Source organism: Carettochelys insculpta, chromosome 1, assembly GCF_033958435.1.
Source record: "Carettochelys insculpta isolate YL-2023 chromosome 1, ASM3395843v1, whole genome shotgun sequence".
In the NCBI taxonomy this organism is placed as follows: domain Eukaryota; kingdom Metazoa; phylum Chordata; order Testudines; family Carettochelyidae; genus Carettochelys; species Carettochelys insculpta.
The window spans coordinates 217,909,464-218,053,642 of NC_134137.1; the positions used below are offsets into that span (position 1 = coordinate 217,909,464).

General features: G+C 43.1%; 1 protein-coding gene across 4 annotated transcripts; it reads left to right on the plus strand.

Moving 5' to 3' along the window:
* The first annotated feature begins 11,107 nt into the window (after positions 1-11,107).
* IMPG2 (interphotoreceptor matrix proteoglycan 2) lies at positions 11,108-78,801 on the plus strand. 4 transcript variants are annotated; one of them, XM_074999241.1, is made up of 19 exons: positions 11,108-11,372; positions 24,451-24,617; positions 37,356-37,387; positions 37,489-37,512; positions 38,423-38,472; positions 38,959-39,050; positions 43,153-43,314; positions 47,001-47,059; positions 51,709-51,726; positions 53,803-54,047; positions 55,569-55,654; positions 62,120-62,438; positions 63,639-65,311; positions 66,288-66,507; positions 67,963-68,173; positions 69,275-69,463; positions 70,425-70,623; positions 72,313-72,392; positions 77,514-78,801. In XM_074999241.1, exons 2-19 carry the CDS (start codon positions 24,552-24,554, stop codon positions 77,524-77,526), a joined length of 3,738 nt encoding a protein of 1,245 aa, XP_074855342.1. In that variant the 5' UTR covers positions 11,108-11,372; positions 24,451-24,551; the 3' UTR covers positions 77,527-78,801. The 4 variants fall into 4 exon arrangements, with proteins under 4 accessions (XP_074855342.1, XP_074855323.1, XP_074855332.1 ...); XM_074999222.1 differs by having other exon boundaries at positions 11,241-11,372; positions 69,416-69,463; XM_074999231.1 differs by lacking the exon at positions 69,275-69,463 and having other exon boundaries at positions 11,241-11,372.
* The last annotated feature ends 65,378 nt before the right edge of the window (positions 78,802-144,179 follow it).

The following is a 144,179-nucleotide window of genomic DNA, read 5'->3' on the forward strand; positions in this document are numbered from 1 at the left end:
AGGATTCTACAGACACCTAAGGGTATGTCCACACTATGAAGGTAGGTCAACATTTTATCATATGAATTTACAAAGCTGAAGTTATATGTCCTCACTGGGCACATGAGGCTGACAGAGTACATCCCCAGTAGCATTGTTACCTTTGACTTTAACTGAAGCATTATGGGTAACCATCCTACAGTTCCTCCTGTCCATTTGCATTCTGGAGTATGCTGCCAGTACCTGAGGGGATAAAAACATTGTAATGGGTAGTTCCTGGTATAGGTAATCAGCATCCCCACAATACACTTATGTCCTCCCTCCCTGCTTGAAAGCAATGGGAAACAGTCTTTTTCCACCAATTTTCCACTGGTTATCTATGCAGATACCATAGCACAGCAAGCATGGATGCCACTCAGCTTCAAACTGCTGTGGCAAGCATTGCAAGCAGCTTGTACGTTATGCTGTGGTTTATCCAGCACAAGGAAGAATGTGAGGAGTCTACGAACACAGATGTGCAGGAACTCCATGAGTGGATCAGTTTGCATGTGCTTGCGCCAGTCGGGCCTGTTGAATTTGTTGAATTCCAATTTTGGTTCTGGGTGACAAGCACAGGCTCCTGGGACTGCCAGGTTACACAGGCATGGGATGATGACCAGTGACCGCAAAACTTCTGTGTGCATAAGGCCACTGGCATGGAACACTGCAATGCTTTCTCCTGCTCTGAAGCGCCACAATACCAGAATGAGATCCACTCTAACAGTTGAGAAGTGAGTGACAACAGCCCCGTGGAAGGTTGCAATGCCGGACTGCTATAGGTCACTCATGAATCAATTTGGAGTGGGTAAATCTACAGTAAGGGATGCTGGGATAATGAATACCCTTCTGCTAGGAAGGTCAGTGACTCTGGGAACCATGCAGGACATAGTGGATGGTTTGCTGCAATGGCGTTCCTTAGCTGTAGTCAGGTGATAGACAGAATGTATATCGCCATCTTGGCATCAGACCACCTTGCTAAAGAGTTCCTAAACTGCCAGGGCTACTTCTTAGTGTGTTGCAGGTCCTGGTAGATCACAAGGGAAGTTTCAGCAACATTAGCTTGCGATGGTCAGGAAAGTTGCACAAAGTGGGCATCTTCAGGAAGCTAAGAGATGGAACTTTCTTCCCAGATGGAAAAATTACCACTAGAGAGGTTAAAATGCCAATAGTTATCTGACCCTGCCTGTCCCATGCTCCTGTAGCACATGAGGCTATACGCAGTCAGCCTGGAGGGCAGTAAGGAGCAGTACAACTACATGTTGAGTAAGTGGAGAATGGTGATAGATTGTGCCTTTGGTCAGTTAAAAGCACAGCCTCACAGTTTATTCACTAGGTTAGAGAGCAAAGAAAGCAATATTCCCATTGTTGCTGCTGCTTGCGACCGGGGTGCTTGCAAACAGGGTGGTTGCTAACAGGAGGGAGTTTTGAGAGGGGCTCTCCTGGGGAAGGAGGGGGCAAACAATAGCACCTTCAGGTAAGTGGCTCTCTGCAGTGTGTGGGTGTCTGGGTTTGGGGGTTCTGGGCCTGGGTTTGTCTGTTTGTTTTGGTGTTTGGAGTGCTGAGCTGTCTGTTTGTTTGAAAGGCCGTGTGCTCAGGCTGGCAGTTGGAAGCTGTTAGCCTTGATTAGGTTTGAAATCTAAACTCGGCATGCTGAGTGGTAGTCAGAGGGAGGGGCTCTCAGGAAGGCCAGAGCTTTTTAAACCCTGCTGGCAAGCAACCAGGGAGCTTGCGACCGGGACGCTTGCAAACAGGGTAGTTGTTAACAGGAGGGAGTTTTGAGAGGGGAGTTTAGAGGGAGCTAGTTACTTCTACAGGGGCAAGGGGCGGCAAGATGGTGATGGCGGTGTTGTTCCCAACTGCTGGCTGGAGCTGAGGCACCTGCTGCCCCCAGGGTGCAGTGCAGGCAGTGGGACGCAGGTGGACTGGGGGGCAAGACCGAGGGGTGTCGGTGGTGGGCATGTGGTTTGGGGGCGTGTGGTACGGCTGTACAGATGGTGGCGCCCATGGAGGCTGGTGGTGGCGCGCCCGGCTCAGGTTGCCTGGGCTTTCAGGCCCAGACCTGAGATCCCTGTACACGTGGCCTGCAGCAGCTCCGTGGGGCTCCGGGGGCAGCCACAGTCAGAAGAAGAGTTGGTAGCTTTGGCAGGGACCCAGGGCGTGGCTGGGCGGTGAGATTGGCACCTTCCTGGAGGATGTGGGGCCACAGCAGCACGAGGCCGGGGGAGGGGGGGGACCTGGCGGTGATGAGAGCTGATGGGGGGGCACTGTGGTGGAGTGGGGGGACATGGGAGTGGATGGGGGGCAAGGGGGCAGGGAGGGGGGATCTGGGGGTGATGGTAGCTGATGGGAGGCAGAGGGGTGGGGAGGAGGGCCCTGGGGAGGGGAGGAGGTTGTCAGGCCACGGGGAGCTATGGGGACACGTGGTGCCAGGGAGGTGCAAGAGGTAGTGGGATCGTTACCCACATTCTCCATGCCCCACTGCCTTGTGGGTTATCCTGGGGAGGAGCAAGGCTAAGGGAGTAAACCCTGACAGAAAATCCAGAGGGGAGTCCTAAGGCGGTTCTGTGCCAACTTCTGGCATTGACCCGGCAACTCTTGCAGCTGAGCTGGTACCAGACGTAGAGGTTATCCTCTCCTTTGGACTATATCAGTAAAGCTGAGAGGGGAACACTGGAGTCTGGGCAGCCCAGGGTCCCAAAAAAAAAAAAACTGCCCAGGCTTGCACCTGGAGAGGTATTCCAGCATCACTTAACAGCGTTGAACCAACACGGGAGGTAACAGATACCGGTTAGAAGCTCTTGCTCGATTGGCATAGAGAACGAGTGTCAGGGGTTGCCTTTGACGGTGGGAGAGATCATCGCATCTCACCGGACAGTCACCGTCTGCCCCCAGCCAGAAGGGTACTGTCCCGCCACAGTTCACCTGCCTCACTGGGTGCGTGAGGCTTAAGGTTCCCAAACCTGACAAGTGACTGAAATTTGAGCACCAGGCAAACCAATAAGAAAATCAACAAGAAAAGGAAACCAGCAAAGTTTTAAGCTTGCTTGCTGAAATGTGCGGACCATGCTGACCGGTTTGACTGAAGATCTTCAGGACATCAGCGACACCCGAAAGACCGCTGTCATCAGTGAGGAACTGAAGAGGCTCCAAGCTGGCATTGCTGCTCTGCAAGAGACGCGATTCGCAGATTCGGGATCGCTAAAGGAAAAGGACTACACCTTTTTCTGGCATGATGAAGCCCAAGAACAACCCAGGGAGCATGGTATTGGCTTTGCCATCAGAAACACCCTTCTACAAATGGTGGAATTAGTCACGGGCGGATCAGAAAGACTCCTTCAGGTCATACTTCAAACTTGCGCCAGTCCTGTCCATCTGATCAGCGCTTACGCTCCAACCCTGTACACCACACCAGAAGTAAAAGACAAGTTCTGTGACATGCTTAGTGCTGCCATAGCGCAAATACCTGTTCGCGAACAACAGTACATTTTGTGTGACTTCAGTGCAGGAGTTGGAGCCAATCATGACTCATGGCCTTCCTGCTTAGGCCACTTCAGTATGCGAAAAATGAACGAAAATGTCCATCACAAACAGATTTTTCCAAACCAAGCCACAGCACAGTGTGTCCTGGAGACACCCACACTCAAAACACTGGCAGCAACTAGACGTGGTCATCATGAGACGTGATAACCTCAAAAACGTCCTTCTGACATGCAGCTATCATAGTGCCAACTGCGATACAGATCACTCGCTAGTTTGCTCCAAACTCAAGGTGATACCCAAGAAGCTGTACCACTCTAAACCAACTGGAAGGCCCTGCATTGGTGCCAGAAAGACAGCAAACTCAGAGAGATCCAAAAAGTTCAGAGAGACCCTCAAGGAGAATCTGTGCAGGAGACGTGGGGGTGCTGATGTGACATCCAGATGGCAGCATCTGTGGGATACAATTTACAACATGGCCTTGTCGGTGTTTGGAAGAAGAGCTAGAAACACAAATGACTGGTTTGAAGCTAACTCTGATTAGATGATTCCAGCCATCAAAAAGAAGTGCACTGCACTCCTGGAGTACAAACGCTCACTGAGCCAGAGTACCCTGCAAGCGCTCAGAGCAGCCAGAAAAACAGTACAGCAGACAGCCAGGGACTGTGCCAACAACTACTGGCTCGAGCTATGCAGCAGCATCCAGACCAGTGCTGACTCTGGTAATCTCAGGGGGATATACGAGGGCATTGACAACTGTTCGTTAGAGGTCATCCACGAGTTCGTTTACCTCGGGTCCACCATCACTGACACCCTGTCATCGGAGACTGAGCTAAATAGGAGGATCAGAAAAGCAGCCACAACTCTGTCCAGACTCAGCAAGAGTGTGTGGAATAACATCAAGTTGTACACCCACACCAAAATGCAAGTCTACAGAGCCTGCATCCTCAGCACCCTCCTTTACAGCAGTGAGTCTTGGACCCTGTACGCCCGCCAGGAAAAGAGGCTGAACTCTTCCACTTGCACTGCCTCAGGCTCATCCTTGGAATATCGTGGAAGGACAGCGTGTCCAACACTGCTATCCTTGAGCAAGCTGGAATCCTAACCATGCACACCCTCCTCAGGCAGCGGCGGCTGCACTGGCTTGGCCACATCCACAGCATGAATGATGGAAGGATCCCAAAAGATATCCTGTATGGTGAGCTAGCCTCTGGCAAAAGACCTCCCGGACACCCCCAGCTGCGCTACAAAGATGTCTGCAAGAGAGACCTCAGAGAGGTAGACATCAAGCTGGACAGCTGGGAGGAGCTGGCAGACGATCGCAGCAGATGGAGGCAGGAACTGCACAAGGGTCTTCAGAAGGATGAGATGAGAATCAGACAGCTAGCAGAGAAGTGAGCCCACAGAAAGCACAGTAAGGACCTGCCAGACACCCATTACACATGCAACAGATGCAGGAAGGACTGTCACTCTCATGTGGGCTTTCACAGTCACAGTCGATGCTGCAAATGGCGATCCCAAATGGAACTATGAAGGGCGTGATCCATAGTCTACGTAGACTGAAGGATGCCTACTACTACATTGTTGCTGCTGCTTGCTGTGTGCAGCCACTGTAAATACATGTGAAAGTAAAGGGGAAGGGGGGAACATTTCTGGCAGGGTGGGATGTCAAGGCAGATCACTTAGCGACTAATTATGAGCAGCCAGACACCAAGGCTGGGTCTACGCAGCTTCATGGTAATGAGCAGTCTTGCAATTGCAAATAGTTGCTCCTTAGCGTAATCGTGTGGCTAATTAGCATAGCCATGTGAGATACTGCTGTTGGCAGTAAACAGGCTGTGTAGGCATAATTCTACTGGCAGAACATTCAGGCATAAGGGGCTGGTGACAAACGGGATTTTTGCTCGCAGAGGTACGTCTACACGGCCTCCTCACTGCCGGCAGCAGCTTCTGCCTCCAGTGAGATCTCACGCAGCTATGCTAATGAGTGGCCATTTGCAACTGCGAGACTGCTCATTAGCATGAAGCTGGTGGCAAAACCCCTCCATGTAGACCCAGCCCAGCATGATAAGGAGAGCAAACATGAAGGGGCACTGTGACTCAGAGATGCTTTGAAACCAGTTTCATGAATGAACACACAGTGCTGTGACAGCTACATTGCTCTTAACAAGGTGCCCCCTGCTGTATATGTACTGGCCTGGAGACATCCCCCCACCGCCTAATGCAGTTGATACAAAGATCCCTTTGCGCTAAAATCATGCATTTTTATTTGTGGAATGCAGGGAACAGAGATATAAAAGGTGTGCACTGTATGGTTGGAGAGCGGAAGGGTAAGTGGCTTGTTACAATCTCCTGGTTTATCAGTTAAAGCTTGTGGGAATGATGGGCCTCAGTTCAGGAGACATCCCTCGGAGTTGAGTAAAAGGCTGCCCATGTTCTTTCCTCCTCCTCCTCTTCCCCCCCCCCCCCGCCCTATTATAGGGCACCTGGGAGAAGAGGCTGTGGAACTTGGTGAGGAGGCAGGTGGGCTATCTTATCATGCAGGGGGACTCTGCTCCAGCTGTTTTCCCCTTCTCTACCAGGGGCCTCATCATCTCTATTTGCTGTCCCGTGAATTTCAACATCTCATCCTCCATCTTATGCTCGTGTTCCCAGCATGCTCTCCTCTCTTCCTGTTCAGCATGAATGATCTGAAACACTGTCCTCAGTGCATTTCATTGAGCTCTGTCCATGTGAGCAGATTGCATTTGTTCATTAAACGTTTCATCCCGTGTGGTTTTTCGCCCTCTGCTCTGTGATGGCAGTAATGATGGAGGAACTTGGAGAGTGGCTAACAGTCATTGTTGCAGCTCCATAGGGGACAAAAATCAAGGGTACACTTTCGAGAAGATACATCATAAAACACAGAAGGTGATTTTTTTTTTTTTGTAACAATGAATGAAGCACTGTTCTGCATAAAAGGCATGTGGTATGTGCAAGGCCAAATTGATAATTAAGTGCCTACCAGTCAGGTAAAAGACACAGCGCAGCATGCAGCAGCTGGACTGTGTTTGTTGACAAGTATGGTAAGCAACAGATTTGGGTTCTTGCTCTTTTGCTTCCACTGTGAAAACGTGACAGAGTGCTTGCAAAGGGCATCCCTCATGGCTATCTTTAGGTGTCTGTGTTTGCAAAAGTGGCGGGGGAGGTTTGTAGGGGCTCACATGGTGTGTGTGTTCGCCACCCTGCTGTATACTCAAGACTGCAACTCTCCCTTCCCATCTGCCAGTGTGCTGAGGGAGGTGGAACCTGTTCTCCAGGATAACCCCTTTAATCTTACATTAACAAACTTTTCCAGGGAGTCCCAGCTGTTTAGGCAGAGTGAATGACTGCTGCTATATACCTCAGGGAAAATCAAACAAATAAAAGTCAATTATGTTTACCCACTGTAGCATGATGACAAATGTGAACTCATCAGGATCCAGAAGCAGTAAGTCCTGGGAGGGGATTGGCTCCAAAGTTAAGAAAAATGCCCTGACAGTAAAATCAGATTTGTCACTTGCCTGCTGGTCAGTCTCCTTCTTCAGCTACAGCTTCCTCCTCAGTGTTATCTGTGGCTGCTAGAAGTAGTATCCATGGACAGCTTTGGGACAGTGCTTGGTTCCTATCTTAGAATACAGCTGTTTGTAGAAGTGACACGTTAGAGGCTCTGACTCGGTCCGACCGTTTGCTTCCTTTGTCTTCCAGCATGCATGCATGCATGAGTTCCTTTATTTTCATTCGGCACTGTTGCATGGCTCTGCTGTACCCTATTTCCAGCAGGCCCTCTTTAATTTTGGCATAAACATCAGCCTTTCTTCTGCCGCTTTAGAATTCTGCCTCCACAGATTCTTCTCCCCGTACAGCAATTAGATCCAGTATCTTCTGCATGCTCCATGCTGGAGCTCCTTTGCAACCCTGGTCGGATGTGTTGCTGGACTCGCTTTACTGGCCAAACAGAAAATTTAAATTCATCATTTCTCAGGGATTTTTCTGTGTACTTGGGAGAGCAGTAGCAGGCTTAAGTGTTGACCAGAGCCATTGCTTTGGGGCACTGTGGGACACCCCCCAGTGTCTAAAGCTGTGTCTACACTATGAGATACTGATTTTAAGTCATTTAGCCTGATTTTTATCAAGCGCCTGTCTTCAATGTAAATTCTACTAGCTCGATTTATGGTGCACTAAAATCAATATAACTATATCATAATATCATAGTAACCTGCTGGGTGTAGCATTCAGTTCTAATTTAAAATTCCAAATGAAAGGGTAGTTAGGAAGTGCCATGTTTTTAAATTGAATTCATTAGCCTCCAGATATGTCCCATATGTGCCCCACAGTGCTGCCACAGTTCTCTGCTCTGGCATTCTTCTACCTCAAGTGCAGGACTCCACACTTCTTCTCCTTGTTGAACTGCATCAGATTTTTTTTTGGCCCAATCCTCCAATTTATCCAGGTCACTCTGGATCGTATTTCTACCCTCCAACATATCTGCCTCTCCCCCTGGCTTGGTGTCATCTGCAAACTTGCTGAGGGTGCAAACCAGTCCCTGATCCAGGTCATTGATAAATATGTTGAACAACACTAGCCCCAGAATGAAGCCTTAGAGCACTCCGCTTGAAACCAAGAGTCCTAAGATGGCTTCTGCTCCTGGAATCTCTCATTGCAGCATGCTACATCAGCTGCTCAGTTTTCTGCACTCTATTTTTTTACTATATCTAAAGTTAACCAAGCAGCTGTTTAGACCTGGTGCCTGTAGATATGCCTTGCTTACTATAATAATTGGTTAGTAAATACGCTAAAAGAGAAGAGAATCTGGGAGTGAGCAGCCTTTGAGCTTGCTAAGGACAGTATTACAGAGTGAGGTCTGTGCATTGCGATGATCTGATGTAGCATTACTTTGGTGGCTCTGTCACCTGAATAAACAAGTAAGTAGAGACATTACTTCATTTCTACCTCTGCGGGCAGGGGGAAGGGGAAGGGGGTAGAGTAAAATTCTAAGCCAATCAGCACACTCTTTTAAACCTTCCCAAATATTTGTAACAAGTGGAAGAGGAGCAAAGATGTTAATGACCAAGACTTCCCACTGAGGAATTGATCTTAACATGAATTGATGTTGTTTGGCCACCATGCGTGAAAGAGAAGGAAACTGAAGAGCCAATGAAAAATGTGCTTAATTAAGTGTGAAAGGTACTGTCCTTGTTAACGACACGATGAGCTCCGGTAAAGAGCTTAGCTGGCCAGATTAAAACTAAAAAATTGTCTCCTCAATCCATCTGCTAACTCCAAGGAGCTTGCTTTCAAGACAGTTCATTTCTTAAATGAATTGGAATACTGCACTTGCTCTGAAAAGAAAATAATCTCGGGGACAATTTTGGCTGACTGTTGTTGTGGTTTAATAATATCACTTCTTTTATCAAAGACAATTATGTGATGTCAGGAAGTATTTGAGAAGGGAACGCTCTTGAGTGTTTCACTAACACAGTCTAGGCAACTGACTGCGAAAAAGGGATTTTTTTCCCCCCTTGCCTTTGTGGTTTTTTGTTTTTGTTTTTTTAAGCAAAAATAAGTATGCTAAACTTTCCTTGGAAAATCCATCTGAGTGTCTTGATTTTTGTGTTGATTGAAGGGAATCTTCAAGTATTTACAGGTAATGCAACTCTTACCTTCATTTTCATGTCCTTGTTTTCAGTGGTTTAATGTAACTCTATATGAAGATGAAAATAGCTCTTTAAGTAGAATGGATGGAAGTACAATTATATGGAGAGCTACATGTGACCAGTTTCTTCTCTGTAGTACCAGGATAGTTCAGAATTAATTTCATTGGCTTCCATGGAGTTACTCTGGATTTACATTATGGTAACTAAGCAGATGTAGTTACAGGCTGTTAACTTTTTGTGTATGTCTCTTTCCAGGTTTTTGACTGGCATGAAAAAGCATTTTATGTGCTGCTTTTTCTTACCTTCTTACAAAAGAAGGTCTTAATATCAGGGATCCTGCAGAGATGTATGGATGTTGAATATGTTGTTGTAGTTTAGAAGGAATAGGGGTCTATCCCAGCGTGCTTAGACAACATTTTCTTTTCCTTCTGATGATGATGATCAATCCTTCTGTGGCATTTCGTCCCAGAGGAAGCTGAATTGTGGTGGGTATGTACAATATATGGGGTTTATGCCTAGGTTCATTGAAATAAAAAAACAAAGTCCCAGTTAACTGTAATGGTACATAGTAATGACCATGGTTTTAAAAGCACTTTGGCATGAAAAGTTCTGTCTTTCTCTCTCTATCACCACTGTTGCTGTAGTGAATGTTTATGATACCTTACTAGTCTTGCCATCTTATTTTGTCTGCTGAAGATATTCCCCTGGAATTGTACATTTAGGTAGTTTTGGGTCATCTGACTGTATGATGGAGAACTTGGCTGACTGTGATTACCACTCTGTGGGTCTCTTCCAACTCCCAAGGAAGTTGTTGACTTTTTGTCAGGGCGTGGGGTGAGGGGACTAATTGAAGCTAAAAGTAAAACAAGTTAAAACCTTTAGGGTCATATTTTTGCTTCGTTACCCTGCCATGTGCTATGTAATGGCTGACTGCTGAGAGGCTTCACAATTCAGTCCAAAGAAATGAAGACCAAATTTACCGTGTAGAAAGGAAGCATGCAGTAGAGACAGCATCTCCATCCTTTAGCTTAATTGTTCTCATTCCTTATTTAGGCCCTAAATTGGCAAGCCCTTAAGCCCATGTCAGCTGTCTGGTGGAAGTTCTGCTGACTTCATTGGGCCAACTCATACAGATAAGGTTAAATGTGCACGTTGGTGTTTGCTGGATCAGGGCAATAGAGCTAATTGTTGCATCCTGATAATGAACTAAGAAAATTATTTTAAAACAAGGACAGATTTGAGGGGTAGATGACTTGGAGTGTGTCAGAAAACCACAAAGCTTAAAAAGTTGCCATCTCTAGTGGTAGCTTTTTTTATGGGCAGAACACAGAACTCCCTCCGTATCTCCAGAAGTGGTCTGTCCAGGTGAGGCGTGAGGTATGTTGGGGCAGCAATGTGGGAGAGCTTTTAGTGGCTATGACCTTTTGCTGTTGCCTGGATTGTGTGTAAATGGAGTACGTGGTTTCCAGAGTGGTCAGTGCAGCATTTTCCAAACTAGTCACATTTAAATACAAATTCATGAAGTTCTTCTGTTGAGACCACTCTGTCTGGAGGTAAAACATGGGGGTCACCTTGATTTAAACTTTTGCCAAGTAATCATGTGACATTAATTGCACGATGAACCAGACAATGAAAATGCAGCGGGCAGACATATATTCTCTGGATAACATGGTAAATTCAGAAGAGCAGGGGAGATCATAATAAATGGAGCCCTTTCTTTGCTACCCTGCCCAGTTGCACCAGTGCATCTGAGAGGAGAATTGGGCACTTTTAAAATGACAGTAATGAAAGGCAATTGGAGGTTTGCCCAGGTCAAGTAATACAGGTTATCCGCTATGACTGTACTGCCCAGAGATCTAAGTCAGTGGTATTGGGATGCAAAGAAGGTTGTAGCAGTGTCAGCTGAGACTTGCATATGGTTTAATTTTACAGCAGAAACTTACTCAACTGCAGAAGAAATTGAAGCTAAGGCAATTACACCAACACCACAGGCAACTCAACCTAGTGGCCAGCAACTTGTAAACCCTTCCCTGTCTGCAGAATCCAGACAACATACTGATTTTGTGGAAAAGGAACAGCTCACCAGGCACGTGTTGCGTCGAAGGAAGAGGTCCATCCTGTTCCCTAGTGGAGTTAAAATTTGTCCAGATGAGACTGAGGAGCAGGCTGCTGCCAACCATCTGAAATACTTCAAACTCAGAGGTAAGTGGGTGCAGGGAAGCTGAGGCAGTGCCCTTGAAGTGGTGTACTTAACAAATGGCAAGAAAGGACACAACCATTACATGCTTAAAGGATAATTGATGTTTAAATTCATTTTACAAGTGTGGTATTTGTTATAAACTTCAATCCCTGTCATACAAAGAGGCCTTAGGTTAAGTACATGACCTAAGAAATACTGCTTTTGTTCTTTGGTAACTCAAAGTACTTAGTGTGAGCTAAGAACTCCTGGTTGCCACATTCATCTTGGATATTTCTCAGCCCCTATGATCAAAGCCCTTCCAGAATAACCAATACAACTCTCCCAGTTTGACTTTGTATTCCAGAAGTGGAGGAGCTTTTTCAATTAGATTTACATTGTTTTCAAAGGGGTTTAAATTTAATGGGGGGGGAAAAAAGCAAATGCTTTTTTCTGGATAAGGGTCCATATAGGAAGTTATAACTGGTGTAACTTTCCCATGTAGGGAAAGTTTAAGTTCCTAGGGTGTATAGGCCTGGTCTACACTCTGGAAAATTAGGTCAGTATATCTATACGTCACTCAAGGTGTGAAAAATCCATTCCTCTGAGCAGCATATTTAAATCAACCTAACCTTCAGCATAGACAGTGCTGGATCTATGGGAGAATTCCCCCACAACCGAGCTGCTGCCTCTCAGGAAGCAGAGTGCTCAGACTGACAGAGTGCTTCCTGTCTATGTAGATAATCTCTTGGCTTAAAATGCGGCACCGAGGCAGCACATCATTGCAGACAGGGCCTTAGACATTCCTGGAAATTCTGCCCTAAGTGACTTGGCTAAGTCAGGCAGAGTGTGGCAGAAGAGGTGTTGCAGCCTGGAATTCCCCAGTCCCAGGCTAGATCCCTGAAACATTCTTTTTTTCGTGTGCTCAGTAGTCTCCCTACTCCCCCTCAACTTCTGCAGTAGTAACCAGATGAAGGACTTCTGTAGTGTAGCCTTGTTGGAATCAGAATCCCTTTCACACCCTGTCCATAGTGGGGCTAGTCTGTAACATAAGCTCTCTTTCAGTTAAATGCATGGCAAACTTCCCACCATGAGGAGCACAAGAAACAGCACTGGAAGCTTCTACAACACAAAATACTCTCTCTCCATTCAGATTCACAATACAGCGTTATAAATTAGGTTGAAACGTTAGGTTCCTTTATAAATCTGGTTCTAAAATGACTGTTGTCTCTGTTTAACAAGGGACTGTCAAGAGGAGGTTGGTGAAAGCTCTTTGGGAAACTTACTAGTTCAGTGTCAAAATAAGAGGCCACTTCAGGGGTCATAGCCATAATCATGTTTTCTTGTATAGCTAAGCTCATGTGAGCCCAACACAAGCCTCACAAATCAACTGAAGACAAGGCTCACATTTCTAGAGACCTGGATTCTATTCTGAAGTCCATCAAAATCAATGAGAGTCTTTCCTCTGACTTTGGATCAGACCCACTGTGCTCAAGAGGCACACTCTTGTTTCCTTCAAGTCAGTGTTAAAGCTCTTGTTTACTTCACTAATCAAAATCAAAAGGCCCTATAATTGCTGAGGTCTGCTGGGGTACAGTACTTTGAAAGAGTAAATTCAGAGTACACAGTGAAATCACTTATTCTCTCTAAAGCCAGAGCCTTATTTGGATATTGTACCCTAGTGTGAAAAAGGAATTTTAAAGATAATGTTAATAGTGTGCCAAGCTGCATGAACTTTTCATGTACCTCCCTCCAGAAGCCTTGTAGCTTTTCTTAAAAGCATTCATACTTTTGTATTTTAACCATATTTTGTCAGTCCTGTAAGACACCTTCTTTCTCAACATGTCTATCCCCTGAATATTTTGGAGTATTGGGCGTGAGCCATGACTATAGTCATCCTGATAGTCTTTCCTCCTTTACATTTTATCTGAACATTAGAGAAATTTTTAATTCAACAGTTATTCCAATAAAGGTCATCCTTTAGTTGCACATGGACCACCATAAGATTCAGTACTGCTGCAACAGAGAAACAAGTCAATTGTCACTCTACCATCATTGAGTATATTTAAAACCAAAACAAAAAAAAAAAGGATTTAGTGAAAGAACTAGCACTGATGTGACTGTTTCCCTAGCAGTACTCATTCTATCTGTGTAGTTTGGAAAGCAACTGGTAGGAATCTATTTAGCTATTTATTTAAATTTATAAAACCATCTTCCAACCAAGATTCTTTATTTGTTTGCCAAGTGCAGTCTTCCAGCTTCCAGCTTTACTGACTTCTGTAAGTTTGTGAAGACTGCTGAGATTGTCTCTGTGTGACGTAGAGTCTGCCTCTTGAGCAGCTTTGTTATAGGCTGCAAGCTGAGTCTCTCTCTCTCGGAACTGTATCACTCCATCAAGATTTTTAAACAGAACTTCCCTGTTACTTTTTTATGGGAAAATTCTGTATAAAAATCAAACGAGTAAGGTGGCACTGGAGGTTAGACCTTCTGTAATTCACTTAGAGAACAACACAAGAGGTGCTAAAATTACACAATGAAACATGAAATGGGCTTATAAAAATAAATAATCTAAATTATATTTATTCCTTGGAAAAAAAACATTTCCACCAGTGTGTGCTTAAGATAAATTATCTAGAAATACGGATCACAGGACAAGGAATTGGTCAATATATTGTGAGTTACAATTAATAAGTAGAGGTGATTTTCCATGTTGTACTTAAGGAAGAAAAGTGTGTCTTAAGGGAATAAACCTCTGGTTTTTGTACAGATATATTTTATCCAATGGTTTTGGTTATTGCAGAGGTAGAACTGACCCACCAGCATTAAGATGTTGATCAAGATTATGACCCCCTGTTTCACAGGTTTGGGTTGGTTCAGATCCACAGTTATTTAGGATTGGTGTTATGAAATTTGGATCACAGTTTGGATTTTGAAAAGCCTTCCCCCACCCTTCAAAGTTTTGAGAGGATGAATGTTTGATTCCTGACTCTTTCTCACTAAAATAAAAGGATTTTAATGATGAAATTATTTCACTAATAATTATTATTGAACCACAGAAATAAAAATGAGTTTGCAGCCTAACAGAAAAGCTGAACTTTTAGCTTTATGCTGAAACCTCAACTAAAGGTGAACAGACATAGCTTTCGATACCAAACAAATACACCTTACTGAATTAAAGATACTGATAGGCATATTAATTACACAAGTAGACTAATTTAGTAAATCCAGTGCATCACTAATTCTCTGCATAGTCCTTTTCCACATTGTTTCCAACCAAGCACATTTTCATGCCTGATTTAATATACAGCCCACACATTCTGGGGTGTGTGATGGAAGCACTGGTGTTCAGCCTCTTCACCTGAGATCTTGGGGTTTAGCATATGCAACTAAAAAGCTCCATTTACTCCAGAGAGATTGCTCTGTCTGTACTGAAATGGTGTGTGCAGGTGACATATGCTGTTTAAGGATTTAGAAGTGCTATTATTTTGAAATCCGTCTTTGTTACTGTGTGCTGTTTAGAGGTTGCCATGTTCAACCCCATATGCATTTCAACAGCAGATGAAGGGATCTGTGTGTGTTATGCATTTATATATCGCCACGTGTTTGGAAAGTGTTGCTGAAACTTTTGGAGGGGAAGTACCTTAGAAGTGTGAGACATTCTTTTTACTACTATGATCCTGAGTCTCCCATCATTACAAAAGGAGCCATACAGTTCTGCAGAAGCAGCAAGAGAAGATACAGGCATTCATTCTGCTGCTTCAGAATAGGCTATCCCGTCTGATTTAGTACACCTAGCCACCATACATAATTCAACTCTTAAGAAGCACTAATGGGATTAAATGGGGATAAAACTCCAGCACTGCCCACTTACAGAAATGACCAGCAAGCTACCCCACCCCCTGCTAGGTGTCCAATACTGTCAGATGTTGTTCCTCCAGTTAACCTCACAAATCCCTGTATATCAAGTGAGCCGTAATAGGCTAAGTGACTCTTTTTCTTCAAAAAGATAAATGCCAAAACCAGAGAGACAGTTCCTTGGGAATTAGTGCATCCCATATGGATGGGTTAGGGGCATGTCCCAGGTAAAGTTTTAACCTGGGATTTTAAGCAGAAGGTCAGATGGAAGTTTTAGATGGTTATTTTCAAAAGAACTGTACAGTCTGCAGGGAAATGAATTTTAAAGGGATGTTTTCCCCCACCCAAAGCTTTGTGCATGTATGTGTGTAAATGCATGTAAAACTTGTCTGGAGAAATATTCTTAAATCTTCTTTCCATCACAGATATTGAGGGAGGGAAGATTAGAAAGTAGTTTGCTCTTTGTTGTGAATCTCTCCTTTCTCCCTCTGTCTTTCTAATAACCTTTGGCAGCAATGTAGCCTGCTGGACTGATGTGCGATCGGTTTCAGTGAATAGGGCAGTGGCTGAAACTCAGGCTTTCTGGCTCTACCACCGACATACTACATCAGCTCTGTGCCTTGGTTTCCCCTCTGAAATGGCAGTAGTAACACTTAACTGTCTCGGTTGGGGGCTTTGATTTCTACAGGTGAAATGTACTGTAAAAATGCCAAGTATTATTCACTTATGCACAATGGTGCAAATCTGATGATTACAACTTCTTCATCACAGGTTAGAATCTTGGTAGCTTGTTTCTTCCTCCCATGATAGATTATTTGAATTTCACGTGGTTTTACTATGCACAGGGCTTATGGCTCCTAGCTATAAAACCAAGGCCCCGTTGGCTCCGCATTGACATTAAAAGCCCATGGAACTTTTTTTTCATAAGAATGTGAGTCTGCACCAGTGTCCTGAGCAAAAATTCCTGCTTTTGCCAGCAGCGCTATGCGTGGATTGTTCCCCTTCTAGCCGGACTGTAGTTCAATGGTGCATTAAATGATTCTGAATGATGGTAATACAAGAAAATACAACGTGTTATGTATTTTGAGACAAAGGATAGTACAGGCGACCTGATTTCCATTCCTGGCTCTGACACTGATTTGCTATTTGGTTTACCAGAATCATACTGCCACTCAGTGCCTCAGTTTCCCCATCTGTAAAGAGGGAGAGTACTAGTATGTTAGCAGAAGTGCTGTAAGGTTTTCATCATTAGATTTGTAAAGTGTTTTGAGTTCTTTGGATGAAAGTTGCTGTAGAAGTGCAGAATACTATTAATATATTTTTTTTCTCAAGTTTTGATTCATCATCACCAGGTATGGATGGAAGGCATTTCTGGTAGAAACTTCTCTTTCTACCCACATACAGCTTCTAGCCTCTTTTTTTTGCTAACTGCCTTCGTGAACTGGTCTTGAGTTAGCAACTGTTTTTAATCAGTATCATCTGCCAGGGATTAAGGGGGGTTGATCAGAAATCCTGTGCGCCCTAGGGACTGATCAGGTGGTATTTGCGAGGCATAAAGCAAACTGTAGGAAGTAGGCCCAATGGAAGGCTAGTGAGTATCTTTCCAGATCAAAAATTGAATGAGGACTACAGGATCTAGCCAGACATTTATTGTAAGGGCTAGCACGTACACTCTTAGATGTCTTCTGGCAGCGCCACTGTATCTGAAGTGGTCTCAGCATTTCTGTTGATACCATGTTTTTCCAGGGATTTACAGCTCACCTGCAGAACTTCATTCCTGACTAAGCTTCTCATCCAAAGCCGTGGAGTATGAGCAGATTGCTCTTGTCTTATTTAACTTCACATTTTAAACTGGAGTTGGCAACAGCTAAGAAGTTCAGCCAACCAAGCTGCTTTTTGCATTCAGGTTTCTAAAAAGGCTTTGATTTCAGCAATGAATTTTGGTCTGAATGATGGCATAATATTGTCCCAGAAAGTCGTTTGGGATGAGATTCTCCTGGATCCAGGCAGAAGGCTCCCATTTACATTTGTAGGAATTGAGAATGATGATCAAAGAGAGGAATCTTGGGGTTAAGGCACAGGGCTGGAACATGGCAGTATGTTCAGTACTTAGCTCTGCCACCAATTTCCAGTGTAAGCTTGGGCAAGTCACTTGAATCTCTGAGCCTCAGGTTTTCTTCTGTAAAATGGGGCTGATAGCACTTTGCTATCTCATAGTAGTGCTGCTCTGGCAGCGCTTTAACATTTTAAGCATAAACTTAGCCTATGTGAGTTAAATGGTTTAATCGGAAATTAGCAGCACAGTGGAATCATGAGGTTTGAGAAACAAGATCAAGTCATGGGAGCTGACAGAATGTCGCATGATGCTTGTTGATTCGCGTGTGTTCCTACAAGTCTGCCGTACATCTGCAAGCTGAACAACGTGGCATCATGCTACAGTTTGTGGAAGGGAATCGCTGTGTGTGGCTTTGAAAATGTTGCTCTGAATGGCTTGGGGCTTGATCCCTTTGAATGACCCCAAAGTGGAATCCCACCTGTCTGACTGAGCCCAAGAAGAATGAAGAGCAAAGGGCCAGGTCCAGTCACAGATGAGCTGGGGAATTAACCTACCCACAGGAGGTGAAAGAAGAGTCTCTCTGGCCTCCCTCCAGTATGGGCTCTGGCCATTTAAAGTGTGGAAAGTGCAGGTTTTCCGGTGTATTCTCCTCACATTGCCCCATATATTGGCTACTGTGCCTCTGGCAATTCCCACCACAGTCCAGTTTCCCTTTAGCATTCCATCTCCCTAAAGCAGCCAGTGGCTCCCTTTGAAACCAGAAGCTCTTTTCTTCAGAAAAATGCATGGGCTTGTCTAACGCGCTGTAAAGGCTTTAAAAGCTTGTAACGCTCCCATGCCACCACCTTGTGCACACTTCTGTAAGAAAGGGGTCTGATTTCCTTTCAAGCCTTTGAAAACAAGAGCCATATGTATTCACAGCTATGTAAAATAACAAGGGGCTGGTTTCCACGTGCCACATATGCCGGCTGAGGTGTGCTAGGTCTATATTTTTTGCCAAAATATTAGCCACTTTTACAATTCATCCCGGCAAAAAAAAATGCAGTCCTTTCACAGTGCATTTCAGTAGAGTTAAAAGGACCCTAAAATGGAGTCCCATAGTTCAGAGTGAGCACAAGAAGAAAGTCCGTTTCTTTTTCTCTCCAAAGGTCACTACTATTTACTGATGCTGGCACAGATGGTCTGAGATAAAATGGATGAAAACCAACATGTTAAGATCTAAATGTCTGTCCTTAAACTGGCCCAAGATGCTTGCCAAAGTAGAAAACTCCTGAGCACTTGGTATGCAAAGTCACCTCCTGTTTTCAACCCCTGCAACACTTCAGCACAGTGTGGCAGAAGAAGGATAGAGTTTAAGTCATAATTCTGAACTACCTGGCTCTTGAGAGTTTACGACAAGCCCTTAATGTTTGGTCTTATCATTTTGTCCATTTTTGCACATGGCTAGAAAAACATCAAGCCTTTTTGAAGTTGGGTTTTTCATCATGAAGGCTGTATCTTAATCTTTTCCTAGGTCTCCATTCCCCTCGCCCCGCTTTTATTTGTCACCTACCTCAGAAAGGTCTTTATTATTTTTTAATTTGTTTTTTATTAGGTTGTGAAGTATTCAGAATGCCTAGATATGTATACTGTGGGTGGGGTGAATGAAAGGCAGGGGAAACAATTGCTCATAAATATGATTTTGTACTTTCAACAATATTTACTTCTGCTTCAATTTAACTTCTGTTTGCAGCCATTCTTCAGGCTTTTTGAGCTCATGCAATATGGCTTCACAAATTTAGCATACGTAAGATCTATTTATTAGGGGGGTGGGACTAGTTCTTGTACAGGGGTTTTCATAATGCCATGGCTAAGGAAATTTGGGAAGACCTGCCTGCCCAGCAAGGCCCCAAAGTAAGTAAATCCCCAAAATATTCATTTCCTGGATTTGTGGGGTCAAGAGACACTTACTCGATGTTATTACTGTAGACTATATGACATGAATTAGAGTTCAATTCGGTTGAGAGCTCAGTTCAGTCCACACTACAAAAACTGTCACTAATTTTCTTACTGGTACCTAGGGATTTTTAATGGTTAAGTGTTGAGCATAGCTAGTAAGCATGGGGCTTACCGGTGCATTTGCATGTTAACTGGCCCTTGCCAGTGAACTCTGGAGTCAGCCAGCCGAAGCAGGCCAGAGCAACCCGAGCCATGGAGGAGGGTGCAGGCCGGGTGGCAGGACCTCATGGCTGTGCCAGGATCCCACTGCCACATCTGTGCCAGGGCCAGATGACGAGATCTATGTTAAAATAGTTGAACATCCCTAATAGTATCATAGGTTTTCTTTTGCATTGCATGAGGGTGAGTATGCCCAGTGATAGGTCTCAGGAGAATCACAGGGCCAGAATTTGCCACTCTTAGTTACAGTAGCTACATGTACCACCTGTCTGGTTTCTGGCTTCTGTGTCTGGCAGACAGTTAGGGTTGTTAGGAGTCTGGTTTTTGGAGATCTACCAACCCTACCTAAATGGCTTCTGAACTAGAAGCCAAGGTACCAAGGGCCATTCCCCTGTGCTAGCCTCTCCTCAACCAGGGCTGCCTTGTGCCAGTAGGGAAGTTTCTTGAAAAGGTCCAGTGAGCAATGGGGAAGAACAGGCCAAGGACTAAAGAAGCCCTGGGGTGGAGCCTTGGAGAAAGAGGTGGAATGGGTTGGGTCTGCGGGTGGGGTGGGGGGGCAGGGTGTAGTGCTGCTTCAGGGGTCCAGGTACCAGGAATTAGAAAGGTGCCAAAGTAAGTAGCCCAAGTTGGCCCATGGAAACAAATAGGGTAATTTGCAGAATAAGGCACTGCTCCATGGGAATAAGGGTGGCAGAATGAGTTGTTGGCTGTCAGCACATGCGGTCCTTCAGGATGCGGTCTCCTCATGAATGCTAATAGTGTTGGAGAGAGCAACATTGGAAAGCTCAGTGCAAGTTTGTCCAAGTCTTTTATCCCTTTCTTAGAGCCACAGGTTCATGTGCGTTAATTCTCACCAGACTACTTTGGAGCCAGAAATAATTTTCCTGTCAGCACATCTCAGGCTTCTAAATAGTGTCACAAAAGCAGCCTCTTTTCTGTTGTGTTAGCTAAATATTCGCCAACGTATAAAATATCCAAATATATGAGACAGTGTTTTCAAAAGGCTGTCTCCTTCCCCAGAGTTATTCCTTTGTATCATTGATTTCACTGGAGCTGACGAGGTGTAAATGAGGCCAGAATTTCCCTCCTCTGTGAAAAATGTTTCCATACTTTTCCAGCTAAGTTTGGTTAATAGCATCGGAACCCACAGATGGCATAACGACTGTGAGACTGGGACTTCAGGGTGGGGAGGTGACTAAGCCTAATTAAAAGGACACACCAGAAATCCCTAATCTTAACAGGACCTGATAGGGAGCAAATGTGCATGCAGCAGCAGCTTGTACTTAGGGGGAAATGCTGTTGGTCAAATTAATTTTAAAAATGAGATTAAACATATTTATGACTGTTAAAGAAAACTGTCTGGGATCATTGCTGCTTGTTATTACTTGCACACTGGCAGCCAGTTTTGGGGATGGGGCGGTTTGGAAACCTTATGGGGTCTGATAGCCCCTTGGAAAAGATTTGCAAAAGATGTTTCATGTCACGATCCCAGCCTGTTGGACAACTTGTCCCAGTCTTTTGGAATCAGAATGTAGAGCAGATGTTAGATAATGTTTTCACCCCTTAGCCGTATCTTAAACTGCACTGGACACCTAAGCCACGCTAGGATACAGATAACTCTCTGAGAAATCAGAGTTGCCGTGGAATTAGTGAAGGATTCTGGCGTTCAGTCTGGTCTCGGGCCTTCCCTAAACCCTCACTTCTGGGGGAGGATAGAAAGAAACATTGCAGAGGTTAGTGGGGATGATTTGAACTGCCAGAGATCCCAGTCAGGATTCAGGCCCCATTACACTAGCCATGTGCAGAAAAATTGAGAGAGATGATCTTTGGCCAGCCAACAAGTTTTCAAGTGAGAAGGAAAATGAAATATAAGATCAAGTTATGTATTTTGAAAAATGCAAGTGTACATTTGCCATTTTTACTAATGAATAGATAAAATTAAGTGCTGCTTATATCCATTTGTCCTCAAACTTCCTGAAACTGACTGATATTTTTACATAGGCAGCACAACAAATATGAGACAGTCTTCAGTAGTTACTGGCCAATTTTTATAGTGCTCTGCAGATCAAAGTAATCTACCTGGAAGCTGGTGAGATGTTAGTGCAGCTACCAGAAAACTTGTCTATACTTCATGTAGCTGATACTGCTAAATATATGCAGTACTGTATTTTGTACCCGCTATTGCTTCTGAATGATCTCCAGAACCACTCCTTTGCAGGCAGTACTGCAGTGATCCAGCCCAGACGTCCCAAAGATCTGGGTAACTGGCAAGATCCAAAACTCGGAGAAATAGTTAAAAGTGCCTTACCAGATGACAGTTGAAAAAGGTGCTTTTGTCAACCAATGCTAACTGTACTAGCATGATCAGTCAGTGTCTTAGCTCATCACTACATTGTGAAACCATCTGATAAGTTCTTTACGTCCAGGAAAGGCCCTTTCCTTGCATGTGTGGAGGGACGTAATATGCATATAAAAATTTCAGAGTACAGTCTCTGAAAGGTGCCAGGCATTTTAAATTCTTAGTTAAACTAGTGCAAGTGTTTAACCCATGGAGTATCTGACACCCTGAAGTAATCATGATCAAGTTCTCGATCATGGCAGCACAGAAGGCTTTTTTTTTTAAGCTGCTTGAAGAAAATGACTTTCCTAAGAGAGATTCAAGGTCAGCTCTCTCCAGGGTCTGGCTTGAGTATGTCAGATTTTCCCTGAAACCAAAGCATTCCTCTGCCAAACTACTGTATGTAGCTAGTGGAGGAAAATCCCATAAATCTCTCTCTGACATTTATCCTGGGTCAGAGAGAGGTTCTTGCATGAGCATTATATGACCAACTGCTCTGACTGCTGAACAGATAGAGATTAGAGCACGTATGGTACAGGAAGAGAGTTTAACCTGTCTCTCTAAACTTCTCAGCTTACAGCTCAGAGTCAGCACTTTGGAAATACATCTATATGGTAATGTTAGATTAGCCCTTTATTTTTTTAAGGACATTGCATTTTTGTTTCCTGATTCTAGGCTGGCTTTCCAGAAGCTGTCAACACAATATTTATTTTAACTCAGTCAAACAGTTGACTTCAAAGGAATTGTATGAAGGAATGAACCTCTGGAAACTTTTTCATTATGAACTAATAATACTTGTAAATTTAAATGTTAGCTGTACTGGCTGCACTTTACTTTTGGTACAGCAACACTACAGTTAATGTATATGTTCGGTGTAGTTACTCTTTTTAAAACTGTGTGCACAGTATACCAGGAATACGCTTACCTGTAGTTGAAGTGCAGCTATTTCTGGGGTACAACCTGACGTTTTCTTGGCTGAATAATAATTTATGGGAAAGAAAATGCAGATTGATTTGAAGGTAGAATGCAATTATCCTATTTGGAATTTGGGTAGGACTCCAGGCTGGAATCAAAGTGTTTGGAGGGCAGATATGGGATCAAGTCAGGGAATTAAGGTATAGGGTAGCACGCAGGGATGCAGGCTCCACGTGGCATTTACCTCAAGCAGCTCCCAGAAGTGGTGGCCTGTCTCCTTTGTCTTCTACACAGAGGTGCTGGAAGGTGATTCAGTGCACTGTCCTGTCCAGAAGAGCCAGCCCAGGAGCTCCCGCTGGCTGTGGTTCCCACCCAATAGAAGCTGCGATGGCAGTGCTTGGGGTGGGACAGCACGCAGACACCTGGCTGCCCCTATGGCAGGGATATGCTGCTGCTTCTGGGAAGCTGCACAGAGCAGGTCAAGTTTCCGATCATGTTCTCCAGGAGGAACTTGGGGGCCAGATGAAAACATTTGATGGGTTGAATGTGAGCCATGAGCTATAATTTGCCCCACTCTGTCATAGTGTCTGAGTGCCTCACAGTCGGTAATATATGATTCTCAAAACAATCCTGGGAAGTAGGGAAGTGCCTTTATGTCCATTTCACAGATGAGCAACTGAGGAGCAGAGAGACCAAGTTGCCCAAGTCACAGAACAAGTCTGTTGAGATCAAGGAATTGCCTGAGTCCAAATTAGCAGCCAGCCATTGGATCATCCTTCCTCCCCTCTTTGACAAGTATGCTTTGCCACCAGCAATAAAGTGCCACCCCCAATTCTATGCCTGCTCATTCTGTTTACAAAAGGACCAAATTTTAATTTTCTCCAAAATTGTTTCTATTAAAAGAATTTTTTTCCATTTTGAAATTTGTAATTGTTATTGAATTTTAATTTAAGTTCCTGGTTATCTTGGTTGCAATAAAAGCATGCAAATGTGAACCTTAGTTAAAACCTAGAAGGCAAATATATTATTTAAAGCAAATTTCATAGTTTTTGGGGTCTAATGCTTGATTTTTTTCAGTATGTGGATTTGGTGGTGTTGGAGATGTTGTATTTTAGGATACAACACATCAAAATGATTTTTATTTTAGCTTTTAAGGAGCCCAGCAAGCAAAGTGAGAGCAAATATAAAATCTCCATTCGGGAGTAAAAAAGGTCTGTTTTGTCTTCTAATATGCAAGATCTTGGCTACGTCTACACTAGCCCGAAACTTCAAAATGGTCATGTAAATGGCCATTTCGAAGTTTACTAATGAAGCGCTGAAATACATATTCAGCGCCTCATTAGCAGGCGGGCGGCCACGGCAATTTGAAATTGACACGGCTCATCCTGACGGGGCTCCTTTTCGAAAGGACCCCGCCTACTTCGAAGTCCCCTTATTCCTGTGAGCAGATGGGAATAAGGGGAGTTTGAAGTAGCTGGGGTCCTTTCGAAAAGGAACCCCGTCGGGACGAGCCACGTCAATTTCGAATTGCCGTGGCTGCCCGCATGCTAATGAGGTGCTGAATATGTATTTCAGCGCTTCATTAGTAAACTTCGAAATGGCCACTTATGTGGCCATTTCGAAGTTTGGGGCTAGTGTAGACACGGCCCTTCTGTTCTGAATTCCTTTCAAAGCCGTGCCTTTGCACCTACAGGCAGACAGACTTCAAATTGTGCAATACTCAGAAAACAGACTTATAGATGCTCACACCTTCTTCTAAGATTGTATATTTCTGCTTCTCTAGTGTGCCAGGAAGCAGTCTGGGAGGTCTTCAAGACATTCTGGGATAGACTTCCAGGTCATGAAGAATATCACTACTGGCTGAGTTTGTGTGAGGAGGGAACTATGAGCATATTTGAAATGGGCACAAACTTCAGTCAGTCCAAAGAGCACCAGAGACTGATTAAGAAGGTAAGTGTACTAGAGGGTATGGTTACTAAATGACTTTCAGGAAACCAGCATGTACTGTTATACTCCAATGTGCAACTTTAAGTGACAATGAAAAAGATGGGTACTTATTTATAAAAAGTAAATACAAGTTTTCTGGTGTCTAAATTATTAATTTTGAGATAGTTATAAAAATGTCACTATGCGAACTTGAGGGAGAGCAAAATGTGAGGAGGCACAGGATGTTGCTTTAATGCATAGCTCAGTGCTGTTAGCTGCAATGAACTGGCTCGCATTCATGTGGGACCTCATTGCCTTCTAGCAGATGGAATTAGACAGGCTTCTGTTCCTACTGCGGCCTTCTGCCACTTGCTTTTGAGCTCTTGGACTACTTTACTCCACCCTGGAATTTCCACGTGGCTGCTCAGTGCCCTCCAACCTTGCCAAAAATGGCTTTCCCCAAGCATTTGATCTAAAATAATTGAGATAAAATAGATGTGGTGCCCTGCCATGCCATTTTAAATCCATTTTCAGAGCATACATGTCTTTTAAGGCAGCACTGAGGACTTCACTATGCATAGATACGCATTATGACTTTCTTTTCTTTCAAGAACACTTTTCCTCCTAATTATTGCTGCCTCATCTCTGAATGGATAGCGTGGCTTTCATGAGTCATTGATCACTCAGTCTACATGACTCCAAGATGATTTTCTACAGCACTGGGTTGCATTCTATTTTCTCTTGTCATTTCTTCCGCTGGCTGAAATAAGGACATAGGCTGTGTATAAAGTCCTGGTGTGTTCTTGGAAATCTGTTTTCTTTTGCCCACACTTTTTCCTTCCAAATCGTTGCCACTTAACTGAGTGATGGTCCGTTTGATTTTCCTGACACCTGGCTGAGACATCAGCCTGCCTTTTGTCTCTGGGCAGCTGGTTTATGGCTGCTCCTCAGACTTGGAATGTGTTTTACTAATACCATACATATGAATCTCATAACTTTACATACAGTGTTGCCACACATATTTTACCAGGACAGTAGTAATCAACTAATCGTGTTTTCAAATGATGTTTCACAAGGCATACTTAATGAATCAAATTTATTATAATCTTGTGAAAGGAGTGAACACAAGGCTGTAGACCATCACACCTTGTTCTACCAAGATGCAGAGAACCTTCCCACCTACCTTTGATTTCCTCTGAGAGTGTTCAACATTTTACAAGAGTTCGGCAGCTTCTCGGATGGAGTGTGTGAATTGTCCACCTCCATTGCTTTACGCAATCTCTTCTATCTTGCACTGAGCAAAGCAACATACCCTGTCTGGGTAACTCTGCAGTCGATGAGCTTGTGCCTTAATGGCTTAGCCATTGTATGCTTAATTAAATATTTTTTGACTTCAGACCGTTCTTCAGTCTCTTTGAATAACTTGGTCTGTGTCTACGCTAGCTCCCAACTTCAGAAGGAGCATGGTAAGTAGCGTGTCAGGAGATTACTAATGAAGTGCTGCCGTGCATAGGCAACACTTGATTAAGCTAATCCTCCCCTGCGGCAAACTTCGAAGTGCTGGCTTGCGTGTAGCTGCGGCTCACCTGACGGTACTTCAAAGTGCCTGGGCTATTTTGAAGTCCCTTTAGCCCTCAAAATTTTGAGGCATAAAGAGACTTCAAAGTAGCCCTGGCACTTCGAAGTACCAGCGGGTTACCCGTGGTTACACGCGAGCCGGCACTTCGAAGTTTGCTCTTCAAAGTTGCCACGGGGGAGAATTAGCTTAATGAAGTGCTGCATATGCAGCGCAGCACTTCATTAATAATCTCCTGACACCCTACTTACCATGCTCCCTTCGAAGTTGGGGAGCTAGTGTAGACACAGCCTTAGTTAAGTTTTAGGGTGTGAATTTGTACCATACATTATTTAAATGTGAGTCATATGTGAGCCTTTTATGTAGTCACCCAGTGATTGCTATTACTGTGATACTGTTGTCTTGATTTACTACACAAATTGTGCTTTCTGTAGTGTTCCTTCACAGCAAATAGTTCGGATTAAGACTGCCTCACAATATCCACTACAGCGTAGAGACGTATAATTCAATATTCAGAGGTTTTGAGCACTAGCAACTGCCCTTAAAAATTAGAGGGAGCTGTTGGTCTTCAACCTCTCTGTAAATCCGGCCCATAATTGTTTGAGGTTTAGCTTCAGCAAGCTACAGTTTAGCAAAGTGACTGCGTGTGATGCAGTTTGCACTAGTTTTTCCTGGTGTTCAGTCAGTTTTGAGCAGTTCCACTAAATGATTTGCTACTTGAATGTCTTTCTTTCCTGGTTTTATTTCTTACCCTTTCACCTAGTGGTTTGTCATCATTTCATATCTAGCATTTTCACCAGCAAATGTTGCAGGGTGTGCCCCAGCACTGATAGTTATTACATGGAACTGTGGTGTTTGACAAGCTTGACGCACTTCATTTCATCAGCCAACTTGAGCTCAGATCCCTTCTGATATTTTTCCTTTCTTTTTTGTTAATGCCAAGTTCAATTTGACTATGATCATCTCATTCTACCAAAGAGATAATGTAAATTGAACTCTGTGAATTCCAGTCACATTTTGTTTTCTCTTGACCTCCATCCCCCTACTTACAGAGCCTGCAAAATTTTAAATGTATTTTGTTCCCTCCTCCTCAGTTGTTCATAGAATTACAAAAACTGGAAATGGAATAATTTCATCTACTCCATCACTCTGCCAAAGCAAGAAAGTTCCTTTCAATATGGTTTCTAAAGCTCTATTCCACGGCAGGCAAAATGCAACCGGCCAAGCTGCCAGATTTGGCTTGCCGAAGCCTCCGTCAGGCTCACTGTCTTCCTCGCCCCTGCTCTGCACGCAGAGCAGCTCTCTGAATGCTGCCAGTTTGGGAGGAGAGGCCTCATGTGCTGCTCCTGCCCCCAGGCAAGATTTGCAGCTCTCATTGGCCAGAACCTGGCCAGCGAGAGATGCCTGTATGCAGGACAGGCAGGGTGTGAAGTACTCTTTCCAGTGCAGGCTTGCAGCATGCAGTGTGCCACATGTGTTCCCTGCATGGAATGCAGGGACCATGGCTGAGGAACCAGCTGGATTGCTGGCTGGAGCCATCCAAGTGTGTATCTTCCAGCCAGAGCCTGCCTCTGCCACTCCAGTCCCTTCCTCTCTCCACTCCCCTGCCCACCCCCTGCACCATGTAAGCCAAACCCTCCGCACCCCTGCTCCTGCGCCCATAACATTTCTCAGATCTTGCACCTCAATTCCCTCCCCCAATCACAACCCAAATCCTGGCCACCCCCTCCTGTACTCCTGCCCCCATCACAACTTCACCCTCCATGTCACAACCCCCCCACCACTCTCCCCTACACTGCTCCTCCAGGTCACAACCCTCCTCCTGCATCCCAAACCATTATCCCAAGCTCCCTTCTGCACTCAACCTCCATTCCAGACCATGCACTTCCTCCACTAATATCCTGGAAGAGTGCAGCCCTTCACCACTTAAAAACTCTTGGAGGTCCCTCCTTCCCCCCATAAAAATAATTACCCGCCCCTGCTTTATTCCATACCCATTGCATTCTAAATACGTTACCCGCTGCCATGTCCTTGCTAACCTTTCACAGTTGAATTCGATTGTACTTTGTATAGCCCACTCCATATCCTCACAAGCTCTCATTTTAAGTATTAAGTATTTAGAGCTCCTGGATTGCCAGAATTTGCCACTAAATGAGTTCATTTATGGTGCTGACTCTTACCAAATAATTTCCGCAGTGAATCAGAGAGAAGAAATATAACTGAGGTCACCTACAGTTAAGGAGGATTACGCTTTTGCAACAAATTGCAGCACTGATAATCAGCCAGCGTTGTCTTTCTTGCTGTCCAACCGTATATTTAAAGTTGGCTGCTTACATTTTTGTGACATCTATTGTATTGAGCACTTGACACTGCTCTGGAGATTTCTTTTAGCCTTTTCAGTTGCCAAAACAATAAAGCATTTCCTGCTGGTTTAGCCATTTATTGTGATCCTTCTGAGCTTTCTGGTTTATTTTTCTCATTTAAGTGACATGTCCCATTTCACATAACGCTGCTATTTGGAATCTTTAGAATATTGTTTCTAATTCTAAAAATGATGTGGTGTCTCATCAACATGTATTTCTCAGTTCCCTATCATTTGCTAATCACAGCCAAAGGAAGCTGGATGTCTGAATTAACTTCAGGCTTCTTTCTAGTCTAGTCATTTACTAAGAAGATTAGAGATGAGCTAATTGCCGGTACCTCCCTTGTTTCTCCTTTTAACTGTTGGAACACATTTGTGTGGCACGCGATCAGGAGACAGGAGATATGCAGGCTGCTCCTGAACAAGCTTCTGTTTAAGTTCTAGGTCAGAACTGTGATGTACAGATCCAGTGATTGGGGTGGGGAAAAGGGATAATTGCCCCACCACCTAACAAATAAAAGGGGCCCAGGGCTCTTGCCCATTGCTAATGCAGCAGTGGCTGGAGCCCCATTCCCTATTTAAATCACCTGCAGAGCCCTGGGCAGCATGTTCTGCATGGCATGGAGGGGAGAACAGGCACAGTCTGGGTAGTGCTGAGGGCCAGCTGCCTGGCCCCTCCCGTTCCAGCCAAGATCCTGCCCCTTCCATGAGTGCAGAATTGGGTCCCCTCTCCACTTTGCCAAAGGGCCTGGCAAGAGTCTCATCTCACTTGGGCCGTGTCTACACTAGCCCCAAACTTCGAAATGGCCAGGCAAATGGCCATTTTAAAGTTTACTAATGAAGCACTGAAATACATATTCAGCACCTCATTAGCATGCGGGCGGCTGCGGCACTTCGAAATTGACGCGGCTCGTTCAGACGGGGCTCCTTTTCGAAAGGACCCCGCCTACTTCAAAGTCCCCTTATTCCTGTGAGCAGATGGGAATTAGTAAACTTCATTAGTAAACTTCGAAATGGCCATTTGCATGGCGATTTCGAAGTTTGGGACTAGTGTAGACATAGCCTTGGAGTTATAATTAGGATTGTCAACATTGCATTTCAAAAAGAAGGGACTGTTCTCTTAGTGCCCTCGACCCACCCCTCCCAATATTTTTATTATTCTATTAGTAGCCTTCATCCTTCCCCAGTCCATACCTCAATAATAATAATAATAATAAGCATTACTTGCCAACAGTCACAAGGGTATTTCTTTCTGCTTTTTGCAGCGCTCAGCAGCTCCTAATCTTAAATAATAAGGGACATCCTTTGTAATAAGGCTCTTTTGGTAGCCCCTGTAATGGTGTCCCTCAACACTTATAAGATTCATGATATTACTTTATTTTATAGATATAGGATTGACTGAATTGGGTCAGAAAAAATTACATACTTCCCTCCTCTTCTCTTCTTGCTTGAATTATAAAATATTGATAAAATGCATAGGACCTAAAAACCAGCATGTTTCAGGCCAAAAGTTAATTATAGTAAAACTTCAGAGTTACAAACACCTCAAGAATGCAGTTTGTTCATAACTCAGAAATGCTGGTAAATTCACAAAATATGGTGGTTGTTACGAAAGTTTACAACTGAACACTCGCTTAGCTTTGAAACTTTATTGTGCAGAAGAAAAATGCTGCTTTTAACCACCTTAACTTAAATGAAACAAGCACAATCAGTTCCCTCCCCAGTCAGATCTTTTTTAATTTTTCCCCTTTGTTTTTAAGTAGTTATGTTTAACAGAGAAACTCACTTTTTTTTTTCTTGGATCTCTGGACACCACCAGCATTCTACCTGTTAATTTGGGTCCTTGGCATCATCTTAAACTCAGACCTATTTCTAGATCCTAATGCCCAGACCACATCTAAATCTTACTGATTCTTTCTGCATAACATTTCTAGGGCCAGGTCCACACTAGACCTTAAAGATGATTGTAGATATACAATTGTGTAGCTGGAATCGACTTATCTACAGTCGATTTTCATGGCCATCCTCACAGGAGGTGATCAATGGGAGAAACTCTCCCTTCAATCTCCCTTACTCCTGATACAGAGGAGTATGGGGTAGACTGTCGACCCCAGATAGTTTGTTTTTGTGTGTTCCTACAAGACATGAAAAATTGAAGCCGAGAAGATCAGCCATGACTGGGTCTATCTTCCAGGTAGTGAGAACATTACTGTAAGATATGGCCATTCCATACAGCTAAAACTCTCACCCTGGCTCTATCCCCCACGCCTTTTTGGATACTTCCTCTCTTGCTTTCCTCCTATCCATTCACAATGCTGCTGCAAAATCATCCCAGCCTGTCACTTTGGCGAGATTTTCCCTTTCACTGCATCTCTTCACTGGCCCCCTACACTGTCTACTGTATAAAATACAAGCTGATGATCTTCATTTTCAGGGTTCTTTACAGCCTATCTGTGATTCTTCAAGCTAATGTACTGGTGACCCCTTTTGTGTGGCAGGCTTCTGAGTGGAACCTCCCTTATAAATGAGAAACTTTTAAAGATATTTAAGACCTTTATAAATGCTGGAGGAAAAGCAGTGTGTGGCATGGAGGTCAGCAGCTCGCGACTCCCTGAGGAGACCTGACTGTTTAAGAACCCGTGTCCTAGCCCACCATGCCTGTCATCTCATTGACAGCTGGTGATGTCAGCTTTCACTGCCCACTTGTGAAAATTTCAAAACCAGTACCTCTTGTGCTTTCTCCTAGGCTGCCCTTCCTGGTCGGAAGAAACACACTATAAACATCTGCAGAGCTACACCATATTCCTGCAAATCCCTCTTTAAAACTCTCTTTTCACCATGTTGCCTACAATAACATTGACAGTGGTAAGGCTGATGGTGTGCACATACCACTGTCTATTATTCTTAATAATATTGTTTGGTTTCCTTGTGTGACCTAGTCCAGCTGTCTCTTGTCTTATTCTTCAACTGTAAGCTCCTGGGGGCGGGGACTGTGTTCTTATTCTGTGTTTGTGCAGAATATAGCACCGTAAGTTCCTAGTCCTGAGTCCCAGGACTCCTAGAGGCTGTGGTGGTTGCTTTTGCTATTACTTACTATTTATTTCCTCATTTTATAGATGGGGAGCTCAGGCAAAGAAAAGATTGTGATTTGACCAAAGCTACATAACCAGTCTGTGGCAGAGTGTGGAACTGAATCCCAATCCAATATTTAAACGCGAAACGTACCTTCTCCGCTATATCTGTTTATCAAAATTGTTTTCTTGAGTAGTCTTAAATAAACTGATTGATGATTTTTTGAGGAAACAAATGTAAGCTACTGCTGCTTACAAAACAAACTTACATTCAAAATTAGACAAATCAAATATCCAATTGACATGCTACAATCAACTCGTGCAAATTAAATTATATCAGATGTGGTTTCTATGTCATCGTCTGTATCTTCAGTTATCCTCTTGAGTAGATAAATAATATGTGCATTCTATCCCTCTGAAATTAGAGGTATAGATTTTCAAGTATCCTTGCTACAGATAAATACACATTAAGGCAAATATATACAGTAGACCCCCCAAGTTACACAGGAGTTCCGTTCCTTGCAACTCCCATGTAACTAAAATTTCACACAAGTCAGGGGAGGCCTGCCTGGTTCCCAGCTCCCCTGGTGGGCTGGCCAGTTTCCTGGCTCACAGAGTGTGGGCGGAGTGGGAACTAGGGTGGCAGCTTGGCTCCCATCTCCCTGCCATTTGTGACACCTGGGAAGCTGACTAGCCATGTGTTAGTCACTTTCCTACTTCCTGCTCCCCGCCATTCTGGGAGCCAGGTGTCACTTCTTCCTGGCTTCCCCCAGTGGCGAAGACTGTCTGCCCAGCTGGGGGAGCCTGGTGAGCAGACAGTCACAGAGTGGCTTTGAGTTGTTCTTAACTTGCGTTAATGCCAGTTAAGTGCATTTTGAGTGTTGACTGTATAGCAGTTTCATTAATGATAGTTTCTAAATGAGCAGTGAGAAAGCTAGGCTAGCGAGTGAGCCACATGAGTGACCTCCTTCATCTCAGTGGGCCACAAGATTGTCGTAAACATGATCGTCTCCCAGAATATGGTGCTTCTGCTAACTGTGCCTGCATACTTAAAATTGGCAGGGTGTGCCAACTGAACCCTAGCAGTGCTTTGATCGGAAGCAGAGGGAGTGCATGGCTCTCAGGTCAACGTTGTATGCAGTCAGCATGCACCTTGCTTTACATGCATGTCACTTTAGTAGTACTGGTACAAAAAACTGACACAGATGGAAGGTAGCGGAATTTGGCAACCCTGTGTATAAGCAAGGATAAACAAAATGTTCTGTGGGCCACACAGAGAATCCTTAGGCTGTAGGTTGCCCACTGCTGTTGTAAATTACTAAAAATGTTGAGTCATAGAATGTAAGGCCAGAAGAGACCACCAGATAATCCAGCCTGACCTCTTGTATATCACAGGCCACCAATGTCACTCAGCACCCACATACTAATGTTAATGTGGACATGTGGTTTGAATAAAGAAAATTCTCAGCCAGTCTAGTATAGCCAGACTTAAATTAATGTAGAATCATGAAGGAATTCCTCAAATCTCTCAGGGTTTATTGGCAGGGAGCATATTTTTTTCCACTTCTCTATACCATTGAATAGGGATTGTGCGAATCAGGCAGTGCTGTCCCACGTAACTGATTTTGCTGCAGAAATTGGTGCAACATGGTCCATCTGGTCATTGTCTTTTGTGTTTCTATGTCTGTGATTAAACTGTATTATTGCTCTAATAGATTTGTTCATCTTAAACTGTGGGTTTTTTCTTTTTTACTTGAAATATATTTCATTGTATAAGATTAATTGCAGTTGATAAGAGGAGAAGGTGTTAGAGCAAGGGACCCAAAATCCAGTCCACACTTTATGAGTAAATGAGCATTATGTGCTCCATTATGTGAGCATCTTGGCATCCAGTTAACTTAGAAAATACACATTGCATTTGCCAAATATAGTCCCACTGGGCGAAAAGCATTCTCTATTGTTCTGAAATTATTGTTACTACTTGTATAGTACCCTGTTTGGGTAATGCTTAAAGTATTCAAAGGCCTGTACAGATATTAATTACTTTCTCTTCACAACCTTCAAGTGAGTTAGGCAGATACACAGTAGTATCCCATTTTTGCAAATGGAGAAATCTAGACAGAGGTGAAGTAGCCTCATGCTGTCCCATGGGCCCAATCCTTGGCTAAATTACTTCTTCCCTGTGCCTGCTGGCGTATGACTTGCATGATGCACCACTAGCTAGCTTAGTAAGAAGGGAGGCTGCATTGGGAGAGAATTGGAGTCAGAATTAAAACTTGCAGGAGGCGAACTGTACAATAGGAAATGCAGCTGAATAGTGAACTGACTTGGAACACTTAGGTCAGCCCAATAGAATTAAATATTTTTGTTTGGGTTGAGCTTATCCAAAGCAAAATGTTTTGTTTAGACTTCTTCCTGAGGGGGAAAAAAATTTGGTAAAGTTGAAAATTTCCCCTGGGGGTAGAGGGGAATGTGAATTTCAGTTTTGCAGAAACTGCATTTTTGTCAAGAAATTATTCTTACAAAAGAATTCCCAACTAGCTTTACTCCCATCCTTTAGATTCTCGTTAAAATTAGATTTTATTAAGTTTTCTTCTGATAACGGGCTTACTTTTTTAATTGACTGGGAGCTCAGTACAGCAGTCCTCATGAAGGCAAAACTCTTGAAGCCAAATGAAGTAAATGCTGCAGAACTGGGCTCTGAAATTGTAAGATGCTCAATATCTTGTACACTGTAAAACCTGTATTAAGAGCTCGCTCTTCCTAGACAAGCTGGTTTTTAAAACACTATGTTTGCCACTATTCCAAACATCCTGAGCATTTTGCTTGCCCTTAAGCAGACAATAATTTATTTTAAACAACCAACTTTTCGTGGCCTTTTGACACACATTTCACTTCCTTTATGTAATGTGTGGAACTTCAAAATGACTTTTTGAAGTGCTGTACTTGGATTCCTCATGAACTTTTTAGGTGCTGAAATGGAACCGTATATTATTTAAAAGGTCAGTGCTGCTTAGGATTTACCATAAAATCTCAGATTGTATCTGTCACCTTAATGTCACAAGGCATCAATGATCTCCACGCAGGCAATAAATATATAGGCCTAATTCCTTAGATGTTCTAGAAATGTATTCATCAACTCAGTAGAACTCATCAGTTTTAAAATTTATCTGTAGAGAATATTCTTGCTGCTTTTGTGGCTCAATGTGTTATTTTTACAACAATTCAGAGTAAATTGTAGCCTAATTTTAGGGCATTCAGTCTTCTCAGGCAAAGTTTTCTTTGAAGCTAATGGAGGGTTTGCCCAAATAAGGACTGCAAGATTAGACCTTAAATCCTTTAATGCATGTATTTCATAATAAAAATGTGGATATGTATGTAACTTTGTAATGGCATGCTGATATTCCCATATGTATTACTCTGGGTCTCCTAACCAAGGGGGGATTAAGAGAGAATCCAGTTGCTACATGCTGTGACTCCAGTTTAAAGCCAATCACTTTTTATTAGGCTCCACAAGTTTGCTGCAAAATTGAGTGAGAGGTTTATGGCTTGAAACTGTATTTTAAAATGTAAGCATACTTCTAATGTTAGGTTATGACATTGACCAGCAATAAGTGATGATTATATTTGGTAAGGGAGAAAAAATTTTTGTAACGGTAAGTCTAGAAATACTACTGAGAGGTTACTATTTAAAAACTCAGCATTTGCCAGTAATTACTGCACAGTGGTAGTTGACGTGCCAACAATTTAGTGCTCTCAATTGAGGAAACATATGTAGCATCTTAGATAACAGCATGTCAACTGCACAATTGGCTTGGACGTTGACCAGGTTGGCGGGGGCTTCTTGGTATGCTTTGCCTTTTATTTAGCATCCATTGATCCTGCTGGGACACAGTTAAGATGGTTCTGGATATAAGGGGAGTGAGAGTCGCTTTATTGAGAAATTAAAGAAGGAAGGGCATAGGATGTGGACTGAACAGTTCTATGCTAATCGCTCTTTTTACGCCAGTGGTTTTCAACATTTTTTCATTTGTGGACCCTTAAAAATTTCAGATGGGGGTACAGATCCCTTTGGAAATCAGACATAATCTGTGGACCACAGAGGGAAGTCCACCGTCCTATAGTGAAGAGCTTTTGGAGAACCCTCACAAGTGGTCCGCAGAGCCTCGTTGAAAACCATTGCTCTAAGCACCTAAATTCTGGGGAGAAGGCCTGCACTGCATTATCTTATCCCTATTTTCTTTGTTTGTAAAGCCATGTCCTGGGGAGGTTGACTCTACACACAGTTTTAGAGCAGGATATAAAAGCCACCTGCTCACAAGCACGCATTCCAGAGGGAGAACATAAGCTGCTATATCCAGCGTAATTGCGTATTGGGTGTGTGCCATCAAATCAAAATACTGCTGGCAGGTGGTACTTTAAGCTCTGCCAACCTTTATGGTGTCAGCTGTTCAAGCAAACTAAAGAAAGCAGCATTTTGGTAAAACACATTTTTTGTGATGCAGCCTTCACATGTCACACTGTACTAACCTATTCAATCAGGGAATGGGGAGAGGCATTATTAATAGGCTACTGAAAAATATTACTGAATGTGAAATATTAAAGTTCAAAATCTGATGTTATCTGACGTCAGAGCATCTCCCACATCAGTGTGCACGTAGTCCATGTAGGAATGGGAAGTTAGCATTAGTTACAGAGACATGATGCGGGGCAGTACATATGCAGTGTAGAAAGTGTCCGGCTAGCAACTGCTGTGCTTCCTCCATGCGCTACTTTTGAAGTGTATTACTGGGATTCTGTGGTGCTACAAAAGGTCACAGAAGAAAAGGTGGGAGCTGTGATCCTGCTTGTCCCTCTGCACTAGCTCAAAGAAGTAAAATGCCGCTTAAGGCTTTCTGAACCCTAAGAAGATATAGATGGCTGGTGGGTGCCTACAGCAAAATAGCCCCTAAAGTTTAATGCAATTTGATCATTTACTCTGCTAGCTAACCTTTCTGTAACTTAGTTGTTCCTAGCTCGCTCGCTCTCTCTCTGTGTGTGTGGGGGGGGGGGGGGGGCAGGGCTGAAGTATACTATCTTTGCAAACCCTGATCTTTGCAAACCCTGGCTTTTTAAACATGAAATGTACTGGCTCAGTTTATATTGACATTCATAAAATCTCAATTTTCTTTGCACAAAGTCTTAACGTTCTTCAACAACCAGGGATTAGCACATTTCGAGTCTTAAAAGTTTTCTTTGTACGTTTGAAATACTATTAGTGTCCACGTTTGTATGGTAAGATTTGGAAAGATACATTAAAAGGTGATGCAAACACAGTATATATACAAAAAAGCCAAAGATGGTGAAACCAACTGATAGTCAAAAAGGATTTTGTTTGCCTAATATTATTTTAATGATCAATTTAGTAAAACATCCTACAAATATGTGAACATCTAGAAAATATTATTTCTGTTATGCAGCATATTATCAGCCCCATGTTAAGTTCTGCTTACTGGGGACACAGCAAGGATTGGATTGGTTAGAGCTGTGTAGTCCTGCTGTAGCATTAGTGAAATCACTAAATCCAGTGCCAGAAAACCTCTTGTGCTGCTGTGTGAAGGTCCTTCCATGCTAGCATCATGGTTTGCTCTCTTTTTTTCTACAAACCTGCATGGCTCTGTGAAGAAACACCTGTGACTACATTGTAGAAGTCAGTTTTACCAGTGCACCCTCACCTCCAACTTACTTGGAATCTTTGTTCTGATTTTTTTTAGAAACTCTCCCATACCAAGGAAGCAATGGACGGGTGAGTATTTACACTGCTTTGCACTTTCGTTATCCGGTAAGAGCTGTAAAGCTGAGTCAAGATGTTTTGTAAATCTTTCTCTCATTCTGGTTTCTCACCAGTGCCTGCAGCGACTGGTCCTGTGGGTAAGTCATTGTTTACTTTTCAACGCTTGTGGCCAGGCCCTGCTTAGTTTAGTTTACCTGTTGCAGATGTTTTGGCTAGATATTCACTCTCGTGCAGATGACTCAGAAGGATGTCGATAGTAGATAGAGCATTTGTGATAGCTACAGCGCATCACTGATCACGTCCCTCTGCGGGGACAGAGGAGATACCTCCATGAACGTCTCAGACTGAAGACACAGGCTGGTTGCCTCTTCCGGTGATATCTGCCCATAAGGAGCTGAATTGTTACCTGAGGAGTCCTGGACTTGCCTGAGTCTGGGCAGGAGCAGATGCCCCAAGCCTCTCCAGTCATTGGCAAGAGTCTACAGGTGAACTCAGTCTAGCCTGCTGAAGGGAACTGGTGTTCTGTGCTCAAGCCCTTTAGGCTCATAAGGACTTCAGTGCAGAATGTTTTCTGTGCAAAAGTTTTGTTATGCTGTGACTGGAGTGCCAGTGCCAGCATAGGCTATTGTCACACATTCTTCTTGCTTGATCCCCTGGCTCAGCTGCCATTTGAAGGTAACTTTCATGCATACAGCAGCCAGTAGCTAGCCTCAAGTCGTGTACCTAGCATAAAACCTACAGAGCAACCATGTAGAATTCAGTTCTGAATCATATTGCTAAGTCTGTGCATTTTGATGCAAAGGTAGATTTGTTTAGTCAGTTTATGGGCAGACGTATGCAATTGCTACTGATAATCACAATATTGGAAAATTGGCTTTTTATGAACTTGTCAGTAAAGTAATACATGGCAAATTTATTCTGCAGATAGACTCCCAGGTAACTCTGGGTGATAGAACCCTAACTAGCTTTAAAAAATAACTCAGCCTTAATTTCACATTTTAATCCAGTTTCTTTGTTTTGTTTTTTTTGTTTTGTTTTGTTTTTCAGCTCTGGAATTCCAACCCCTTCTCCAGCTGGTGATACTACTACATTAAGAGGTCTTGTTCTCATTGCTCATGTTTGTCCATCTCAGTGCTTGTGTAAACTGATGTTTTAAATTCATCGCAGCAGTCACCTGTGGGGAACTTAATAACTTGTGATTGTTAGTCAGACATGGGTCATTCAATCCCTAGGTCTTTGCTGATCCTGATAGGGTCCTGTAGATACTGCTGTCATAAAAAGAATGATGCAGTTGTATGTATCTTGAAAGAGCCTAATTTTAAAGGGGTCTCGGGACACTTTTACATATCTTTGATTTATACTCTCAAAAGCATCACATCCTTGTTCAGCAGGTCAAATATTTGTGTAGTCCTGAATAATATCTCTGACTTTTTTCCCCCCACTGTCAATGATTTATTGACTTTGTCAGGATGGTGGGAGCAGGAATAATTGCCAACATATTTTGATGTTGGTTAAACTGTCTTACAAGACATGCACACAGATGTTTGTATAATTTTTTTTAAAAAGTTTCTTCTCATTTTTAGATGCGGCTGCAAATGTTCCACCCCCCCATGAGGTCTCCATTCCAAGTACATCAGACAATGCCTTCAACAAGAATGAAAACTCAGATGCTAGTGTAAGCAGTTCTTCATTTGATCAGGTGTTACATTGCTCTTCTTAAATGCTGTCTTCTGCCTTACATTGCTGCTTTATCGAGCCAGTGTCTTTCTTTCACCTCTTTTTTCTGATCATGCCACAAACTTTCTCATAGTTTCAAACAAAAGATTGTAATTAATGGGGATTACTGAGTAATTACCCAGCAGGATTTAAGACATTTACTGGAGGGAGTTAATAAAGTGATGGGATGAATTACACAAAGGTTGGGTCTACATTGGAGAGTTTTGTCGACAGGGGAGGCCTTCTGTCGACATAACTTGGGGAGTATCTACACACTTAGAAGCATTCTCTCAGCAGATTCTCGACAGAACTCCACATTTGCCTCGACAGCATTATCCCTCAAAAATTTGAGGCATAACAATCTCTCGACATAGTACCGTCGACAAAAGTGCTGCATAGACACTTCTGTCGACAAAGAGGGCTTCCTGTTGTGGGGCAGCCCTCTTTGCAGAGCTGCCATTCCGTTTCTGGCACCAGAGGGCAGTGCAGTCTGGCAGTTCTCTGTGGACAGAGTAAGTTGTGTGTAGATGCAATCTGTTGACAGAGGTTCTGTCAAGATTTCCCTGTCAAAAGTAACTTCTATCAACAGGTGCTTCTAGTGTAGACATAGCCAGAGTGTTTAGTTAGTTCACTGCAGAGAGAGATTCTAACTCACAGAGGGTTCATGGCAAAGCTTTCTCAAAGCAGGGCCGACAGCCTTGCTGGGTCGCTGGGAAAGATGGGTAGGAGGCCTGTTCTGCACCCCCAGAATGGATGGTACCTCAGGTGGAAGCAGCCAGGCTGGGGCAGCAAGCCCTCTAAGTCCCTTAGCTTATGATGAGTCCCTGTCCCGCCACACCCTCAGCGCTGCTCAGAGTGTGCTGATTTAAAGCCAATGGTTTAAAGGGCTTGGGGCTCTGGCTGCTACTGCAGTAGAAGTAGGTGAGAGCTCTGGGCCCTTTTGTATCACCAAGCCCAAGGGCACTGCCCGCTTTGCTCCTCTTCTTCCCACCCCACCATCAGCGGGTCTGCTTTATCACAATGTAAAACACAAACTCTATGTGTGCTTTGCTAGTATTGCAAGATTGGACATTGGGTGAGATTTTCAAAAGCCTCTGTGTAACTTAGGATGGCAGTTCTTATTGGAAGGCAATATGACTTGTGTTCCTATCTAGATAGATGGATTGATTGATTGATTGCGTTATAAGCATCCCTCGCTTTGGTATCTATCTAAGGCAAAACTCTCCAGACTTGAATAACAGAATTTAAATACCTCAACTCATTTTAAGCACCCACACAAAAGTGGAATTGGCTTTCAGAGATGCTGAATGCCTGCAACTCCCAGTGAAGTCACTGGGAGCTGTGGTTGCCTCAGATCTTCTGGAAAACAGGTCACTGTTAATTAGGTGCCTAAAAATGGATTGGAGCCAAATTTTAGGCACTTGCTTTTGAAATTGTTGGCCCTCTTTCAAGAAGAAGATTGTACAGATCTGTGAGGTGCAAGTGCCTCCTTTGGGTTTTGCTGAACATGTAAAACTCTTTAGATTGACTGAAAGGTTCAGGAAGCTGGGCTAAAATCTAGGAAAGCACTGTCATTTATTTATCATATCTGTGATCCAAAACCTGGCCGAACTCCATAGCTTCTCTTGGTGTTTTCAGGTCAGTTTGAATACACCCCTCTCTGAACTTCCAAGAACAAATGATGAACATGAAGCTCAAATGACCCCTTTTAACCTGGGGCCCCTGAATTTATCATGGGTATAGTTCTGGATCACTGACTGAAAATGCCTCTGGTTTCATCCACTGACACCACAGTTCTTTTGTCATAAAAGAAGTGCATGGATTGTGTTAGATGGATAGCTGAGCCAAAATGGGGACTAGTCAGTAAATCAGAGGGCAATATAAATTAGGTTGCTGCTGCTGCTACTATAGTGCTTTCTCTTTTTATAAAGTAACTACTAGACTGTATAGCTATACTGTGGTGTAAATTAGAAGAATAAAAGCCTGTTTTTCTTATGCATTCACACGTTGTCTTTACCTTTATTTTTGTGTAACTGGCTAGTGTTTCAAACCACACATAATCAGGTAGTAACTGCTGTCTGCTTCATGTAAATTTACCTTCTGCGGCCAGCTAGTTTTAGATTTATTACCATGGATGTTTACCCAGTTTTACACAAATCTCTCTTACCAGGATAATTCCAGGATCAGATTTGTGAACTCTGAGCCTCAGGGGAATGGAAAACCTCTCCTCTGAAGGAGTAACTACTGATCACCGCACAACTGAGGTGGGAGGGGGAGAGCCTTATAGAGCATTAAGGAACCGTACACCCCAAGTCAGTTCACAGGGTTGCTTTCTCGCTTTCTCTCTTTTTTTTTTAACCGTCAGCCGCCTGTGACTGGTGGGTTTGCAAGGCACGGGAAGGGAGAGAGATTTAAATTAAAAATAATTACAAGTTCTGCACAGTATGAAAGGCACTCGTGGATGGAAGTGAAGCATTTGGCGAAAAAGGGGTGGTGGGCATGTCTTCTGTCCCTCATGCCACATATAGCTTAGGCTGCACTTCAATTTAAACAAAAGTCTTCTTTTGTTTTTTGGGCTTGTTTTTTATTATTATAATAATATTTTAAGCTGCCTGGGGTAAAATTTAACACAGGCTGTTCAAATTTTTTCAAGTATTCTAAACCTCAAAAAGCAATCCTAGAGGTTTGTAAATAAAACAAACACAAAAAGCCTCCAATTCCATTGGATTCTCCCTATGGCGACTGCCGCTTAGCTCGTAGGGCAGTGTTCTCCATTTTGTTTCTGTTAGCAGAGGCGAGCCAAAGCAGGCTACTGCAATCAAGGGTGCACTGAGTGAGGTATTTCCAGAAGAGACAGGGAAGTATCAGGATCATTACATACTCCTGGGGGGGAACTCTGCGCCACTCCAGTACCTCAGAAAAACACCCCCTCCAGATTCTCTGTATTTTCTACAGACAATGGTTTCTGTGGGGAAGCAAAGAAAAGTTGCAACTGTGCTTATACAAACCTCTCCAGCAGCTCAGCTGCATCTGTTCAGGCAGCTGGGGAGAGGTAAATCAATGGAGAAGGGAGAAGCCTCTGGGGACACCCTGGCTGCCTAGGGATGTTAGTCCCAACTGGGGGAAGGAGGGTGGAGATGGAGTTCTCCCCTCCCTTCCCAGAGCAGTTGGGGCTGGATCAGATCAATCCCTAGAAACTCTGGGCTAGAAACTTCCTCTGGCTGCAGGAATTGCTGCATTATGGGGAGATGTGTGGGGGAGTGAGGCTCAGTAGGGATGCATGCCCCAATCAGCTGCACCTTGGCCCTCCCCACAAAGCCCTCTATCACCACCCCTCAACGCTCTAATGACCTTCTCCTAGACTGCCCTTCAGAGTCCATTCCCCCTTCACTCGAACACTCCACTGAGCCACCTGCACCCAGATTATGTCTCTGCACCTAAAAATTTTAAAATTCTGCCAAATTCTGCATATCTTATTTGTCAGAATAACATAATAGACTCACACTTGGGGGAAGGCCTACATTAGAACCCCAAAAATGTATTAGCTGAGGCTGGTAGGTGGGATCATAGTGAGGCAGAGCTAAGAAGCATGTGGTCTTACTGACACACAACCCTTCTTCTCGTGTATATTTTTGGTTCCTATTTGGTTGGATATGGCTAACTGCCTGAATCAGTACTAGTGCTTGCAAGATCCCTTACAGCACAACCTTGGATGGGGCATCAGTCCTTGGTACCCAGGTTGTCTCAGAAATTATACTGCTGGGGGATCCAGCTGGGCAGTTTTGCAGAAGCCTCTTCAGCTTTTCTGATATCCATGTGTGTTCATGAGATCTTTTGGTTACAGAAGCTGAGCCCCATCCTTTTTGTGGGAAAAGCGGGGATACCTGCCCCCCAGTTGGCACAATAAAGAAGAACATCAAAATAGGAAACTTGTGTTTCTGTTGTATATGTGGATTGAACCCATCAGACATAAAATGGCCCCAGGATTGTGCTTTATGTAAAAAATAACCAAAGAGCAAAGCATACAGCTCACTAAATTCTACTGTTTTCTTCTTCCCTAGATCAACAATGAGATAAAGAGGGAGGATGGCAAGCCGGTGAAACCTGCTCCTGACCAGATGGTTGAGTTCAGCATCCTTATTTTGGGGGAGAAGTACACTGAGGAGTTGAGTGATCCATCCACCAGGCACCATCAGCTACTTTCAGAACAGTTTATTTCCCAGGTAATTTACCTTCCCTGTTCTTTTCCCCACAGCTCCCACTAGCAGTGGTAGGATGTGAAAGCACTGTTAACTACAGCTTTACCTTATGTTTCTCCCTTGAGGTTTGCTGCGAAGTGCCCATCACCTCACTGTCTTAATCTAGCTGAGCTTCTCCATCTCTTTATACAGGACTATAATTTGGCTTTCTTGCAGGTAGAGATGGGAAGGTTTGGGCTACAAATATAGAGGCAAAGGGACTTAGCTGAACCTTGAATTGGGAAGGTCTCTGTTTCCTTTTCTGCTGATATGAATGTATGTCACTTTATTATAGAAAGGTTATTCCTTGGTGGAAAAGACTTGGCTGATAACTGTATTTTGTTCTTTTGCCTCATTCAGCTAATTCACTCACCTACTTATCTGAGGACTAAATGTAGCCCTATTCTTGCTGAATATTTCAATAAGTCACTGATAGGGATGTTGAGGCAGGGCTCTGACAAGCGCCAAGATTCTCATTTCTCAAGATGGAATTCCAATGGATCTTTATAAAATGTCAGGGCTTGGAATGGCTGTTAAAAGTTTTAAGGTTTCCATATGAGTGACAGGCCAGATTTGAGCTCCTGTGCAACCTAGCCAGTTTTAAAACCCTATGAGGACAACACTGAGTTCCTAACTGCCAAAGCAGAAAGACTTTCCAGCGTAATTCCATAAGTCTTAAGGAATGGACTTGAGCCTTCATCTGACTAACAACAGCTAGATTCAGCATAGTGAATCCTTCCCCGAAGAGACCAAAGAAAAGTTTGACGGTCACAAACCAGCAGAGTATCCCTAGGGACAGTGACACTGCCTGAATGGGTTGCCACCCCTCACCATCCATAATGTAGGGCCACCAAGCCCATTCTCCCTGCTCTGTTAGGCTGTAACTCAGTAAAGCCTTTAATCACCTGCTTAAACTCATTCCTGTTCATCAACGTTCTCAAGCACTTGCTTAAATCTGATTGAAGTAAATGGAAATTAAGCATCCAAGGCTGTGGCTATGCTAGAAGCATCTGTCAACAGATGTTTCTGTCAGAAGAGATTTTCCAACAAAACATCTGTCGACAGAGCACGGCCATACACTAAAGCAGATCAAAAGAGTGATCCGCTCTGTCGATAGAGTGGCTGGACTTCCCAGCTGCTCTCTCGACAAAACAGCCAACCAGAAGCACAGCAGACAGGGCTGCCCAGCGTCCTGGAAGACCTGCCTGTCAACAGAGGGCCCCCAGAGCATCCACGTGGCTTTTTTGTCAACAGAATCTGTCGACCAAGATGCTTTTCGTCATCCAAGAGAGGCAGAAGGTTGTCGGCAGAAGTGCTGACTTTTGTTGACAGACTTGACAAAACACGTTTTGTGTGTGGACATGCAATAAGTTTTTTGTCAAAAAAAACTTGCTGGTGCAGCCATAGCCAAAGTGTTTTGCTGAATAAAGGGCTGCTGAATCAGGGTCTCAAATCCTCCTGACAGTGAGCCTCTTCTGCAGGTACCAAAACTGGTGAGTCTGTGATGTTTGCTGTATTTTTTTTCATATACCCTCATCCCTCGTTAAACGAGTACTTTACGTACGCGGACTTGCTAAAACGAGGGACACATAAACCTACCTTTGCTCACTAGATGAGTGAACTCCCCCACCGCTCATACGAGACTTTCTCCCCTCCCACGGCCCCAACCTGCCGCAGCTTGACCCCTCCGCAGACCCAACCCCACTGCCCCTGCAGACCCAACCTGCCACAGCCTGACCTTCCTCTTCCCCCCCACCCCCACAGACCCAAATGGCCATAGCCTTAAGCCCGCCCTCCCCCCCTCGCCCCACAGACCCAACCTGCAGCAGCCTAAACCATCCTCCACCCGCCCCACGGACCCAACCCTCCACATCCTTAACACCCTGCCTGCCCCACAGACTCAACCCGCCACCAGATTCTAATCCCCCCTGCCGCTCATGGCCCCAGACTGCCCACAGCCTTTAACCCTTCCCAACCCGAAGTTCACTTACCTTTCAAAAGCAGCACCACATGCTGCCACTCCTTCCCTGAATTACGAGCACTTGGAACCAATCGGAGACTTTTACGTGTATTTTAATGGCAATTTAGTGTCCCTCTTACGAGTTTTCGCCCACGAGCAGAAAGCTGGGAACCAACTGTGCTTGTACAACGAGGGATGATTGTGTGTATATATATAAATATGCACTGAAATTGAGCATGTGTGTGATCACATCATTGTAGCTCTGGACCTGTCTCGCGTGCCATCCCCCTGTCTCTCACCCATGCTTACTGACACGTCCACATTTGGACCATAAGTTCTTTGGAGCAAGGGCCATGTCTTCCTTTTTATTAGTTAAGACATCCAGCAAACTTTGGATGTTTATAAAATAACCAACAATAATGGCATTCTTTTCTCTAGCTTTATTCCCATTTCAGTCTTATTAGTTGGAACTCCTCTTGGCAAGTCTGTTGAATCCATTAGATGGGGGCTAACACTGTGCCAGATTCTAAATTAAGTGGGAAATAGATGTACTCTATCCTTAAGCCAAAGAGTGTCACCACAGTTCTCACGTATGGCCCCTTTATGTCAGACATCCTAATTTTCCTAGCTGTGTGGCCAAATAGTGGTGCCATAGTGTACGTGGAAGGTATGTCAGAGGGGAGGGGGCCACCTGGCGTCTGGATGTTCCATTCTTTTGATTCCCTGCCTAGTTCTCTCTATGCTTGGACAAAGAAGCCCTTGAAAATCAGCAGCAGTTGTGGCCCATTTTTGCAGCACAGTCCCCCATTTAATTCGGCCTGGATAAATCAGCACTTTACCACCCACAGATTTCCCCTCCTAGCTGCACTCTCACCCAATGGATTGTTATCTTTCTCCCACTCCCAAACCCATGATAATTCCACCAATTAAAACAGCCTCGTGAGTTCAACAGCAAGGGGCTAGCACCTGGTACTCTGACTCATTGTGGTGCCTTGGGATCTACTGCAGTGTGGTTTAGATCCTAAAGCCTTTGTCTTAATCTGTCCTACATTTAATCCAAAGAATTTCAGAGGCAGTTATAACTTTAGGGAAAGAAAGGGTTTGAATTGGCTAAGCAGGGGAGCAGTGTATCTTGTGTTAGGAGAAGGGGAGAACTTCAATTAAATGAGCTCCGATGGAGTCTGGTTGTGTTTTAACATCAGGCATAGCTATTGAAAGGCCACTACTGAATTAAGTTGGCAAAGAGCTCTATTGTGGCCATTCAGATGTATAGGTCCCTTCTCTGTGTTCAGTCAAATGTCTGTAGATTTCTTATAGGTATGAGGCCAGGGCAGAAGTTTTACATGCACCTAGGGATGTGTGGATGTACACAACCAGCATAAATACAGGCTGTAGGTGCTCTGCTAATCAGCTGGACCGCACCTGAATCTCCTTGGTGCTTGCCTAAGCATTCAGCTTACAGAAAACATTGGTGTGAGGTGTACTCTATAGCCATCTGTTTTTGTAACAACCAAGGGTGTCCTCTCAGTTCATTTTTTATACACAGATAAAGCATTCTGTTATGTCCCTTGCCCTTTTCCGTTGTAAATAAATGACTCATCTTTCTATGCAATGCTGCAAATATTGCCTATTTTTCCGTCTCTACCTAATACTATACATCAATAAGATAAAAATATTATTTTTCATATTTATCTCTGTTTTTCCCAAATAGGTGAAAAATGCCTTTGAAGGATTACCTGGATATAGAAATATCCATGTGCTAGAATTCAGGTAAGTAGACTTGTTAAGGCAAAAAATCCTAACACTAGTTCTCTAATAATTGATCAACTCTTCTTTTTTGTGCCACTGAAGTCAGTCAAAGCTTCTTTTCTGCTCATTCTCCCTGAAGCCTCTGGCACTGGCCACTGTCAGACAACAGGATAGTGGGTTAGACTGACCTTTGGTCTGACCCAATGTAGCTCTTCTTATGTTCTGCCTCATGATGTGTTTGCACCTGTTTCTAGACCCAGGATATCATCAAGATTCTTTGTCCTGAGGATTTAAATTCAATTTAAAAAAAAAATTGCCATGTAAGGTACATGTGGTAATTCTCCCAGGTTCTCAAATGTTCATTATTTGACCCAGGTTGGTATTAAATGCACAGGAATCCAAGCACTCTTGGGAAGACTTTGAGATTGTTTAACTTTTTATCCAGTTCACTAGGGAAGACTGGAGGCCTCTGAAAGTTGATGATAAGATATATAACCTTTCACTTCTAAGTCATAAAAAGAACTAGATGAACCAGTTATAACAAGTTGTTTGTTTGATGTATTTTGCTTGTCCTTCTGCTTATGAATAGTCTGTGAAAAGACTGAGTTTCTCCAATTTATTCTTCAGAAGTATTCTCCAAATCTTATACAGATTGTTTCCAAGTGCTCTGGAGCAAGTACTTGAAATTGAGATTTGAGTGGATTTGTTTGGCTACACCCACCACATGACACGATTGGATTGAGTATGACTCTTTAATATTAGGTGTCTGATAGGAATACTTGGGAGTGTGCATCGGAAATGGATTGCCTTTAACATTGTGCACTATTTGATTTCTTTGTGTGTTCCTTCGAGTAAACTGGGATGTTATAATACTGTAAGCAGAAGTGGCAGGGGAAGAAAAATGCATCATTGTTAATCTATTGTTGTTAGGATTTGCCTATTTGTTTAGTGACAAATTCAAATCTGGCTCCGTGTGCAGTGGCTTGTTAGTAATTGGCAACTATTAGTTGATCTTTAGATGTGTAAAATGAAGTGGAGATCTCCTAGCATGGTTCATAGCTGATAAATGGTTACATCACATTCTCCCTCATATTTATCCTTGTCTGCAGCCTCTCTAAGGGAAACTAAGCATTGCAGGAGTATGGGAACAAGTTTAGCCTTTCAGCTCTCACTTTTAGCAGAAAGTCAGAATTAAAACCCCTGGGGCGTGGCAGTTAAGAAAGAGCTATCTGGTCTCAGCCTACGTAATACCAGTTCCATAGATAAATGGCTTCCATCTCTATTCATACTATTGTACTCTGCACATACCCCTAGCCATGGGTACAGGCCACAGGGTGGGCAGTGAGATATTGATTAGGTATGTGGAGTAAAGCCATGCCAGAAGTCTAGAGCATATATCCCTCTATACCGTTCGCTGTCCACGTACCCAAGCAGTGCTTCCCTTGTCTACACTATCCCAATGCCTCCGCGCAGCTTCCCCATCACAGCAAAAGACTCTGGCCGTGGGCTTGGGAAGTGGCATAACTAGCCAATCTTCCACCTGAGGCAAGAGTATAAAATTGCGCCACTTATACAGTCACAGTAGCGATTTCATAGAAAAAGGGAAAATGCATAAAGAACAATTAGAACACACTGCTTATGCTGGCTGGGGGCGGCTGTATCTGGCTCCCCCTGGGCTCGCTGGCAGGGAGGGAGGCAATGTGTGGCAGATCCAGCACTCCCCCATCTCTTATGCCTCAGCAGGGCCCGTGCCCCTAGTGGCTGACCGTAACAGGCTGTGGCAGGGCCACGCAGGATGCGGGGGAGGGAGGGCAGTGGGTGGGTGTGCTGATGGCACTGGGTGTGTGGCCAAGTTAGTAAAGGGGGAGTTGGTTCAGTGTGTCGGGCCAAGGGTGTGTGTGATGGTGCTGGTAGTGTTGTATTTCAAGGCGGGGTGTGTGTGTGTGTGTGTGTGTATATCATGGTTCTGGGCCCGTGGGCAGTCTGTGTGTGTAGATGCTGGTGGTGGTGTGTGTCGAGATAGTGAAGTGTGTACAGGCAGGGTGTAAATGGTGGTGGTGCTGTACCAAGAGGCAGGTGTAAGTGCTGGTGGCCCTGTGTGTGCAGGGGCAGGGTGTGGGGAAGTGGGGCAGTGGCAGGGTGTGCTAGTGGCACTGTGTGTTCAGACAGGTGTGTCGTGGTGCCTTGGGCATGGGCAGTGTATATAAGGATGGCTAACACTGGGTACGGGGTGTGCTGTGGCAGTGGCGCTGTGTGCAGGGGCGGGGGGGGTGTTTGGGGGTGGTGCTGTGTGGGTGGTGCTGTGCGCAGGGGAGGAGGGGTGGGTGGCGCTGTTTGCAGGGCCATGGGGCACGTGGTGGCACTGTGTTCCGCAGCGGGGGGTGTGGAGGTGGCGCTGTGTGCAGGGGCAGGGGAGGGGTGTTTGGGGGTGGTGCTGTGTGGGTGGTGCTGTGCGCAGGGGAGGAGGGGTGGGTGGCGCTGTTTGCAGGGCCATGGGGCACGTGGTGGCGCTGTGTTCCGCAGCGGGGGGTGTGGAGGTGGCGCTGTGGGCAGGGGCAGGGAGTGGGGGTGGTGCTGTGCACAGGGGCCTGGGGGGATGTGCGCCACCAGCAGAAACACATGTTGCCAGCTGGGGGAGGCTGTGGGCACCCTGCTGACCCGAATCTCTCCTGGGTGACATGTAAGTGCTCAGCTGGCAGGGGAGGCTGAGGTACTGGGAGGAGTTTGTAGGTTTGAACCCCTGGGTCTGGCCTCTGTAGAGGCAAGTGGGGGAAGGTAACGGCCTCCTGTCCCTTCTGACCTTCGTGTCGACACCCAGCACCTTCCCACTGCCGTGTGCTGTTCTGCCTGGGCTTCCCCTGCGGCCCCTGTGTCCAGAGCAGGTGCCAGGGAGCAGACCTGCAGGGCTCCTGGCTCGCTGGCTGCCAGGCCATGTGTGTTTACTGCCCACCCCGCATTCCCTGGTGGGGAACAGCCCGATAATGGCCACCTAGCTGAGGCTACCTGCAAGGCCAGGGGTCTGCATCTGAAATAGCAAGAGCCACTCTTTCAAATTCAGTTACACAATTAGTCCTTCAAGAGCCACAATGCATGTGAATAGGAGACGGTCCTTAATAAATAACGTCAAACCGTACTTTCTGTGACCCCTATGCTAAGAACCACACGCACACAATGACTTGTACCACTTAGAAAGTTGTTACCCCCATCTCTAGGCTTTACCCACCTTAGCCCCCAAATCTGCTCCCCATCCCCAAGCTTTAACCCCCATCAGCCCCAAACCACACCCCTACCCCCAGCTTTAACTCCTCATGGCTCCAAACCCCGCCCCCCCAAGCATTAACTTGCCTCAGCATTCTTAGCTCCTCTGCAGCCCCCCCCCCCCCCCCCCCGCTGCCCCTTACCTCCACCATCTCAGCACAGCTGCATGGCTCTGCCAGGGGCAGGCTCAGCCACCCCTCCCTCCAGCTCTTCTGCAGCGCCCCTCCCCTCCCCTCCCCTCCCCCCATGTGCAGCGCAGGCAGCTCCCTGCTCTGCTAGCTATCGCTTCCAGGGCTCCCTGCTGCTGCGGACGGCTCAGCGGCTCTGGAGGCTGCCACTGCTTCAACAAAAATACTAAATTCAGTTTTAACGGTGGGCAGCTGAATTTAGTTTTTTGTTTAAGCGGCAGCAGCCTCTGGACCCACAGGTTGCCAAACCCTGTTCAAGGTGCACAGAGGCTCCTGGCTACGGCTGCCCTGTGGCTGCACCAGATGGCTCTGGGTGGTGTCTCACCCCCTGGGCATCCCCAGCAGCTGTGTGGGAGGCCGGCTGCTCCTGCACACTGCGCCTGGGGGGTGGGCGCACAGCTGGGCTGCGCACGGCTGCCCAGCACAGGCTCCAAGCAAGCACAGGGCTCAGGCTGCACCATGTCTGCTGCCTGTCCCTGGCCAGGCTCTGCTCCCCTCTTACCGCTGAGACCCACTGCACAGCCCCATGGCTCGCCAGTGGGGTCCTGGAAGAGGGTACAGCAGGTTTGGGGGGGGGACATGGACTCAGGCAGCGGGGAACTCCTTGGGCACCCCAAATGGCGCCCTGCACCCTTCAGCCCTGTGCTCATGGCAAGTGCCTCACTCAGCTCACCATTGTTACTGTCCTGGGCTTGGGGAGTTGTCAAGGCCGTTTTTCTGCTGGAGACTTTCACTGATGCATGTATCTAACCACGGCATTGTGGGATCCAGCCTGCCATTCACTGCATGCTGCTGCATCTTTCAACAAGCCTGAAAAAACTGCTGGTTCTGGCAAAATATTTCACAAAGGATACCCTACTGTATTCCTGTGTTAGGAATCTGAGAAGTAAACATGCTTGTAAACTAGCCCTCAGTAACATTATTGTGCCCCTTCGTGTGTTTGGTTTTTTTTCTGATTTATGTTAGTACAACTGTACTGACTTAATAGAGCAACTTTTGTCCCCATGGAAGCCAATAGTGAATTTCCTGTGAAGTTTAGTGAGACCAGAATTTGGTCTGTGGTATAGCAGAATAACATATTTTATTTGTAGGCTATATAATTTTTCTAATTTACCCATTTTGCCACATGTCAGAGCTGCCCTGGTAAGGCATAAACTAGCCGACTTGGATGAAAAAATGTTCTGTCATTCCATTTAACACACTTATTTCTTTTTTAATGTTTAGGTCTCCTGACGATGACAGGTAAAGGCAACATTTGAATACATGTTGTGTAGATAGAGACAGACGTGCTAGTTGCAGTAGATTGCTTGTTGTCATGTCAGTGTGCTTATGGTTCCAGAATGAAGGGTACATCCAGTAAAAATATTATTCTTTGCTGTAGATTTACTTAAAACTACTGTTTTGAGCTACAACTAGTCTAATCCAATTTTCTTATTTAACTGGTAATGCGGAAGGAATTACACAGAAAGCTTTGCCTAAACATGAATCAGTTAGTGAGCTATGATTTTTTTTTTTTTTTTGGTAGAAATCTCTACCTGGAAGCCCATAAAATTGCTTAACTGCTGTTTACCATTATTCTCTTGCAACTTCTGGCAGGGCACTTAGAGCCCTTAATAGGTATTTTTATTATTATTATTATTACTACTGCATAAAGCCAAATAAATAAGAAAATGGTACATCTCCAGCAAATTCTGTTTAGCTGCTCCAATGTGGATATGAACCCCAGTGGGTGCTATAATCAATCTTCAACAGAAAGGGGAGATCAGCATGGACCTGTCTAGGGAATGTTGTGTGTGTACACCCCATAACTCAACAGATCGTAATTAATTTATTTATCTGTGTGTGTATAAGGTTGTATACGTTTTAAAAAAATAAATAGCCGTGTGGATTAGAGGGAATTAATACTTGAATTTGAATGGATGAGGAGTCCACAGTTTGACCTTTTGTGAGAGATTTCCTAAAATGTAATCAAAGAGACAGAGCTCTTTGAAGCCCCTATTCACTTGAATAATTTTGAAGTAATTTCCAATTTATACGGGCTTCAAAAAGCACTCTTCAGCACTCTTTTAGGAACTTCCCTGACAAAAAGTCAGTAAACTCTGTGCTCCTAATACATTAAAGGTCAAATATAAACTCCATCGACGGAGCATATGTTTGAGCCAGCTTCAGGTGGATGACAGTAAGTTATTAATTGCTTTTAACAACCACACCTGATGGCATGACCTTATTAAATCCTGGTATTATTCTCTTCCAGCCATGCTGGGTTCTGATTTTTGTCCTGTCTCATCAGTCTTGTGTTCTGTTTGCATTCCCTGTAGTGATACTTAGTGCCTGCAATATACCTACAATAGATGAAATTCAGCCAAGGTGGCAACTGCAAAACTCCATCAGACTTATGGTTTTAGTGCAGCTGCATTGCTGCTTACATTTGAACTGAGTTTAGCCCTGAAGGACTTTCTCAGCCCAGCTGTTCCTTAGCAAGGCATGTCAGCTCTCTGGAAGGAAGAGAGCCTATCTCTGGAGTATGGTTTCCTGGTACTTCATAGACAACCTCATTTTCTCACTGTGCACTTTGCACAACCAACATGTGAAACACCCTACCTAAAAAGCTCTCTAGTGCACATATTTTGTGTATGGCAAATCTGACTGTCTTGTGGGAAAGTAAATCCAAGTGGGCTCATGAGAAGAACATTCTGAAAATAAAATAGTATTAACACAAATAATTTACCTGTAGGAATTTACAAAACAAAAGCCTTTTAATAAAACTAAATGAGAGAAACTACATTCTTACAAATAGGCACTTTTCAAGGCATGTGACAGAATATGAACAATATCTTTAAATCTATCAAGAGTTTCATATAAAGCAGACTTCAGTTGTGTAACCTGTCCAGTAGGGATGCTCAAGGACTCAAATGTTTACATTTGTGTTTGCTTACGTTTTCCTAGGCTAATTTAATGTCTCAGTCATTCTAGCAAAAACCTGGTCTCTTCACTATAGTGCTTCCACTTCTGGATATTGGTTGGCCCTATTAATCACTGTGACATAAAGCCAAATTTTTATCTTGTCATGGTGCTGGAAATAGAAGCTTTTGTGTGGGTGGCTCTAGCTCTCTAAAGACTTTGCTACAACTGTGATGTATTTTGCAGAGATGGGAAAAAGACAAACATAAAAACAAATATATTTTATTAAGGACCCTTTTAAACTGTTGCATCTTCTTCAGAGGTGAGACCTGTCTCTCAAACCATCAGAATGCATGCTATAGCTGTCAGACTGTTTAGCTCTGATCTATATTTTGTTTTTTCTTTGTAAAACCGCAGTGGTGTGGAAGTTCATTACGCTGTCACATTTGTTGGGGAAGCCCTCAGCAATGCCACCTGGGACCTTATTAACCTTCATTCCAACAAAGTGGAGGACAACTCCTTTATAGAACTTGAGGATAACCCAACAGTTGTTTACACACTCAGTGACTTCAGAACTTACATTGCTGAAATCCTTCAGAAGAACTCGTTCCTTGAAAACGTCTCTCTAACCTTGGACCCTGACTCTCTCCAACTTATAAATGGTGTGTATTACTTAAGAAATACTGTGGCGTGTTGATCAGAACATTTTAAAACCCAAAATGAAGGCTGCGGTGCAGGGGATTAGCATCAACTCCCTTAAAGGGAGGAAGCTGTGTGTACTGGTAAGGTCACAGTGTCTTCCTTTTCTCTTAGTTTTATCTATATCAAAGCTGAACAGTAGCGGTAGGATCCCGTCACTAACCCACCAGATTAGTCTTAGAGGGGTAGCCATAGTAACGGAGAGATAGCTGTGTTAGTCTGTATCATAACAAAGCAAACAAGCAGTCCTGTAGCACTTTAAAGACTAACAAAATCATTTATTAGGTGATGAGCTTTCATGGGGCAGACCCACTTCTTCAGATAGTGGAGACAGTGATGTGTTGGAAATGGCACAATGGTTTTATAACACAGAGATACAAAAGAACTGAAATAAAAACTGTCAAATCATATACATAGGACAGAAGCCAGGGAGGGTGAAGGGGAGAGAATTACTAACTGTAAGCGTCCTGCCTGGGATCCCTAAGAATATCAAAGACTGGGGGACAAAACCAGTAGTCCTGTAGCACTGTAAAGACTAACAATTTTATTTATTAGGTAATGAGCTTTCATGGGTAAGACCCGCTTCAAATTATGGAGCAGAACTGAGAAATCAAGGAAATATGCTCAGTAATCTGAAGAATATAATAAATAAAATTGTTAGCATTAAAGGTGCTACAGTCCAGCCTGTTAGCTTTGCTTTACTTTAATACTGTGATGTGTAACTTTTAAGGTACGTGTTGATGGTTTGAATCATGCATCGGTAACTAAAATACCATCTTTACTCGAATTGTGTATATTGTAAGGTATTGTACATCTTCCCGCAGGAGGATGATGCTGATGGTATTTTCTGAGAGTGACGGTCAGCTCAGTGCAGAAGGCCTGCACAAGGCCCTGTGTGCCACTTCAGTAGAAGTCAAGTGTGGCATAGGGTCCTCTGCATTAGGATTAATTTCAACCTACTGATGCTGACTTAGACTCTTGCAGCACAGGCTAGCACCTGGTAACTGCCGTCTTCTCGATGGCCTTCCTTTTGCCAGTGGAAATTATCCATCTACAGTTGTTAACCTTCCTCCGTCTTTGCTTCAGGAGTGACTGGTAAAGGGAATTCCAGACTCTCAGTCATTCTGGTGAGCCCTTTGAGAAGACCCTGGAAGGAAATATAAGTTGGGGAGACAGACAATGAGGGAGAGTTTTAGTCCAGAGCACTGTGATGCCTGTACAGATAATCACTTCCTTGATGTGCTAGTGCAACCATTATAGCATTTGCTAAGTGCAAATTGAATGGTAAACTGGAGAGTGGACACATTCAAGTGTTGAAAGCTTTCTTATCCTCTGCTTTTAAGTTATATTCAGGTACTCCTCCACTGTGACAGCATTTGAGCAGGGAGGGGGGAAAGAAGAGCAAAACACATTTGGGATCATATGAACTACAATAAACAGTCCACGTGAACTGTGATTTAGCAATTTATCTTTTATTTTCCCAGTAAAAGAAGCTCTCTCCCCTGTACCTGAAGACACACCCAGGATTACTGAAAATCCAGTTGTTCTTGAGTCTCCAGAAGTTGACGTTGTAAGTACATTTCTGAACTGCGTTCTATTCTAGTGGCTCCGATTTGTTCTCCAGCCACCAGCTTACAAACATATCTGCATAGTGTAATTCTGTACGGTGGAAGTATAGTCAGAATCCAAAAACACAGTTCTTTGCCACGTTTGAATTATAGTATGAACGGTCAAACGCATAATAGAGAGGCACTCAGTCTCTTGGGAGAGCTCTGTTTTGAACGTTCTTCTCTTTGGGAAATATTTGATCTTCCGCAGTGGCACTCCTCCTGCGGCACAGCCAGACCTGTCCTTTTCAGTACAAGACAGTACTCTGTATACTTGTCTAACCACATCTTCGTTTTAGGATTCCCTTTTGGTTTCTTGTAATACTGTGCTTACATATGGTTTCAGAGGGAAATGATGGTCCTCCTAACTGAGGAGTGTCATTTGGGCCTTTTCTGGGAACAGAAGTGGTAGATGGGAGGAGAAATTTTGCCAATGGAAGATATTAGATCAATAAGATATTTTATATGACCATGCTTTCTCCAATGCTGGAGGCATTTAAGACAACCCCTGTCTATATGTGTATAGAGAGAAGCTCAAGGTAGGCCACAAAATTGAAACCCAGCTTCTGAGCATCCCTGAATTTGGTGGTGATCTGATCTAGGTTTTCATTTGGCCCCGTTATGCAGATAGTTTTGTGAGCCTGGATATGTTTTATTTCAGGCCAAGTCCCTGAAATCCTCACTCCCATAAAACTCCCACTGACTTCATATGAAAACAAAAAAGCAGTCCAGTAGCACTTTAAAGACTAACAAAATAATTTATTAGGTGATGAGCTTTCGTGGGACAGACCCACTTCTTCAGATCATAGCCATACCAGAACAGACTCAATATTTAAGGCACAGAGAACCAAAAATAGTAATCAAGGTTGACAAATCAGAAAAATTATCATCAAGGTGAGCAAATCAGAGAGCAGAGGGTCGGGGGGGTGGGTAAGCCAACTATGTAAAAGAGTCCTTTTAATGGGCCAGATAATTGCCATCCTGGTTCAAACCACATGTTAATGTGTCGAATTTGAATATAAAAGAAAGTTTAATGCCTCTATTTCCAAACGGCTGTTAAAGTTCCTTTTCAGTAAAACACAGACTTTCAGGTCATTAACAGAATGGCCCACTCCACTAAAGTTCTGGCTGACAGCTTTGTGAATCAGGAGGGCTTTTATGTCTGTTTTATGCCCATCAATTCTTTGTCTAAGAGACTTTGAAGTCTGTCCAACATACAGAGCATCTAGGCATTGTTGGCACAAAATGGCATATATGATGTTAGCTGAGGAACATGAGAACGTGCCCATGATTCTGTGAATAACCTGGTTATGTCCAGTGATAGTATCTCCAGAATAGATGTGTGGACAAAGTTGGCCACGGGGCTTGTTGCAAGGAAAAGTTCCAGGATTGGTATTCTTGTGGTATAGTGTGTGGTGGTTGGTGAGAATTTCCATAGCAGATTATGGTGAACAGCCTGAAAGTATTGGCCAATTTTGTAGAATTGGGTTTTCTGTAATGTATATTTACTAAAGATGAGTGAACTCTTAATAATGTTCCATACATGGTTCAATAAAGGACAACTCTTCTTTATTACTTTCTGACGATACTTTAGCAAATTAATTTACTGACAGAGAAGTTTGCAACAGCAGTGGATTTCTGAGAATGTTTGAAATTCAATTATGAACTTGTAAAAGCGAGTATTTGTAACGGAAACCTGATTTCAATAGTAACAGAGAGTAAGCCGTGCTAGTCTATACACTATCAAAACAAAAAGCAGTCAAGTAGAACTTTAAAGACTAGCAAAATAGTTTATTAGGTGAGGTTTCGTGGGACAGACCCACTTCTTCAGACCATAGCCAGACCAGAACAGACTCAATATTTAAGTTCTCTGTGTCTTGGCTCAATCTAATTCTTGACCTTCCCCCCACCCCCTCCACTCTCTGATTTGCTCACCTTGATTATCTTTTTCTGATTTGTCCTCCTTGCTTACTGTTTTTGGTTCTCTGTGCCTTAAATATTGCGTCTGTTCTGGTCTGGCTATGGTCTGAAGAAGTGGATCTGTCCCACGAAACCTCACCTAATAAACTATTTTGCTAGTCTTTAAAGTGCTACTTGACTGCTTTTTGTTCTGATTTCAGTAGTTCTCTTTATCCAGTCAAGGAACAGAAATAATAGCCTGACCTAGATTTCCCATCAAGAGCTTCAGTTTTATGTATTGGATACTTGCAGCAGGCTCCCATGTGCAATCAACAATGCAGAAATTATTTGGGAAACAAGTTGGATAAGAAAATCAAATTGCTTAGGAACAGTTTACAAAAAGGAAACAAGACTGAACTTTTAAATTCTCATTAAATATCTGTATTTCACAGGTAAAGCACTATAGGAAATGTTAAGTGGCTAATAGTGTCAGTGAGGGCACATATACGCTATAGGGAAGATCAACCCTGCCACAGTCAATCTTCCGGAGTTCAACTTATCACACCTAGTAGGGACATGAGTAAACTGAATTTACAGGGTGCCTCTGTCAACTGTGAATACTCCTGCCCCCATTGGGAGAAAGAGAAGTCGGTGGGAGCACAGGGTCCTGTCGATCTCCCTGAGCGGAGACAGCACAGAAGCCTGAGTTAAGGTGCATTGACTTTAGCTACGTAATTAACAGATGAAATTGAGTACCTTAATTCAACCCTCCCCTGCGGTGTAGGCCTACCCTAAGGAAAAGAGTCCTCCTTTATTTTGTAGTAGTGCCGGTGCAGAAATAGTTACCATTTCGGGTTTTTATTTTAATTTCATCATATTTGTGTGGGACTATCCAGACTTCATAAACTCAACATTAGCAGGTTTCTCTAGATAGCCTCTCTGAATTTTACAGATGATAATTACGGTAGCTCTCTGAAATCCTGCAGATAGGATTGAAACCAGACTTTATTGTTGTAACAGACTGAATTATTGACTGTGATGTCTTTCTGGCAGCAGGAGATGGAAAATTTTTTTTTTTTTTTGTTTTTTTATAGTGATATGTCACGTTACTAAGCTGTTCAAATGATATTAACAAACACAGAACCTGCCACTATAATATTAAACATCTTCATATAACACTGCACCATAACAAGGAGCTTTTAAATGCATTAGTTGTCATAGGAACACATACCCGCATTCAAATAAATGATGAAGTGGAATTCCTGGCACCTGTGTGCTAACATTTAAAAAATTTAAATTGAAAAGTTACTGACACCAGTTTTTGTTTGTTCCTTTTTATATAGTTTTGCTGATCTTGCCAAAGAAAACAAACCTGTTTTATACACAGTGATTTTTGCTTAAGCATATAATTGACATATATTAATTTTAACCGATAGCTTGCAGTTGGTAAAATGAAAACCACCTACAAATATATCATGCGTGGAATAACAGCTACTCAAATGTTTAAGTAGAGTAGAAGAAATAATTCCCAATGAAACAGCTTATTTTGTGAGGAATTTGCGTTCTGCTTGTTCGCAATGGCTACATCTACGCTACAGCAATCTTTTGAAAGAAGTTCTTCTGGAAGATCTCTTCCGAAAGAGCGCATTTTGTGTGTAGATGCTCTGCATGTTCTTTCGAAAAAGGAACGGATTTTCCGAAAGAACTTGCTAGTGTAGATGCAGCCATGTCGTTCAGACATGAATAAATCTGAGCATGTATATACTATTCAAAATCATTTGTTTCAGAGTGATTCTTGGGTATATATTGTGAAGGGTCATTACATAAATCAGATGATATTGTATTCCCTTACTGTATGAATTATGTAACTAACCTGTCCTGCAGTGTGATTTGTGAACATAGACCCCTGTCTTTGTGGGAGTCCAAGGGTCTGCATTAATAAATCTCACTGAAGATAGAGGCCCACGCAGCACAGACTGCAAATTTTACAAGCAAAGATGAAAACTGAGTTTAACAAGTTGCTCTTAAATGAGTCTTTGCTTTATTAGCATGAATATTTGTCAAATGGTTGAGGCAAATGAAAGGAGAAAAGGCTGCATGTGCAGTTAACTCTATATTTGCATTTTAATTTAAATGAATATTTACTAAAAATTTTGTCCACTGTTCACTTAGCAGCATTGCTCACCATCAGCAATCGATTAACTTTTACCAAAATGATTATTTCTTTAATTGTGGAGTTTTTCCGCCTCCAGTTTGGTCACTTCTTATTCTTTCACTGTCTGCTACCTGCCCTATCTCTGAGTTCTGTGTGGATAGATTAACATTTGAACATGGAAAGCGCTAAGCATTGTGACAATTACAATTTCCACACGCTGGTAGAGTGTAGGAAAGAGAGAGCAAAATGTTGAAAACAAATTTTGTTTTTCACCATGTATGTTTGTTTACTTTCTGCATTTCACTCAGATTGGAGATGAAAAACCTTATGTAAGTGTTCTTCCTCTTGCTATAGCTTCCACTGTTGTAACAGAGGTTGTAAAAAGTGTGTACTGTTACCCCAATGTACCTATAAACTACAAGGAGATGATGGGTTTCTATATGATAGTCACGTGCTTTGAGGCAGCTAGTGTGTAGCATATACCATTGTTCAATAGTTGGCAGCTCATGGGCCACATCCAACCCACGAGCGCCTCCCATACGGCCCACCACTGAGCTGCAGCTGCTCCTTCATGGCTACTGGGAAGCAGCATGTCCTCCGCAGTCTAGCCTGTCCTTGTAGGAACTAGGGTGGAGCAGAGGGGCTCTCCCTGCTCACAGGTGGGGCAGGTGAAGGAGGACTGGAAAGAGTCCTTTGTCTCAGGGTGGCTCCACTCCCTGTTCTTTCCCTGTGACACCCAACCTGAGAGAGGGGAGAGAGGTGAGGAGCCCTTGGAGCCTGCACCCTGTGACCCCAAAAGAGAGTGGGGGGGACCCTGCTGCACCACTCCCCACCTTAGCCTGGGAGAATTGGTTGACACATCCCTGTAAGAGCAAAGATGAAGCTGGGGAGGCCACAGAGGAGGTGGGGGCAGGGAGCAGAGTGCGACTAGACAAGAAGTGTGGGGAGTGAGCTGGACATATTGCACGGGGGTAGGGGAGAACTCTGATGCAGGGCTAGAATTCTGGGCAAATTGGGGGAATTATTGGGGGGGCAGAACTGATCTGAGCTGGGCAGAGACACCTCCATTTACTTCCTGTATCATCATGCCATGTCTTTAATTTATAAACGTTTAATTTTTATTTAAACACACTGGAGCTAGATTATGTTGATGCATTTTAACTTAGTTGTAGGCATTTAATCAGGTGCTCATCTGTAATGTAAAGCAAGCAGTAAGTGGCGAGCTTCCCCCAGGTAAGGTGATTGCAGGCAGTCTAGTTGTTTTTCAAAAAAGGAAAAATAGTTACCCAGAAAGCAATTGTCAAAACATAAGGTGGCGAAAGAGAAATAGATGTCCATTCATTTAGTTTCTCGTGGGTTTAATTTCCCATTTCAGTAGAATTAATATGAATAGCATGCTGTTTTAATAACATTGCAATGCTCTTGTAGAATTGTTTGTTTGCAGACTTTCACTGGAGTATTGTCCACTGGCATGTTTAGCCTTTTATTTTGATATTAATAAACACAGTCTGGCTCACCACTTCTGAATGGTTGCAATACCTGGCAGTATCCTTAAAGAGCAAACACTCAGAGAGCCCTGTGGCCCTAGAAGAGACCCCTTTAGCCTTCTAAGGTATGCAAGTTGTCATATGCAGCCTGTGAAAAGAATGTAATTGAATACTAATGGTTTATAACTAAGTGTAAAACTCTTTCATGGGAGTCACTCATCCTGTGATGTCACAGAGGTCTCTGGAAATTTTCCACTTTAGCTCTGGAGCGTGAGGCTGTTGCTCCCAGCTGTGGCAGTAGCAGGTGATGGGAACCGTCCCTTCTGCAGCTGGGCTCGGGCTCTCATCCCCCGCATCAGGCCCATTCTGTCCGTTATTCAAGTAAAAATCATAGAGAGGTCACGGACTTCTATGAATTTTCATTTATTTCACGTGACCTGCCCCTGACTTCACTAAAAATAACTGTGACAAAATCTAAACGCATCCATAAATTCTTTGGTTAAAAGAAAAGAGATGTGTATAGGTGGCACGCATTCCAATCCATAGTATCGCACTGCTATCGGGTATCGTTTTCAAGGGAAAGCTGCTGTTCTCTAAGGAATCTGAATAGGATCCTATCCTTCTGGAATTGAACATGGGCTGGCTTAACATGTAGGTCACAACATGTATGATGAGGCACATGTAGCCCTGCCCTACTAACTTAGAGCACCCATTGCAGTTCAGAACCCCTTGTTACTGCATTTTACGCCTCCAACCAGGGAAACAGAAGCCCATCAAGCAGAAGCTGCTACTAGTTGAACAGTTACTGTACCACTAAGTATACTGCGTGCAGTCCCCATGTAGGCACAAGTCACTCAATAATACATTATTATGGGTTTCTCTCTTAGGATAATGCCCTTTTAGCTGAGTGGCCCTCCGCAGACGCAACAACTGCAAGCAATACCTTGCCAATTGATTTCACCAAACCAGGTTTCACTTTTGATAGCGAACAATCTAATGGCAATGAAATCTGGTCAACACCAGAGAACCTGGACTCAGAAAACAACTTGAATTCAACACCAGAGGCTGTCCTCACTTCTTCCCCTGCTGGGATGCGTCTAGAGGAAGGGACCCAGACTCCTCATTCTGTCACCACACCAAAATTAGAAAGGGGCTCTCCTGTGGATTCTCAGGAATGGTTATCTAACCCTGCTTCTTTACAGGATGGTAAGTTACTTCACTTTCATTTACTAACATTAAAGTTGGGTGATAATGTTATCTTGGACTCAGGAGTCCATGAACCCCATGACAACTTCTTAACTACTCCTAGACATTCTAGCCACTCTCTATATTTTCAGTCAGTTTCACCTTGTGTGTGCGTGTGTGTGCGCGCGCACGCACGCGCATGTACATGCATGCAACAAGTGTAAGTAAAAGGAACTGACTGGCTAAGTTGCAGTGCAGCAGAAAAGGGCCAGTGGATGAGAATCTGGGTATCAGTCAGCATTATGCCCGTGTGGCCAAAAAAGCTAATGGCATATTGGGGTGCATTAGGAGAAACATTTCCACAGATCTAGAGAAATTATTCCCCTTTATTCAGCACTGGTGAGGCCACATCTGGAATATTGTGCCCAGTTCTGGGCCCCCTGTATAGAAAGGATGTGCATGTATTGGAGAGGGTCCAGTGGAGGGCAACCAAAATGATTCTGAAGCACATGACCTATAAGGAGAGGCTGAGAGATTTGGGCATCTTTAGTTTGCAGAAGAGAAGGTGAGTGGGGGAGGATCTGATAGCCTTCAACTTCCTGATTTGGGGTGGGGAGCATTTCTAAGGAGAATGGAGAGAGGCTGTTCTCAGTAGTAACCGATGGCAAAAAAAGGAGCAATGCTCTCAAATTGCAGTGCAGGAGGTCTAAGTTGGATATTAGGAAAAACTTTCACCAGGAGGGCAGTGAAGCACTGGAATGCATTACCTAGAGAGGGGGTGGAATCTCCATCCCTAAAGGCTTTTAAGTCCCAGCTTGACAAAGTCCTGGCTGGGATGATTTAGTTAGCGTTGATCCTGCTTTAGGAAGGGGCCTGACTTAATGACCACCTGAGGTCCTTTCCACTCCTAGGATTGTATGACTCCTAAATCTTAAGTGATTATAGCAACTAATTAGGTCTACTTGTGCTTGAAGAGATAATGGTATATGCATTCCACACGCATATTACATTTCACAGAAATACTGCCAAGTAGTTTTGGTTGGTATCGCTGTAAATAAATCGGCAACAGATACTTCTAACTTTGGCATGTAAGGAGATCAAGGTATTTAATGGGGAAAAAACAGAGTTACTGATTCTTGGGTAGAAAAGAGAAATTGAATGCGACAAGTTAAAATTGCATAAGCCACAACTAAATGAAAATTGTTGACTTTGTGTTCAAAGATGTCGGAGAGTCAGAAGGCTTTCTTCTGCCTTACAGTCTACGCCCTCATCTTGGACCAAAAGAAATGCTACTCACAGCCGCTTCTGTGGCACCTACAACGGCCTCTACATCAGTAACAGGGCCTGATCATGGGGTGATCTCTACAGAGAATGGAGGAGTTGCTACGCCCATTGACATTGACTCCTTACCTCGTGACAGTCTGGAGGAAGGAACGATATATCTAGAGGTGAACCCCATGCAGCCTGATCTTTATCCAGGAGGAGAAATTGTATATGAAGATGGATCTGGCTCAGCAGTTGAGGCTTCAGGACAATTTGTGTGGCCATTGGACACAGCAACATTAGAGCCAGTTTTCCACGGTCTTCCTGAGATCAGGCTGAATGATATAAGTGAATCTCTGTTAATTAGCGCGCAGGGTATTCCTGAGGAACAGATACTGGATTATGTAATTGATTCTATAGAGAAATCAAGTGATAACCCTGAAGAGGGAGGCATGACCAATGCAAGAGGGGAATTCACTGATGACTCTCAATCAATTTTACTTGCACTTTCAGAAACCACAACTCAGCAGGTGCCTACATTATGGACACAAGAAAATTTGAATGTGGCACTACCCCTGCAAACAGCAGAGGCATCAGGCATGTTCGATTATTCTTCATCCTTATCATACAAGCCCACAGCAGACTACTCCTCTTTGGATATGGTAGATGAACAGACCTCCATTTCACCCCATGAAAAAGATCTCTCTACAGCGGATCATCATCTTTCATCTGCAGGGACGTTCGGTGATAAACAAGCTGAAGATTCTAGTGAAGCTCACCAAATGATGTCTGAATCAGCAGAGAACCTCAATGAGGAAGGGATGAAGCCAGAAGAACTGTCCACAATCAGCCAAGCAGGTGTAGCTGTTACAATAGGGCGCCAAGACTTGGATTCTGCATGGACTGGGAACCTGAAGCCAGATATGATACTGACAGAAACTCTTACAATGGAAAAAACAGTCACTGACATTTTAATGGAGGAGCAGCAAACTCCAGATTTATATTTGACAACTCAAGACATTTCTGAATCAATTGCTGTGACACCTTTAAACAATTGGCCTACTCACAGCACTGAAGGGGCATCTGAAAAACCTGCCAATCGAGACCTGCAATCTGAAGCACCAACTGTAGTTGAAGTTTCTACCATAGGACCTTATTTCCTGGAGATGGCCACTGTTGCAGAGGATTTCACTGGACAATCTAGTACAGACCACGACATTGGTACCCCCACTAGCATAAATACAGCAGTGGGTTCTTTTGCAACTGTGACTATAACAAAGAATCCTATTGATCCTCAGTCCACTTTCCGTACTACACACTATTCAGTATCTCAGCTTACTCTTAGCTCAACAAACTTGGCAGAGGACATGACTACAAGAGTACAGGGTACTTCAGTAGAGCTGGATCAAGTGGGCACAATATTGTATCCTCCTGAGATGAACCTGGAAGAAAGAAGTATGACTGAAAGTCTCATGGAGCCATCTACCAATGCAAATCGCAACACTACCATGTCCTCACGAGCTTTAGTGGTGTTCTTTAGCCTTCGTGTTACCAACATGATGTTCTCAGAGGACTTATTCAATAAAAATTCCCCTGAATACAAGGCACTGGAGCAACGATTCTTAGAACTGGTAAGATTAACTTTAGGTCTATTACTAGCAGCTACGATACACCCTCAGTTAAAAACTTTTTCAACAGCGTATGTAGAGAGGATGGACAGAGAAACCGTTTGCAAATAAATCACAGCATCCTAGTACATCCCACAGGTTGTGAGTAACTCATATTGATGTAGTGGATGTTACTTTTGTCTCAAGGTAATTTGGGTGGAAAATGTAAAGCTTTTATTTGACTACTAGCATCTCAAATTTTGACATTTCACTTGTGTGAGATGGATTTGCCAAGGCAAAAATAAGTCTCTTAAATACTTCAGTAATACTGGGGCAGATGCTTGGCTGTTGTAATCCCTGGATTCTTGGGTTCATACATTTCCAACAATGCCTTCATTTGCTCTACCAGTGGGTGAAGGGTAAAATAATTCAGAGCACAGAGTGAAACATTGTTAGATGCTCTCAACTCTTTTAAGATGCTTTTATTCTAAAAGAAACTGTTCTATTAAATCTGTAGCTCAGTGAGTTAAATTGCTTGTGGATCTACTGACCTCTTAAAGGGCCTACGGCTAGCAGATTACCACAGGAGCAATGAACAAATTTTAATGATGAAAAATCCCCTTCTCTGTGTACGGCAATTAATTTGGTTGGAGTAGTCCAATGCATTAAGGGTGAACTTCACCAAGATAGTTCCTGTTCTGCAGTGTGAGTTTGCTTGGATTAAGGTGGAACACTGCATCCAGGGGCCTGCATTTCTATTCTACAACAGGAATCCCACTGTGATTTGCTCTAGTTTATGCACATGGCGTGACTCTTTCAGACTCCCAGCAGTATGGGACTCAGCTGGGTGAAGCTGAGATACCCGTTTTTGAACGTGATTTGAGCAAATCACTAGTCTGATGTACGAACATTACAGTTGTGCCAGACAGTAGATGCAGCAATAGATCTTCTTTCACTGTATTTCTATATCAGTAAAGATATTGTGCTTCCTCCGTTGCAGCTGGTTCCCTACCTCCAGTCCAACCTAACAGGCTTCCAGAACCTTGAAATCCTGAACTTCAGGAACGGCAGTATTGTGGTAAACAGCCGAATGAAGTTTCAGAAACCTGTGCCTCATAACGTCACGAACGCTGTCTATATAATTCTTGAAGACTTCTGTAACACAGCCTACCAGACCATGAACCTGGCCATTGACAAGTACTCCCTGGATGTGGAATCAGGTAATTACAACGTGGGACTGCTGCAATGGAGTGCGTAACGTCTCCCATATCAGATATTCTCAGGGTTGAGAAACTGAGCAGACTCTCAGAGAAGAACGCCCACCACTCTTCTCCATCTCACTGTTAAGAGTTTTTAAAACTTTTCAGCCTGCTAGAGAAATTTGTTGGCTGCTGACCTACATCCTGTGTAACTCCACCAACCTCATTGGGCTTGCAGGCAGAGGAAAGGTTAAAACATAGAGTTTGTCCACTGTTCTTCTAGATTCCTTCCCAGCTCTTTCTAGGCAGGAAGATCCTTCCCCCCAGAAATAATTCATGTAATAAATTTAAGTATAATGGGAAATTGCTTCATGTTAGAACATGATACTAAATCATGGAATCAACACACTTTTCAGTGTAGATAGGGTTAACACCCTGGCAGCTGCTCCTGGTTTACTGTAACAATCATGTTAATTACCATGACTCTTCAGGTCACCTTCTCATATTACATAACTTTACACTAGAAATAGACTCCAAGCTGGACTTCTATTTTCTGGCTGTTCTTTAGTCTTTAATCTAATTCCCCAAGGAGGGTGCATCTTTTCTCTGGAATTCCGGGTCTGATCCCAGAAACAGTGAAAAAGACCTTCCCTTAATTAATTCCTCTGATTAAGAGGAGAAATCTGTTTTCTATATTTCCCTTCACTATTTCTACAGAAACCTGTGCAAAAACAAGATCTCCAGGAGATACCTCACTATAATACAATGCTTGCAATTAAAGAGCCAACATTTGCCAACTATTAGCTGTAAAGATATTGTGATTAGTAACTGAGAAATATTTTTCTTAAACAGGAAATAACTGCGAGATGTGTTGGCAAACGGTGACTACTGAATCAAAGCAGCTTGTCTTCCAACAGAGTGGGGGAAAGATGATTTGATTTGGTCAGAAAAGCTTCAGTATTGGTTTTTAAACCAGCCTTTTTTAACAGTGTCATTTCATGGTTCTTCATTTGTGTGTGCCTGAATTATCTAGTACACTGTGTGTACCTGAAACCTCACTGCATTCTCCTCATGGGCTGTAGAGTAGCTCTTATTGCAGGTAGGGCTGGTATTTTAAGCAAAGAAAAAAGTTGCATTGATAGAAAGCATGAAAGCAGCAGCATGGTCCAGTGGGTAGAGAGGCAGGAAATCTAAGTCTATGCTCTTCTCTTGGCCTTGAGAAAGTCACTTATCCCCATAGCACAGATGGGTACATAGGGTACAAAGACATTGATGCCACTCACTCCCTTTGGCAAAACTCTTTCCAATCTATGCATTAAAAGTGTTGTAATTATAGTAAGAATGACAAGAAGCCTTGAATGATCGCCTGGATTGGTTTCCACTGTGGTAGATGGTAACACTTCCTGACATGGAGCAGAGCAGGTACCTAAAAACTATCCACTCTTATTTCCATTCTCTGCCTCTCTCTGTTGTCAGGAGATGAAGCTGATCCTTGCAAGTTCCAGGCCTGCAATGAGTTCTCGGAATGCTTAGTAAATCGCTGGAGTGGCGAGGCAGAGTGTGTGTGTTATCCTGGTTATCTGAGCATTGAGGGATTGCCCTGTAATAGCATCTGTGACCTGCAACCAGACTTTTGCCAAAATGATGGGAAGTGTGACATAAGCCCAGGACAAGGGGCCATATGTAGGTATGTTATCCCTTGTCATAGTGGCTTACAGAAACAGAAAGTACAAATATTTTGTTTCTAAATTCTATATCCCTGTCTCCAAAAACCCCCAAACAAGAAACAAAACACAACACCAAAGAGGCATAATGTTGAGTGTAACAATAGAGGTTCTTTATAATTTAAACTCCAGCCACTGTTGTAGTCTTGTGGAAAAATGCCATACCTTACTATAAAAGGCCACTTTGTTGAATACTTTATAAAATTCAGATTTGTAAGGCAGTCAGTAACTTGAGGAAAAATGGTACTCCCATTTAAAGGAAACCAATAAGAACAAATATCAAAATGGGGTTAGGGAAAGTCCTGTACACAGTATTGAAGACCAGAACAAACAGTTGTTGATGGTTCTACCTTTTATTTTCAGTTTTTGAAAGACACTGGCCTGACAGTGTACCCCATTATGTAGGAAAGTAAGAATAACTAGCAAAATGAACAATAGGACAATGGAGGCTGGACGTGTAGTACATTTTTGATACCAGAGGCTTGAGGCCTGATTCTGATCTCGCATCGTTATATGTCTAAATACTTTAGAGTAGCTACTCTGATTCATATAACAGTATGAGAAGTAGTCCCTTTGTGATTTTAGCTACTCAACCCAATTTTCTTGTTTTAGCTACATAGTATAAATACTTAACTTTTTTCTGGGTCACCACCACAATATTTAAAAAAAAAATCCATCAATTTCAAATGAGGGGATTGGACAGAAGAAGGGGAGCTGAAGCAAGAAAAAAGGAAATGAAACTAATTAAGCTAGGAAAAAATCACCTATACTAGGTATTAAGGTCTCATACTTCAATCAAATAAGAATTACAACAGCCAACATCAAGGGGAATGGAAATATGTATTTAAAGCTACAAAAAGGGTATTCTGAAGTTCTTATAAATTAACAGTTCTCAGTCTTTTAACCATAGATAGTGTATTATAGACCATTTGTAACTCACACAAGAAGGTTAGTGTAGTAAAGTGCCTTATTTTTTCATTCTCTTGCGATCAGTATTTAACTGTTCCCTTGGTGTGTGTTTTGTTTTTTTTTTTCTTTTTTTTGGCTGGCACTGGGGACTATAGATGCCGTGTAGGTGAGAACTGGTGGTACAGAGGAGAGCACTGTGAAGAATATGTCTCAGAGCCATTGGTTGTGGGTATTGCAATTGCTTCAGTGGCTGGCTTCCTTCTTGTGGCATCAGCTGTCATTTTCTTCCTGGCCAGGACCCTACGAGACCAGTACTCCAAAAGTGATGCTGAGGACTCATTAGGGTAGGTAGAGCATCTAAAGTTCTAGAGTACTATTGGCCACAGCACCTGTGACTGCTGTGAACCCCAAATTACAAACCTGAGTAACAAAAGGTGGAGGCACTCAAGGACTGCAGGTATAATCTCCACTACTTTTAATTGATTTTGTAGCCTTCTAACATTGCTACAAGTAGGTACTTAACTTCAGCCAGCTAGCTTTTCTCCATGCCCTGTTTTCTTGAAAAAACTGGGTAAGTCAGTCCAAAGCACCAGTCAGGTCAGATAAAGCTGAGGATATAGCACTGAATGTCATCAGTATATTGCAGAGATCAAAACCCATATTACTTCACTTACCATTCTGATTGTTTCATCAGCACAAGTTGGTGGGGGGTGGGGATTTGCACTGAGAGTGTATGACCAAAAAAATCATGTGAACAGCTGACCAAAAGCCACTGTATGGGATATCTCTTAGAGAAGGTAATGGAACAACTCAAGACAATCTGCTTCTGGTCTGGACTTTAGGTGTGTCAACAGCATCAAAGAAGGAAAAGTTGGTCTTTGTCCATTCCTAAGATATGAGAAACTTATCACCTCCTGCATAGGATTTTTGATTTTTCAGAGCTGAAGCTAGATTGAAGGAGGTCAAAGAAATCCGAGGACTTCAAAGTCACTGCATTCCAGCCTTCTGAAGATCCCTTCATAGGTCATGAATGCAGGTCATTAGGTAACAAGATTGTCAAAATAGTTGTTTGAGCTGAGGCTTTAACATAGCTTTTAAGGATAGCTAGCAGAGTACTCCAAAACAAGGCATTGGTAGGCTTACGCAGACAGCAAGTCCATTTCTCTCATGGCCCCAGTAAACCAGAGACATGTGCATTGAATCCCACAGCTGTTGCCTATAAGGCCCTGAAGATCTATTGATCCAGGTTTTGAAGAGCACTCTGAAAGAGCTGCACTACTCTCTCTCTCTCTCTCTCTCTCGCAGGCAGGGTGATAGCCTCTCCTCCGTTGAGAATGCAGTGAAGTACAACCCTATGTATGAGAGTGATACTACTGGTTACAGCCACTACTATCGGAGATACCCACAGCTCACCTCGTACAGCTCTACCAGTGCAGAGACATCCACAGACTACAGCAGTGAAGAGATAAGGCACATTTATGAGCACAGTGAGCTCACAAAGGAGGTGGGTGAGACTATAGCTTTGCTTCCCACTTTGCCACATGGCAGTGGGGTGTGGGACAATGACCAAACTTCCTTAGGTCTCTTAAAACTCCCCTGGCACTTGTGCTCAGAACACAAGTGCTGGATTTGTGGTTGTACCCTGTACAGGTGAGAGGGAGATTGGCTTCTTGACTGCTTTGTGTATGCACAAGTAGATCTAGATTCTGGCTTGTAAGGAGTTTCATATAGTTAAGCAGCTGCACTTTTACATACTTGCTATTGTTATGGGGTGTCTGGTAAAGCTAGCACAAGCCCACAATTGGACTTTTTTTTTTTAAGTTGGTATCCTCCCAAAAGCCATTTGTCTTTGTCCCTGGAAGAAGAAACGGTACCTTCTTTAAGAGTTGTCATGGAGCTAGACACTTGCTTTTAAATGCTTAGGTCTTAACAGAATCTTCAGCCAAGTTAGCGGGGGCGGGGAGTGTCCATTTTCACATTTATGTGCAGACAGGCAAAACGTATCCAAGGGCTAAAATGCTAGTCTGGGAATCTGCACATGAGGAGTCTAGTCTCACCTGTGCCAACAATCTGGTAATTTATCCTTGAGCAAATGACTGTTACTATAGTGCAGATGGGGAAATGAACATAGGGGTGTCAGCTCTGAAAAGGTGTCCTGTAACAGCAGTAGTTCTTAAATGTGGGAGACAGCAGGACCCAGGAAGGATGCTATCTTGGAATTCTGTTTCATGGTTGAGCTCTTTAGCTGAAATTCATACTATTCAATGTTTGAGTTAAAATTAAATTTTAATTTCTCTCTATTGATAAATCTGTAGATGACTTTCACGCATTTAAAATTATAAAGCTACAGCCATTTTTAGCATCATTACCAGTAGTGGCGACCAGCTATACGAATATATACACACCCTAAAAAGAGCTGTTTGTCTTTTCTGGAAGAACATATCTAATATAATATACGTTCAGGGACAAAAGGTATAGAGAGTTTTTTTAAGATGTATTTTCAGTAGTATATCAGTGTTTTGTCATCATTCCTGTAATCGCTATCACTCCATGGCATAATTGGTCTCTCACTGTCACTATACTGAAATCTAATTAGTTGCTGGTAAAGATGAGAATCAGACCCCACTTATTGGTTATTCTGTTTGCATACCACACATACAGGTACAGTTTGAACCTCTAATCCAGAGCACATTCAACTGGGAAACTCCATAATCCAGCATTGCTTTTAGTTAGCTGGATGACCACTTATGGGTGTGCCCAAGTTTCACATGGTCCCATAAATGCTGTTTCCAGCCACCAGTCCTGGCTCTGTGTTCTGCACTATTATGTATCTGTAATTTACCCTTAAATATCTTCTAAGAGCCCCAAAAGCAGTGGAAGTGTTGGTAATGTGGTAGAAAATATTGACCTGTTGTCTGGCAAATTCTCTCATCCAGCGAGAGAGGTTCAACCTGTATCCTCTTTTGAGGATTAAAGATTTTGTATCTTCATAATCTATTTTGACTTATTTCAAAATTAGTGCAAGTTTGCTAGAGTTCATCCAATTTTAATAAGAAAAGTATTGTGTTTTGAAAATTTTAATACTAAATTCTGTGCATGCTTAATTTATAAAGTGTGCTCAGTTTTACTCCACCTTACAGTTAAGACTTGTCAGCATTATATTACAGTACTTACTTTGGGTCTTGTATTACAGGAAATCCAGGACAGAATACGGATTATAGAACTTTATGCCAAAGATCGACAGTTTGCAGAGTTTGTCAGACAACATCAAATGTAAGTGAACTGTGTTCTCTAAGTAACATTCTGGCAGTTTCCCCATGTGCTCTTAGTTATATTTCCTGTGACTGTCTACTTTTGAAGAAGGCAGACCATTCAGTGGGTAGACAGGTGGGAATTAGTTTGGATGGTGACGTACCTGGGGGCTTTGGGCATATCAATTCGTATTTCTGTCCCAGTTTCCTCATCTAAAAAGGTGGGGTGGGGGTGATCTGTATATCATCCAAAGTGGCATAGCTCATAAGACACGATCCAATATCTCTTTTCTGGCTACATTCTTATACATTGCAGTGAGACTCTTGCCTCAGTAATGTTGGCAAGAGGAAGGCTTTCAGCAAAGTGAATAGACATTACATGTAACACTGCACGAAATGACTAAGTACTAATATTTATGCCTGTTTGATTTAATCAAACTTTTGGCATTGAACTCTTGCAATGTTTTCTTAGCAGCTACTTGCTTTACTCTAATCAATCACTGTCTTATAAATCTACAACACTAAAAGGGATACTCATACCCTAATACAAAAGCCATCTTTATATTAGGCTCAACTGGCTCTGGTTTATGTTTATAACATTTCTCCCAAACACGGTTCAGTAACCAGCAATCTATTATTTTTAATACTACAAATAGAGCATGTTTTATTGGCTGGCTCTTGAACTAACAACATACTCAAAACAGATAACCAGGGCTACTTGCAGGGTGCAACAAGCCAATGAGGTATGTGCATAACACAGACTTCTGGTGGGGAATAGTCCTTAACAAACAAGCAGCTTCAAAAAAGTGTTTTTATTCCTAATTTAGAATGATGAGACCAATATACTTGCTGTCTCAGGGTAAAATACTAAATGTTCAGCCTTGGCTAGTGAATTTAGGAGCATGGCACACAAGATTTAAGTCCCTCCCCGGTGTTGTCAGCCACAAAAAAAAGTCACCTCTGAATAAAAGTAGATCAGGCAACAGAAGTCAGTAGGTACCAGAGAGGCGTTTGACATGAAATGAGCTGTTTCATAAGTCAACACACAAGGAGGCTTATAAAGAGAACTGATTCACGTAGAAAGTCCTAGGAGTCTAACTGCTTTTCTTAATATTTAAAACACAACAAGTTATTCAATATTCTTGAATTGTTGGCAAGTGTTTCAGGGGAATAATTGAAAGTAAAGATCTGTTAGCTAGTAGTAGTAGGCATCCTTCAGTCTGCATAGACTATGGATCGCGCCCTTTAAAGTTTCAATTGAGGACTTCATTTACAGCGTCTATTGTGACTATAAAGACCCACACAAGAGTGACAGTCCTTGCTGCATCTCTTGCAGATGTAGTGGGTGTCTGGCAAGTCCTTATTGTGCTTTCTGTGCGCTCGCTTCTCCTCTGCTAGCTGTCTGATCTTCAACTCGCCCTTCTGAAGGCCCTTGTGTAACCCCTGCCTCCATCTGCTGCGGTCGTCTGCTAGTTCTTCCCAGTTGTCCAGCTCGATGTCTACCTCTCTGAGGTCTCTCTTGCAGACATCTTTGTAACGCAACTGGGGGCATCCGGGAGGTCTTTTGCCAGAGGCTAGCTCACCATACAGGATGTCTTTTGGAATCCTTCCATCATTCATCCTGTGGACGTGGCCAAGCCAGCGGAGTCGATGCTGCCTGGGCAGGGTGTGCATGGTTGGGATTCCAGCTTGCTCGAGGATGGCGGTGTTGGTCACTCTGTCCTTCCATGATATTCCAAGGATGCGCCTGAGGCAGCGCAAGTGGAAGACGTTCAGCCTCTTTTCCTGGCGGGCATACAGGGTCCAAGTCTCACTGCCATAAAGGAGGGTGCTGAGGATGCAGGCTCTGTAGACTTGCATTTTGGTGTGAGTGTACAGCTTGTTGTTATTCCACACACTCTTGCTGAGTCTGGACAGAGTTGTGGCCACTTTTCCGATCCTCCTGTTTAGCTCAGTGTCCAACGACAGGGTGTCAGTGATGGTGGACCCGAGGTAAACGAACTCGTGGACGACCTCTAACGTATAGTTGTCAATGCTGATTGATGGGGATTCAGCAACATCCTGACCGAGTACGTTCGTCTTCTTTAGGCTGATGGTAAGCCCAAAGTCCTTGCATGCTTTGGAGAACTGATCCAGCAGTTTTTGAAGCTGGTCTTCTGTGTGAGACACTACAGCAGCACCGTCTGCGAACAACATGTCTCTGATGAGGACTTCTCGCACCTTAGACTTAGCTTTCATCCTTGCAAGGTTAAACAGTTTCCCATCAGATCTTGTGTGCAGCAAGATGCCCTCTGTCAAAAATCCAAAGGCATGCTTTAGGAGGAGTGCGAAGAAGACCCCAAACAATGTTGGAGCAAGCACGCATCCTTGTTTGACGCCGCTCTTGATTCTGAAAGCATCTGATAATGCACCGTCATATTGAATGGTTCCTCTCATGTCTTCGTGGAATGACTGGATCATCTTGAGTAACCGTGGAGCACAGCCTATCTTGTGGAGCAGTTTGAACAGACCATCCCTGCTGACCAAGTCAAAAGCCTTGGTCAAGTTGATAAAGGCTATGTAGAGTGGCTCTCTCTGCTCCCTGCACTTCTCCTGCAGCTGCCTTAGAGAGAAGACCATGTCAACAGTAGACCTCTCTGCACAGAATCCGCACTGCGATTCGGGGTACACCCTCTCAGCAATCTTCTGGAGTCTGCCAAGGATGACGCAAGCGAACAGTTTACCAGTGATGCTTAGGAGGGAGATTCCACAGTAGTTGTTGCAGTCGCTTCTGTCTCCTTTGTTCTTATACAACGTTAGCATCGCGCATATCCTGTTTGCATCCAGCTTTGGGCCCCCAGTATAGAAAGGATGTGGATGTGCTGGAGCAGGCTCAGCGGAGGGCAATGAAAATGATTAAGGGGCTGGAGCACATGACCTATGAGGAGAGGCTGAGGGGTTTGGGCTTATTTAGTTTGCAGAAGAGAAGAATGAGGGGTGATTTAATAGCAGCCCTCAACTTCCTGAAGCGGGGATCTAAAGAGGATGGAGAGAAACTGTTCTCATTGGTATTAGATAGCAGAACAAGGAGCAACGGTCTGAAGTTACAGAAGGAAAGGAGTAGGTTGGATATTAGGAAAAACTACTTCACCAAGAGGGTGGTGAAGCACTGGAATGTGTTGCCTAGAGAGATGGTGAAATCATCACCTCACCCTCTTTCCAGCACAGGCACAGTAGCTCATGTAGGGGTTCCAGGAGTGTGTCCGCGGCACATTTGATTACCTCTGGTGGTATACCATCCTGACCAGGGGCCTTCCCTGCTGCAATGCTGTCGATGGCTCTCTTCAGTTCATCCACAGTCGGTTCTTGATCCAGTTCATCCATTACTGGTAGGAGCTCAATGGCATTGAGGGCTGCGTCAACCACAACGTTCTCGCGTGAGTACAGCTCGGAGTAGTGCTCAACCCAGTGCTCCATCTGTTTGGCTTTGTCAGCGATGACTTCACCAGATTTGGATTTCAGAGGCAAAATGCTGTAATTTGTTTAATTTAGAATAATTGGGGGCCCTTATTTAAAATGAACATTATAGAATCACAGGGCTGGAATGGACCTCAGAAGGTCATTGAGTCCGGCCCCCTGCTTCAACCAGGCTCAACCCCAACTAAGACATCCCAGCCATGACTATGTCAAGCCAGGATTTAAAAACCTCGAGGGATGGAGATTTCACCATCTCTCTAAGCAACACATTCCAGTGCTTCACCACCCTCCTGGTGAAGTAGTTTTTCCTAATATCCAACCTACTCCTCTCCTTCTGTAACTTCAGACCATTGCTCCTTGTTCTGCTATCTAATACCAATGAGAACAGTTTCTCTCCATCCTCTTTAGATCCCCGCTTCAGGAAGTTGAGGGCTGCTATTAAATCACCCCTCATTCTTCTCTTCTGCAAACTAAATAAGCCCAAACCCCTCAACCTCTCCTCATAGGTCATGTGCTCCAGCCCCTTAATCATTTTCATTGCCCTCCGGTGAGCCTGCTCCAGCACATCCACATCCTTTCTATACTGGGGGCCCAAAGCTGGATGCAATACTCCAGATGTGGCCTCACCAGTGCCAAATAGAGTGCAACAACAAGTTCTCTAGATCTGCTCAAAATCCTCCTCCTAATGCAATGCAAAATGCTGTTGACCTTCTTGACTATAAGGGCACACTGTTTACTCATATCCAGCCTTTCATCTGCTGTAATCCCTAGGTCCCTTTCTGCTGTACTGCCGCTTAGCCTGTCCATCCCCAGCCTATAACAATGCCTGGGATTCTTCTGTCCCAAGTGCAGGACTCTACACTTCTTGTTGAACTGCATCAGGTTTCTTTTGCACCAATCCTCCAATTTATCCAGGTCACTCTGGATCCTATCGCTACGCTCCTACATATCTACCTCTCCCCCTAGCTTGGTGTCATCTGCAAACTTGCTGAGAGTGCAATCCAGTCCCTCCTCCGGGTCATTAATAAAGAGGTTGAACAAAACTGAGCCTTAGGGCACGCCCCTTGAAACCAACTGCAATCCAAATATTGAGCCACTGACCACTACCCATTGGGGCCAACCATCAAGCCAGCTTTCTATCCATTTTATAGTCCATGTATCCGATCCATACTTCCTTAACTTATGGGCAAGAATGTTGTGAGAGACTGTATCAAAAGCTTTGCTGAAATCAAGGTATATCACATCCACTGACTTACCCATGTCCACAGAGCCAGTTACCTCATCATAGAAGCTAATCAGTTTGGTCAGGCACGACTTGCCCTTGGTGAATCCACATTGACTACTTTTGATCACTTCCCCCTCTTCCAAGTGCTCCAAAATGGATTCCTTGAAGATCCCCTCTATTATTTTTCCAGATACTGCAGTAAGGCTGACCTGTCTATAGTACCCTGGATTGTCCTCCTTTCCTTTTTTAAAGATGGGCACTACATTTGCCTTCTTCCAATCATCTGGAATGTCTCCCAATCTCCAAGAGTCTTTGAAGATAATGTCCAAAGGCTCGGCAATGACGTCTGCCAATTCCCTCAGTACCTTAAATTTCCCACTGTTAAAAAGTAATAGGGCAACCCTTTTTATAAGCAAAATCTATGGACTAACAATCACTACTTGCCTGTTTTCTTCATTTCAGGAAACTGCTTTAAAAATGTGAAACCATGAGAAGTCTAGTGGAAGAAGATATGACCTTCTGCCCAAGTAACAGGGCACAGACATAACTGCAAAGTTATTTATAGTCTTTGTTATATGGATCTTAAAACATTGTTGGTTGGATAAAGGTATTTTCTAAATGAATGGTTAACTGTAGGATTGTTTCTCACTATCTCTGACTTTTCTGAATGCGGTTATGAAGGTGACCGGTGGTCATTAAATTCACTTATTTTAATCAGGGAAATAAGTTTCCTGAGTTGAAGTTGAAAAGTTTGTACAGATACATTCTCATTCCATTAAGAGTTTTTGCTTGGCATACAAAGAAAGTGAAAATGAAATACAGATTTTTAAAAGTTACTGTGGTGTTATTTTCCCCCCTTACTGTGGCTGTTTAGAGGTTTCAGAAGTAAAGTATTAGTGGAGGAGAGGGAAATATTGGGGTTGCAGGCGAGGTTTGTAGGATGAGCCTGGCTTTGCTCAAGTGACAATAGCATTATTTTGATATGGCCCAATAATGCCAGACAAACTGTTATGTTTATCTAGCTAGAGAATTTTTTTATGTATGGCTGGCTGATGTACTCCCTTTTCTGTTGCTCATAAATTAAAACAAATAAGCAAGCAAATACTGCATCGTATTTAGCTTGCAGCTCTCATGACAAAGTGCATGTCTCGTAAGGGGAATTCTTGGAGAGGGGATGCAGTATTTAATGGTTCCCACCATAAGAAATACAAAAATAAGTGTGTTTTCAACTGCTGATTTGGAGCAAACCAAGGCTAACCCTGCCTCCCCCAAATCTTTACAGAACTCTTCTAGAGTATGAAGTTACTGTATCAACCTGGAGTTTTTAAATTTAGACCATTTTTATTCACGCTTCTATAGGTTAAAGAATGCATTTACTGTACAATTATTTTGTCACCTATGATTATGAAATTAACCAAGGACTTAATTGTACTACAGAGACTTATGTAACCATGCAAACTCCCATTGACTGGGAATGGCAATTAGCAGCCAATGGGTGCTGTAATCACCGGTAATTGCAGTGGCCCACCAGGGGCTAACCCTGGCCATCAGGCACTGTTTTATTGCCCACCCCTGCATAAGGAACTGAATCTTACAGCCCTAAACACTAGTCTAGTATTCTCATCCATAAGCACTAGCCTAGAAGAGCTCCTGGTCCCACTGAGCATGTGCTGTTTCACTGTACATACAGGACTACTATATATTTTTTTGTATATAATGCTCTTATTTTCACTGCAATAAATTTTTGTTTCAAGAATTTGTCTAATGTATTCTCTCCTCCCTCCCCCAATCTTGACCAATTTTTAAAACTGATCTGGAGACATAATGGCATGGAATGGTGCAGGCATTTATTTTATGAATTGTACATGAACACTTGCACTACTTGGAACAGGTTTTTAGTAAACCTGGTTGAACTGTTAAACTAATTTTGTTAATAAAAATGCCAAGTATAGTTCACAATGATTTGTGGCCCCACAGACTATTAGCCTGGAAAGCGTACAGAACCTGTTGGGGATTTGTGGTTTGTGAGAAATCAGAGAAAAAAGTATTATGTTGGATGAGTTCATAACTTTCCTTATCCCATGAAAAGACAAACTGACTAGCTTTTGTTTCTTATTATTTACACAGACACATCATATTGAGGAGCTATGAAATAAAAACTCAGATTTCAGTCCATCAGGATGTTAGAGCCTGCTCTTCAGCCTCCTAACCTATGTCCAAATGCCAGGAGAACATAATCTTCAATCCACCAAAAGAAAACTAGTAGTGTCCCTATTGCTCCTGCAGCTGCGGAAGGGAGAAAATAAAGCACAATCGAGACTCATATTTCCAACACATGAGACATTTCAAAATAGACCAACATTTTTTTGAAATGCCTGACAAACCAGAAAGCCCCACAAGGGTCTCACACCAAGGCATAGTGTTTCTGCAACAAAATATGTTGCCCAGACTATGCTGGGGCAACTGCACTTGAGCTGCTTATCAATTTCATACAGCTATTCAGTCCTATTCGAGAGCAGGCGTGAAAGTGACAGGAATGTCTATCTTAGCAGCTGCTGGAGCTCTTAAGGGCTGCAACCCTGGGGGAACCTGTCCATGGGCTTCTGGCTCCACTGTTCAGAAGGCAGGCAGTACAGATGGCTAGTCTGCACCAATGTGTAGCAACTCTGGTGTCTTTACCTAGGGTGATGCATATGATGGTTCTGTGCCCAAGCCTGGCAACCTAGAAGTGCAGCCCAGGCTATCCAGGCTGATAGCCCGTTTCTCGGCTCAGCAGAAGGAAGCATAAATCCCTGAGAACCCTGGCTCAGACCAAAGCATCAACATTTCACCTATGGAATATGAGCTTGACAAAACTTGGTACAGGCCCAGGACCCTAATTAGCCTGGTAGGCAGGTTTCCATCTGAACCCTTTCTCATGTAATGCTCATGAAAACCCAGCGTGGTTTCACAGACAATTCAGTTTAGACAAGTCTGTTTTCAGGCAAAACTGGTGCTTTTCAGAAAATTTTCAACATGTTCTAGAGCCAATGCTTCTCTTATAGCTTCCTCAAAATAAACTTCACTTAAACAGGAGTAGTTTGTTTTTTGTAATGCAACAACTGAATTGGCTATCAAAGGTTGGGAGTTGGCGATAAAAGTTCTGAGGTTGTGACTCTGCAACCTTGTAAATAACCTGTTATTTTACACCATATTACTTTAAAAACATTATCAACATAGAAATTTACTAACAAAATATGTTGTTTAGAAACTAATTTCTGGGTAAAGTGTACTAACTAGTATAGTATGGTCCACATATATGAAATACTGTGAGAATATGATATTGTCCCACGCAGACTAGCTTATTTTTTCCAGTCTGAATGACAATTTTAATTAAAACACAGACACTACCAAAAAAGCAGCTACCCAGGCCCCACTCTGGTCTCTCTCTAGTGTAATCAAGAGTAGCTTTTATAATGGCAATTCCAGACACTGCTGTAGCATTTCTCCTAACTTACACTAGTAAAAGTCAGGTGAGAATTGGTTTGTCCATGAAAGATCAGTGTTTGCTACACTGTAAAATTCTGTCTTAGGAAAAGGCCAACTTCCTCTACAAAAATCAGACTAACAAATTCAAAGGCAAACGGTACATTTATGCTTCAATCATGAGGTGAACTCGACAGAGCAAAGCAGGTTGACTCTGTCTACACTTGCATTCCTCTTTTGAAAGAGGCATGCAAATGAGGGAAATTGAAAATGCAGATAAGGTGCAGATTTACATCTGGCACTCCATTTGCATGTTATTTTGAAATAGCTGCTTTTGAAAGAAGAAAACCACTGTAGAGACTGTTCTTTCAAAAGTAAACCCCATCTTCAAAAGAATCCTTCTTCCCATAAAAAAGCGAAGAAGGATTCTTTCGAAGATGGGGTTTACTTTCGAAAGAGCAGTCTTTACACTGGTTTTCTTCTTTCGAAAGAAGCTATTTCAAATAATATGCAAATGAGGTGCAGATATTTAAATCTGCACTCATTTGCATTTTCCCTCATTTGCTTGCCTCTTTTGAAAGAGGAATGCATGTGTAGACACAGCTGTTGAATAGTAACAGAGGTAGCAATGTTAGTTTGTACACCTGAGAATATGCATCTTAGAACAAAGAGACTAACAGCAGATTACAAAGGGAGACAACTGAACTGCAGTTTATGCTCAGATGTGATACTTGGTCTTAACAGAGACAGCAATTACCTCGTGTTACAAAGACCTTTGATATACCTAGTGATCTCAGGCTGTGTCTACACTTGCATTCCTCTTTCAAAAGAGGCGTGCAAATGATGTGCAGATTTACATATGACACTTCATTTGCATATCATTTTGAAAGAACCCTTCTTCCCACAAAAGATTGAATATGTAAATCTGCACGTTCTTTGCATGCCTCTTTCAAAAGAGGAATGCAAGTGTAAAGAGGCATGCAAGTGTAGACACAACCTTAGTAATTCTCTCCCCTCTTCCCACTCACTTCTGTCCTATATATCTGACTTGTATTTCAATTTCTTTTTTTTTTTTTTTGCATCTTGGTGTTAGACAACCATCATGCCCTTTCTGCTATCTCCAGATCTGAAGTGGGTCTGCCCCCTGAAAGCGCAGCACCTAATAAATTATTTTGTTAGTCTTTAAAGTGCTACATGACTACTGTTTTGTTTTGATAGAGCAAAGGTAGCTCAAATTTAGATCCAGAATCCTGGGAAAGGCAGCCATAGCTTTAGTCCAAGTTGCACTAGCAATAATGTTTTTACATATATAAATACACACACAAAGAATTATATAACACTAATACTGATAAAACAAACGAGCATGAGTGTGAAGCTGAATGGGATCTTAGTTTAAGCCGGGGTGAGCTAACTTTTTTAGGTTGTGCTCCCCTTTTTAGCCCTGCAATTAGCTGGGTCCCCCCAACCTGTGGGAAGACCACAGGAAGGGAAGGGGGACGTGAGGGAAGATGGAAGGGTGCTCAGGGAGAGGACCCCAGCAGAGTATCTCTTCAGTTCAGGAACTTGCTGACTGTCCGGCCACTTGACTCAGGTCCTCTGTGAATGCTGATTGGTTCAGCAGTGGGGTGGGGGGTTCCCTTGGTAACACAGGAGCCATGCGGGAGAAAGAGGGCTGAGGTGGCAGCAGAAGCTGGGGGAGAGCTGATCATGCTGCACGCCCCCCTTACAAAATGTCACCCCCCACTTTGCACACCCCTGGTTTAAGGTCACCAGAGATTTTAAATGGATACCCATTATTTGCATCTCAAGGTAATGGTTTAGTGTTTGTAGACTCTCTAAGATCACAGCAGTACATAAATATTCAACTAGGCCCCCTATTCCCACCAACACTTAACATTTCAGAGAGAGCCTGGGAATCAAGTTATATATTTGGGGCTACTCACTTATCGCATTCATAAGTTTGTGTTATATCCCCAGCTTTTAGGACAGAAACTGGCTGACCTCATTTGTCGAGTACCTATAACAACTGTAGGCTCCTGTGAGAACAGTGTTATCACATACTTGCACAAGAGATATGCTACCTGACCTTGTTTTAAAACCTGCACGTTACGTTAAGGTAATATGCACATTTTTAAATCAAATGTAAAGTTCGCACTGGTATGGAATGTTCTGTTAGCATTTTCCATTGAAAAGGAATGCCTTGAAAATTTGAATTAAATCCTTTATTTTTAGGTTGGATTATCCCAAAATCAAACATCCTGGTTTGTCAAATCAAAACTAACTTATTTCAGATCCGTTAATGTCTCTCTGCTGGTGACACTGTTTCCTGGGAGCTGTAGCTAGGGTCCCTTATGTCTTTGCTCTCCTCTCTAGACTGTACTCCCTGGATTATGAAGGATGTAATCTGGCCTGGCTCTCCTCTGCGTAATTTACTCAGTACTTCCTGGGGCTCCCCGACTCATGGAGGAGAGTGGCAAACAAGGCACTGTGGGAGCTCATGCACACACAGTTTAACAGACTAGCCAAAACAAAAATTTTCTATGCATCCAAATGGAAGTTTTACTAATTTTATCATTCAGTGAAAAAATTGGTATTGCAACTCTCCATTCTGATTTGGGACAAAGGCATTTCAATTTCCCAATGCCTGACCAGCTCTACTGTAAAAAAAAACAGGCATAAGAAATTGTGGCCAATGCTCTTTTGTTTCATGTTACACTGCATTCACAGAGCAATCAACTGCAGTAAAACCTGTCCTGCAGTGGTACCTAGCTGGGATTGGTTTTTATAAGTCAAGTCAGAGGTTTATTTAATGATGGATGGGAAGTTTTTATCTGAGTATCTTGCACTAAACATGAACTGTTGCTTTCAGTAACTACCATCCTCCTGAGACATCAGGTACAACCAGCAGGGCCCAGGCCATATCTTTCACAAGGCTGCCATCTGATTTTTTGTCCTTGTGCATATCTTCCATTGTGATAGGAGTCAACGACCTCATTCTTTGACAACTAACTGCATCTCAGCTTTCCTACCACCAGCACATGCCACCATTTTTCTACTCTCTTGGTAACAGTAATATAGCTATATGGCCATGATAGCCACCACAGGTGTTTACCTGAAAAGGCACTTTGCAGCCAAGCCAGTGTGTCCTAAATACTAGTTCTCCTCAATCCCAAAAGACCCAAACTAGCTTTCCCCTCTTCTTCACTCTCAGTCAAAAAAGGGACCGTCTGCATGCTCACTCTGGGATTCTCCATCACCCATCTGCCATTCATAGTTAAGAGCCACCTCCCTCCAGGTGCTCTCAGCTGTGAAAGTAGAGGGGCCTTGCTTAATAAGGTCAAGGGAAAAATGACATTCTAAGAAACCATAGCTACTTTTTGTGGAACCCAAACCATGCACTCCCACAACAGCACCTACCAGCCATACAGGGTCAGACCAAAGGTCCATACAGCCACGTGGCCAATGCCAAGTTACACAGAGGGAATAAACTGAACATGTTAACTCATCAAGTGATCCCTCCCATTGCCTAGTTCAGCTTCTGGCAAAGAGTCTAGAGACACCATACCGGCCCATTCTGGCTAATAACTATTGGTGGACCTATCCTCCATGAATTTATCCAGTTCTTTTTTTAAATCCTGTTAAGGTCTTGGACTTCACAACATCCTCTGGCAAGGAGTTCCACAGGTTGGCTCTGTACTATGGAAACAAATACTTCCTTGTGTTTGTTTTAAACATGCTGCCTATTAATTCCATTTGATGAGCCTTAGTTCTTGTGTTATGAGAAGGAGTAAATAACACTTTATTTACTTTCTCTACACCAGTTAAGGTATTATAAACCTTTATCATATCACACCTTAGTCATCTCTTTTTCAAACTGAAAACTGTAGTCTTCGCTCTCCTCGTATGGAAGCCATTCCAATCTATACCCCTAATAATTTTTGTTGTCCTTTTCTGAACCTTTTCCTATTCCCATGGATCTTCTTTGAGAATGGGCAACCACATCTTCATGCAGTATTCAAGATGTAGGTTTACCAGGGATTTACACTGAGGTAATAGGCTACATTCTGTCTCATTACCTATCCAATTTCTTAATTATCCCCAACATTCTGTTGACTGTCCATGGAGTGGATGGTTTCAGAGAACCCTCCACAGTGACTTCAAGATCTCTTCCCCGAGTGTAACAGCTAATTTAGACCCCATTTTATATATACAGTTGGGATTACGTTTTCCCATGTGCATTATTGTGCATTTATCAAAACAATTTCATTTGCCATTTTGTTACCCAATTACCCAGTTTTGTGAGGTCCCTTTAGCCCAAGCCATCCAACAGCTGCCCTGGTGCCTGGCGATTCAAAAGGGTGCAGGCCTCCCAGCTACGGCAGCTGCTACTGCCCAGGGCCTTTAAATTGCTGCCAGGGCCCCAGGTGGCGGGGTCTGGGCAGAGTTTGCGGCTGGCAAGGTAGGAGGTGCACAGCATGGTCCAGGCGGTGCTGTGGGCTAGCTGCCTCCAGCCCTGCCTCTTCCAGGACCATAGAGCTACCCCCCAGCTTGCTCATGGGCCTAGCAATTCCATTGTCCCCCATCTCCCTTCTTTAGTCTGAGTGGTTAACCGCCCTATAGTGTACTTTGTGTAGCCTAGGGCCAGCGTGTCTCTGGAATACATGGTGACAGCCCACACAGTTCTAGCAACTAGGGTAGGTAAATCAGCAGCAGGTTGTAATGCCTGGAGATCACAATGGACACTGGATAGTTAAAACAGTGTCATCTCTGCTTCAGACAGATAAACTGACTTTAAAGTCCGTCTTTAGACGTCAGCAGCTGGCTACCACAAGCATGGAAGGGAAAACACGGTCCCTCTGGAAAGGCTGACAGTTTTTTACAGATATTCTTACCACTGCTGTCTCAAACACATTTAGAATCTGGTCCAGCATTTTAAACAGTGATGAGAAGATCAGTTAGAGAGGTGAGGACAAGTATGGGTGGAAAAGAAGATTAGGGGAGAAAGAGTTACCAACCAAGAACATAAACCCCATCCATTCAAAGAAAGATATCGCTCTCAGAGCAGCCTTGGAGAAGCAGCTACAAAGAAACGTACACAGCTTTGCTTAAAGAGGATTACAGGAAAGCATATTTCAGAAGATTAATGGCATCCCACAGAGGAGTGGGCTTGAGCCTTGTAAAAGGCTAATAGATGAGTTCCCTAGAGTGACTGGCAAGTAATCATTTGCCATGATATACTGTTTCTCTCTTGCTGAACAAACTGTTAGCAACATTAGCTCCATTATTCCCTGTTAATCCTGTTGGAAGGGAAGATGAACATAAAGAGGAGAGTAGTAACAGAGAGGAAGCCGTGCTAGTCTATACACTATCAAAACAAAAAGCAGTCAAGTAGCACTTTAAAGACTAGCAAAATAGTTTATTAGGTGAGCTTTCGTGGGACAGATCCACTTCTTCAGACCATAGCCAGACCAGAACAGACGCAATATTTAAGGCACAGAGAACCAAAAACAGTAAGCAAGGAGGACAAATCAGAAAAAGATAATCAAGGTGAGCAAATCAGAGAGTGGAGGGGGTGGGGGGAAGGTCAAGAATTAGATTGAGCCAAGTATGCAGATGAGCCCCTACAGTGACTCAGAAAGTTCCCATCACAATTTAAACCATGTGTTAATATGCCAAATTTGAATATAAAAGCCAGCTCGGCTGTTTCTTTTTCCAGAACGGTGCGATAATACTTCTTCAGTAACACACGTACCTTTAGGTCATTGACAGAATGCCCCATTCCATTAAAATGTTGACTGACTGGTTTGTGGATCTGGAGTGTTTTGATGTCTGTTTTGTGCCCATTGACCCTTTGTCTAAGGGAGTTAGAAGTCTGTCCAATATACAAAGCATCTGGGCATTGTTGGCACATGATGGCATATATGATGTTAGTAGAGGAGCATGAGAAAGTGCCCGTGATTCTGTGAGTAACCTGGTTAGGAAATACCATCACTGGACCTAACCAGGTTACTCACAGAATCACGGGCACTTTCTCATGCTCCTCTACTAACATCATATATGCCATCATGTGCCAACAATGCCCAGATGCTTTGTATATTGGACAGACTTCTAACTCCCTTAGACAAAGGGTCAATGGGCACAAAACAGACATCAAAACACTCCAGATCCACAAACCAGTCAGTCAACATTTTAATGGAATGGGGCATTCTGTCAATGACCTAAAGGTACGTGTGTTACTGAAGAAGTATTATCGCACCGTTCTGGAAAGAGAAACAGCCGAGCAGGCTTTTATATTCAAATTCGGCACATTAACACATGGTTTAAATTGTGATGGGAACTTTCTGAGTCACTGTAGGGGCTCATCTGCATACTTGGCTCAATCTAATTCTTGACCTTCCCCCCACCCCCTCCACTCTCTGATTTGCTCACCTTGATTATCTTTTTCTGATTTGTCCTCCTTGCTTACTGTTTTTGGTTCTCTGTGCCTTAAATATTGAGTCTGTTCTGGTCTGGCTATGGTCTGAAGAAGTGGGTCTGTCCCACGAAAGCTCACCTAATAAACTATTTTGCTAGTCTTTAAAGTGCTACTTGACTGCTTTTTGTTTTGATAAAGAGGAGAGGTTTATGATTAACAGGAATGTAGCTTCAAAGAAAAGGTACCCAGAACATAGCACTCACCCTACAGCAGTTTAAAAAAACAAAAAATTGGGAGCTGGTTAAGGTTCCTTAAAAGTTCAGTAGAACTTGGCTGCAGATTAATAGATTTTGACTTCAACTTTCATGTGTTCCTTTAAGTAGCTTGCTATAAGTACCTGCTGTGAAACAGTAGTTATGGCATTCCTGTAGGACTCTTGCAATTTTCTCTTCCTCTTATGAATACTTGCAGGAAGGGCATTCTGCTTACCATCCGCACTATCTATCCCGTAGTGTTCTTGACATGTTCATAATGCCATCAGTTGAACCTCACCTATGCATCCAAAAATTTATCCGATGGAGAGTCTGGCCTTGTGTACTTACATCACAGATAGAGGTAGTTAATGGACAAACACTAAATTTAATACATGGTAAGTGCAAGTAAATGAAAGCAGTCAGTAGGTAATTTCAGTTCCATCAGCAGTCTAAGTGTTACAGAGGACCTATGTCCAGAGCACCAGAACTTCCTTAAGATCCTACTGACTTCAGAAAGAGCAATCTATGTAACGTCTTTGCTCGTCCGCTAAAAATGGAAACAGTATCTGCTGAAATGGCTATCAGAGTAGAGAATCAGGCCATAGTCTGAAGGCAGAATAATCCACTTTCTAAAAGGGATTATTGAGCCTGGAAAGGAGAAGAGTTACACTACTTAAAATGAGAGAAGATTTACGAAGTGCACAGTATTAACTGGTCAGTCATTCCCCTTTCCCCGGCCCCACAGGATGACACAGGAAGCATGCCATAAAATTATTCACAAGTTGTTGGTACTGCCAAGCACCCTCAAGTACTGACTTCAGAGGGAATGCTTGGAACCTTGCAGGCCTTGAGTGACCATCAGTGCCCCCCCCTTTTTTTTTTAAACAAAGGAGGAGCCAGTACTCAGCCAGCTCTCCACCATCCACCCCCAGGCAATCCCAAAATGGCACATACCAACACTAAAAAAGCATGGGCAACCATACTGCAGAAGAGAAGACAGGACTTTAAAGTCTAGCTCAGGTGACTGAAGGAGAAGGTTGTTAGGTCAACTTACAACTCCATTGATATGAGCAGGGCTATTTTTCTGGCAAAACTGTGTTCCAGCACCTTTTCCCCTCCCCCCACCCCCCGTGCTGCCATTTTTAAAAGGCAGTGGGGCAGCTCTGAACCACACGTGTCTCTTTAAAGAACCATTTGTGACTCCCTGCTCATTTCCTGCCTCCACCTGCTGCCCTGCTGGGATGCAGATGCCAGCACCCACCTCACTTAGGTGGGTGGTTGGGCTGGGGCTGGTGCAGGTGGGGTGGCTGGTGCAGGCATGGAGCTGGGAGAGGGTGAGAAGTGGGGGACAGCTAATGCCCTTTGTGTGTGGAGGGTGGGGATTGGGACATGCATGGGAGGGCTAATCTGCCTGGAGGCAAATTGGGCCCTGCTAGGGGGCACTTAAGCCACACCGGGGTGGTTTGGGTCCTGCCAGGGGGCAGTTAAGCAGCTGAGGGGAAGCTTGGGCCCCATGTGGGGCAGCTAAGTCACTTCAGGGTGGTTTGAACCCCCGCATGTTAGAGGAGGTGTTGGGTATTGGGCCGGGGGAGGGGCGGGGCATGCCACCACCTCTCTTTTTTTTTTTAAAGAAAAAACACTAGATATTACTGATAAGTAACGAGCTAGATCTGAATCCTCACTGTGTTCTGCATCTTCTCTGACTGGCCCTTTTTGCCTCTGTAAATTTATGAATAGTCTATGTCAGGGCTTCTCAGTTTATGTCATGTGTTGACCATTAACCATTCTCAATTAATTCTAAAAAGCTCAGAGGAATACCACTGTTCATATTCCTGCATCTCCTCCTCCTCCTTAATGAAATGTTTTGTGTGCCATTAAGAACATAAGAATGGCCATTACTGGGTCAGACCAAAGATCCGTCTAGCCTAGTATCTCCTCTCCCAACAGTGGCCAGTGCCAGGTGCCCCAGATGGTGGTGGACTGAAGATAATGATCAAGTGACTTGTCTCCTGCCATCTATCTCTAGCCTCTGACAAACAGAGGCCAGGGACACCATTCCTAACCCCTGGCTAGTAGTCTTTTATGGACCTAACCTATCTAGCTCTTTTTTGAGCTCTCTTATAGTCCTAGCCTTTTCAGCCTCCTCTGGCAAAGAGTTCCACAGGCTGACCGTGTGCTGTGTGAAAAAGAACTTTCTTTTACTAGTTTTAAACCTGCTACCCATTAATTTCATTTAGTGTCCTCTAGTTCTTGCATTATGGGAACAAGTAAATAACTTTTCTTTATTCACCCTCTCCACTACTCATGACTTTATATATCTCTATCATGTCCCTCCTCCGTCTCCTCTTTTCTAAACTGAAAAGTCCCAGTCCCTTTAGCCTCTCCTCATATGGGACCCATTCCAAACCCATAATCCTTTTAGTGGCCCTTTTCTAATGCCAAAATATCTTTGAGGTGAGGCGAGCACATCTGTACGTAGTATTCAAGATGAGGGCATTCCATAGTTTTAATATAAGGGCAGTAAGATATTCTTTGTCTTATTTTCTATCACTTATTTAATAATTCCTAACCTCCTATTTGCTTTTTTGACTGCCGTGGCACACTGTGTGGATGTTTTCAGAGAACTATCCACAATAACACCAAGATCTCTTTCCTGATTAGTTGTAGCTAAATTAGCCCCCATCATATTGCATGTATACTGAGGGTTATTTTTGTCAATGTGCATTACTTTACACTTATCCACATTAAATTTCATTTGCCATTTTGTTGCCCAATCACTCAGTTTGGTGAGATCTTTTCAAAGTTCTTCAGTCTGCTTTTGTCTTGACTATTTTGAACAGTTTAGTATCGTCCACAAACTTTACCACCACACTACTCATCCCTTTCTCTAGATCATTTATGATCATTAAAAGAAAGAATCTATGTGAAAAATTAAACTAAAATTTAAGTTAAGCTGAAGAAAATTCCCATAATAAAATACTTTGTATTTGCATATCATCTTTAAGATTGAATTTTTGGAGCTTCTGATAAACAATAAGTTAATTGATTAACTAAGCCTCACTATATTGTTGAGACGGGCACGTACCAATTGTGCAGATGGGTTAACAAAGGCACAGAAGACTTGTTCAGTTGTACAGCAAGTAAATGTCACAAGTAAAGATAGAACTCAAGAGCACTTTTTATCTGATCAATTTTCAATATTGGACCATACTGTTGCCTCCATGAAAAATATGGTGTTCATCCTAAAGAAATATAGTTTAGTATGCCAGCAAAACACTTAGTTTTACTTTTCTAAAGCATCACTTCAGTTCTTAGACTTTCCATCTTACTAGGGTCACTTAGGAGGCATGTGGCATCAGTTCAGCTGCATTAGAGCTTATCTCATAACCCCACCACATTGAACTTTCTCCCTTCTTATTTGGGAAACTATATTAAAAGGGGTTTAAACTTTAACGCCCTAATGTAGAACTCAACTCAATTAAAAAAAACAGCTCATCCCTCTCTGCTGGCAATGATACAAGCAAAGATAGGATGGGGCTAACTGGTTTGGATGGAACACAGATGAGGGGTGGGTTGAGGGGGGTAACTTTGTTAGACAGGGAAAAATAACAACAGCCAGAAGCTTGGCTGGAGTTTGTGTCAGTGATAGCAACCCTAAACTTCGTATTGGGTTAGACTGGCCAGAAGCCACTGTTCTCAGAAATGGCATTGTCCAGTTCAGAACAAACAGAGCGTAGATCAGTTTGCTGCCCTAAATCCAGCACAATTTTCCAAGTCCTTGCTGGCTGAAGGGTAAAAGGTGTGTGTGTTCCTGAACCAGAAACACCAGACCCAAAGCTGATCTGAACTTTGGGGGAAGTTCAGCTCCATGTCTAAAATTGCATTGACCGGTGTGCTCTTCAGAGCATGCCAAAACAGATCATCAAATCCAAATGCCCTCTGGCTCAGAGGAAGATCAGTTTTAGACCCATATTAGCAAACCTGTGCATTAAAAACATCTGTTCCATTCCTCTGTGCATATTTCATTGTAAAATAGAAGTTGAAACCAGACTTCTGTCTATAGAGCTGACCCAGAGTAGAGTTGGAACTTGGGGATAGGTGGGAAAGCAAAAAGAAGGAGTTCAGGTTTGTAATGATTTCACCATTTAAAAAACTTCGTAAAGTCTGTTTTTTTTTCTCTTTTTTTAACCATTTGGGCTCATTGTTACTGAAAAATAAAAAGTATAAATTTCTTCTGTTTTAATAATCTTAGTTATTTTGGAGCATAAGCTTTTGTGGGCAAAGACCTGCTTCGTCAGATGCATGAGCAGCCACTCATGCATCTGACAAAGTGGGTCTTTGCCTACCAAAGTTTATTCTCCAAAATATCTATTAGTTTATAAGGTGCCACAGGATTTCTTGTTGTTCTCGAAGATACAGACTAACACGGCTACCTCTCTAATAATAATATTAGCGTCCACTTTCTGAACTCCTTCTAGAAATTAAGCTTTTCTATTTATTGGCACCACCCGTGAACAAAACTGTACACAAAACTGTACTACGCTACCTCTCAAAATATAAACACAATCACAAGTCCTTGGTCATGAGAAATTTTCCAGCTACAGTTCCACCTCCCTGGTCCAGCAACCTGGGGCCTGAGCAGTCCCGGACCAGGAGAGGTCAATCCCCGCAGGGCAGACTGCAGCCGAAGCTAGGGAAGAGGCAGCTGCAGGGCCTGGGAGCCACAGCCAGATGCTTGTATCCCTCATCTCTGAACCACCAAAGGGCTCCGTGGCTCTCTGATCCAGGAATGTGCATGGTTGTACCAGACATGGATGTTGCTGGACCAGAGAGTCACAGATTTTAGAGGTTCAACCAGTACTGCTCTGTCTCTCCTCCTCCTTCACTCAAAAACTGAGAAAATAGCTCTGTCTCCACCTCATCTGTCCAATCTTATTTATTTTCTATTTTTCTGCTAATTAAATATGAGCGCTCTTTGAGCTTTATTCAAAGTTAACTTGTAGAAGATGCACAGCTTTTATAGGATTTTAGACAAACAGATAAGTACTGAGGGAGGTCTTTTTTGGGGGCGGGGGGAGCAGGGAGGAGATATGTATAGATTTCTCATAAAAATAATGAGATCCCTGTATTTTTAGGATGTTAGCCATTGAGCTTAATGATGTGCTTATCTACAGGTGCAGCACAGGGCAGAGATACTGCAAGTTTCTCCATGTTACATGGTTCAACTGTGTTTTGAGAAAACCCACCCCATGAGAGGTTCAACCACTAGGCTCAGTCACCCCTTCTTTCTATTCAGTACCAACTATGATGTGAGCCTGTGATGTAGATGCCACTCCAGTTGAGAGTGGAGGAAGACCTTTTTCCTACAAAGGCTCTAACAAAAGGCAAAAACAAATGCCAGTCACTGTCAACATATTTTGGAGTCATGCCATTTGGTCACTGTATCCTATGAGGAAAAATCCCCCAAACCATCCAAATATCACCAATAAAAATTTATCTCAAGTTCCTGCCAGGCCATGTACTGGAAGTGAACATGAGTGAGGAGGCTGAATACCTACTTATTCTGGCATACCTCTCACTGGTCTTGGAGTAGAATTTCAGGTTCAGGGGCAATGTCTAAATATTAAAGAACTGTGACGGCTCCTTATTTAGCGCATGCGGAATTTTCTAATGCACGAGTGAGCCCCTGCCTTATGATCCTTCTGTTTATTGCTATAAACGACAAACTCCTGGTAAAGGGGCCTGTTCAATGGGTAAGTAACTGCTAAGACTACTGAGGTCTAAGGGGCTTTGTGGTTTATTTCCCCCCTTTGTTAACTTTGATTCAGGTCTATCAATGGTCAGTCTGGGTTCCCTAGCATAGATGAACTCCCACTCGGGGCAGATTTATGATACTGCTGCTGAAAACAGCGGTGGCTGTTGGCAGGCTCCCAAGGTTCTGTCAGTACTGGACTGGTGGAGCTTAATGAATCTTTACAATGGTGTGAAATGTATCCAGAGTGTCCCTTGTGTGAACACCATCATAAACCCAAATTTGCTGAGGAAAACAAATTGAATACTCTGTTAAATGTCCCTTCCATAGCAAAAGATAGTTTCCTTCCATGTTTTCTACCGTCAGTCAATAGTTCAAGGGCCAGAGCCAACTGCACAAGATGTTAACAACTTATGTGGGCTTTTATCCCCCCCTCCGTTTAAAAAAAAAAAAAGCATTAACACAAAAAACAACATGTGGTCATGTTTGTAAGTGCCTCCTGTTCATCACGCTGGGCTTGAGAAGCTTTTTCATAGCCAGCATTTTTCTTACTATTATTCTAAATTCTCTTTTCTAACTGCTCATTTGAAAATCTTCAATTTAGATTTCTGAACCTACCCATTTAAAGAACTGTGCTACTAATTATAATATTGGCACCTTTCCATCAGAAGAACACTCACAAAAATGGTTTTGGAGATACAAATAAACCTATTTTGCCTTTATTTTAGAACAGTCTTTTTCAACTGATGGGTTTAAAAAATATTTCTCCAGAAAAGTAAAACAGAAAACATCAGCAGCACTTAATTCAGTACTAAGCTTCAACGTAACCTTCCCTGACACTGTCATTCTAACATGAACGACTCAGCCATTTTCCAGAAGCACCACTTCCAGACCTACATGCCTATCCAGTTATTTTCTCTGTGCTGAGATTGCCAATCAGAATACCAGTTGTGATGGTGTATACCTACCTATCCATTAGAAACTGGCCCCAGGCTACCAGTTCATTTCCATAGGCCATCAATCCACCTTTAGATGGTGAGGAGTTTTGGTCACCAGTGTTCTGTACTACATTTTAATTAGATGCCCAAGAGGTGAAAAGCAGTTCTCAAAGAGCAAGGGTCAGCAGTGCATGGCACGGGTGCCAAGAGTGGTATGTGAGCCAATTTCTGATTTCCTAATAATGTGGGAAATCAGCCCCACCCCACCTGCCCCATGCATCCAGGAGCCTGCTCAAAGCCATGCCACCTGTGGATTAACAAAAGACCAGCTAATGCTACCAACTGCCACCTAAAAAACTGTAAAGCTATGCATCTTAATTTATTTATTAATGAAGCTGTTGTAAGTAGGACTATTACTGACTTTTAAAAGTATCACCAGAACGTGAACCATAAATAGAGGTCAAAAGGTCAAATTTTGACACACTGCCTCAGAAAGTTTGCTGACCCCTGTCATACAGCCTCATTTGATTTGAGCATTGCTTCCATGAACACACACACACACACACACACGTACGTACGAGTAATAGAAAGGTGGTGGCATTAAACACTTCTTCAAAGAACCCTAAAGAGGTTAGGTGCCCAAATACCAGTGAATTTCACTTTGAGAATCAGTTAGGATGTTTTACACACAACAATACAGTTCAAGTGTGCTATCTGTGGTTCATTTAAGATTTTGCTTTTTCCAGGGGCAGAACAAACTTCTGTAATTTATTCCAAAAGATGCAACATTTTTAGGTTTTAGTTTAAGTCCAGTTGGGCAAATACTTGATTTTTTTGATTTACTGGTAGTTCAGACATTTTTAAAATACTGGTTTTGATCAAAACAAAAGTTTCATTCAACCTAACATGAAAAGTCACATTTAAGGAGAGCTCTTTTAAAATGTCTGTTAAAAATAAATTTGAAGACCATTTTAAATTAAAAAAGTCATTGCAAATTGAAACACTGAACAAAACGTCTAACCAGAGCTCTGATTGGGCTCAATCTTGAACCCCAAAGATTTAGTTTAAATGTAATATGCATCCAGATGTGTACACCAAATCCTCTGCTTTTTTCCCGTAATTCCTCATACCAAAGTATTTGAAATACAGAGGAAGTATTCAGTGAACTCAGATCTACAACTTCAAAAAGGAATTATGTACCATAGTAAGTCGAATGCAAAAACCAGTACCACTCAAGTGCTTCCTGACTCAGTGGTTTTCAGCCAGTGTGAAGTGGCATACCAGTGTGCTGTGAAAACTGTCTAAGCGTGCCACAGAGATTTCATCAATTCTCCCTCCCCGCCCCAATGAAGCTCTGCAAAGAGTGGGGTGAGGGACAATTGACCAACCACAATCAAAAGGCTGTCGGGAAGTGGAATTTGTTCTCAAGAACCGCCTCCTCCTCCACAAGTAAACAAGTAACCGCTGAAATTTTCAGCCATTACTCCTATCACGGCAGGCTTTCCCACAAGGCAAAAAGCAGTCGTGTTGTAGAACCGTTTGTGTCATTGAAGTGTGCCGTGTCTGTCACAAAGGATTAACACATTTCAAGGTTTGCTTGGCACTTATCCACTTTAATAGCTTAATCTTCACTCTTTGTCCTTGAGAGTTTACTGGGCATTTGCTTCACAAACAGCTAGAGCCCTCACTTTCAGATTCCCATTTCACAGTGCATGTCCAGCCCAGCCTCCCACTGAAGTTAATGGCTGCTTTCCAGTCTGGTTTGCTCATTACATGGTTCTGCTCTTTATCACATTCCCTAGTGAAAGGCAAAAACAAATTCTTAACCAGATAGGAGGATAAAAAAAAAAAAGACAAAGCTGAGCTGGTTGAAGCAAAAACGGGCACCTGAAAACAGATGAAGGGCCAGATTCTCCTTGGATGGTTACACCAGTGGAACCCTGTGGGATTGCATTGGTGTAACCCAGGATGTGTCTTCACTGCAGAGTTAGGGTATGTCTACCCAGGTTTAATGACAAGACTGTCAATACAGCCCTGTTGCTAAAAGTCAACCCGTGTGAATGTGGTTTATTAGCACTTGGGTTGACAAAATACAAAGACTTTACACATGAGGTATTCAAATTCTTTCTGACAGCCAACTGGAAACAACCTGTAGCGCCAAGACCTTACTGAGCAACAATAGGTTGCATACACAAAGAGGGCCTAACAGGTGAAAAGGCCATTATGCTGGCCTCCGATCTCCCCTTATGAATTCTTACATAGTAGTTTACCCTCTCACTCACTGTGACCCCATCAAAAGCTATAAAGAGGGACTGCACAAGTCTAATGTTTAGTCCCGTCTCCCTGCTCCAAGGCACAGCATGACGTTTTCCTCCTACCCTATTCCACTTCTTCCTTTCCCCGTTGGAATATATTAGACTACTTCCATGAATAAGAATTACAAGATGACACATTAATTGGTTCAACATTTCCCTTCAGGGAAAGAGTGGAGGCAGGTAACTTGAGCTAATTTCACATAAACTTCTCCAGTGTTGAAGCATATGTGCTAGTTATTGCTGCTCTGTTTCTGAGCTACTGAATTTAAAAAGACAGTCTTACATAACACTGGGGAACCATTCTGGCTTGACAATTTTATTGGCCCCCCAGAGCACCCATGTCCTGTGCTGGGATAGTTATGCTCATGAAAATGCATTCTACACAGCGCCGCCCTTCCCCCGCCCCACAGTCCCCTCCCACCCATCACAGTCCATCTCAATCCTCCGTGCCAGGAAACCACCCATTACAAAAATACCTTCCTCCCAAAGTGCTTGGATTGGGAAGATCTGAACAGTTACTACTAATTACTTACAGTTCCAATAGTTAATCCATTCTTAAACTGACTATTAAACATAAATCCGTAAGATAATTAACACTAACAAGGATCTCAGCCTTACTGGAAAGATGTTTGGGTTATACTCAAAAGCTGATTTCCAGGACTGAAAGCAGATGGATACCAGGTGTTGGGAATTCAGGGCTGGTTATTGTTCCCCAAATACTTCTAGCATTGTTTGATTATAGTGACAAAGGACTGTAAAGTAAGTCAAGCCAAACTTAACATCATTTTGGATAATCAGTTTAAGTTACTATTCCCTCAGTTACAAAATTAAAGAGGTCACAGTCTTTCCTCCATCTGTTTTCTTCTGACATCATGATAAACACACATTGGAGACACACTGTATAAAGGAACTTTATATTTCAAATTTTCCTTATTATCTTGTGTGTGCACAACAAAAGTTCATATCCGATACAAGCACCAAAAAGTCAGTCCATGATTAAGGGTGTGTTTACACTAAGACATTAGGTTGAATTTGTTAGCACGCAATTTCGTCAAGCAGAGGGTGACTGTCCACACTACACATGAAGTTAACGGAGTGTGTCCCCATTAGGGTGGGCAGTTTCAACTTCATCAGCAATACGCTGTGAGTATCAATCACACAGTTCCTGCTGCCCCCGTGCATTCTGAGTTAAACTCCTAGTGTCTGATGAGGCAAAAAAGTGCCCTGGGTGGCTCTGGGTGTGTGTCATCAGTCTCCCATAGTGCATTTGTCTCCTCCGCTTCCCTTTGGAAAGCAATAGCAAAAAGTGTTTTCATACCCTTTTTATATTGGGTATCCATGCAGATGCCACTGCAAGGCTTCAAACTGTTGTGGGAAGTATTGTGAGCACCTCATGCATTGTGCTGTGATGTGTGTGGGACCTAAGCAGTCTTCAGAGCAATGAAGAAAAAAAAAACCTTTGACCTGATGACAATGGGATCCCTTTTCCCCTAGCATTCATTTTGTCTGTTCCTGTGACCCCATCCCACTTCAACACCTCCTTTGCCCTTCCCCAAATCATCCTCTCCTTCAATCTTCTCAAGGTACTGCTCTCCTCAAGTTCATCTCTCTCACATGCTCTGGTTTTTCCTTCATAAAAAGGGCACTTGATGTCGCCTCTCAACACTGCCCAGTCCCCCTTCCACTTTGAGGTATTTGAAAGCCATTATCATATCCCACCCCCGGTTTGTCTTGTCTTTACTATACAAATCCAGTTTTTTCAATCTTGTTCATAGGGTATTCTCTAGACCTTTAACTCTATTTGTTGTTCTTTTCTGCACTTTCTCCAAATTTTCCCAATTCTTTCTCGAAATGTGGCACGCAGAGCTGGACACAATACTGCAGCTGAGGCCTAATCAGTGTAGACTGCATGTGTATATGTCATGTTCACTACAGAGTACCTCTTCAGTTTATCCAGACCATTCTGCCAGATCCTGAAAACACGCATGTGTGTGTGAGGAAACGGAAATCAATTTTTAAAAGTTGCCTGTGCTAAAGTACTGAGAAATACAACTATTCTCCATTTAGCACATTCTGAAGTGGTCCTTGGTGTTGAACAAATTGTTTGACAGCCCAGTTTTAAATCCTTGTACTTCAATATGGGGAATAAAGGGCATACTTGAAGTTGAGGCAGTGAACAGTGATTCAAAATATCTGGGCTCTTTTCCCAGTTTTGCCACAGGTTTTTTGTGTTACCTGAGGCTACATCTACACTAAGATATAAATTCGATTTTCTCGAAGTTGATTTTATGATGCTGGGTTATATAAATTCAAATTTGAGTATCCTCACCTCCTCACATAGTCCCCACAAAGTCTAGTTAGTGCTGCCACGCAATGTCCAAACATTGACTGTTGCAGCAGTGCATTTTGAGAGCTTATCCCACAGTTCCCTCAGTCCCATAGTGTTCTGGGTTTCTTTGCAGGTGCAATATGGAGGAAAAAAATGTCCCAAAAGTCGTTGTGGGTAGGTGATGTCATCTTTCCACATTGCTTTCCACAGGAGGGGAATGAAGGCAATGCAAAAAGCCACTTTTTCAGAAGGAAAGAAGGAAAAGTAGGAAATCCCAGGTGAAAGAAAACCAAATAGATTGGCTTCAGAAGGTGACAATCATTTAAACTGGTTGCTCAGCTGCTTTTCCCCCATTTAAAGAATACTTTTAGGTATGAGTTTTGCCTGATCAATCAACTAGGCATGGGACTGTCATACCCACATGCCAGAATGACTCCATGCCCTGGGATCACCCAGGTTACTGCGCCATCTCAACAGGTTCCTCATCTACTTCCCCCCCCTTGAAAACATAGCATGTATGGTATGACATATCTTGCAAATAATAATGGAAACCATTCAGTTCACTGAAAACAAAACGTGTTTTCTTGAAACAGAGCCAAATTTCTGAAGTTTGCTTTGGTATGACGGGTCATGCTATAGGGTCGGGGTGGAAGCTCAGGGACCAGTTGACATGGGGTTTTCAAGGGACAGGTCCTTTGGGGGCCTTTCTCCTCCAGGGGGACCAGCCCCCCAGAGATGATCGGGGTGGGGTATAGTTGAGGGACCAGTTGAGATGGTCCCTTCAGGGCACAGGTCCCTTTGAGGGCTTCCTCCAGCGGTGGGGTGCAGTTGAGGGAGCTGTTGACAGGATCCCCTCATTGGCTTTTTGCCAGCCCCTCCGCGTGTGCTGCTCCACTGAAAACATAGCAAAGGCAGCCAGCCCCGGAAATCTTCACCATGAAGCGGAGGAGAAGACTCCCCCCAAGGGATAGCCAGCCCCAGAAAATCTTTCCCACCTTCGGAGCCCTCACTGCGCACAAGCCAGGATGTGGTGCTATCTGGCAGCATGGCCTGTCCTGCACCGCAGGCATGTGCTTTCATTGGACTGGGGGCTAGCCACGTCATGTGACTGGGCGCAGGAAAGACCCCAGCGGCACAGTGCCTGGGGTGGTGGTGGTGGGGGTCAGGGGGAGGGTGCCCACTTCAATTTCCTGGGCTTCCTGGTGCAGAATTCAAATTTGTGGGCTTCCTGCTACCTACTTCCTGAGCACCTGGAGAGCAGCAGAGGTGGAAGCAGCCAGAGCAGACAACCATGGGGCATTGTGGAATACATACGGGACACCTCTGGAGACCAATAAAGTCAAATAAATAATTGCCATTTCCACACGAACATTAAACTGACCTTCTAAATTGGAATGTGGCACTGCGCCAACTCGCTTTGTGGGTGTAATGATATTGACCTTTGCACTTCCTAAAATTTGACCTAATGGTGTTCACAGTGAAGACAGGGACATTCTAAAATACAGCCAACTGCCTAATATTGACATTATGATGTAGCATAGACATACTCATAGAAAAGTCACTGAGTTCCTGATCTGCTGGAATTCTGAGCATGTGCAATTCCAAATTAAATCCCTTGGAACTATAAGTACTTAGCATTTCTGGAAAAAAAAATCAGAATTACTGCCCCTCGCCCCATGTTCTTCAATGGCTCCATCTATAATATGGGGATGATAATTGTTGAAAAAAAATAAAATTTGAGAAGCACTTATACAAGTGCTGTAAAACACCTGTATCTAAAAAATACTGTTAGTCAGTCAGTAGTAGGCTCCTAAAAGGCTTAACATGTAGAGAGGCATGGAACATATGAAAAATCTTGTCACCCCTATATTACATAAACACAAGTAGTACCATTCATGCTTTTCATATTTGCTGTTCCCCTTTCTGCCCAAACATTTAAATTTATTATTCTACCTTATTAGCTGTAATGTTAATGCTTAGAGTCCTGGAGAGCAGGGTCAATAATGCTCTTCAGTTTAAATTTGCAACCAGAATCTCCACCCACACATGCCGACTATCCAGTGCTAGCTGGGGAGTAAGACTAGATGAGATACAGGAGAAAACTGGCCAACCCTCACTTCAGGTTTCATGTTCTTTAAAGACAGACAGGAGAACAGATGGTAGGATGTCACATTCCCGTATACCTGCTGAGCAGACAAAACTAAGCCATTAATCTAAGAGTCTTATTTCTCCTCCAGCATCTCTGCCTTGTGATTGGGAAATAGCCTATTGCAAGGTTTCCCCTTCTTACAGGAACACATCTCCAAGAGCCCTGGAAACTTTAAAGCTTTCCCAGCAGATCAGCATCTTGATCCCATTTGGCAGCCAAGCCTTTGTTAAATATAGGCTGCCTCCCTTCAGACTGCCATCTAACAAAGCAAGCGTGAGACCCAGAGACATTTGCCAGAAAGGACTAATCTCACCATCAGTTAATCAGCTGATGACTTTTCAGCAGGATATGGAAGAGACCAGTGCGTATATTTTCAAAAGCACAGAAAAGAAGTGTGATATTTGTCTTTAACCCTTGAAAAGCAACAAAAAACCCCCACTGATTTTACAAATATCATTTCTGTCAAGGAAATATTTTTAAACTAACTTGTCCCCCACTTCCCACATGATTCTGAATCTCTGAAAAAAAATTTTTTTTTTGATCCCAGAGACATTCACATAACCCACACTCACCCTGCCAGCTTACACGGGCCTTTGCCAGTTATCACAGATAAACTGCATCAATGAAGGCAAGTCCCCATCCTAGAGAGGATCACCAATTTAACATCAAGAACACAGTGCTCGTAGCAGAGGGAAGGTGGCAATCAGTAGATATAACCCAGACTGAGTGGGCAGGCAAAATATATGTGCACTGGGTACGTGTGTGTCAGGTATTGCAGGTTTCTCCCCAAGCAGCCAGGCACAATCCTGCCCATGGTCCATTCTGAGGCTCCCTCCAGTCTCCCACTCTTCCCCTGAGCACCAGCCTAAGCTGCTCTTCTTCCACAAAGCAGGCTGGGGTGGGCAGCCCCACATCAGGGGATGCTCAGGTGGAAAAGCTAGCAGCTGGGACCCACAGCAGCTGAAGGGGGTTCCTCCAGCCATGGGAGTGTTCTCGCGGCTCTGAGATGGGCAGAAGTGGCAAGAGTGACATTTAGCCTCCCTGAACAGGCAGTTCACACACCACCTATGACTGGGCACCTTGTGCCACCTGGTAACGGAGCTCAGGGATAGGTAAAAGGCTTGCAGTCAGATACTGTGTGAGGTACTGAGGGAGTGCTAGGCAGGCACTATTACAAGGACAGGAGGAGTTTTGAGAGCCAACACACGATGGGACAATGGGACTACATGAAAGTTTTACTGCCACAGCAGAAAAACAGACTGTATTTGGGGGATTTGTTGCCAAGGTCTTGGTTTGCTAGTTTAAAACAACTCCCTGACTTAGAACGTGAACATTAAATATACAAACCTGATTAAAATTAAAAATGTCAAATGTTTATAATAGCAACTTGCTTTATTTCCTCTCCCGGCTAGTTAAGCTGGGCTCTTTTTAGGTAAAAGGAAAAGACAGGATGTCAGGAATGAAGCAGAAAGAATAGAGTGAATGGGAAGAGAAAAGTGGTGGGGATGTAGCAAGGGCTTCCCATTTCATTCTTGTCATTTGGTTTCCCTGTGGCTGGTAATTTTTGAGGATGAGAAAAGGGAAATACCTAGGAGCACAAATGCAAACCCCTGAGTTCAAGCACATGCAGTTCATTTAACTAATATAAAAATACATGGTAGCACTTGGCAATTTACTTATACTTGGCAAAGCACCGAGCCATATAACTATCATTGCAGGTATCCAAAAAGAGTTGACAGCTTGTCCCATCGAAGAAAGCATCTGGTGAGTGTACACATATGCTTACTCATCTGAGCAATGTTGGGAGGCATTTTGGTCTGTTACAGAATTGTGAGTAGCTTCCACAAGAGCCATGAAACCCTTAGGCTACAGTTACCCTACAACACACTATCGACAGAACTGTCGGAAGAAATTTCCTGACAAAACTTCTGTTGACAGAGTGCGGCCATACACAAGAGCCCATCAGAAGAGCACTCCATTCTGTTGACAAAGAGGCTGGAATGCTCAGCTGCTCTCTCGACAAAACAGGCACCGGGAGGAAGCACAGCAGACAGGGCCTCCCACTGTTTTGGATGTGCTGTCGGTCAAGAAGAGACCCCCCCCCCCGCCCAAAGCATTCGCACAGCTTTTTTGTTGACAAAATCTGTTGACTGCAGCGTTATGCATCATGGCTCAGAGGCAGAATGCTGCCAGCGAGAGTGCTGAGTTTTGTCAACAAACTGTCGACAAAACGCATTTTGTGTGTGGACATTCCACCAGGCTCATCAGCAAAACTCACTAGTGTAAGAGTTTTAGCATATATGCAGATAGGGACAGGGCCTATGCCTACACTCCTTGCAGTTTTGGCTATGGGTACATCTGCCCTGTACTTAAAAACCTGCAGCTTGTCAGTGCATTCTAACTTGGGCTTGTGGGGCTCAGGCTAAAGGACTGTTTCATTGGAGTGCAGATGTTTGGGCAGCTGCCTACGCTCTAGGACTCCACAAGGCTGAAAGATTCTGGAGCTTGAGCAAAAATACCACAAATAGCTCTTTAGCCTGGGTTAGCTGGCATGGTCCAGACACTTGTTTTAATTGCAGTACAGACACAGCCTGAGTAAGATCTGTTTAAGGACAACAGGATTTGACCCACAGAAAGAGACATCCACCTTTGGTCCTGTTTGCACAGACAGGTAGACCACAGTATATGGAAGTCTCTACTGTAACTTATGCTCTGGGCATCTATTTTGTACTTCTAATGCCCTTGATTCTCAAAGATACTCACATATCTTTTAAACAGACAAGAGTTTATTATTGTTGCTTTTACAGCTGGTAAGCACTGCAAGTATGACAATTTCCTCACAAAGGGCAATGCCATGTCTTCAAAGCGCATGTAATTTAATTAAAAATGGACAGAACAGTTTGAACACATGTACAGGCTGAGTGCACAAGTTCAGGGAGCTGTAGGTATATCAGTTTCTCCACCTCATTAATTATCTGGATTGAGGCATTCAGCTGAATATGGAAAGACATCATTGTGGAAAGAATTTTCAAGATGGATTTGAATAAACGTAACTTCCAAGAGGAAAAAGTCAGTCTTCCCAGAGTGAACAATGGTGCTTGTTTAGTTCATTTGCATCACATAATGCTGCAGTAGCTTTCACAAAGTATTCCTGTGGATACCTAAGCTCCCACTCTTTAAGAGGGTGCTAGGATGTCTTTTGTACTGTTACACTATTCTGGTCAGGTACCTTGGAATGTCTTCAGAATTTTGGCACAATCAGGGCAACAGCTGGCTCCAGAAAATCCACTCTAATTTTACACAAGTCCACTGCATGCTGAGATATAAAGCAGAAGCATCAAGGCAAGTGACATCCTGGGGTCCTCCAGACATCCTGAAGAATTCAAAATTACTTGGCATTGATTCTCTCTCTTCTATCAGTCATTTATCAACTCTGATACATTAGAGGCCAGATTTTCATCTCATACAAGTGTAAATTAGGAGGAATGCCACAGAAATTGGGAGAAGAATCTGGCCCTAGAACTGCAAACAAAGTATTCGACGCTGTCAACGTATAGACCATGCTGCCAGTCGGTGGGAGTGTAACAAAGTGTCTAAACCCCACCCTACACTGGGAGGTGAAAGTCAAACCCCTCTTCAGAGACAAGGGAAAGTCCCCAGGCGTCTGCCTCAATCCTTTACTACAGTCTCTGAAGAGACGGCAGACTCCAGGTGACAATGTCTGCCAAAAGAAATAATTTCTGTGAGGGCAAGTTGCTTTTTCACTAAAATACAAAGAGGACCTAGGAGTGGAGAACTAAAAGGCACCAGGTCAGCTTTTCATAGAGGGGAAACGATATTTTTCTATTTTGCCCTGGAGAGCAACTGTATTGCTTTTCATTTCTGCTTTGCTACCATGTAGAAAGGTACTTGTTTTCTCAATTAACTAGAATATCCTCCCAGTTATGAGCTGGCCTGTGAAGGGGACTAAATCCCCGATATGACAACGACCCCCTTGCAGAAACGTACAGGTGCACAGTTTATGACCATGCAGTCCCTGTCCAGATTTATGTGACAGTGATGCCACCAAATCGCACTGAGTAAATGTAAAACCCGGAACTCAGGTTTCGGCAGCTAGGTGAAGGGACCTTTTACTTTTAAAATGGTAAAGCAGTTCAATGTCCCAACATGTATTTTGTTAACTGGGAATTTCAAACATATGTAGGAGTCTTTTTTATCATTGTCATCTTAAGTATCTATTTTGCTGCTTGGGGGGTATTAGTAATGTTAAATGTGTACAAGTAAAAAACAGATCTGTAGATGAAAGATGACAAAGTAAGAACAGGAGTTTCCTGCTTCCCAGGCTGATGGTGTAATTCACATATGTTAGGAACGAGAACAGTTTCGGGCATCTGCAGAACATACTATCCACTAGCTGGAGACCTGCTTTTTCTCCATATGCTGCTCCTTCAAGTAAGTGCACCGAGGCTCTGTTGATCCTATTTGTAGAGCTGAGTGTAGTCAAACTAGATTACCTTATCTGTGTTGATGAGGCTGAAATGAACATGTAACCTAGTCACCGCCAGGCAACTGTAGAACAAGAGCCATTTTAGGTAGAGGAGAAAAAGTATAGCCAAAATACAGCTACTGTTCCTCTCAAGGACCACTGACTGCTGCTGGATATAAGAGCTCTGCAGGAAAGCCCAGTATGGCAATAGAATGCTAGGATCAGAATTTCAGTCTTAAATTAGAGTCTTCATATCCTAGGCTCAGGAGAGGGGTGAATGAGTTTCTAAGATGCTACATGGCCCCAAGTAACATGGGGAAGAGCAGTTCTCAATGCTTTTGAGTAACCTCATTCTACCTTCCGAGTAACTGTTCGAGCAGCACTAGCAGGCTTTGTGGCAGTCATATCCAGACCACTGTGAAAGAAATGGGGAAAAGAGGGTGCTTGATCAGTTTATGCTATCAAGTGGAGAGAAAAGGAGAAGGTTTATTTTGCCCTGCCCACACCGAACATTTTGGAGATCTCTCCCCCATTTCCAGCAAACATGGACCCGTAGTACACTGCTAGCATCATGTTATTCAGAGCATTGTTGTTAGGACCAGCATACCCATCCTAATGCTAAAACACTGGTAGGAGATTGTCCTACAATGTTTTTTGTAGGGAAGGCCTCAGACTTATACTATGCCTTTTGTAACCCAAATTCCATATCCATTTTGTGAACAGTGATGGACTATATTAACTCTGACAGTGGAGGCTCTGGACAAGGAACTAAAGTGACTTAGCTTATTAATTTAGACAGAAATGCCCAGCAGTAATGAGGTAATGGCCTCATTGTTCTAGGAATTACATAAAACACAGGAGGAGTGAAATATATTTTAATTTTTCATTTAAATGATGTGGCTAGATTAAAAACATCCCCCAAAGGGCCATTTTTTCAATGTTTTCCTCAAAGCAATATGGTTCATTAAAATTAATTGCAAGTGGGTTTAAATTTCCTGCATCCTTTTATAATACAAACAATCATGGGTTGAAATTTTCATTTTTTCAATTTTGTTTCCATCCCGGTGATGGGGACATCACTACAGATTTCGTAAATGACTTGTTCTAATTCTTTAGAGCATTCTTGTAGTCCTGTTGATCCCAGGATATCAGACACAGAAGGGACATGAGGTAAAGTTTACAAGATCAACTTATGTTGGTGAAGGCGGGAAGCTTTCTAGTTTCACAGTATCAATCATCTCTCACCCATCATAGTATGTTGATCCAATAAAAGGATGTTATGTCACCTACCTTGTCTCTGTATTATTTGGGACAAAGCTCAGAATTTAAACAATGACCCCAGGGTAACTGTTTAACACAACCCAAACATTAATGGTAGTGAACGCATTCACTTCTAAACCAGATCATGACTCGGTTAATAGACGAAAGGCTCACCCACCACTCATGGTCCTGAAGTCTTCCTACTGGTAGTAGCTCTACCTCATAGGTACATGGGGTAGGCCATTTTGCAGTGTTCCAGTGAAGCAACTGAGATGATCTCAGCACTTGAAATGAAGAGAATCTAGACTAGGGCAGGAAATTTTAACTGCATACCCTTCTGTGGCATTTTTTCCCATCACCCCTCCAACTCCCATCTCTTTGGTCCAACAGAGTAGAACTGAATACTTGGACAACTGCAAAAAAACCTCTCTTTACTGGCATAAGTGGCTAAGGTAGGATTCCCCTTACCCAAGATAATTCTCCAATGGTACAGACCCTGTATAGACAGAGCTATGCTCTCTTTATAGTCACCAGCTCAAGGGTTGTGTTGGCGTATGGCTGGAAAATACCTTTCTTCATTAATCCTCAAATGCTAAAAGGCCCCTGGACTGTTGCAAAGGGATGGAGCTGTTCTCTTTTATTCACTCCCCACACACAACAATGTGTGGGTTTAATGGGAGGAGGGATGTTCATTGTAGAGGGAGTTCTTTGCTGGGTCTGTCACTTCAGTTTACTACATTTCCTTAATATGAGGGTATAGAGGCACTATATATACCTTAAATACAAATTTTCTAGATTCTAGCCAACTGGCCACATGGGCTTTATAGCCCATCTTAGCTAATTTTGAAGTGTGTGTCAGTCTGCTTTTGGGGGAAAGCTAACTCATTTTGGGTGCGTCTACACTAGGAACTAACATCGCAGTTAACTTCGAAGTTAGGCATTACATCGAAGTTGCCAGCAGAGAGCCTACACAGATTTTCCCTTACTTTGAAGTTAACTTTGAAGTAGGGAGCCCATCTCTGAAATCCTTACTCCATTCTTGGGAATGGAGTAGTGCCCCACTACAAAGTTTAACTTCAAAGTAGGGTATGTGCAGATGCTCAACTTTGAAGTTGTACTTCAAAGTAAGCAACTTCAAAGTTATTTTTGTAGTGTAGACACAGCCTTTGAGACCCAGCATAATTGGTTACCACAAGCAACCTAGTAGTTGACTGGGTTCAGCTTGTAGTCTAAAAAGCTACACAGTAAATATACCTTATTATTACACGAAGAGATCTGTTCTCAGTGTATCTGGAAGAATAAATGTTTGCTTTAGTTGCAAAGAAGTATTTGCTATCTGAGAGAACAGAACCGACACAGCACCCAGAATAGAATCTAATTCATCCTCTCTCATGCAACAGGTAGTAATAACAAAGCCCCAACTGAGACACAAAATTCTGTGCTCAGTTATATCCATGCTACCACACCAACAGATTCTGCAAGTCACATTTTTGCACTTACTGATGCAAAAACCAGAAGATAGGGTTTTTGGTTAGATTTAAAACCTATTGGTAACCAAGCAAAATTGACAACAACAAATACAGGATATCACAGCATTATCTTTAGTCATCTGAAGTGTACCCACTTTAAATATATCAGCTCAGACGACAAAGTGGGTCTTTGCCCACAAAAGCTTATGCTTCAAAATATCTGTTAGTCTATAAGGTGCAACAGGACTTCTTGTGGGTTTGAAGATACAGACTAACATGGTTACCCCTCTGACATTTTAAACATGTTATAGCCTCACAGTAGCAATAGGGGTGGAGACACACAATATTGGATATTTACTGAACCCAGTTTTCAGGATTGTAGAGCAGTTTACAGCTATGTTAGCACTTGCCATTTAGATGCAAAAATGCAAAAGTTATAAATGATATTGTATAAAAGCAATAATATACCCTCATCGAGAATACTGTGTGCAGTACTGGTCACTCCATTTCAAAAAGGACACTGCCATTTTAGAGAGGGTTCAGAGACTGGATTAGCGTATGGAAAACCCTCATGTGAAGAATGGGATTGTTTATTTTAGAAAGGAAATGATTCAGAGAAGACATTAAAAGCCCATAAAATAAAGAACGGTTTAAAGAAGCTTTTGTTCTCATCCTGTGACACAAAATGGAACAGCTGATGATATTTAAATGGCAGAAAATTAAAAACTGATAAATGAGTAATTAGACTGTGGAACTCCTTCCCCCCACAGTTATCACTATGGCCAGGAATTTGGTAAGATTCAAAGAGGGCCTGGAGATAATATGAATAAAGAATTCAGAGTTAACAGGATACTGGACAAAAAGAAAAAAAATGTTGGAAAGGATAAAACCCTCTGGGGCTCTATTTTAACCCAATCACCAGTTACGGGGTATTAGAATGCAGCCTTTAGAGGGAGAGCAGATCATACCACACTTCTGCTCTCTGTGGCTTTCTTATATCATTCTCTGAAGCAGCAGGTACTGGCTCAGAGACATGTCTAATTCAGTCTGGTAATCCCTACATTCTGTCTCTTGAAAGATGGAGCCCAACTGAACATTGAGGCAATTCCAGCTATCTTACTAACATAAGGAATTTTGAGCAAATGTTTAAAAAAAAAACTACGCTTTTGCAGAAGGGGTGCATGACAGGCAAGAAAAAAACATTCCAAATCCCAATCCATCCACCTGCGCCAGTGATCTTATTTTCTTACTTGCCCTCTGCAGTTCCACCCACAAAAATCACTCTCCTCACATTACAACACAATCATGTCTCCACATTCTCAAAAGCCATTCTGTATCCCACTTGCCTTCTCTTTACTTGCAAATTCACTGGGACTGTGTCTAAATGGCCAAGTAATCTCGAAATAACAGCAGTTATATTGAAATAACTTTGGCATTGCCTAACTGATGCACATGTAATTTAAAAAAATATTCAGAACAACAGGTGCGTTATTTTGACTGCAGTAAACCTCATTCCCTGAGGAATAAGGTCTATTTTGCAATAGGCCATAATGGGCTACGGCACTACAATATTTCAAAATAACACTATGGATCCTGAATATTATTTTGAAATAGCTTGGTGCTGTTTCAAAATGCATTTTGTGTGTGGTTGTGTTATTTTGAAATAAGATATTTCAAAATACCTTATTCTGAAATAAGCCTGTCATGTAGGGGAGCATGTCAAAACTTTTGCCTCCTCTCAGCCTGCTATGACCAAGGTCTAACCATAATCTGCACTCAATCCTTGTTCTCCTTGATTACATCACTGTTTCAGAAAAAAAATTATCACACCCTCTAGCATAGTATCTTGTGCTCCCCTAGCTTTAAGCAATGCCCTTGCTGCTGGCCAGTGTTAGCCTTCTTGACAGGTTATGAAACATTTTGCCACAGACCTACCATAAAACGTCCTCTTCAATAGCTTACTTACTCACTCCTCAGCCCCCACCCCAAGACTCTACATTTCTTGTCTGTTACTACAGATATTTAAATAAACTTAAGATACATATCTAAGAAATAAGAATATGGAGTGTAGATGTAGTCCACAATGGTCAGGTCATGCAGAATTGCAGCTGTAGAAATGCTTAACTGCAAACTGCCTGCTTTAGTGCAAACACATCTTGACAGGGGCATATATCACATTAGTGGGTTATGATCTGCACTCGCTGCCTATTGCTTTAGAGTAGGTCTACACAGCAAAGTTATTTCAAAATAACCATCCTAGCATCTACACAACGAAGCTGCTATTTTGAAATAATTTCCTATTCTGAAATTAGTAAACCTCATTCTACAAGAAATAGTGTCTATTTTGAAATAGCTATTTCAAAAGAGGTGCTATTAAGACAGGAAATACAGCCTGTTTCAAAATAAGCTATAGTGTGCCCAATGACTCTATTTCGAAATAGGCTCTCTGTGTGTAGCTGCTGTATTTTGAAATAGCCAAGTTCTATTTAGAAATGCATGTGTGTGTAGCAGCATTATTTTGAAATAAATTATTCTGGAATAGCTTATTTCCAAATCAGGCTTCTGCACAGACACATCCTAAGACTGCGTAAGTCTTATATCAAAGTCTGAATGCCTGAGAAACTCTCTCACGGTGCAATATACTGCAGAGATCACCATACAAACAAGAGCAGGAACCCTTTGGGTTTAATGGAAGCACCTGCTGGCTCCATGTCTTCTGCGAGGACCTCAAGATTTTGGATATCCTTTCCTATTTTGAGATAAAATTGCCTGGCATTTTGATGGTTTGCTTCTTTCCCTCAAAGTTTGGCTTCCCTCTGCGGCATATGGGGAGAATGGGACTTTGGGGAAAATAGGATGATTTTTTCTCACTGCTCTGGTGCTCTATATCAACAGACATACATGCACACGTAGAGCTAATGGAAAAAGGCTTGGATTGGTTATATTAAAATGTACACCTGTTTGAAAGAGGTCTGCTTTGTAATTTGTCTGTACATCCATTTGTAACACACTGAATACTTACCCAGTACTGACATGAATTCAGCATGGCTCTAATTACGTTAGTTGTAGTGCTCATTCTGATACTGCTAAAAGAAGGAGAAAGTATTTGATTTGTAGTGTGAATAAATATATTGTGTGCTGAAGAGCTTAAAAATATCCCTCATCTCACTGACCTTCAAGCAAATATTACGTACACTTAGTAAGACAACAGAATATGGGCATGTTTGAAAAACGAATCCAAACGCTGTGTGTCCTGAGCACCTATATTTCTGCAAGCCTTATAAATCACCAGAGGGCAGCAGAGGTTCTCAACTGCTAGGTATTTTGTAGAATGGACAGACAGGCAGTCAGAGGATTAAATACTGTGATCCACAAGCTTAAAGTAAATGAATGAAATGGATCAACTGGAGTGCTTGCCCAACAACTAATGGAAGTTTTATTCTGAATTCCCCTGGGCTATTATCAGTATGCTTAGTATTAATGCTTCTTGAATGCTTAATTTTTTAAAGTGAATTTGTCCATTGTGTCTTGACAGCTGAGGAGTCATAAAAATCTATCCACAGAGCAAGGTTGGTTTGGCAATTCCTATCAAAGTTTGTGTTGCCATTCCCCATATCAGACCAGTGATCCATTACATTCTGTATCCTATATGGCAAATACCATCTGTTTGAGAGTAAAACTCAAGAAATCCTATAGTGTACAATAATGAAATACTGTGTGGGGAAGAAGGTTTTATCCTAACTTAAATTATAGCTCAGCCAAAGCCTGAAGACTTAAATATTTCCTTTCTAGTTAATTAGATGTTCCTATACATATGCCTGCAATTCTTCTAGGAATTCCACTAAGCTTTTGGCCTTAACATTAGCAGTGAGTTCCATAGGTTAACTAGGGTGGGTAAAACTCAAAACAGTTTTAAAAATTGCTGTCTTTGTTGTGTTCAAAGGGCTTTAGCTTGCACATATAAGGTCAGTCAGGCCCACTTTTTACCCTTCTACATACTGTTTGTTAATTGTGTGCACTTCCTCCCCTCCCTTCTTATTTGTATTCTTTCAAAACAGCTTAGTTCCCCCCACATCTTCATATGGAAATTTTCCATCCTTCCAAATAATTTTGAAATCCTCTTTACACAGTTCTGCAGTTTTTGAGGCAAGATGGGGAAGTGAACAAAAAGGAGAAATTAAAATAAGTAAGCATTCAAGACACATTATAAGCTTGCGACCCACACTAATTTTCCTGAAGGGAAGGTAGAGGGTACTCAGCTTTCAAAAGCCTGCCAAACTCTGCTTTAGGGCATCTTAACATTGGTTGTGCTTTTGACCACTGCTGAACACAGGATTTTCTTGAGTCGTCTGCTTTATGTACTGCCTGGGGTCCCTGAGGCTATGTCTACATGATGCTGTAAGCTCGAAATTAGCTACACAATTTGCACTATGCAAACTATGTCCCTTTGAGTAGGTTTTCATCATCATCATCATCAACCATGGGCTCAGTGCCCGTTGGTGTCTGATGCCTCTCTCACTGTTTCCTTCCATCTTTTGGGCTACGTCTACACGTGAAGCCTACTTCGAAGTAGCTTATTTCGATGAATAACATCTACATGTCCTCCAGGGCTGGCAACGTCGATGTTCAACTTCGACGTTACGCAGCACCACATCGAAATAGGTGCAGCGAGGGAACGTCTACACGTCAAAGTAGCACACATCGAAATAAGGGTGCCAGGCACAGCTGCAGACAGGGTCACAGGGCGGACTCAACAGCAAGCCGCTCCCTTAAAGGGCCCCTCCCAGACACAGTTGCACTAAACAACACAAGATCCACAGAGCCGACAACTGGTTGCAGACCCTGTGCATGCAGCATGGATCCCCAGCTGCGGCAGCAGCAGCCAGAAGCCCTGGGCTAAGGGCTGCTGCACACGGTGACCATAGAGCCCCGCAGGGGCTGGAGAGAGAGCATCTCTCAACCCCTCAGCTGATGGCTGCCATGGCGGACCCCGCAATTTTGATGTTGCGGGACGCGCAACAACTATATGGTCCCTACTTCGAAGTTGAATGTCAAAGGAGGGCGCTATTCCCATCCCCTCATGGGGTTAGCGGCTTCGACGTCTCGCCGCCTAACGTCGATGTTAACTTTGAAATAGCACCTCACACGTGTAGCTGTGACGGGCGCTATTTCAAAGTTAGTGCCGCTACTTCGAAGTAGCGTGCACATGTAGACATGGCTTTGCTGTCCAGTGTGGAGTGGCTTAGTTTCTGTAGACTAGCTCTGCACCAATCTACTATATCATCTATCCATTCTCTGTGGGGTCTGCCTCTCCTATTTGAGCCATCCATTATGCCGAATACCAGGGTCTTGAATTTTCATTCATCATTCATTCTGCACTTATGCCCAAATAGTTGTAGCTTCTGTTTTATAACCTTCTGCAGCAGGTTCTCTTTCGGCTGTATCTTTCTACATTATTCCTTAGTGGTGACCTTCTGCATCCATACTTTTCTCAGAATCTTTCTAGACAACTCCTTTCAAACACCAATATTCTTCTTTTCGAATCTTTCGTTACCATCCATGTCTCACATCTGTACAACATGCTGCTGAACACACACGTTTTCAAGACGCTCAGCTTTGTTCTTAAGCTAATGGCTTTGCTTTTTCAGATCTTATCCATCGCCTTCAAACTCGCTCTTGCTTTCGCTATTCAAGTCGCTATTTCCTTCTTACAGTCTAGATCATACGTTATGTTGCTCCCCAGATATGTGACCTTCTCTACGTTTTCTAGTTCAATACCACCGATATTGATCTTCCTTCCTATTTCCTTATCGCCAAATACCATTGATTTTGTTTTACTGATGTTCATAATCAGGAGTAGATTTTGAAATCAGCTATTTTGGCATGTGGCACTGTTTAAACGGCATCACATGAAGAAATTAAGCCCTATTTTGAGGCATCTCAGTGTTCCTGCGATGAGGTATATATGGGTGCCAGAACAGCGCACCCGTAATCTTGAAAACTGTTTCAAGACAACATTGCACAGACATGGGCAGCTATTTTGGGACACCACTGTATCCTGAAATAACATCCGCCATCTCTAGACGTAGCCTCTTGCGCTTCTCCTCAGGTCTGAGACAGTAGATTTGAGAGTAAGGAGATGAAGGATGAAGACTGATGTCCGAGCATAACAGCAGCAGTTGTGACTGTATCCGTCACACAAACACCTGATAAGAACATATACTGCCTGTTTAAAACTGACAATAAAACCAAGCTCTGGCAAAGAAAAGCTATAGACAGAGTCACTGTAATACAGCAGAGAGAGATGGTGGGGAAGAGAGACTGACGTTAAGGATATTACTTTTTTTACTTACCTCACTAACACTGAACAAAGAGTTGATGATTTACTATTGTCACATGACAGGTTTGCTGGGAAACCGACAGACCATCAAATCTGCCTACATTTGCCCCCAGAGAACCAGATGTTTATTCAACCCACTCTGTATCTGCAGCAGAGTTGGCAGGCCCTTACCAAGCTAGCCCATTGCTCGTTCTGTTGTTTTCTTTAATCTACTGGTATTTGTTAGGGAAGCACAGGCATATCTGATGGGCTTAACACAAAGACTACACACCTCCAGCCTGCAAGACCATAGTTTAGCCAAATTAAAGCATAAGTCCTAGCCAGCCTTATTATTAGTAGCTAAGCACAAGTAACCTTATACTAGGGATATAAAAGATTAATCGGTTAACCAGTAAACATTAGGCTCACCATAATGCTTCCTCGGTAACTGAACATTATCGAACACTACCACCTAGTCATTCGTGCCAGGCAGGGCACTGGTGGGCTTGAGCGGTTCTGACTGCATCAGGCTGGTGGGACCACAGCCCTGGCAGGACTGCGGACTTGGATACCCTCGGCCAGCTACTGAGAGTTCAGTTAACTGGTTTAACAGTATAATTTTAATCATTTAATCACTTAACTATTTTGACTGATATTTACATCCCTACCTTAGATCCTAAAAAACTACTGTAATAAGTGGTTTTATATCAGCAGGTGAGTCATACAAAATACCAGTCAGTGCTAGCTCTAGACATTTTCATATAGGTTATTTAACCTCAAGAATGCTATAGTAACCAGCTGCACCTATATAGGCTAATAAATTTGCTGTAAACAGCTTAATAACCCATAAGAGGGGAGCACTGGAGCAATAAGAAGGACAGAAGCAGCTAAATATTCTTATAGATAGTTGTGGTGACTCTCTTATCCTATTGATGGGTTGACCACCATCTTAAGCCATTGGGATCTTTTTGACATGCCAGTAATAGGACCACGTGTGGACCATCTTTCTCTGCAAAGGAGAATGTGAATGTACGCATGCTCTAAATATCAGACTTTTGACCCTACTGTTTCATCTTTACCTATCTTCCTAAGCTGGAATGTTTATAATTTTGCTTATATTCCGAAGTCAGACAAACCATTAGGTGTGTGCCTGTCCCACGCACACTAGAGTCTTCATGATAGAGATAATTGTAGTAAGTCTGGGTCTGATCTTGTGGTGGAACCCTGCCAGACCATAAAATGTTAATTTGGAATTCTAATTAATTACATAACTAATAGATCAGTCAATTGATGTTGCTTCTGCAGTAGCAAAGCCACTGTACTGGGGTTTTGTGCATGTTGAGGTTTATTTTTCCCTTTGTAGCAGTACAGTTGAGAAATAAATATTTCATGTCAAGCTATTTAACCAGGTGAAATTTCAAGCTGGGGCCAAATTTAAGGAATGGACTCTTTTGTACTAGTAAATCTACTATGTAGAAATAGTTTCTTAGTTACCCTGTCTTCTTCTGCTTTCTCTTCTCTCTCCAAGCTATGGGAAGGGAAAAATCTTAGACGGTAACTTAGAATTGGAACATCTGAGTTCTGTTCACCACCACTGAGCTGCAATGTGGTATTTGACAGTTTACAACTGCTATGTCTCAGTTTTCTCTATTGTAAGTTTAAGGAAGAGCAGGTCAAAAAAAAAACAACACAGCTGAGTAATACTCAGTTTAAAAAAAAACAACAACCCAATAAAGGCTACAGTTACACTAGCCAGTTTTGCAATATCTGTAGTGAGTTTTGCAGGCAGAACCCCAGTTTTGTCAACAAAATTGGTGCAACAGTGTGTTGACACAAGTTGGCACTTCTGCTGACAACCTTGTGCCTCTCCCAGATGAGGAAGCGCACCTTTTGTTGACAGGTTCTTTCGACAGAAAAGCTGTGTGGACTCTCTGGTGGGTGTCTTCTCTTGACAGACAGGGAATCTGGGACAGTGGGCAGCTCTTCCTGCTGTGTTTCCAGGTGTGTGTTTTGTCAAGAGAATGGCAGGGCAGTGCTCTTCCAATTGGCTTTTGTGTATGGCCGCACTCTGTCGACAGAAGTTTTGTCAGAAAAATCTCTTCTGACGGTGACTTCTGTCGACAGACCACTGTGGTGTAAGCATAGCCAACAAGTTTAATGTTTGTCACTGAAGCACGTGCCCTGGCTTTGCAAAAAAAACTCCAAGATCTTCAGCTTCCAAGCTAAAGGTTTCTGTCTCTTGAACTGACATTCTCTAGTAGGATAAAGAAGCATATTAACACTGTCAGACTACATATTAAAAGTGCTCTCCAGGCCCAAATTGCTGAGCTGTTCTGAAAATTCTAGCCTTAGAAGGCACTCAAAGGTTTGATGATATATCCAGCAGAAGGCAGCTGAATATAAGCACTTGGTCAGGGGTCTGCAACCAAAACAGTGAGAAGAGCCATTTTTTCAAATTTGCTTACAAATCAACATTTCAAGAGACACAAGGCATGTGAATATGAGACAGTCCTTAATAAAGTCAAACCATATTTTTTGTAACCCCTATTTAAAGAACAGTGCGCATGCATCCCACAATGCACTGCACATATTAAAGGGAGAGTTATCCAACCTTTCGAGATTATATATCACTTGCTATTTAGATAGGAGTTGTTCAGAATATAATAGAACTTCTAAATAATCATTAATATTTAATTGTACTGCATGAGTTGATAGGGCTCTTCAGGGTCAAAACTTGCCTGGGGTGTTCCCTGCCATGGTGGGCAGGGAACCAGGCTGAGGAGCGGGAGCAGGATGCTTATACTTAGTGGCAGAAGAGTGAAAATTGTCCCAAAGAAACTCTATATGACAAAGGAATGCAGTAAGCCAAAAGTCAATACTCTCAGTACCAGAGATGCGTTGAAATGCTCTGTCTTTGCAGATGATCTCACTCACAAAATGGAACACAAACATGACCAACAAACCATTGATAAAACATGGTCCATGCTGAGAGATCCAATATACGAATGTGCCAAGTCTGCCTTTGGAACACGTAAGTTCTCTAACAAAGACTGGATTGATGAAAATGCTGACATTCTTAGGCCTCTTCTCAAAGAAAAATACAAGGCACATCTGAATAACAAAGAACCCATCTCAAAGCACAAGGCATCAACTTCAGCATGCATGATCTGTTCTTCAGAGAGAATCTAGGTGGTGTGTGAACAACTATTAGGCTGATCTACATTCTAATATTCAAAAGGCATCTGATTTGGGTGACCTGAAAACTGTTTCATGGATTCAAGAAAGCACTTGGACCAAACATTACCAGAGTCACCCCACTAAAGCATTTAAATGGACAGGGTATCACAGACAAAGAGTTGCAGACATCCAGATGGGTGGAATGTTACTCAAGTTTTTATTCCCATGAGCGTACAACAAAACTCTTCCAGAAATCTCTGAGCTAGATGCGGAGCCTACAGAGGAAGAACTATCTCAAGATCTTGATGCTCTCTCCAGTGGAAAAACTCCAGAAAACAACAGAATCACAGCTGCAGTCCTGAAGGCAAACAAGGCTGTGCTCTTCCCCTTCCTCTACAATTTACTCCGAAAATGATGGAAAGCAGGAAATGTCCCACATGACATGAAGGATTCAAACACTGTCACTGCCTATAAAGACAAATGCGACAAGGCTGACTGCAACAACTACAGAGGCATCTCGTTACTGAGCATCCCAGGAAAAAGATTTGCCCATGTCATTCGCAAATGCCTGCAAAAACTCGCAGATCGAGTCTGTCCAGAAACAATATGTGGCTTCGAGGCTGGCAGGTCAATAATGGACACGATTTTCTCTCTTCAACAATTACAGGAAAAAAATGCAGAGAACGAGGAAAGCTGTTATTCATAGCATTTGTGGACTTAACAAAGGCATTTGACACAGTTAGTAGATGAGGACTATACAGAGTATTAACCAAGATTGGCTGCTCACCAACCCTACTCAAGCTCATAACATCCTTTCACAAAAACAACAGTGCAATATGATGGATCTACATTGGAACCGTTTGCAACAAACGGCAGAGTCAAACAAGGGTGTGTTCTTGCCCCTACCCTCTTTGGCATATTATTCTCAGTTCTACTAAATAGTGCATTTCAAAATTCATGCAGAAATGTATTTCTCCACACAAGATTAGTTGGCACTCTCTGCAACCTGGCAAGACTCAAGACCAAAATGAAGGTCAAGAAAGTCCTCATTAGGGAGCTCCTCTTTGCAGATGATGCAGCTCTCGTTGCTCAGAATGAAGACACACTACAGTCACTGATGGATTCTCCGTCCAGAGCCCGCAAGTTGTTGTCCCTTGACATAAGCAAGAAGAAAACTGTTGTATTCACTGAAGGCATACCTCAGTGACCCAATGTCATTCTGGATAACAGCCCATTAGATGTGGTTCAACAATTCTGTTACCCTGGATCTACTGTCACACAAACCTATCCATGGACAAAGATCTGAACATCAGAATCGGGAAGGCAGCTACTATTTTTGGCAGACTTATGAAATGAGCATGGAACAACCTTAAAGCTGCCAGTGAAAACGAAAAGATACTAACCTACCAGGCAGGTGTATTGAGTATCCTGCTATACGGTTCTGAGGCATGGACCACCTACTCAAACCAGGAGAAAAAAACTGAACAGCTTCCATCTTCACTGCCTCTGCAGAATTATGAATATCAACTGTCAAGATAAAGTTTCAAATGCAGATGTCCTGTCAAGATCTGGCATATCCAGCCTCATAGCGATCCTCAACAGCAGAAGACTACGATGGTTTGGTTATGCAAGGAGAATGGGTGATGGACGTCTTCCCAAAGAAATCCTCTTCAGTGAACTGTCTTGTGGGTTGAGAACGAGAGGAAGACCAAAGCTAAGATTCAAGGATACGTGCAAAACACCATGAAAAAAATTCAACATGAATCCAAAATCCTGGGAATTTACCTAATCAGATTGAAATACCTGGTGATGATTGTTATGATAGGGCACATCATCCTTCGACAGTTTATGTGCAACCTACACAAAAGTTATTCATCTTAGAAGGAATAACTCTCAGGCTCAAGAATTTGGAAATAGACTGACCTGCGGTTATTGCAATCGACTGTGCAAATCCAATCTTGGACAGATAAGTCATGAGAGAAGTTGCAGACTCAAAACACTGCCCATAGATGCTCACCACCACTGCTAACCACTGTCTCTTGAGATGAAAAGGGGCCAAAAGGGGCCATAGATAGAGGTCTTTGGGTCCTGGCTTGAGGCAAGTGATCAGTTACAGGTGGGGCTGGGTCCATCTCCCCTAACAGAGGCCAGTCTACCCTTTGACTGGTGCCTTCTTCTCTTCTATTTCCCTTCCTGTACAGAAATAAGCTATAGTGGTATAAGGTACTCCTATAAAATGGAATAAGTGTGTCCACACCTGGGGTTGGGGGGAGGGCGCAATTTAAATTATACCAGTGTATTTAAAGTGGTACAATTTGTGAGTTTAGATAAGGCTTAGGTCAATGAGGAGAGAAATGCTCACTATCAAGTACTAAATGCCTTTGCTGAAGGAATATATACCATCCAGAACACTGAAAAAAATTAATCCATGAAAGAATACTAATTCATGTGAAAATGAACAGCTGAAGGTGGTCGGAGAGTTTTCTCCCATGCCTGAGATGACACACACAAGGGTCACCAAATAATTTTCAATCCTCATTTTTGCTGGAGAGCCACAGTCACTAGACAATGAGGTGATTATTTCTCTCAGTAGCATATGCAGGACAACAGATCTTTGTTATCATATTTATTAGCATTTGTCATCCCGCGATCCTAGAGCACTTACAAAAATACTAATTTCATTTTACACATAGGTAAAGGGGAATAAAGGTGAAAGATTTAGCCAAGGTTAAACAAGAACTGTTTCTTGGTAGTCTCAGAAATATCGTCAAGTCAAAATGGTAAGTCTCACCTAGCTATACTAAACTAACAAAAAGATATAGTGCCTGTACCAAATATTATCATGGATAAATTGTTCCTATACTGGCCATCATTATAAGCTTCTTTTGATCCATCCATATAATTTAGTCTTGAAAGACAGACAAAAAGGTACACAACGCAAAAATGAAATTCACTATCTGGAAACAGCCAAGCCCTTAATTTTAATTAGTTTTTTGACTTCCCACTCATCTCCCACTGTCATAAAAAGTGAAACCACTGTAAATGTTTTAGGCCAACTGCTTCCATTATGACTAGAATTTGTGAAGCTCTTCAAGTTGCCAAGTCTCTATTTGAGGTGTCTGATTTTTATTCTTGAGCAATAAAATATTGTTTGTATATATATGAAAATGGAAAAAATCAGGACATTGTATACTTTGTCTAAACTGGTTAAAAGGAATAGTCTAGTTATTTTATACCGAATCCATTACAAAGTTATCTGAATGTTAATTATCAGACAAGCTTTACAAGCAAAAAGGCTGATCTACACTCCTTTCTTGCACATGCTACTTGAATGCACCTCTTCTTTACCCATCCTCCCAACCCCACACACTGAGAAAGATAGTGCAGAGATGTTCTTAATCTCATTCTGAGCATGATCCAATGCAGGATAATTCTGATGTTCTAGGAGGTACGTATCAGGAACCACACAAATCTCATTCTTTATAGTGGGCCCCCAAATTAAGTTGCCATGGTCCCTCAGGTACAAAAACTGAAACTGTTGCAAGAATTAGGATAAGACTGAAATCTCTGGCACCAGCATTTAGCGGTCTGTTTCTTCCAATCTAAGTATGATGTCGGTTTTGTAAATCCAGAACGGCACAATCTGGAATATAATGCACATGAAAGTTCTTGAGGTAATGATTATGGTAGTGAATGGTTGTCTCTCTAATGCTGTCAACTACAAAGAAAAATTTGATCAGATTTTGTCTGGATGGTATTTAAAAACAAAAAAAAAAAAACCCTTGTCTTCTCTCAATTAGAGCAATTTCTCTTCTAAACCAGAATAGTGCTGTGGAAGCCCAACTGCCCTCTGTTTCACACACATTACCACTGATGTCAAAGAAATACAGGAACGTCCAGACTGGGATCAGACCAATGTTCCCTCTATTTTTAGCATCCACATGCAGAATAAATGTTATGCGCACCACCAACAGGAACACATACTGCCAGCTGTCAGCCCTATGGTTAATCAGCTGGGCAGCATTTGACACTCTCCTGGGTGGCTTCTCAAATGCTAAGTTTACAGGGAACACCAGGTCAGAGCCATGGTCCATCTCTCCAGTCTCTTGTCGGACTGTGGCCAGTACCAGATGCTTCAGAGAAAGATGCAAGAAACCCCAGTTAGGCAGATGTGGGATCATCGGCTTCCAGCACACGTAAGAAGAATTTGTCTCTTGATCTTTTTGAAAAAAAAAAAAAAAAAGAGGAAAAACATTTAGATCACAGTTAAACTCTGCCTCTGGGGCACCATCACCTCGCTGAAAAGAAATAAGGAAAAGTTTATCTTCATTCAAATACCCAGCTTTGTAAGAAAGAGATGGCTGTGCAGCATAATAAAAGTCTACCACATTGTTTCTTGGGAAAATAAAGCAGAAATGATTAACTAGAAGAGACTTCTACTTGCGTCAGACAGTACATCTGAAAAATAAAGGATTGCACCAATGCTGCTTATCACTTCAGTGATTTGCCATTAGTTACCTCAATGGTTACATTTTTTAAAAAAGGGTGCCAGGAACATACTGGTTTAAGACTACCTCATAGTCAGTATCTCAGCATCACTGGGTTTGTTTATATTATTTGCAAGTGTCAACCAACGTGGTTGGCTTTGGAAACTGCACAAGGGAAAACATCTGCTAGCGTCACTGTTCCAATACGGAATGTGTCCAATCCTATTCAGACGTATAAAAGCAATTTCAGATCAAGCTCATGTCTTTTATATGAGCTTACTGGCGTTATCAGGCCAGTTTTCAATATTGAGACATTAGGAAAAACAACATCTAGGAAGATTTCTTTTAGAAAAAGAACTATCCCCTGTGAAACAATACCTACACAAATACTGGTGATATGACTGGTAGTCAAGGTTACTAAGAAACCCAAATGCCTTCTGAAGTTTTTGCTAGGATGCTTACACTTACACTATATATCTCTACTTAGGGCAGCTGGCATGCTGCCATCACTGCATGTCATGTTGACCAGTATTTTCTTATTATTCTCCCTTGTGCGCCCTGTCTGCCCAAACCTACATATTGTCTCCCGTCTTGGGCCTGATCTACATCTAAAAGCTGTTATCAGCAAGGGGTGTGATTTTTACTGATGTAGCTATGTCATAAGCCCCTCTAGTGTATATAAGTGATAGTAGTATAACAATGTTTGTTTGGATATGGCTTTTATATTAACACAAGAACTTTTTTACCACCATAACTGCATCCAGGCCAGAAAGTTTTGCTCGTAAAGGTTTAGTCTACTCATTAGAAAATGAGGCTGGTGTAACTACTGTAACCCTTCTGAAAGATAGAGCCAGCAGCCACCAGGTTCAATATATATTGGTTCCTTTTCCATAACAAAATGCAGAACTGGCTTAAGCCTCTTCCTAGTACCCTGGGAAATGTATACACCACCCCAGGCCCTTCTCAGAGGCAATACCTTCCCTCTCGCAAGCAGAGTCTGGGTACAGGAAAGAAACTTTTAATTAAAGAGAAAAAAGACTGACAGTGTTAATTAGGAAAAATGCCAGAAGCAGGATTCATAAATGTAAAACTGTGTGAAAGACATCAATGCCCCCAGAATGCATGGGGGCAAAGCCCTCTGTCTCATGTTCTTGAGTTCTTCAGCTGACAGGTACCCTGCCCACTCTGGTCTCTCACCACACCCTGCTTGAGTGACTGTCCAGGTCACAGAGGATCCAAGGTTCTGAGGTGCCTCTGTGAGAGTTCACCTTCCACTTTGCTTGCTCTGCCATCTGAGAACTTGCTGTGGCCAGCTTGCTCCATCATCTGCAGTTCCCTGTTGCCTGGCCACCCGACCATATACATTCCTGCCTGGCTGCCCCACCAGACACCCAACAGTTACCCTTCTGCTGCCACCTGACTATCTGCTGTGACCTCTGTAGGTCAGTCTTAGGTGTGATCTACACTAGGAAGGTAAGTCAATTGCAGATACACAATTCTAGCTACAGCAATTGCAGCAAGGCTGTTGTGGGGGTCATGCTTGCATAAGAAGCTAAGAAACTTCTCCGTGGTTCAAACTCCCCTCTCCCCCTCACAGGCGCCATGCAGTCCGGGTCTTTCCTGCACTGAGCCATGTCACGTGGGTAGCCCTCAACCCTATAAAAGGATGTGCCTGCCATTCAGTGCTGACCATGCTGCCAGGCAGCACCATGTCCTGGCTTGCGCATGGTTAGAGCTCCAATGGTAGGAAAGGATTTCAGGGACTTGCAGCTGTTGCCAGGTGGGTGTCCTCCCTGGCAACTAAGTTATCCAGTGAGGGACTACTTTAACTGCTCCCCCCCACCAAAAATATTTTCAGGGCCTTTCTGCCACCAGGGGAAGTCTCCCCCAGCAGCTAAGATATTCGGGGGGCGGGGGAAGATTAATTCAACTAGCTCCCCCATAACCTCCCAAGACCCTTAGCAAGGGACCTGTGGCACTTGCTGCAGCTGGGGGCTAACATACTTGGGGGCTTGTTGCTACCGGGGTGGAGGAACGAAGTCTCTCTCAGCAGCTGAGATACTCAAGTGAGGGGGGACCACTTCATCTACTTCAGTATTCTAACGGGCTCTGCAGCTGCAGACCACAGTACCCCCTCAACCATGCTAAAAATATTTTCGGGGGCTTGTTGTCCATTGCAGACACCTGCTGCTATGATAGTTCTGTTATAAATCTTTTTCCTAACATTTCATATCTGCCTTCATGCTCTGACCCCTAGCAAGGTGCTGTGGCCTCCCCCTGACTCAGAGGAGGCTGCTCAGAGGCTTTGGTGGGCAGGCCCTGAGCCAGAACATCTGTGCTCCACCCCACCCCAGAGAGCAGCACCTGGGGCCAGAAGGACCAGGGCAGGACTGGAGGCCCATTAAAAGACCAGCCTCCAAGCATGGCAGAGCTCTCTGACCAGGCTCCTGGGGGCCGGAGCCAGGGGACCTGGGCCAGACCGGTGAGTTGGCAAGAGCCACCAGCCAGCTGCCCAGCCCAACTCGGAGGGCCACAGCCCAGCCTGCCATTCGACTGGTAACCAGGCTTCCCTGATCTACCAGGGCCCTCAGGTTTGTGGCGGACCCCACCCCGAAGTCCTGCTGGGGCCAGAGAGGCTGCCCGTGCCCAGTTACCCCAGGGTCCCAGACAAGCATGGTCCTGGAGTCCTGCCTGATGCCAGTGGTTCTGAGGCCTCTGAATGGCTGGAGCCCATGGTCCTGCCCCCACTAGACTCCCCAAATGTAGTTGAGATGCCTGACTGGCTGGACCTGCCAGATGCTGCCTACCTGGAGGACACCCACCTGCCTGGACTTGCTGAACAATCCAAGTGGGACCAGGCACCAGTGGAGGTGGAGGTAGGAAGTAGCCTGGGGAATGCTCCACCTGAGCCCACGGGGTGGTGTGTTGCAGCCTGGATCCCCATTACCAAACTCAGGGTGAGAGCGATCTCTAGGACCTTGGGCTGGGATGCAGTGGGGTGAGAGGGCCTGCGTCCCCATACCCCACCCCTGGAGAGGCAGCTCCTCGCCTCTCCCGAGCCACCCCACTTTGTTGGCTCTCTGTACGTCTGCTGCTCTGCCATAAACTAAGGATTGGGCTTCCTAACTGTGTGCCTGCCGCCCCAGCCCAGAACCTCAGCCGGTCTACTGACTTGCCTGCAGTCCTACTCTCAGCCAGGGCCTGGGGGCGGGGGCATCTGTTGCTGGGTGGCAGCCCCGTTAGAGGGAACAAGGCCCCAAGGTAGGCTGGAGGGGCAAGGTGCAGAGACCCACGCTGCCTAGAAGGGGCACCCATTGTGGACCGAGCCTGCTACACCCCCCAAAAACACAGAATGCAGGGTCAGCTGAGATTCCTGTTTCTGTTACAAGTTCAGTGTATGAGATTTCACTGCCATCCCCTGTCTTGGCAATTTCTATGTAGCGAAGAGGGAAGACAGGGATTTTCAGGGATTGAATGCAATCATGGGAGCGGGGACAGTCGGTGGATGGCCAGTTGAGAAGTCTTATAATGCACTGGACAGCCAAAGATCCTCCCCTCACCAACTCATTTGTTTGTTTGTTTTTGTTTGTATTTTTGTTTTTAAAAAAACCTTTCCCGTCATCTCTCTTTTTCAAGGTCCCTGTGTTATTTTCAGGGATTGGATGCAATCACAAGTGAGGGAAGGGGACAGACAGCGGATGGCCAGCTGAGAATTCAGTTGCAGAAGAGGGAGATTTCTTAACTTTTTTTCCATCTCTGTGGATGCCCCACTTTTCCTTCTTTCCAACAAGAAAAACAGATGTTTGCTTAGAACAGGAGGGGACTGAGGAAAATGCAACATGGGAAGATGATGTCAAAGACCAGCAAGTATACCCAGAATGCTACAGGGATGCGGGAAGTGTGGGATATATTCCCAAAATGCACTACTGCAAGTCAATGTTTGCCAATTGAGTGTGGCAGCAGTAAGTCGTTGCTTTGTGAGGCGCATGTGGGGGGGTGAGGATAGTCAAAAATTGAATTTATAAATTCCAGAGTTACAAAATCGAGATCAATAAATTCAATTTATCTCAAAGTGTAGACACAGCCTATGTCTCTCCCTGGCACAGCTAGCTGTGAGAGGAGAACCCTACTTGCACGACATTACTCAGAACAAAAAAAGCAGTCAAGTAGCACTTTAAAGACTAAATTATTACAATATTATTAATAATAATAATAATAATTACATTGCTCAGGTGTGTGACAAATACACTCCCCTGAGTGGTATAGTTAAGACTGCCTAAGTCCCCTGCAGAAACATTCTTCTATCAAACTAGGTACTGCCTCTCAGGCCAGGTTTATGGGGACTTAGGTTGATTTTATAAACAATCATGGTAAGAAAAGAAAAAAGCACAGAAGATAGAAAGCTGTTTGTTGCTATGGAATGTATCAGGACAGAAGTTTAGAAGCAAAGGAAAGAAATGACAGGAAATTTCTGCACCAAGAGTGGTGATCCGCATAAGGAAAATGTTACAACTTTTTGTAATTATTCCCAAATGTCATTTATATGATGATGGTATTATGGTACACAAACCTACAAAGACATTAACATTGGTGTCTTTATACTCAAAGGATTAGAGCAACCCAGTTTTGTAGGCATCCTTCCTCATGGGGATCCCTTCTTGGCCATTTCCATAACCCCTTCACATGAAGGCCCTAATGTTCCTGAGGATGCAGTGACAACAGCCACCTTCATAACAGTCACCTGGTGAGCAAATGGCCAACCCCCTCACTTTTTGGACAGACTGTTCCTCATCCTCACTTCTCTGCAGACAGTGATTTCTGGCCTGCAGGTGACTTGGTATCTATCCCCTTTCTGTGCAATGGCCAGATAGCAGAGCTTTGGTGAAATGGTGATAGCAAGCATCCCCACCAACACCCTCACAAACATTTCTGCATTAACTCTCTAACAGGAGACATTTCATACCTCTCAAGATGACTACATCTGAGTCTGCAAACAGTCTAAAACCACAAAATTTGAATTAGTTGCCCTTGAATCATGTTTTCGAGCCTTACTTTGTAGTTGCAACACCAAAAACTATTTTAAAAATAATCAAGTCTAGAATCTGATGCTATCATGGGAACCTGACAGTCAGCGCCCAAGGCCTATACCTAGACTTGTTAATGTGTTAAAACCAACTGTATTTAATTCTATTTCTGATGTGCCTAAACACCCCCAAAGCTCAAATCCAGATCTGAATTTACCCTGGAGCTCAAGTATGTGGAAGTAGATCCATTGTGATTTGGTGTCACACCTCCAGATATTTGTATTTGTCTGTCAAACCTGCATCTTTAAGACTACAAGGCTATGTCTACTACTATTTCAGCATCTATGTACATCTCATTGCAGGAGGCTTAAGGGATGCCTCAAAATAGTGCAGTATTTCAACATTTGTTGCCATGAAGACAGCGCCAAGTGCCAAAATAGCCTATTTCAAAATAAATTTGAAATAGGATATGCAAATTCAATCGCACAAGTTGCAAATCTTATTTTGAGTTTAGGGTGCAGTGTAGCTTAGCTGATCTACAAACTCCTATACCAGGAGGAGATTCAGATTGAGTTGGACATGAGAATTTCCATATTGTAGCATATTTTAAATAATGTATTAGAGAAGTGACTGAAGATGGGCCAGTAAGCTTCTTTTTCTTTGCTATGATTGTCACAATTTGACGAAACAAAGCAGCAGAAATGTAGCACTTTAAAGACTAACAAACTGGTTTATTCGGAGATGAGCTTTTGTGGGACAGACCCACTTCATCAGATCAATTTCCTTTCCAATACAGACTGACATTTATAAGTACAGAGGACCCAAACACAAAAAAGAACGCAACAGATTAGAGCGAGAGATTTGTGAGTTAGAGTTCATATTCAAATTTGCCAGTCTTCATTGCCTTTTTTTTTTGATCTCCATGTCAGGGTTGCATAAATATTCTAATCAAGACTCGCTGCCATCTGAGTATGCATATCTGGATATGCTAAGGAAGGTGTTCCAACCATGAAAAATGGTTCTGCTTAGGTGTTCTCTTCCTTCATTACCAGCTCCCCTAGGTGGAGACTTTGCTTATCTGACAATATTGATCAGAGGGTGGAAGGCTTCAAGGAAGCTTGAAGTTACAAAAGAAAAAGAAAAAGGTCTTACACTGGCTTTGTGTGGCGTGGGGAGATAGGAAGATGAATGAAGGAAACTGGCTGCAGAACACAATAGCTGTGTCTACACGTGCACGCTACTTCGAAGTAGCGGCACTAACTTCGAAATAGCGCCCGTCGCGGCTACACGCGTCGGGCGCTATTTCGAAGTTAACTTCGACGTTAGGCAGCGAGACGTCGAAGTCACTAACCTCATGAGGGGATCGGAATAGCGCCCTACTTCGACGTTCAACGTCGAAGTAGGGACCGTGTAGACGATCTGCGTCCCGCAACGTCGAAATTGCTGGGTCCTCCATGGCGGCCATCAGCTGGGGGGTTGAGAGATGCTCTCTCTCCAGCCCCTGCGGGGCTCTATGGTCACCGTGTGCAGCAGCCCTTAGCCCAGGGCTTCTGGCTGCCGCTGCGGCAGCTGAGGATCCATGCTGCAGGCACAGGGTCTGCAACCAGTTGTCGGCTCTGTGGATCTTGTGTTGTTTAGTGCAACTGTGTCTGGGAGGGGCCCTTTAAGGGAGCGGCTTGCTGTTGAGTCCGCCCTCTGACCTTGTCTGCAGCTGTGCCTGGCACCCTTATTTCGATGTGTGCTACTTTGGCGTGTAGACGTACCCTCGCAGCGCCTATTTCGATGTGGTGCCGCGCAACGTCGAAGTTGAGCGTCGACGTTGCCAGCCCTGGAGGACGTGTAGACGTTATTCATTGAAATAGCCTATTTCGATGTTTCTACATCGAAATAAGCTATTTCGATGTTGGCTTCACGTGTAGACGTAGCCTTCGTGATTTGAAAGAGAAGCAGCATGTGGGAGGGGAATCCTGGACTCCCTATGGGACTCAGACCAGACCCCAAAGAACTCTCAAGCAAGGAGAGAAAGCTGACGTAGGGAGCAGTATATAGTTATTTTATAGTTTCTGTCTAAATTCGTATAGCCCTGGGGCTGTCTACAAAAAAAAGGTTTGGTCAGGAAACTTTTCCAAAGCCAATGTCTCTTTGCTTCATCTGCCAGAAGTCCCTGGAGAGGTAAACAATAATGAAGAGTCTCCACAAGGCTGGAGTTCTGGGAAAGAACGTGCTTAAGAAACTGGGGTACCAAGTCCATGAAGTGATGACAAAAAGAATCTATGTCCAAAAATTGTGCCAAAAACCAGATGGGTTGGAGTCTACCCACACTAAAGGGAAATTTAACAGAACACAATCCCAGCATAACGAGACCCAAACACAGAAGCCTGGCGAGTGTCCAGAAGGGGAAGTCTATGATAGTTGTGACGTTAATATTAGTAGGCTACATATTTTTAGATGGAAGGCTGGATTTGAACAAAATGCATGGCTTCTGCAGTGAGCACCTGCAGAGAAAACATGAAAATTCAGATATATTGTTTGCTATCAGCCATTTGCTATAGGGCACATGCCCTTCTTAGCACTAGCAGAAAGCTTCTACTTTGTGTCAGTTTTTGACCCAAAGGCTATGCCTACACTAGCCCCAAACTTCGAAATGGCCATGTAAATGGCCATTTCGAAGTTTACTAATGAAGTGCTGAAATACATATTCAGCGCCTCATTAGCATGCGGGCGGCCGCAGCACTTCGAAATTGACGCGGCTCATCCTGACAGGGCTCCTTTTCGAAAGGACCCCGCCTACTTTGAAGTCCCCTTATTCCTGTGAGCAGATGGGAATAAGGGGACTTCGAAGTAGGCGGGGTCTTTTCAAAAAGGAGCCCCATCTGGATGACATGCGTCAATTTCGAAGTGCTGCAGCCGCCCGCATGCTAATGAGGCGCTGAATATGTATTTCAGTGCTTCATTAGTAAACTTCGAAATGGCCATTTGCATGGCCATTTCAAAGTTTTTAGCTAGTGTAGACACGGCCAAAATGTTTTCAGCTGGCATAGGAATAAAACTTGAATGCATGGAGTGCAGGAAATAATATTTGCCCCCTACTTCCTGCTAAGCGGATAAAAACTGCTTATCTGCCTTCAGATATTTCAGATTCAACTGCAAATGCAACTAAGGAATGATACATGGATTTTGGAAAGACATTTACTTTTTGGCTTCCTATTTTATCCACTCACTCCCTAGAGCCTGAAGAACTGTCACTGTGGAAGTCCTATGCACTGAGAGGGTTTTATTTCCAGCCCACATCATCCCTTCTTTTCCTATGTAAGTGGTATGTTACCACAGTATTTGACAGCCTGAAAGGATTTAAAAAAATTGTTAATTTTATTCCTGGCAGTTTGTTTTGTTTTATATCAATAAAATTAAACACATCTTCGCACTGTTTATTCTACAGCTCCCATAGATCCCTTTCCTTTTTTGATTGCTCAGACTATTTACATAGGAAAAAAAGCATATTTAAGATTGGAGCTGCTCTTGCTATTTAACCCTCATCTGTCTGTGACCTCTCCCTATGAGGCTCAAGAGAAATTAAGATTTCCTGAAAAAGACATGGTGAGGATTTGGGCACAGTAGTTCCAGGATAAAATGCTTTTCCAATTCTGGATGGCTTTGCAGTTGGGGTATTTTGTCACTGGCTGATATGAATGGGAATTGCATGCATATATGCAATAGCAGCACTGGGTTCTTACATGCAGCTATAGTTCAAAGTCAAGCCACCCAGTATCCATATTTTAAAATTATTATAAAGGCATCTTAAAGCAATCCATGTAGCCAAGAGTCTGGTTCACAAAAAGCCAGGTTGTGTAACTGAGATGGCCACCATCTTAGGCTGCACAGTCACTGATGTTGGAGATTGGGCTGTGGTAGTAATAGAGCTGGTTGTCATAGTAACTGAGTTCGATTACCAGGGGGGTCAGCCCTGCTGGTTTGGATTGGTTCTAGCTTGTAGTGAGGGTCTGGAATAAATAGAATAGCAGCTCTCGGTGTTCCAGTGGCATCTTCCTAAACTCAGTGACTCCAAACAATAACAGTTGGCTGACGAAGAGATCTCCAGAGCTACTAACGATGACCTGCTATCATTTGAGCTACAGCCAAAGCTCCGTAGCTGCACTGTAACAGATTCATTTTCTTTATTTTACCAGGCACAGAAGGAGACAAACATACTTGAAAGTGGGTTACATAACTGTACGCAACGTTGCATGTGAAAAATACATTAACGTATTGTTTATTGTGCCTGAACTAATCATGCATTCACATGCATACTCAGCTAATATACGCCTGTAAACACCCATTGAGGCACAAGTTTCCACAAAGGTATGCACATTATCTTCAAAAAACCTGTGTGTTTGGATCTTATGTTTACTAAGCTGACAAAAATAAGTTTCCTATTACTGTTTGCCAATACAGTTATTCCTCCCCTGAAGGCTGCTTCTCTATTCAATGGGAAGGTATGTGCACGCCAATGATCCTGTGAGCTACGCAGTAGGGCCACCCAAGCTGAAGAGGTCAAATCATAGGGCCCAAACAAAAACCAGTCTATGAATCCTCCCAATACCATATGATGGTAACATATGAGTTACCTAAACACAACCAGGTAACCGTTCTGAGAAACAGCATGATAGGCAGGCATGACAAATCCCTGTTTGTTTCCAAAGTCATGTCTGTCAGCACAGGAAGGATTCAGAATTAGAATACAGTCCTTGAGAAAGAATAAAAATCAAACTTTTGATTTGTTTTAAAAAAAACCTCTCTCAGACAAGCTTCACTTGCAGAATTGTTATGAACAGTCACTACATATGAGCCAGAAAAACACTACAGCCTGATTTTCAAGGTTATATGCTGGCTTAAAACAAAACAAAAAAACAAAATTTGTAAGATAAGCTAGTTTATTGAGAAAGCCATTTTAACAAAAAGCCTTCACATAGCTTCATGATAAACAGGAGGGAAATAGAATGTTTTCCAAAAATTCACAGAAGGTGTCAGTCACTTCTGTTTCCCTAAGGCATAGGATCACCACCAAAAGAAACTGTTTCTTTCTGTTGCAAGTCCCTTGTATTCATATACCTCCAAGATGTGAGAACGTATCAATCAGAAAAGGCACTACTCTATAAAAACTTTCAGGAGCAGAAACTGAATAGCAGAGGCCAGGGATTAGGGTGGCAACATGGAGCACCACCAACCCAGGTTAAGAGTAACTAGATTATCATGTTCAAGCCTACTGATCCGGGTGGGGGCAGCTGCTCCTGGCCCCAGCATTTCAAAGGGTCCCAGAGCTCCAGCTGCTGCTACTTTGGCAATGACAGCAGCTGGAGCTCTGCAGCCCCTTTGAACTGCTATGTCAATTAGAGTCACCTTGGATTTATGGGCTCAGACACAGGCATTTTTCTATATGACCTTCTGACTTTTGCTTCTAAGCTTTCACATCACAATGTTGTAGAGTTTGAGCGATGACAATCAGGCACAGGAAAATTTGCCCTAATTTTAGCACCTTCAAGAACAGACATGAGTAACACAAATGTATTTTACTGTTACATGTAATGCTGTTTAAATCTAGTGATAGAATGCTATTTAAATCCCACTCATTTTGCAGATTTTAAAAGGTTGAGTTATTAGCTCATAAAGAACACTGATAAATACACACAACTGACATTTTCAGATAACTTGTTAGGGACCATTCTTCTTTGTTTAAAATTAGGTAATGTCAGTCACCAGAAGTCTACATCTGAAAGAGACAAGGGACCAGCAGCCGCAGATGGTTTTGGAAAACTGCCCTGGGGCTCAGACTTTAGGGAGGGGGGGTGAAGAGTCTGTGGTACCTAGGGCAGAATATGGGGACCTGACATGAGTAGCTGGGGTTGGGTCTGCCCCTTCAACCAGTGGCAGGAAACAGAGCAACCTAGCCCCAGTCTGCTCTGCTCCCCTGGCTCCCAGCCATGTTGCTTGAGCAAAGGAGTGGACCCCCCACAGCACTTACTGATAGCAGGAAATAGAGAGACATGGCTGGGAGCCAGAAGAATGGAACAGGCCGAGTATGCTGCTTCCCATTGCCACTGACGAGTGCAGGTGGAGGGGCGGGAGCAGACCCATGCTGTCGGCTTCAGGCTTCTAGCTAATCCCATGGGCTGTATTGCTCAGGGAGGGGTTGGAGCACGTGTGGGGCCTGGGGTAAACGTGGGGGTGGGAAGAGGATGTCCATCTCCCAGGCTAGGGGTGGCATGAGGAGGAGTCACATAAGGGAACAGTAACCTGGCCAGTGCCCCCAATCCCTCCCCAGCTGCTAGGTTTAAATAGCATTTTATACCTCAAATAAAAATTCTCACAATGATTCAAGGACTACCAGTGGTCCATAAACTCCGTTCAGGTGGTGTCTGGATTGTTCCCTCTAAGGTGCAGACCTGAACAGCTGCACACAAGAGAACAAAAGGCTGCCAATGTAATTAGTGGCTCACAGGTGTGGCTCCATTAATTAGGTGCCTGGACCCTGCGGAAGATGCACATGTAAGGTGACATGGTGGCCTTGAGAGGAATAGGGTAGGTGGCAGTGGGGTGAGATGGGACAAGTAGGAGGTAGGTAGGGAGCAGTGGAGTCACAATACTGAGGTGGTGGAGAGGGAGGGAATTTGCGACATACAGGGCTGCAGCAGCCAAAGGAAAAAAAAAATGCTTTTTCCAGGTCCAGGGCTCCAGCTGCTAGGGAGAGACCACTTACCTTTCCAGGCTCAGCTCCATGGCTGCTATGGTAATGGAGAGACCCACACCAATATTCAAACAGGTGTTGTACGCTTTTTTTTGTAGAACAAAAAAGTGCTTAGTATTAAGATTGGTTTTTATATAACAATTTTATCGTAAGTGCTTTAAAATAGTTAGCTAGCAGCACAAATAACATTTGGAAAGATCATTAAAGTGGTCTGCCAATACTCTCAGTAATTTTAAAGTGAACAGTGAAAAAAATTGAGAACAGTCTGTTTCCATCCAGTTGTGGCCCCTGCCAACCCTTTATGAATCACACCTATGTTACTAGCAGCTTATAATACTCTTTTAAAGAAATTGCATTTACTTAGCCCGAGCAGTGGCTGATTTATCATGTCATGTTTCCCTCCAGAAACATGACAAAGCCTAGAACTCTCATCTACCAAAAGCTTTTTATCCCATGAATTCTTGTAGGTTGAACAAAATAGAAGACCAAGAACAGCCTATGTGTAGCTTCCATTTCAGCCCGTTTCTAGTGCTACAGCCAGCAAGAAGTTGTTTGGATCAGCTTTGAGGCTTTAACTACTGTTTATGACAGACCTGATAGTTTCCATTGAACTCCCCAATGCCTATACACAATAGTTATCAGATGTCACTTTACCAATATCAGACTTCCATATTAACTGAAAGGTCCATCAAATGCAGCTTCTCAAGTGGAACTGGACAGACATGGTTCTGAACAGAAATTTCACCCAATTTGTGCGGTATGGTTTTTAGGAAAAAAACTCCATTGGAGCATGACTGTGCTGAATGAGATCTACTTTGAATTTCTGCTTTTATTCTAACTATTAAGTAGAGCCACATTTTGGAGTGGAGTGGTTATACCGATAACTTTCTTCCAACAGTTCTACTTCTGTGGTAAGAATCTGAAGTATGGCAGGGAAATAATCAAAGATGATACAGTCTTTTTCCAGAACACTTAAGTATGTCTCAATAGCGCTGAGTAATCCTTATGAGCACCACACAATGCTTATGTAATAGTGTTTTTTAAATTAATTCCCTCATAAAGAATGTGACGCGCAAGTAAGGAATTCGGTGTTAGACTCTGTTGGGAGTAAGGATGTAAAATCCTGTTTAATTAGTTAACCCATTATATGTGAAGTTTGACCAGTGAACTGATTAAAAGGGGCACAGGGACAGGCTGCACTGCCCCCCCCATGGCATGTCTGAGTGCGCCACCAACCCATCCCCACGGTGCTCCTGGGTTGAGCCTGAGTGGATGGGGAATGGGAAGCCTGCTCTGGCCATGCTGGAGCAACCCCCGGCTGTGGTGGGCTATACGGGGCTGGAGCAACTCCCTCCCTGACCAGTTAACAGTAACGGGTAGTCCTCTTCTGTGTAAGGTAAGGTTTACCAGGTAAATGTCAACATCCGCAGTGGGAGTAAAACCATATTTAGGCCTCACGAAAGTCTGCTGTGAATTTTAAATCTGTTTTGATGTTAAACTGAATAAGCAGAACCGTGCATGTGTAAGTAATTTCAGCATAATCATGTCCAATTGCATTTAAAACACACTGTCTTGGAGGACGGGCAGATGTTGGGGAACTGTTGAGGGGAAGTAGGAGACTGACATTTCTACACACCTTCTGGTATGTCTGAAGAAGCTAGGTGGCCTTCCTCCTTTTCCCCTACTCCCCAGTGTGCAAGGTGACTCCCTGGCAGTCCCCTCCAACGCACTGAACCTCTGCGTTTTGCCCCACCCCAGAGTCTAAGGGCAGGGGAGAGGGGGCACAATGAAATCTACTAGCTCTGGTCCCTCGAGGCTCTGGGGTGAAGCTTGAGGGTAGTGAGATTGGTTTGTTTGTTTTTTCCCCTTTCTTTCTACGCAGTTGGGGGCCAGATCTGTGAGGGCTTTCCCTCTTGCACGCACACTTTCCTCATTTGGGGGTCAGGTCAGTGATGTGTTTGGTTTTGTTTTGTTTTTGATGCTTCTCACTTGCATGTGTCCCCCCAGACTGATTTTTCTATGGGTCAGTGGCCCCTGATCCGAAAAGGCTCTCCCTTACCCCCGATTGAGAGCTTACACAGAGCTCTTCTTCAGTTTGGAAACTAACTCAGAAGTGTCACTGCTTAAATACAACATTTGAACATATTATTTGGCATAAGTAGCTAACACACCTCAAAAGGACCATTCAAGGTGAAATAGCCTGTTGACTCCTCTCCAGTCATAGGGAGGGGGAAAACATCTGTGGGGGGACGTCAGAGAGCCACAGATTGTTCTAAGAGCCATGAATCCAATGAGCTTATAGTCAGTCCATCATCACCACATACAAAAGTAATGGTGGAAGTTTGTAGAGTGTAGTTGCAGCTACTGAAAATTAGCTGTCTCATCTCCTTGTTGTCCCTAAGAAAAACTGTACTGCAGGTTGGAGGTGGGGAGTAGGGAAAGACAGCTCAAAAACATGATGGCTGACTAAAGCAGACTACACTCCCATGCACACAAAAGTAAAAAAGTTACAAAAAGACAATCTTGAGAAATAAGGTACTTGGAGGCCATTGCAATAAGTCCATGCCTTTGCAGATGCACATTTGTTGCATCTGTCTGTAATTCAATTTTGTCATTTGCTGACTTTTCCCTGTAACCATATAAAGGTCACCTTTTAGCCACACAAGCAAGCGGAGGTTCTTAGGCCCACACAGGGATCTATTATTGGATTTGCATGTTCAAGGCATGCAGGATTTGGCCTCTACAAATGGGCAAAAACACTTTGCCGCATTATATAGAATGAATGTTTAGCAGGGCTGGCAACAGACTTCACTGTGGTGGGGGCTTGGCTTGGGGCCCTCTGGAAGGGCCTCCAGTGGAAAGGGTGAGGCTAGGAACAACTAGTCCTCAGTATTGTCTGGAATGTGCACTGCCCCACAGACAACCCTTGGTGCCATCCAGAGTGGCCAGCATGGGGCTCCAAAAGAGATTTAAAAGGCCCAGAATCACTGACCGTGTTAAAAATCACTGGAGCCCAGGGCAATTGACTCCTTTGCCCCTGCTGTTGGTGGCCATGATGTTTGGGCTTCAAGAATTCTCTTTTCTGTTACCATCAACATAAACAGAAAGGCTTACAAACAAAGGTGTAAAGATTTACCACTAGGCAAGCTTTACTGGTGTAATCATTCACAGCAATGTAGGATTTAAAAAAAAAAAAAGTATTACCCTGCTCCTATTTGAATACTACCCAGGCGTCTTCGATAAGGAACATAATTTAACTGGATTCAGGGAAAAAAATATGGAGGAACAGCAAGAGGACTCTTCTATAAATTTCAGAATCAACAACAGTATCTCTGATAGCTAAATAAATCCAACCCATTATGGATATGGCAAAAATACTGCTGTAACTGCAAACCTTCACTGGGGCTTGCCCTTTTTGTTGTTTCACCAGATATTTAGTATTAAGTACTACAACTAAGAGGGGGTGGGCGTGTGCTACTTTTGTTTAGTATCTTACCAGCTGGGATGCTCATTTAATGATTTTGTCCAGGATAATGACATTTACAGCCCAGTTTTATATAAGCTGTTGATTGTTAAACCATTTTGGGATAAAGACATAGGGAATTGCCAACTTGCTGCAAGCCATTTAGTTCCGCTTTCATTTCCTGACAAAATAATTATGACTCTTTGTACAGAATTACAGACCTAGGTGCTAGAGTTCACTATGCCATAAATGTGCACATTGTGCATTAGAAATATTACAATTATTCTGTTGAACATTTATTTTGGGTGAGGCTTCCATGCTGGTAGACCCAACATATTTCTCAAGTCTTTTCTTCAGCTATTTGCAAGGTACATGCAATCCTCCGCATGGTTTGGTGCACTGTACAAAAAGTGAACCAAAGCTATTAAACCTGGTTTAGTCAGAGGCCACCAGACTGGCTGTAACTGATCACCTAACATGCAAATACCAGCACAGTCTGTTAAGTTTCATGTGAAGCAGAATGAAGAACAGCCTCACCCCTAAAATTCTTTAGCTTCATGACCACGTTACTCCTCTTGGAACAAAATCTGGACACCGTGTATGAAGCAAGCAAGAGGGTTTATTACACACAGTGCTGATGGAGGGTCACTTCGCCCATCAGGACTTGTGGAGCACTGCCAGACAAGACTACAATTGATTATGTGGATTATTGGTGGGCGGGGGAAACTGCGGCATGGGTGTTATCCAAGCCTGGATAGGTCATAGCAGCAAGATGAAATGACCATAATAAGCCAATAATCTAAAAAGGTTACATAGTATCCCCGCCCATTGCTTATAGAACATTTTGTCTCTAGTACAAGTGGTCTCCCTTAAAGTTACTTAAACAAAGCAGACATGCGGTAACATGTGCGTGTCTAATTGGATGGATGATGCATCTACAAGAGTAATGATGACGCCTTTACACGGGCACATTCAGGGGTGCTTATGTGGAAGATTAGGGCAAAAGAGACACTAACAGCATAGAGCAATAACACATTCTGTTTTGCATACCAGCCTGGGATAACAAATGGGATGGTGCTATGTCCTGGTTCTCACTTGCATGGCATCTTCTTGGAATGTGGTTGCTGGGGCAACTATCCCTCCCTCCAAACTCCAAGGCCCTGTCTGAGTTGGGATGACCTTCACTGGGTCTTGTGAGTGAGATGGGCGGGGGGGGGTGGGAAGCGGGGATAACCTTCCACTCATGCTAACTGGGTTTCTGAACTATAGGATTATAGGCCTACTGCAGACTTTAGGCTTTAAATAGGGGGTCTTTAGCAGACTACCATAACCTGCCTCAGAAATTTCCATCCTACAGAGCTAAAGTACAATATTAATTAGTTATAAATCAGTTTGTCAGTTACTAGCGAGAGAGCTAAACTTTTGAGCAAATCTTTTTCAGTCATATAGTGGGCTGTGGTAGGTATAAACACAAGGATTTTTTACACTAGAACTGCTGTTATAATAGTATACAAAATAATTGCAACATACACATAACAAAATTGTAATTATGAAAAAATTAGACAATTAAAACAATTTCCTCAATCTTCTCTAGATTTCTTGTTAGTTAGGTGGTCAGTGGTAGACCCCCTAAACTGAAAGTTGCGGTGGACAAGCCTCACAAAATCATCCAAAGCACAGGACTTAGTGATGTTGTGGGACTTGAACTACCCAGACACCTGTTGGGAAAAACAACACAGCCCAGTTCACCACCTCTTGTGGCTGGAGCTGCTTTGGCAAGACATGATTGGCTGCCAATGGAATTCACCAGCAAGGGCCTGATATGCTTAGCAACTAGATGTTTACCATCTCTTCCAGACATGAGAGGCAGTTATGTTCTGCTTGGCATTGATAAAGCTACAGGAGTAGTGTATCCAATTTTTGGTGCCACACTTTAAGAAATACACAGATGTTTAGTTTTGATAACAGATGACAGAAGGGACTTGATAACAGTCTTCAAAAAGGTTAACAGCCCTTACAAAGACGACAGTGACCAAGTGTTCTCCATGTCTGTCTGCTGAAGATAGGACAAAAAGTAATGAGCTTAATCTGAAGCAAGAGAGATTTAGTCTAGATATTGAGGTTTTAACTTTAAAACTACTTAAGTATTGGAACCTGGAAAAGCTACTAATGGAAACTGAAATCGCCAGTATTAGAGTGTTTTAAGAAAAGATTAGAGAAATACCTGTTGGGAATGATCTAAGTAACCTTAGTCCCATTTCATCACGGCAGGGATGAACTAAAAACTTTCAGGTCCCAGTCATCCCTACATATTTATGATTATATGATGCAACAATATCCCATCTGAAGTGAGGACACAGAAAATATGAAAAAAAAAATAAGGCTAAACACATCCACACACAGACCAGAATCACTAGCATAACTCAGGCCTAAGTCTTCAGACCATGTCAAAACATCAGATGTTCCTTTTGGACTCCACATAAAAGCAACATATGTTGAACAACAAGAACAACTAATTAGTTTGGCTTAACCAGAAAGCTTCCTATAAATTCATAATAGAATAGATCAAGCTATTACAGAGACAGTGTGGGTAAAGCATTATCTTTTATTGCACCAACCTTCATTGGCAAGAGAGACAAGCTTACAGAGCGCTCCTCTTTGGCCATTACACACCTTACTTAACAATTATGCCTTATTATGTTAGATCTAAAAAGTTGCAAATGAAATTTAAGAAACTCTGTGCAAAATTTAAGCTTTCTATAATTTTTGTAACACATTCCTTCAAGCTGTCTTGACAGAAAACTTCAGTCATATCAAAATTGACCACAAAAATGCTGTAAATAGTTTGCAATAAAGTGGTCCATTTTATATAGACCTGTGATCAAAAGAAATATATTCAACTAATCTTTAAGAAGAGAGTTAAATGTTACAAATTAGATACACAGATCTATTACTTTGCCAGAGGAATGGGCTACTTTGTCTTGTTGACATTTTTACCTAAAGAAACGCATATTTAAATTTCATTAATAAATTTCATCTTTGTGGTCTAGAAACCACTGTAAAGTCAATGAGTAGCTGAGAACGCCAAGGTTGGAAAAACTAATTACACAAAGCAAAACACTGTAAGTAAGAGGAAAATAGTTTTTATCTACAGCATACAATTGATTAGCAGTAGCCCAGAGTATTTTAAAAAAGTGTTCAGCCTAGAAGTCACACCAATTATGTGGTCAAGAAAAACAGACAGCTTCTGAGAGAGAAAAAGGAAGTAGCTATGAACTGGCTTGTAAACTACTACTATTTTGAGCCTTTGGTTAAAGTGGCAAAAGAGCCTACAGAGGTGATGAAATGTCAAATGGGAGACATTCCAAAATCATTATCTGCATATTATATCTGGAGAATATTTTATGATAATCTGGAGGCTGTATAAGCAGCAAAGCCTGGCTAAGACTATCATCCGGGAAAGGTAATTCTGAACTGAAACAACAAGCTCTGGTAAGCAACATGTCCAAGATTTTAAAATTTGGAATTAACTGGTTGAACTCTTACAGGCAGTCTCATAATTCTACTGTGATACAAACTTGATTCAAAATGAAAAAAAAAGTCTATATTTTGAGAATCCCGTGTTGGCATCAAAATCATCCACAAAGAATAGTATAGAACCAGGCTAAAAATTTGCCTTTGCAACAAAACTATAAATGCCCTGAATTAAAAACATGATCTCTTGATAAAATGTAAACATCTCATGTTGAATTGATCATGTTTCCATTGTTATTATTTAGCCATCTTCATTTTGCTTTCTGTAATTTTTTTCTTAGCTTTTTATATGCTATATTGGTTAATAAAACAAATAATTCTCTAGTCTATACTCAGGCTAAGGAATACAGAGCTAAAGAATAGTGAGAAACATACCAGAGGTAACAGGTTAATCAATGAAAGTCAACAAACCTGTGTTTTCCTCAAACATATATTTTTTGTGATACAGGCCTGATTCAAAAATCATTAGTTAATTTCCCTCTTCTCAGCACCTAACTGCCCATCTATACAGCCCAGATACCTGATGAGTTAACCTCTTGGCTGCAGAAGGGGAAAAAACACCACGCCAACACAACTCAAACCTTGGAACTCTAAAAGCCTTTCATCCTTCTGCTTTGTACTCTAGATTTGACGCAACTTTGGAGTAGTGGTTCCCACCTTTTTACTAGTGCAGAAGCTCAATGACCCTCCACCAAACCATCCATGGACCCAAGCCAATTCTAGTTCCTATGTACACTTCATTAAGTGAAAAACGAAAGTGACATCATAGATTTTCGGACAGGAATTAACAACATTAGAAGATATTTATTTAAAACTTATTTTCTATGACCATTGTTATGTATCTTTTTTTTGGGACCCCCTTCAATACCCTTGTGGACCCCCAGGGGTCCGCATATCCCAGACTAGGAACCACTGCTTTAGAGCTTCTGATATATACTTAACATTAGGATGAAAATACTGCATTGCTCCACTGAATGGATCATGTGAAAAGGAAGCTATTAAATGCATTGTATTAGGTGGAGCTTAATAGGCAAGAAAATTACTTGATGACTGAGTCTTAGCAAATGAAAGCACCTTCTACTTCATTACATTCATGCATTTGCTGTGGATTTAATGGAAGTTAAGGTGTATGATGTTACTGATCTAACTTAGGGATGTGAATAGCATGCAAAAAACCCAACAGTGTAACTGATTAAAATTCTATTGGTTAGATGTTTAACTGGGGAACTAGAGCTGCTGCAGCACCCCATGTTTTATATGGGTTCCTGGTTGCCAGCTCCACTGCCCAGTGTTACAGCACTGCCACCCAGCTAAGAAACTGGTGTGGTGGAGGAGCAGGAAGCTGCCATTCAGCTTAACACAGACAAATCTCTTTTTCCAAAGCAGAGGGATCACAAGGTGACCTACCACTGTGTACGCCCCCAAGAAACCACTACAGATACCTGTCTACATGTAAATGGATTGAGACCTCCAATACATCTTCCCTTTTAAAGGTAAATGTGATTGCTCATTACACGAGCTATTGACAGGGCAGGGGAAGGGAGCTGTCTCAAAACTTCTTTGCACTGTGCTCCCCTTCTGATGATTAAAAAAACAAAACAACTCACCATACACTGCAGAAGCCCAGGAGAAGGGACCAAGGCCTGAGCCTGCTGCCCCAGGTGGTGAGACCAAAGCCAAAGCCTGAGCCCCACCACCACAGCCAGGGGGATCAAAGCTGAAGCCATACATGAGCATCACTGCTCAGGGCAGCAGTCCTCCAGCTTTGGCCCTGGGCCACAGAAAGTCTAAACCAGCCCCGGTGACCCCATCAAAATAGGGTTTGTGACCCACAGTTTGAGGCCCACTGTCCTAGAGCAATGATCTGAGTAACAGAAATTCTCAGCACTGGTTAGTACATCCAAGCCTAAGGTGACCATCCAACCCATATTAGGTGGGACGGTCCTATATTTGGGACACCAAAAAGGTATCTGACTTCCTTTCTAAAAGGGACTCATTGTCGCGTATTTGTGCTTTCCCTCCCCTCCACCTTTTCTGCCAGGAGCTGCGCAGGTGCAGCTGCTGGTGGGAGTCACTTCCCCAAACCTCAGGGAAGCGTGGGCAGCTGCCACTTCCCTGGGGCTCCCGGGGATTGCCAGGGGCTGCTGCTTCCCCTGGGGCTCTGGGGGACGGCAGGCAGCTGCTGTTTCCCTGGGGCTCTGGGGGACGGCAGGCAGCTGCTGTTTCCCTGGGGCTCCCGGGGAGCACCAACAGCTGTCACCTCCTTCACGGCTCCCCTGGACTTGGAGGAGCTGCCCCTCCACCCCATACTTCCCTGTCCTGTATTTAGGAGACAGGCTTGGATAGGGCAACCCAAATTACAAGAAGGGATGTAATAAAATGGAAGTCAGATTTACATATGCAGTTTTTTAAACTTTTTCTATGTATTTTGTTCCCCATGCGGATTTCAGAAAAATAGTTGTAAAATGTTATGAGTGTGGCAATTCTTCCCAGGACATTTGAAGGGAATTCTTCATGCCTCCAGTAAATTTAAAAGGTGGCCAACTGCTACAATAAATTAGCTCAATAACCAAAGAAGAATTCAGTTATTTCAGTAAGTTTCAAAACAACTCCTGTATTTTACTGTTCACTAGAAAAACCCTAATGAAAACTAAATTGTGCAAATTTAAGCAACCACCTGAGCTATTGGAGCCATCTTAAAAAAACATACCCTGTCAGGAGGAATAAGCTTTATTCCATGTAGAACTCTAAATATAGCATTTCAGAAATTGAGATGAACTCAAATAGGATAGTTGCCATAATGAAATGGGAAGAATAACAACATTTAGCAATAAACTATCAAATCATTCTTACAATGTATAAATATTCATATTTTACATGCAGATGGAAGAAATGAGGAACAGCAAGGACAAACAGCGTACCAGAAGTCACATCAAGGAGAGACAAAAACCCACTTCACCCATTACTCTCTCTGGTGTTTTGGCCACAAGATAGAAAAATAATTGAACAGATGCCATTTTACAGCTGCATTTTATTTAGATGCTTGGAGTCTGAAAGCCTACACCACTTATGCAAAGTTGAAGTCGCTAGCTACCATTCAACCACACAAGATCTGTTCTGAATCTGCTATCTTGATCAAAACAAGCGGTTTCAGCAGAGTTCACTTGTGTTACTGTAGTACTAAAATGGTTAAATCTACCTAATTATATGGTATGGTTTTTAAAACTATGTGCACACATTAGTTTGCTTTGGTAGCAGTAGATCCAACAGACAGATGCAAAGCTGGCTATTTGTGCATATAATTAATATGTTATGCATATATTTGCAAGTAGAGGACATAATTGCATATAGCTTTTTTTTTAAAAAACTTGTGACAGAGTGAGCCCCCAATCAAGACATATGGATCCTTCAAGGGGTGGGCTGAAGGCAGTAGAGCCAATGGGAGGAGGGGGAGGCATGGTATGTGTGCAAGAGGGAGGGAGCCTCATTTCCCCTGTCCCCCTTGTCTGGCAGGGGGCTAAGATGACCCAAGACCCAGCACCGACAAGCG

What these genes read in the sequence shown, in the direction of transcription:
- IMPG2 (XM_074999241.1), top strand. Translation starts at nt 24,552, where the DNA reads ATGAGCATATTTGAAATGGGCACAAACTTCAGTCAGTCCAAAGAGCAC. An exon ending in CTCTCTCCAACTTATAAATG is followed by an intron (nt 54,048 to 55,568) that starts GTGTGTATTACT and finishes TTATTTTCCCAG; the next exon opens with TAAAAGAAGCTCTCTCCCCT. An exon ending in ACAGTGAGCTCACAAAGGAG is followed by an intron (nt 70,624 to 72,312) that starts GTGGGTGAGACT and finishes CTTGTATTACAG; the next exon opens with GAAATCCAGGACAGAATACG.